At 35.5% G+C, this 144,179-nt stretch overlaps 9 protein-coding genes and 2 long non-coding RNA genes across 13 annotated transcripts in view; 4 read left to right on the forward strand and 7 right to left on the reverse strand.

The window, feature by feature from the left end:
* Positions 1-1,015: 1,015 nt before the first annotated feature.
* On the reverse strand, positions 1,016-9,031 carry LOC111510796 (Ribonucleoside diphosphate reductase large subunit). The gene is made up of 4 exons (XM_074176198.1): positions 8,857-9,031; positions 8,714-8,802; positions 7,785-7,962; positions 1,016-3,226 (listed from the first exon to the last, which is right to left on the reverse strand). Exons 1-4 carry the CDS (start codon positions 8,894-8,896, stop codon positions 1,137-1,139), a joined length of 2,397 nt encoding a protein of 798 aa, XP_074032299.1. The 5' UTR covers positions 8,897-9,031; the 3' UTR covers positions 1,016-1,136.
* A 207-nt stretch (positions 9,032-9,238) lies between these two features.
* Positions 9,239-12,405, reverse strand: LOC141482619 (uncharacterized). The gene is made up of 2 exons (XM_074176202.1): positions 11,573-12,405; positions 9,239-10,229 (listed from the first exon to the last, which is right to left on the reverse strand). The coding sequence occupies exons 1-2, from the start codon at positions 12,037-12,039 to the stop codon at positions 10,202-10,204; spliced, it is 495 nt and encodes a 164-aa protein (XP_074032303.1). The 5' UTR covers positions 12,040-12,405; the 3' UTR covers positions 9,239-10,201.
* A 299-nt stretch (positions 12,406-12,704) lies between these two features.
* Positions 12,705-33,918, forward strand: Reph (Regulator of eph expression). Of its 2 annotated transcripts, none has more exons than XM_023166751.2 (6): positions 12,705-12,979; positions 13,298-13,364; positions 19,325-19,538; positions 21,861-21,993; positions 23,176-23,397; positions 29,147-33,918. In XM_023166751.2, the coding sequence occupies exons 1-6, from the start codon at positions 12,914-12,916 to the stop codon at positions 29,219-29,221; spliced, it is 777 nt and encodes a 258-aa protein (XP_023022519.2). In that variant the 5' UTR covers positions 12,705-12,913; the 3' UTR covers positions 29,222-33,918. The 2 variants fall into 2 exon arrangements, with proteins under 2 accessions (XP_023022519.2, XP_023022518.2); XM_023166750.2 differs by having other exon boundaries at positions 12,706-12,979; positions 21,858-21,993.
* On the reverse strand, positions 26,781-28,607 carry LOC141482620 (uncharacterized). The gene is made up of 2 exons (XR_012465616.1): positions 27,116-28,607; positions 26,781-27,056 (listed from the first exon to the last, which is right to left on the reverse strand). It is a non-coding gene; the product is annotated as an uncharacterized lncRNA (long non-coding RNA).
* A 38-nt stretch (positions 33,919-33,956) lies between the features above and the next one.
* LOC141482618 (uncharacterized) lies at positions 33,957-36,446 on the forward strand. Its single transcript, XM_074176199.1, has 2 exons — positions 33,957-34,095; positions 35,244-36,446. Exons 1-2 carry the CDS (start codon positions 34,024-34,026, stop codon positions 36,405-36,407), a joined length of 1,236 nt encoding a protein of 411 aa, XP_074032300.1. The 5' UTR covers positions 33,957-34,023; the 3' UTR covers positions 36,408-36,446.
* LOC111510802 (malate dehydrogenase, mitochondrial) lies at positions 36,408-42,041 on the reverse strand. 2 transcript variants are annotated; one of them, XM_074176200.1, is made up of 5 exons: positions 41,659-42,034; positions 41,167-41,352; positions 40,055-40,252; positions 39,758-39,989; positions 36,408-36,658 (listed from the first exon to the last, which is right to left on the reverse strand). In XM_074176200.1, exons 1-5 carry the CDS (start codon positions 41,959-41,961, stop codon positions 36,444-36,446), a joined length of 1,134 nt encoding a protein of 377 aa, XP_074032301.1. In that variant the 5' UTR covers positions 41,962-42,034; the 3' UTR covers positions 36,408-36,443. The 2 variants fall into 2 exon arrangements, with proteins under 2 accessions (XP_074032301.1, XP_074032302.1); XM_074176201.1 differs by lacking the exon at positions 40,055-40,252 and having other exon boundaries at positions 41,659-42,041.
* A 691-nt stretch (positions 42,042-42,732) lies between these two features.
* Prx5 (Peroxiredoxin 5) lies at positions 42,733-44,169 on the reverse strand. Its single transcript, XM_023166749.2, has 3 exons — positions 43,995-44,169; positions 43,732-43,866; positions 42,733-43,107 (listed from the first exon to the last, which is right to left on the reverse strand). Exons 1-3 carry the CDS (start codon positions 44,094-44,096, stop codon positions 42,784-42,786), a joined length of 561 nt encoding a protein of 186 aa, XP_023022517.1. The 5' UTR covers positions 44,097-44,169; the 3' UTR covers positions 42,733-42,783.
* A 1,693-nt stretch (positions 44,170-45,862) lies between these two features.
* On the forward strand, positions 45,863-46,923 carry LOC141482621 (uncharacterized). Its single transcript, XR_012465617.1, has 2 exons — positions 45,863-46,059; positions 46,688-46,923. It is a non-coding gene; the product is annotated as an uncharacterized lncRNA (long non-coding RNA).
* A 1,261-nt stretch (positions 46,924-48,184) lies between these two features.
* On the reverse strand, positions 48,185-50,404 carry Rsf1 (Repressor splicing factor 1). Its single transcript, XM_023166752.2, has 2 exons — positions 50,250-50,404; positions 48,185-49,897 (listed from the first exon to the last, which is right to left on the reverse strand). The coding sequence occupies exon 2, from the start codon at positions 49,891-49,893 to the stop codon at positions 49,345-49,347; it is 549 nt and encodes a 182-aa protein (XP_023022520.1). The 5' UTR covers positions 49,894-49,897; positions 50,250-50,404; the 3' UTR covers positions 48,185-49,344.
* A 1,969-nt stretch (positions 50,405-52,373) lies between these two features.
* Positions 52,374-59,339, reverse strand: MED17 (Mediator complex subunit 17). The gene is made up of 6 exons (XM_074176203.1): positions 59,030-59,339; positions 58,653-58,975; positions 58,125-58,484; positions 56,056-56,478; positions 55,209-55,646; positions 52,374-52,698 (listed from the first exon to the last, which is right to left on the reverse strand). Exons 1-6 carry the CDS (start codon positions 59,116-59,118, stop codon positions 52,418-52,420), a joined length of 1,914 nt encoding a protein of 637 aa, XP_074032304.1. The 5' UTR covers positions 59,119-59,339; the 3' UTR covers positions 52,374-52,417.
* An 81,968-nt stretch (positions 59,340-141,307) lies between these two features.
* The window catches only part of LOC111511995 (transketolase), a 6,218-nt gene continuing 3,346 nt past the window's right edge, over positions 141,308-144,179 (forward strand). The window contains exons 1-3 of the mRNA XM_074176204.1: positions 141,308-141,471; positions 141,735-141,822; positions 142,278-142,613. Of these exons, the coding sequence (XP_074032305.1) occupies positions 141,351-141,471; positions 141,735-141,822; positions 142,278-142,613 (545 nt within the window). The 5' untranslated portion in view covers positions 141,308-141,350. The remainder of the gene's footprint in view (positions 141,472-141,734; positions 141,823-142,277; positions 142,614-144,179) is intronic.

Raw genomic sequence — 144,179 nt, forward strand, 5'->3', positions numbered from 1 at the left:
AGTGAGGAACAAGGAGAACGGTTCCATCAAGACATAAAAGAAATGGAACGCAGATACCAAGGTCGGTGGAATGTTAACATGATGGCAGACTACTGTTGGATATTAAAAAGGGAAAATTCATAAGAACACAGCCGAAAAAGTACCAAAAGAAGCTTTGACGGAAAAAGAAAACGTTTTTACAAAGACTTATAATCACTTTGCAAACACTTGTGTATCACTATAATGCTTAGTTCAGCTATGTGGCATTGTTTTTTTTGCTTTTACTTCATTTATTTTCTGTTTAAAATCTGTTGTTCCGTTAATCAGCTGTCGCCCCCATACGAACGACAACTCTCAGAAGTTGAGAAACTTGTGCGAGCTAAGGACTAACGAGGTCTTACCTTTTAACGTGTGATTCCTAACACGGTTGCAGAATCATCCCAGCTTCAACCAGATAAATTCTCTCGAGAAAAATATCTGGTCGAGGCAGGAATCGAAACCACGGTCTTCCGATCGTGAGTCGGGCGCACTACCACCGCGGCCAATTCCACAACTACAATTCCTCGTTTTTTTGTACTTTTTCAATTACTTCATCCTCATTTTGTAGGCAAACCTTACGTGATAGATAAAAACAAATGTAATTTTTGAAATCGGCGCAAAAAATTACATAAAGATCAGTTAACGAAATCATAAGCAATTTTCAAAAAGTGTTTTTTGCAGACCTGTGTAATTTATAAGTTATATTTCTGTATCTGTGCTGTATTGACTTGTGTAAAAGCTCAATGTTTATTTCAACACCAATAAAATATTATATTCTATTCATGTCCACCAGCTCTACTAGTTTACAAATAATATTTACTGATTCTTCTAGGTAGTGCCTAGATGATAAAATCCAATTTTACACTTAAACAACATACAGAACAATAAAAATTGCTATTATTGAATGCATGCCGTTTGATTTCATAATTGTAGGTGACCATTTGTTTACGATACGTGCAGCCACTGTAAAGTAGATAATAAATAAAGTAAAGCACTATAGTTTTGTACATTTTTATTCTTCAAATATAAATATTAATCTAAAGTATTCAATAAAAAATGATCATAATTTCCAAAATGAAACTATTATATCACAACATCGTTCGCACAAAAATCGAGATTCATTTACCGACTCCCGCAGGCTCTTCAGGTTTGCCTTTATCATTCTCACTTTTCTCAGCCACACCATTCTGAGCTCCGTTGACCTGCTGCTGGTTCTTCACGATAAGTTTACTCTTATCAACAGTAAACTGAATCGGCTTAGCAGCTGGCTTGGTTCTCAAGTAGTACATCCCAGTCTTTAGACCCCTTTTCCACCCATAGAAGTGCATCGAAGACAGCGCTCCATACGTAGCTTTCTCCATATGGATATTCAAGCTCTGACTCTGATCGATGAAGGCCCCTCTATCCGCCGCCATGTTGATAATAACCTTCTGCGAAATCTCCCACACGGTCTTGTAAATAGCTTTGAGGTTATCCGGAATGCCGGGGATGTTTTGGATAGACCCGAAGTTGGCGAGGACTTGGTTCTTCATGGTATCGTCCCACAAGGAGGCATCCGTTAGATCATTGATCAGGTGTTGGTTGACAACCTGGAACTCCCCAGAAAGGACCCTCCTGGTGTAGATATTCGAGGTGTAAGGCTCGATGGACTCGTTGTTGCCCAGGATTTGCGCAGTAGACGCAGTAGGCATGGGAGCGAGTAACAAGGAATTGCGTACCCCATGCTTGGCGATTTTCTCCTTCAAAGCAGACCAGTCCCAGAGATCTGTCGGAGTAACGCCCCACATGTCGTACTGCAAGATACCTTTGCTTACAGGACTGCCTTCGTAGGTCGAATAAGGGCCGTCTTTCTCGGCTAGTTCGCAACTCGCCTCCAGGGCCGCGTAGTAGAGGGTTTCGAATATTTGCTTATTCAAAAGTGCCGCCTGTTCGCTATCAAAGGGCATGCGCATGAGGATGAACGCGTCTGCTAACCCCTGGATCCCGATTCCGATGGGCCGGTGTCTCATATTCGACAGCCTCGCCTCGGGTATGGGGTAGTAGTTCACGTCGATTATTTTGTCCAAGTTCCTAGCGACCACCTTAGTTATTTCTCTCAACTTCTGGAAATCGTATGTCTCACGATCGGGCTTTACAAACATGTTGACAGCGATGGAGGCCAAGTTGCACACAGCGACCTCATCGGGGGAGGTATACTCGATTATCTCCGTGCACAAGTTGCTGCTCTTGATCGTGCCAAGATTCTGCTGGTTACTTTTCCTGTTGCAAGCATCCTTGTAGAGCATGTAAGGAGTACCAGTCTCCACCTGCGATACAGTGATGGCTTTCCACACGTCACGTGCCGGTAACTGCCTGACGAACTTGCCTTCAGCCTCGTAGCGTTCATAGAGCTTCTCAAACTCCTCGCCCCAGCAATCGGAAAGCCCCTTGGAGCGATGCGGGCACATCAGAGACCAAGTACCGTCTGCCTCGACCCTCTTCATGAACAAGTCAGGGATCCACATAGCGTAGAATAGTTCCCTGGCGCGATTGATATCTTTCCCGGTGTTCTTCTTCAGGTCGAGGAATTCCAAAATGTCCGCATGCCACGGCTCTAGGTAAATAGCAAACGCTCCAGGTCTCTTGTTGCCTCCCTGATCGACGTACCTCGCCGTATTGTTGAACACCCTCAGTAGAGGGACGAGCCCATTGGATTTTGCGATCCTGTCAATCTCGGTGCTCTTGGCTCGTATGTTGTGCACGTTCACGCCGATCCCTCCCGCGGACTTTGAAATAACGGCGCACCTGGACAGACACTTGCTCACCCCCTCCAAGCTGTCTTCCGGCATCATTAGCAAGAAGCAAGAAGACAGTTGAGGTCGTGGAGTGGCAGCCGAGAACAAAGTAGGGCTAGCATGCGTGAAATACTTCTCCGACATCAAGTTGTAAGTATTAATAGCTGCGTCAATGTCTTCGCCGTGGATCCCGACCGCGACTCTCATCAACATGTGCTGAGGACGTTCAGCTATTTTGCCATTTATTCTCAGAAGGTAGGAACGCTCCAAAGTTTTCAAGCCGAAGTACGTGTAGGAGAAGTCTCTGTCGTAGATGATGCACGAGTTGAGACGATCCGCGTTTTTCATGATGACGGAATGGTGGAAGTCGGATATCATCGGAGTTTTTCTCTTGGTACGTTCGTCAAACATGTTGTGCAAGTCGTCGATGACCTCTGCAAAAGAGATATTTGAGGATATAAAGTTAATGTCAGGACCTGGACCTTTCTTCATGTCAGGTTTAGATAATTTCTCGTGAATGGTTGGAATTGAAATGTGGTAAGAGGAGACGTTAAGTTTTTATTCAAATTTAATATCATTCAAATTAGGATTTAGATTCTGGGTTGTGTAAACTGATGAAGAGTGCTTGGCAAACAGATCGGACACAGAAGGCGATGATTCATATTGTTAGGTATGGTGTTACTGGATCTTCTAGTACTAACAAAATTCCAGAAGCTTTCAACATTACTTTCATCAGAAGTTTCAACCGAATGAATGTAATTTACCTTCCAAGGAAGCTGCTGAAATATTTTCATTGCTGATGAAATTTCTATCTCAGTATGGACAAGTAACCAGAATGAATGTAAATTTGTCACATCATCTCCCAATGATGATTATGGAGTGCCTCAGAGAAGTATTCTGGGGGCCTACTTTATGTCTAATATACTCAAATGGTGTTCCATCCAGGGTTGTGATTTCATGAACCTTTCAGTAGATGACATATTGTTTATAGAAAAATAAAAATACTAGTTGAACAAACGAATTATAGCCTAGAAAATGTTTGCCAGCATATTCATCGAAATAAGCTAAAACTTAAAATCTTAACTTTTGAACGGAGCATGATATCAAGGTCAGACAAAATTGGCCAAAGAAGGTATCATTTTCAGTACTCAATGATCACTCATCGTTGAGAGGTCACAAACAACATTTTTTCAAATAAAAAGGGAGATAAATTGATATATTTTTATACCACTTGTATTCGTAACAACGTTATTGCAGTTTCTTACTGCAAGGACATTCTCAAACTAATACGATAAACTGAAATAATAATAATTTTTTGTTAGCTTGGTTGTTACACAGAGTATTCGCTTTACCTTTGTGACCTATCCAAGGCCTTCGATTGTGTAGATCACATGCTACTTCTTCGCAAGCTAGAAGTTTACGGATTTAGAGGATCTACATTATTTAGATTTGAGACATACCTTTATTATCGGCGGCAGAATGTTCTGTTCGATGAAATTTCATCAGAGGAACGGTTAATTAGCTGTAGGGTCATACAAGGTTCCGTTTTGGGGCCGGTGTTGATTTTCATTTATGTCAATGACAGTCCATGTTGATATAAGTGGTAAATTCACACGTTTCGCTGACGACACCACTATCCTCTGGCATAGCAATACCGCCTCAAATTTTCTTGATCAAATCATTGTCCACATAAGAATGTCAGATGTAACATAGGGAAAGCACGCTTGGAAAATTTAAAAGTTGGAGAAAACCAAATTTTTAGGGCTCTACATTGATGAAAATCTAAAATTTGATTACCATATCGACTACTTATGTGAAAAACTAACAGCAGGATGCCATGTGGTGAGAGTTGTTGCAAGAGAGTTAGATACAGCTGTTACAAGATCAGTTTATTTTTAACAAATCGAGTCCTATTTACGTTATGGAATGTGTTTCTGTATGATATTCTCTCTACAAAAAAGATCCATCAGATATTTATGCAGGGATTCATTCTGCCCTTTATTTGTGAAGCAAAAAATTCTGATTTAGTAGATAGATAGATAGATAGTTTTATTAATCTCCATAAATCATTTACATGACATGAGATAAGTCCAATGGTAGTCACACAAATAAGATAAATATAATAGTATATCTATTTATAATTAATAGTCTATTTATATATAATAGTATGTCTATTGAACATATGAACTAATCCGCTTTGTTAAGAAGCTGCGTTTATTTGGTCGAGTGTTAATAGGTGTGAACCAAGACAAAATTCTATTATTTTCAATAGCAAGAAATTATTTAATTACCTTCCCAATAATTTAAGGCGAATACATAATGAAAAATTCAGAAATAAAGTAAAAGAATTCCTTATTGCGAGGCCCTATTATAGTGTGGACGAATTCTACGAAGGCTCTATCGAGTAATATCAGAATACCCAGATATAGACTTACCAAATCGGCAAATAATTCTTTAAATTTCAGCTTATATAATATCCTTCCAGATGATCTTAAAAAGGCCAACATGTTCTGTTTCAAAAAAATTATCAAACTTTTCTTAATTGAAAATTCCTTTTATACACTAGACGAATATGAAGAAAAAGTGAAACAAGGTGGAATAATTTGATTTATGCTCACCGAGACATTATCTTTAAATTATTTACTCTTATATGTATATTATGTCCAGTTTTATCCCTACTTAAAGTTTTTATCCAATGAACAAACTTTTGTGACTTGATACAAATATGTAACTGTATATAAAGTGGTTAAATAAAGTACTTACTTACTTAGTAATTGACATGTAACTTTGTATAAACAAGTTATTGAAATCAACATGAAATGGCTATCAATGTTCATTACATAGCATAATAATAATAATAATAATTGTAATTTATTGAACAAAATACAATTTTGCTCAACTGGCTATCGACCGAAGTCCTGCCGCCCGTGTAACAAAATTGCTTCGAAATAACATAGCTTATTTTACAATATAAAAAAAAAATTACCAAACAAAACAGTTTCATTGATGAAGTTGTGTTAAATTTTTTAACAGTGTTTCTGTTGGGTGTCAATGTCATACTCTTGCATGGGGGTTTCTTGTCACAGCATAATAATAATAATAATAATTTTTATTGGTCTCAAAAAACATAAAGTTTGTAGACAGGTCAGTAGAAAAATACATTTAAAAATTTATATAAGGTCATCCATTAAAATTGGTTAATGATAAAAAAATAGAAGCTATAATGCAATAGAAAAGCTAAATAATACATAAAAACAATGGCATTATACATTATAAATATATAAAGTATGTATATAGATAATGATGAATTGTGCTATCAGTATAAATAAAACTACAGGTTTCTGTGGGTCATGAAGATATTTCTGTTTTTCTTGATGAATGTTTCGAATTCAAGTATACTATAGCAACAGTTATTGGATAGTATCTGTTTTGATTGATTTTTGAATTGCGTCGAGGGTCTATTCCTAAACTGTGGGAAGAAGGTTGAAGAGCCGTATGTCGTCTCTTTGCGTTCGTTGCAGACGACATAATGGCACCAACAAATTGTGTTTGTGTCTGGTATCATGAGGGTGAATTGACGAGTGTGTTGCATGTTCATTTATCTTTGACTTAACTGTTATTATACTCTGATAAATGAGCAGTGAGTAGATAGTCATGATTTTTAATGAAGGAAATAGTTCTCTACAACTGGTATCCCATGGTACATTTAAAATAGATCTTATTGCCGCTTTCTGCAATGTGAAAATTCTCGTAATATGTGTAGATACTGCATTACCGTAACACTGTATTCCATACATCAAGTGACTATGAAACAATGCGTAATACGCAGATACTGTTGCTTCCATGTTTGTGACATGTTATATTTTTCTTAGTGCAAATATCACTTGCGACATCTTGTTACATAAACAGTTTATATGGGCTGTCCACCTCAGTTGTGGGTCTAAAACTATACCTGTACCATTTACACTAAAGATTTCACAACGGGTTTTGGTCTCATTCAAAAAAAGCTCATTGGCTGTGAACCAAATCTTAGCATGTGCCATAATATCTTGATGAATAGGTAAATGATCAGTCCCCTTTTCAAGTTGTATACAGAAAGTTGTGTCGTCGGCAAACATATTTGTTAGTAAATTATTGCAGGATATGGAATCTGGCATATCATTTATGTATATCAGAAATAAGAGTGGTCCCGGTACAGAACCCTGGGGCACCCCTCTCGTTACAGACATATACGAACCCATGACATTGTCAACAACTACTGCTTGGCTACGATGAGATAAGTATGACTTGAAGAAATTAAGACAGGTACCACGTATCCCATACTTTCTAATAATTTCTGCATTGTCGTCCCTTCTAGCAAACTTCTGAGTAAGTGACGGCAGTCTTTCCTCGATAGGGATAATAACAGCAAGTTGGTACGGCAGAGGGTTTGGAGGGTTGTGTTTGGGGTTATTGGGGTGCATTAATCTTGTTATTTTCCTTATAGCCGTTGTTTCAGATACTTTAATTGTTTTTAAGGCCCTTTGTTTGATATTGAGAAACTGTGGGTGCAAGTATTCAATAAGTGGACAACAGATTAGTTTATATATTCAGCTTGCCGTAGTAGCATTGTATTATTCAATATTCATATATTCATGTACTTATATTTGTATCTGTCCAGCTGGGCTTAATAATGTTCTGTCCATGTTCTTGTCTCTAAGCATAATTTTATAGCTCGTATTTGTTAATTTAATATCCCATATACACGGTTTACTTTACTAGACTTTGTCAATTAAATTATTTGATTCGACTAGTTTTTGGGATAGGAACCTTTAATCGGCAAGCCTGTCTAGTATTGTGGTGAGGCCGAGAAGTAAACGTACCTTTGTTCTTATATATATGGATTTTCATTAAATATAAACCGAATTCAATCAACAGAATTTTGATAAAATCATAAATGCCAAACCACGATGATTCTCATTCACACACATTATCTATTGAATAATTACGTACCGCTGAATTGTTTTTTGGTCTCCTTGTGAAGATTTGATACCGTTATTCGTGCTGCCAAGGTAGCATAATCAGGATGATCGATGGTTTTCATTGCAGCAGTTTCTGCCGCCAAAGTATCCAGTTCGACTGTAGTTACACCAGGATACAAGCCATTGATGACTTTTACCGTTATAGAAACCTAAATAAAGGCATGAAATATAAGTCATTCTCAAACTTAGGTAAACATTTTCAACATAATTGGCTAGGTAAAACTCAGGTACTTCAAACTTCATGTACTTCAAATTGTAAAATATATATGAAGCATCGATATTGATATACTGATAAAACGATGACAAAGTTTCAATCATGAAAGATTTGAGATATCGACACAAATATCATTGAAAATATTTTTATAAGAGTTATTTGAAATGAATATTGTGTATTGAATTTGGTATTGTTTTCCTAGTACAGAGGAAACATATCAATCAACTTTTAAGACTTTGGTACAATCTGCATTTTTTGCTCTTTCTATATTTTATATTCAATACGAAGTCAATCCAAATAGCTAAATAAAAGACTAATAAATTTACCAGTTGATACCATATAAAACCTCCCACATAAAAATAGTGATGAGACAAAAAATATACACCACGCCGCCCATGCCATACAAAAAACTATTTTCTATCAGAAAAGCAATACCCATTACCTACATTATTTACAGTGGTAGGAAAATGTTCAACCATCTACTGAAGCAAATTAAAAATATTCATAGCACTCCAAAATTCAGAAGGGCTGTAAAAACATTATCATGAACACCTGCTCATTTTAAGCAGTTACTTTTTATGTACTATTACATTTAGAAGCTTTGTCAATTAGGATTCTATTTTTTAGATAATAAAGCTTGCTTTGACTGACTTATTTTCACAGGGGTAATCATCCCAAAAACTCACCGGGTCGACAAAGTCCATGTTCAACTGGTAACATAATTTTTGAATTCGAGAAGTTATTTTATCGAGGTGAATCTCCTCTCTTCTCCCATCTGCAAAACAAAAAAAAATGTAGACAAGTTTTTATCAGTTTGTAAGAAACTTACCCCGCTTAATAACATATAACTTTTTTGGTTGGTTTGTCATTTTAACGTAATATTGAAAATTAAGATATATATTTTTATAAATTACTTTTTGTAGGTGATAACAAACATAAATCTATGGCTTGTAACGGCTTAATACTTATTAACCTTAAAAAACTGAACACTAATCTAGAATTCCCGCGTATTTATTTTATATAGTGTTGCCAGTGGGGAAAAAATGTAGTATATTCAATTCCAAAGCTGCCAACATCAGCATAATTAAAACGATATTTCTTATTTATCAATTATTTTTATAAAGTTGTTGAATTATTCTTCTTCAGAAGGAATCATTTATAATTGAAAGAGTATCTTCAACTTTCCTAAGATGTCTAGATGAAACGAAGGCTTTAAAGAACATCTTACCAAAAGCGATACAAAAACATCTTCTATGGGATACATTTAAACCATGAATATCAAAGAAAAACGAGTATACAAAGTTTTTAACAGCGCTAATTGGCTCTGGTACCTTTTATCTACTGGTTTTATTTAGTCGAGAATTTTATGACTCTAGGATCAAGCAACCCTTTTTGAATGGTGATTTCTAGTGGGGTATCAGTAGATTTTTTTTTCAAAAGTGACTCAGACGACCAACGATCCAGAGCTTGAGGAATGAAAAAGGTCCTAAATTAAAAGCTACTCTGTTGGTAAGCCATAAGCACGAAGTTTTTAGAGAAATACCTGATGTTACACGAGACCGAATGATGTTACATGAGACCGAATGTTTCACGTCCTAAATCACGATATCTGTGCCTGAAAGCAGGAAGTCAATTCAAAATTATTCAAAAGATAATCCATTAGTGTGTCCATGAAAGCATAAAAGAGGGAATCCATCTTGAATATTTTTATTTCACCCGAAATTAAGTTGGTAAACAAAAAACGTTGTCAAAAACAAACAAGAATCTAAAAATAAATATTGACGGATCATGGTGACGCCATCTTATGTGGCAGATCCCAAGTTAATTAGAGCTTCGAAATTAATCTGAACAGATGGCGCCACCTCATATTCAATCATTAAGATAATGATACAATCTTTGTATATAGACTATATATACAAAGATAGAATCATACTTCTTGTATTTAAAAGTATATAATTCAAATATATAGGGCGAAGAAAGGGTTAACTTTGTTTTTAGTGATTTTGAATGATGAAGTGAAGTAAATTATTCACTAAAACAGACTGGTAAAATGATATAGGTACGTTACAGAGTTCATAACGCAAAGCTGGTTCCGTAAACATCAGCATCGAGAGTATTCTCGAATCCACCTCCTTTACATCTTGAAGCAAGGGTGTCAATTCAGATTGAAAACTTCACTGGCCTATACAAGGGATCTGGAAACTAGAAATTGAAGAATATGTGAAGGGACGAACATGACAGAAGTATATAAACTTTCGACAGAGTTCATAGTAAAAGTTATACAGACCGTAAAGCGTGGACGATAAACAGTAATCCTGAAATTATGCGTAATAGAACCACCTGGTTTACCGACGGACCGATCATGGAAGATCTCAGCGAAATGAGCGAATAAGTATATTCTTTCGGTCAGCCAGGCTGTGCTTTGAACATTGATAGAGCTAAGAGTGATTATGATCTGAGAATGCCGAAACAGGCCGATAAATCAACCAGGCATTTGGCAATGATAGTGTTAATGAACGCACTCTTCGACGTTGGTTTGCGAAATTTTGTTCCGTTCAGCCTTGAAGATGACCTAAAAGTAACCGACCCACAGTAAACTATTACGAGGATTTGAATTGAGGACTCTGGTGGAGACTGACACATCACAAATGGTGCCTGGGATAACGAAAGAACTGGGCGTCAGCTTTCATGTGGTTTTTGATGGTTTGAAACGTATTGGAAAGGCCAAAAACTCGTACAGCAGGTGCCCCACGATTTGAACGAATCTATAAATTGTCACGTTTCGAGGTCTGTGCTTTTTTGCTTTTGCGCAACCAAAACGATCCTTTTTTGGATCGCATTGTCACGTATGATGAAAAGTGGATCCTCTACGATAACAGGAGACGTTTAGAACAGTGGCTGAACAGCGATGAGCCACCCAGGCACTTCCCAAGGACATATACCCACCAAAAGACGGCCATGGTCACTGTACGATGATCAGCGGTTGCTGTGCTTCACTTCACTTTTCTGGAACTGGGCCAAACCATCACAGCAGAGTCTTATTGCTATGAAATCAATGAAATGTACGAAAAATTGCGTCAGCAGCAGCCAACACTGGCACCAGAAGAGGTCCGATCCCGCTCCTCGACAACGCCCGACCACATTTTTCAATAATCACCGTCCGAAAATTAAACGAACTGAGCGTTGGACTTCTGCCTCACCCACCATACTAACTATACCTCTCGTCAATTGACGTCAGTGATTCTTCAGGGGCTGTGTTGATTGAAAATAAATATATTAATTGTTTTGGTGTGTAGCTTAACTCTAGTCCTTGCTGTTGGGTGTTAATGTATGGTTACAGTGCTTTTGTCCTGTGTTGGTCATGTTAGTAGGTTTCTCTCGTTTCTTGGGCATTGCTGTTTTTGTGTATGGTTCGGGTCATCCTTGGTGACGTTGTCCGGGTATCGTTGCAGGTGGTTTATTGGTTGGTTCGGGATCTGCTGAGTCTTGAGGGGTAGGTTAAACTACTTCCTGGTCTCCTCCTCTGACAATGAGCTGTCTTTTACCTGATCGCCAGCGGGAACTCTTCCTGGAACTGCTCCGGGATATCCTCCAGGGCTCCTAGGAGCCTGGCAGGGGAAAATGGGAGCTTTTTCTTGGGGATCCTCCTTGGGTCACCGCGGGGCGTCCAGGGGGTGGCTAGTGTCTCAATTGCGGTGGTGTTGCTGCTTCTGATTGTTCTGGTGATGTATTTGCCTCGGAGTTCCTGAAATCTCAAATTTATAGGGGTTAGTTTTACGGTGTTATGTATATCGTTGGTGGGGAATCGGTAAGGGAGGTTGTGTATGTTTCGTAGTGTACTCCTCTGTGTGGTTAGTGAGCGGTGTGTTAGTCTCGGGGGGATTGCGCAATAGATCATGACTTTATAGTCCATGATCGGTTTTATGTAGGTCTTGTAGGTGTGTGATAATGTTTTGCTGTCGTTGACTTTATCGAATTCGGAGCACTCGATGTGTATGCCACCAAAATGCATATTTAATTAATCTCACGAATTGCTCCGGTGTCCCTATTCGATGAATTATTATATTAATCAATAATATCAATACTTCTTGAACTGGGTTGTTAAATTATTTTCCCATAAATGCGAAATCATAAACTGCATATTCCCGTCCTTAGACCATAACCTGCGACATGTTCTTTCATGCCGGGAGGTACACATCCGTAATTAACCCAAAACGACCACCCCGTATAATACCTCAAAATACACTATTTTACTAACACGTAAGCGCTAAGCAGTACGGTCACCGAGCTGCGAGATATGTTACGTAATTGTTTGAAGCGAGACAGAAGATACTCGGGTGGGTGCGAATGAATGCAACACAGACCCACAGGGGCCAATCACAGACCGCTTGGGGCTTGCCTCTTTTGTCATCAATGGGATTCGAACGAGTCCATTTTCAGCTTCGGAGAGGGGGAGCTTGGACATTCTCGCATTTGCGGCGAAAGGGCTGAGGATTTTTACGCGGTTGTTTGTGTTTATATGCCAAATTATGAGTAGATTACTGGATTGTTCGATTGTAGATTAGTGGGCAGGCGATTTTTGTGTTTATATTGGTTAAGTGAGGGAACGTCACCTCGACAGAAAAGTGGACCCTCCCGGTAGCGTAGTTCAGCTGATTCGAAATAGTGAGTCCCGATTGAATAGTAGTACGGCGGTTGCTTTTGAGAAAGGTCGGTGGATTTCTTCTTTCCCGTGCCATGGTTATCTATTCCTGGATGGAATTCTGACTTTTCGGACTCGCCGATTATGAAACTGGCCATCGATTCGTGATAATTTTCAGTGTAACCGGCAATTGTAAAGCTTCAAAGTGGCAACCGACGCGGATTCCACAACTCGGAAACGAAATATGCTCAAATTCCTCACACACAAACTGAAAACCCATTCGATCAACGAGGAAAATCAAGCAGTCAAGGTTCGTATTGTGACAAATGTTTGTATTTTTTTTAACCTCGTCGAAGGTCATTGCGTTTGAGAAATGGCTGCTCTGCGAACAAAGGAATGCTAATTTCGAGTTTGAATTCGAACACCCCCGGACAGGGTTGTTACGATAATTTTGCGACATTCGATCGGGTCGTACTTGGATTACCGATATCACTACAATGTTTTGCTCTAGATGTGCTAATTACCGTAACATTGCCACTTGCCGGTCATTAATCTCCGAAGATAATTAATGGCTGCCTTTTTTTGTTCTGTGCGAAAAATCATTTTCTTTTTTTTTTTTCTGATGCAGGCGGATGAGAACCACGATTCCGGAACAGAGTCAGATGAGGAAATCGACGCTCCAGATTTGAGACCAGGTGGGTGCAAATAGTTATACTGATATTTTCCTTCCCTCTGTTAAGAATGAAAATCCAGTCTTCATGAAAAAAAGAATTTCTTTCGAGGAAACCCTTCAACACCTGAAAATTACCTGTATATCCAAATGTATGTGACCTTTACTAACTTAGTTTTATATATTATGAAAACAGCGCGCGGAATTTTGTTGTCTAGACTAGACTGTTATGGACCTTATCGGCAATTCTACGACACTTCCAATTTTTCTTCTAACTTTGGAGTAGGTTTTTGATTTTCCTCCCACTAATTCTCACCTATCTTGTAGAATCTTCTGTCCTTTGCAAGTGATCTGAGTTAACCCTTACTACCGAGGCTCGAACACTAATTTTTACCACAGTTCCAGTTTTTCTACTGACTTGGAAGTAGGTTTTTTTTTTCCCGATATATTCTCGGGTGACTTGTAGAATCTGTAATTTTTTTGCAAGTGATCTGAGTTTTCCCTTACTCCAAAAGCCCCAACACTAATTTTTACCACAGTTCCAGTTTTACTACTAACTTGGAACTTGAGAGTAGGTTTTTCTTTGTTCTCCCACATATTCTCACCGATCTTGTAGAATATATATTGTCCTCTGCAAGTGGCCTCATCATTAGTTCCTACCAGTTCAAGTTTTTCTACTGAGTTGAGAATAAGTTTTTCCACTGACTTGGGAATAAGTTTTTCTTGTTTTGCATTGCATCTTCCTGCATTTTTACTGGCTTTATAGAAATTTCTACTATTTGTAACTAACGTGGGCCGTCTCGTTTCAATAAACCAATTACTGACTATACCAGGTTTTCCATTTTTTCTCCTTCTCAGTCTCATCATGTTTGATTGAAAAATCTGGTGTGGAGACGGGTCAAAAACCGATTAAGAGACGGAAACCTGAATATACTGTACGGGTTGTAATTCACATTGTAGGTATCGCCTTCCAGATGAGAATATATATATACACCTGCAATACGCAAGGAATATTCATTTCATTCCTCAACGAAATGAGCCATTCAATATTCTAATATATCTAAAATATCAAGAATATCTATACTGCCCACGAAAAATATAATTATTGTATTAAACAAGGAGCATTAACTCCTTCATGCACCTTTAACCAGCCTTAGGGCTAACACAGTCTTTCTTTGATGAATGACTAACAAGATCAAGAAATGGGCCATTAAAAACATAAAGAGTACTGGAAAAGTATACAGGACACAGTGTGTTCAGACAAAACTTGACTTAAATAGACTATGTAATGGAGAGCTTGATGGTAGGCAATAAAGCAATGGGTCTCTGTTTTCAGGGAATATGCGGCATCAGTGAATTATAGGATACCAGCAATTTATGCTGGCAAACCAAATTATGTCTTGGAGAATATGATAAATCTATACACAAAGGACTTGTACAAACTAGTACAAGTATAGAAAATCCTAAAAAATCGAATCGTACTGCCGAACTAGCAGCAGAGTGTAAGGCATTTCGAATATCACTTCAAGAACCAGCCTTGGAAATAAGAACCTAACCTACGCTAGTTTAGGTACTGTCTGTTCAAAAAATAAGGTGAATTTTCATTTTTCTTCTTGCAAGCGGCATATAACTTTAAGATAATACTCCTGTTGCCGACTTCTTCAGCAACTTCTCTAATAGTGATTTGATAATTTACCGCACGCCACTGACAATATTTCAAGTGTTTTGATCACTCAATAACATAGCATATAAAAAATTTCATGCAAACTCTTTGATCCAATTTTTTCGAAAGCAGTTTGAAACTATTTAACCTCAAGATTGAAGGCATGTATTCTCATGACTCGTAGAAGCACCTATTTCAAAACTGTCAACCAAAGAAATATAACTTGAAGACACACTCTTAGATTAACTGATTGTAAACTTCAAAAAATGATCAGCAAAACTCCAAAATAATAATAAGTACATAATTAAAACGAAACTCCAAAAATGACAACACATTTAACTAACGTAAGTGAAGACAACACAACGAAAGGCGAACTCACTTCTTTATTTTGACAGCTTACCAAACTTTGTCAATCAAATTTAATGTACCTTTCAATGTATTATGAATTGAGGTTTTGAATAGAGTTTTTACCATAATCACGCACAAGCAATTCATGTTGCTTCTATGACTCACCTGTTTAGTAACGTGTTTGTGTATGTATACAACTCTGTTCTGTATTTTATGATGAATAAACATTATTAACATATCATACTTTGAAATGTCGATTAACCTAAATAGCATAATAAATATTTCAAGTACTGGACGATATTTGGTGCCTCGAAGTGGTAATTTGGGTCATGGAAAAAGAAAGAATCGGCCGAAACCATATCAGGTGAATAAGATGAGATTTGTTGAGTTTTTGGCCAGAAATTCGTTCATAATGAGACTTGTGAGATCTTGCGTTATCGTGGTACAAAATCCATGAGTTTTCTTTACATATCTCGTATTTTTCGACGAATTCCTTTAAATGTTGAATGCATTATTTCATTCCTCTTTTTTAAGTATTTAAATAATTTTTTAAAGAAAAAGGTTGAAATGAAAAGTTTAAAATGCGTTGTTTTAGAGCTCTTTTATGAAAACTACTTGATTTTCGTCAGAAGGAACATTCCCCATTGCGATTTCTATCATTTGACGTTATGATGGAGGAAATTTCTGTGTATTACGATTTCTATCTTATACATTATGATACATTATGTGTTCTTGCAATAACTGATTACACAACAAAAAATGATAACTACGAGGTGCACAAATTTGTGAAATTGAACGTTAGAAACGGCTAGAAGTTTATTTGACTTACGCCTCTGCATTGATATTGAAACAGATGTGTCCGCTTTTGATGGGAAGACTGTATGATTCGAGTACATTGTGCCTCAATATTTCGTGAAGTCTCTGCCACTTCTCTGTTGGAGCGGTGTATCAAAATGATTATCATTGAGATGTTGATCATGTCCCATTGCATACAGGTTTAGGAATATTTTAAATCTTGAATTGAAATTCAGACAATTATACTAATTCAAAAAGGTGTCTATGCATGTGCATGAGGAGCTCTTTGGGTGTGGCATTAGCCATGGAAGGAATAATGAATAAAAACAATGGTTTGCTCGTATATGGACTTCGAAAAACGTTCGAATAACAAACAGACTTACGATATTATGTTTCGTGACCTTTCGAGTATTTTTACAAGCAGAAGACAGCGTCAAATATCATTTTAAAGGATGTAGAGGAATAAAAAGCAGGCAAAGGGTCATTAATAGGCTAAGAATATAGGTGTGAAGCAGATATGATTATCATTAGGATTTTATTTTAACATATACATCTGCCAGGGAAAAGTGAACCTCAATAGGTCATTTTGTCTGAGATTACAGACAACTTAAACTCCACCTTATACAGAAATCTAAGTCAATATCGGACACCAGAAGGAAAATTTATTTGTTGAGTAATCAGACAGAAAAATTTGTTTTTCTGTCTGATTACTCAACAAATACGCGCCCCATTCAAACTAGAACCCAGCTGACTGTACTTGTAATTGATGATGCTCATCGCTATTTATCTCGTATGAAAAGGTACCAAATATTCAATGTCTAAAGTATCACTAGCTTCAAAACCAATCTACTTCCTAGTAATGACACTGAAGGAACTGACTGTTCAAAAAAGGATAATGAAGTATTAAAAAAGTTCTTCATGGAATGGAAATGCCATGAAGAACTGGAAAAACTGTCACTTTGGGTGTAAAAACACCCAGAAATTACAGGTGACGTTGAAACTGATCACTATGCTAGATACGGATCATGAACTTCATCAACACAAATCAGCTATGAGGATATCAATATATAATACACAGATGTTTTTATTAAGGTAACGTTTGAGAAAAGAACTGAAGAACTGTTCTTCGACGGAATTGAAGGTCCCACTCAATATCCTCTCTCACTACTTGTCTAGTACATTTACTACGTACAATGTCATGTCATTGCTTAAGGGTTTGTTGTTAAAAATGTATGTTTCTTGTGGAAATAAAACTTCGACGATGGCTTTACCATTAATAACTATATTAACAATACTGAATAATAAAACAGAGAAAACTTTTCTAAAGTCGACATCAACCTTCTTGTGTTACAATAACTACGTCTCTCATCTTTCTTTTTCCTTAGAAACAGAAATACAAGAATGACAGATTAGAGTTACCATGTCTGATATTACACTCCTAGTCAATAGATGGCACTATATAAATGTACTATTTCTCAACAATTGTATAAACAATAGACCCTATACGGTGTAGGATATACATATAGCTAAGGGTACCTACTTTTTTGGGGCCCCCAACTTTATCCTAGCAGGCCCGACCCCGCCTATATTCGGCTTGAGAATAGTGAAACCCAGACCATATAGGATAAGGATTTCATTTCGAGTACTTTTTTCTGACATGGCTCCTCTATTCACCTATCATTAGTGTCAGTTTTCATATTCATAGTACACAGCTTTACTTCAACTGAATATCACGAATACAATGGGAAATAATCGCAAGTACAGCAGAACTGAACAACAGAAACGTCAACTACACAAGACAATTGACACTGATGACAAATACACAGTGTAGCCAACTCATAAAAAATAATGTGCAGTAAACAAAATCTTTATGGGCGATAAAATGACTACAATAAAAACGACTTTCAGACAGAAAATAAAACTCAAGAATGGATAATTAAACCATCATCAGTAGCCGACAAAGGAAACTATTTGTGCTTTGAACGAAGTGCTTATCCGAGATGGTCTATTGCATACGTCAAAAAAGTTGCCTGCCTTTAGCGTTAATCATGTGTGACAACAAGATATTGATGCAGGAAGGCAGAAACCAGTGATTGTTGAGCAGAAGAGGATTCAAATTGGGCAAAAATTTGTCCAATCCGATAAATGGAAGTTAATATTATGGCATTTGGTGTTGATATTGAATCAAGACTCTTGTCAAGCACTCCAAGAAATTGATATTTAGTGGTATATCAACATTTTCTAAATGTCTGCATAATGCTCTTGTGGTGTAACATCAATTGAAACAGATATTTAAAGAAGGAAAACTGTATGCAATACATCACTCCGGAGACAAAAATGAAATGGATTATTATGGGTGATGATAAGTGTATTTATTGCGATAATCCCTAACGTAAAGCAGCTTGTGTAAAGCCGGCTGAATCAGGTCCATCGACATCGAAATGAAATATTAACTATGCGATGGTTATGTTGTGTATTTGGTGGGATGTGAAAGGTGTGGGGCATGGAGTATATAAAATCGAATGGAACTTGTCATGGGACCAATTATATAGAATAATTGACGCCAATGGTGCAATCTCTGAATGAAAAATCTCCATAGAGGACTTGGGAACTGTTACAATAATTGGGAAAAAATTACAAACAAAAAATAAGGTGTGAATAAATAATGAATAACAACACAAGTGTCGGGAGTTTCGTCCTCCAAAATACGGAAGCAAAGTTTCAACTGTCGTGAGATTTTCCATTCATAAGATACAAGATCGTAGTTTATAGTTCTGTGAGTCGAAAACATAAATTGACAAATGAAAAGACCTTTTGAGTTTTGAATATACGACCAGCTGAATATAGCATACAAATACCACTGATGTTGTTCATTATTTTGAGGAATAAACTGATATTGAGAGTCAGATGGAAAATACCCTAAAACTGAAAAAAAAAATTCACAAATGCACTATCAAGAAGATTTTGAAAACTATTCAGACTAATTTATATATTTTTTTTTGGACATTTTGCAGATATCCACTGAACATTTATCAAATCCATTTCATGTCCACTTGGGGATATCTCATAGAAGTCCATCTAACATCCAGGAATATTACCACCTTGGATGTGAACTGGATATCTATAGGATATTCGCTGCTTGGGTCATTAAATAGCTAATAACTTTCTCAAAAATCTAGTTCCAGACCGGGTGAGCGTTTCACCGGCAGATACAGGATGTTCGCTGGAAAGTCCCCGTCCCGACCAACAAGACGCCCATAGTTCCGAGGAAGAACTGGAGGTGATCAACAGCAACCGCAGGATCGAAAGTACACCCAGACCTTTGAGGACGGCATCAGTCTGCTTAGCGGAAAAACGAAAGTGGTCACAGGTGGGGGATGTACAAAGTCGAAGGTATGTACCACTGGACATTTTTATTAATATTGAATTTTGTGAATTCATTTTTTGAAAAGTGTAGTTTGAGGTGTGTTGAGTTGAACTGTGAAGCTATATTTTTCCATGTCTTTAAGTCTTTAATATATGAGTATATTAAGTAGAATCAAGCAGGCAAAAGGCTTGTTCATCCAAATATTTGCATTTTCATCTCAATTTTTATGCGAATAGTTCATCTGCTGTCATTTTTTTTCGGAAAGTTGTTTTGTTTTATTTACGATAAAGCATATTGAATGAAAACAGTTGGTACGCGGGTCTAAAAACGGGTCGTTACAGCTAGTCGTTTCACTGGAGGTGAAAGTTCTATGATAGTGAATGACAATCAATCTTGGTCTCACACTATCAACAACAATGCGTCAAATTCCAAGTTACACGAAAATTGTTGAACTCAAAACGGTGTTGCTCAGTCAACAGTAGTGGTCTAAACGTAAACTTTATATTCATTCCACTATTAGTCATGAGAATAAATGTGATGCCATTTTTTGGAATGTGGCTCATTGGAAGAACATCAATGTGCTACAATACGTCACGTTGAATATAAAGACCAGTCATCATTATGGCCCTATATATGATTCTAGTTCAATGATGGTTCCCCACTCCGTAAGGACAGTTGAGTCCAGATATGTATTCGTGTTTCAGGTTAGCAACACTGATGAGACCTGTGGCGGGACGAAACAGTACTGCTAGGTGTTGGATCACTTATTATTGTTTTTGGGCTTCAGTTTCAACTCCAGCGTCAACACAAATCTAAGGGAAAAGTAAAGAATTATGTTAGATATTTGCTAACGTATACATCAAAATACTTCATGTTTCTACGAGAGAAATCATCTGAAACACACATATTTTCTATTCGATTTACCGATTTTGACTTTAATTTTCTATTTCTTTACTATTCCTGAATCTTTTAGTCAGTTACGAATCTTCCGAAAAATAGTTATTATACTGGCTCCCTGAACAATGAATATCTTTTAAGTTGATTATTCGACTGCACAAAATAATTTCAACATAAACAACTGAAATTTGAATGTTTGTGACTACGAATTCTCATAGAAATAATCAATGGTTTCCTTGAGTTTAAAGTAACAATTATTAAATGTAGGTGGCGCTCACAGGTTCGTTCAGCTCATCCGAAAATTATATTTTTTGCAAATCACAGATCGCAAAATATCATCGCATTGAGCATTCACACTTATACCACATATTTCATTCGAATATTTCGAATGCTTTTAGCTGTGATTTTTTCTTCGGTAATAATAAATCACAACTGAAAAACTGTCCACTACGGAAAATTATTTTAAAATAAGCAACTGATATTTGAATGTTAGTGAATACGAATCCTCGTAGCAATATTCAATGGTTTCCTTGATTTTGACGTTACAATTATAAAATGTAGCTGACGCCTCATAGGTTTGTACAGTTTATCCAAATATTAGATATTTTTGCAAATTGCAGATCACAAAATGACCACTACAGTTACATCGCATATTTTCATCAGAATTATTTAATTGCTTTCAGCTGTCATTTTTTTCAGTAATAACAAATGATAACTTAACATTTGTTTCGTATTTGTATTTTGTAAAAAAATACGCATTAAATGAATTCCGTTTGTAGGCGAGTCTGAAAAAAATAACTTAAAAATGATTCAGTATGTCTAGCTCAAGTTACAGCCAGTCTTTTTGCAGAAGGTATGAGTTCTGTGATATTCAGTGACTGCCAGGCTCTCCACCGTATACTAACATAATGCGTGAAATTGGGAACAAGTTAACGAAAATCAGTCCTAAAAATAATTGAATGTAATGATATTTTTGCAATGTTTTTTAAACGTTGTTGAGTGATATCGTTTTGCTATGACACGGCACAATTATTACGGGCATATTTTATTAGGATCATACATCTTCATCTACCTGATTAGGTTATGATAGTCTTTCTTCATCTTACAATTTCTAAAAAATGTTACGAACACCAAACCTTCTTTTATTTTTTGTGAAAACTTTCGAAAGATTCTTGTTTGAAAACCCAGGTATCCAAATGTAAAGCTGATGTAAACAAATTGTGACATGTACTCGTCTGTGATTCCATGATTTATACGATTCTCAATATTCCAATCACAGAACTGTGACTTAGATTATAGTTTTGTGATTCCAACCTTTTTGTGTGGCAGCCATTTTATTCGCTATAATTCTGCGAAAATCCGAAAACCTCGTAGGACAGCCACCAAAAAAGTTCAAGTTGAATAAATCACGGATTTTTCAAATCATATTTTGTATATTTCTGTTTTAGCAGATACTCCCCCGAAAACGAAGAAAACATGTCACACTTCGGCAACCTGAGCCCGCAGTCGTCTTGTTCTCCAAACTTGAAATGTTGCGGCGAAGATGGAGTTCACATCGACCATTCCGGTTCATCCGATGATGAGGTAATAGAAGGTGTGGTGATAATATCTCCGGGGGTATTGTGTTTTCGCTTATAAGTGTATCGTCTGAATCACGCCTGAAATGCGAAACGTTTTACGATTCTTGGCGTACCCAGTAATGTCGTTAAAAAACGAAGAAAAGAGCTCATTTGGTATTCATAAGTGATGACGAAAATTTATGGATAAGAGTTTCACGTTGTCTCTACATTTTTCATGCGGAACACAAGGCTTCATAAACTACAAAATTAGCAAATCACATCTTCAATAAAAAGTAACGGGAACCTCTGGCGTAGAAAAAATACAAAGCGAACCAAGTTGGCGTCTTCAGAACTGTTTTGCATTTTTGGTGCATATGACAGTAGTAAAATAAACGATCTTCATTTGAAACTATGAAATTACTGTACATCTGGATCGGAACAGTATGCAAAATTCAACATATAGTTTTCAAAATTGACAGTAGGTATGTAAGGTCGACTAATCTATAAAAAAAGTTTTCAAAAATCGGTTTGCAAAACCACTCACTACCTCACCTAACACCACGAACACAGGCACTGATAAAGAAATATTGTGAAACGGACAAAAAATTAGTATTCAGTCAGTCCAGCTAGCCGAGCCTTTGTTCCTCAATTACATTTGATAGCACGTTTACTAACTATCTGGGCGACTAGGGGCCACAGGCAAGAAATGTTTATGACTGTACTCTCATTTTCATTGTCGTTCCAATTGGGAATGGATAGACTATACCCGATATCGTAAGTTAGGAAAGCTATGTATTATGCTGTAGATGACCCCTCCCGATATAGAAGGTCCGACACTCGATGGACTGAGACCCTAATGTCCTTCGTTAACGGGTGATGGGAGTGCAGAACCCCACCCGTTTCCTATAGTAAATTTTTTCATGAAAACGTAAAAATGTGTTTGATAACGATACATTTCGAATACGAAAATATACGATAAAGTCTTTAAAAAATGCCTGAGCAGTTGATCATTTCATTTCGAATGAATGGAATTTCGGGAACTCGTCAGAACATCCAAAATTGAAAAAATCCACTTCGGCTTTGTATTCCGGAAAATTTCAAACTAAAAACACTTTACAAAAAATAGTTAGTTGTCAAAAAGGCATTTTTTGCATTTTTAAAATTCTACCTTCTGCGATAAATTAACTTGTTTTCCTATTTGGTACAGGTTCATCATCTTCTGAACCCCCGAGCAACTCCCGTGCAATTCAGCACCTCTCCGCCCCTGGAAGCGGTCAAACCTGAGAGGAGATCAGTTGTAAACAAAGGACGTACGACGAGCCCGCCGACCAAAATCCTCCACTACGAGATGTCCCCCAGAAAACGAACTAGGCATATGAGGCATGCGCATATTCAGAGGCCATATCTAGATTTTGAAAAAATGCAACAGGTTAGCATCTTTTGTTGAATATTAAATCGACAAAAAACACTGCTCCCAAACACCAGAACTAGAACACTTTCCTCGACACACGTTTTCACCAACAAAGTCGGCGTCATCAGAAGATGAACAGTCTAATTCATCTCCTGATGAGGTCCCAGTTCTAGCTTTCGGTAGAACATTTATCAAAGACCGACTTATTTATGGAAATTTGAAAGTGAAATTAGTATTACTTCTGAATTCAGCCACACTCTTCTGTAAGTATTTGTATTGAATAACTGTTTTAAATTTTTCACTATAATTTCATCAGTAGTGCTTTTATAACCGAGTTTGTCGGGATTCAACTTGGCAACATTGTAAGGCTTCGCCAACGCAAAACTGAAATTGTTATAAAAACATTTGTGTATTTGTCATTTCTGTCAATGTCAGCTGTCAACTTACATGGCAATGTTTTCAGTTCAATTCTGTTTTTTTTTATTTTCAACGTTTGGTGATGTTATTTTTCAGTTGAAGCTAGCAATCCCATGCGTCATTCATGGTGTCTTAAACACCTGTGATAATCCAATCAAAATATATTTCTATTCGGTTAAAAATGAAGAAATATGTAGAATGTGCCTGAAATACTAGTAGAGTTACTTATTCACTTTAATGTTAGATATTACATTTTATTCACTTCAGCACAGCTATTTATTTGTGTTGTTGATAGAATACAACGGGGTAAATTTTGAAACATCGGTTTCATAAAAGTTTGTTGTGTATTAACTAATGATTAAAGAACAACAGTAGAAATACCCAACACAGCAACTCTCATATCTGAGCCTTACTTAATATGGAATAAAATGTTATATAAAATTATAATTCAGCTTAGAATTTGAAAGTTAACCTCAATATTGCAGTTTCATATACCTGACTACTGTAATGCTGCTAAAAGCATGAACCATACATAATATCCAGATGTTAACGACTTGCATTGGAAATAAAGACGTCATAGATTCGAAGGATTCGCTGAAATTGAAATTTTGAAAACAATGGAGTGTAACATAATGATGTTGAAAATGCAAAATGCGTCTAGAGAAAGCAGAAGATGACCACTGTACACTTCACATTCATTGATAGTTTTTATAATAGGCGAATTCTTAAATTCGTCGGAGAAATTCCGATGGATTCGCCTCATTTTGTGGTGGCGATTGCGAGTATTTTTGCCAAACCTAAATAACTATCGCCAGTCTCTCAGAATTTTTATTTCCTCTGTATTGGGAAAGGAACCATTTCTTTCATATAAAGGCGTGAAAACGGCATCTATGAAACTGTTTTAATTGTGATACTCTGGCAATATAGATATAGAGGTCTACTATCAACATATGGTATGAGCGATGAAGTGATTATTTCAAATAGTGTTTGTTTAATGGCGTCTAAGGATGTCATTCAAAACTTCATATTGTCCCACCTATCATACAGTATGTATTATTTGAATTGATATCGAGTTACTCATGCTATTATTTCAGAATTTCGAAACCAACTTATGTTTGTATTTTGGGTATGTGAGCTTTTGTGCTTTGGTTTCATTTCTTTTAAAGAAGAAATGGATTCATTCGGAGAAAAAGACTTTTGTGTAGCTCGCATGGTTGTTAACCTCCACGCTCGCTTCGCAAAACATCATTTTCTCACAACAAAACAATATACTTTTCGATCCAACTTATTTTCACTCCCACAAATTTCATTGTTTTTTTTTCTCACAAGGAAAGAAGGAAAACTCATTTTCAAATCCACTCGATAAATTTTATCAACATTTATCATTTGAACTAATTGTTTAAGCAGTAATGATACTGTTCATTGCAGTCGAAAGGATTGCATTTGTATCTGTCGATGTTTTGTTGTATTTATCAAATAATAAAACCCACAAGATTCGTAATGTCCGCAACCTTCACCTTCAAATCATCCGAGTTGACCATGACGAAACAGGCTGGGCACATAATGAATGCATAAATATTTACTTGGCATGGCTCTTGCTAATGGTAATCATCAACTGTTTACATAACGTAGGCGTTAGATTAGAATGGACCGCCAAGAGGAGAGAAAGTACATATGTTTTGACCAGTTACACTCTTTGGTTGAGTGTAATTTCGGAGGAGAACGTTGAAAATGTACGAGAAATCATCGAATCATATACATAAAATTTGAATTATATCAATAACAATAATAATATTGACGTAGGACTTGTTTCGAAATAAACATAACCTTTCTCTCTACCGCGAGGCATTCAAAACATGATTTTTGAAATGTCTTGCATGCGTTTCAAACATTCACTGAATTACCAAATAGAAATCTTATCGAATGAGCTTGTGAAACTTCTTTCTTGTGTTCAAAATCAGTTTATACTTGAACTCGGATAAAATTATTAGTCGTTAGGTAGGTAGAAAATGAAAATAATGATAATCGACTTTATTCATCACAAGAGATAAAAGGATATCTAATTTGTATTCACATTAATTGAAGATAACCTTATGACGAATGGGCGAAGTGTCAGCTAAAGCTATTTTTCAACTCGAAAGGTCATATAATTTAAATTATCAATCTATTTATAACATGGTCTAAAAAGTCCCGGGCCGTAGAAAGAAAACGCGTTAGTTAGTTCTACAAAACCACTTTTGTAGAACTATTTGTCTTTTGCCTCAAAATAAGCCTAAGTTTCAGATATAACCTTTTAATTCGAGCGAATTTTTTTACCGGTGAGCATTTCTCGAGGACAGCCAGCATTCGGTGGATGTGGTAGAAATTCGAAGTTCAATTCATGTAGTCTTGCCATTGATTGATTTGATTTGATTGACTTGTGACACGCTGTGTTGTCTATATGCGGTCGTTTCTTTGCAGTTTCGGCCTTAAAACGCTTCAATAACGCTATATAATATTCATGTTGATGGTATTTTCCTTCTCACGCACATCCAAAAATACCGAGGGCATAAACCTTTCCAGCCGATTGTTGTACTTTCTGCCCTTTGGACGAGGTTCTCCAGCTGCTCTCCACTCAGATGACGATCGTTTTGATGCCAGAGTGAAGTGATGGATCCATATTGCATTCATTGTCAAATATCAACGCAAAAATTCCAGTTTGTTTTGTTCAAATATGGTCAAACACTGCTCAGAATAATCAAGACGTTCTTGTTTTTGGTCAACAGTGAGTTCGCGCATCACTCACTTTGAGCAGAACTTTCTCATATAGTCAAATGCCCATGCAATATAAAACCAACACGTTCTTTTAATCTTTATTTCTGACCGGGATATTATAAGCTTATATCGTCATAGTTACGCTATCAATAAAGAGGGTCATAACTCCCTTGGGACATTATAGATTTTATAATTCCCCTCTACCTTTCACAAGTAAAAATGAATAGAAATGAAAACTGAACCATATTTTATTTATTCACGTCATTACAAATAATAAATGTACAATTTTGAAATAAATGAATATCATTAGGAGCGTCCTTTAGGAATCTGATAACATCTTTAGGAGATAAAACAGCAGACTTTTTCGGCTTATAACTCTTACTCTTCCGTTTCAAAAAAGCCTGTAGTTCATTGAACTTGGTGATATCTCGTTTCTCATGTATAGTCACCATCGATTTTAGCATTGACCATTTAGTCCATAAAGAATTCGGACTATACGTTTCTGACTGAAACGAATAAACACAATTACTACCAAATCTACCGAAAAACATAGAAAATTCCTTACCAGTTCTTGAAAATATGCCAGAAATACAGTTTCAGTGACATCTTTTGGCATAACATTTTTCCGTGTCAGCCAGTCCAGATATATCTTGTATTCTTTTTGGTATACGGCTTCACTTTTCGATGGAATTAATGATTCTCTTGCTTGTTCAGCTTTTTTCAAAATATCCTCCATTATATTTGGGGTAGAAAACACGTTTTCACCGCAAACACAGCTTGATAACAAAGTTCTGTTTATAAACAAGTAACATAGCAACAACCTAGCAACAAGAAAACTCTACTATAATCAACGGTACCTGATTCAAATATACCGGGAAGGTAATGAATTGGTACATTTTTCCGTTTCAAAAATGAACAAAATTTTATTGAAATCGGTCAGAAATAAAATTATCTATGTACCACGGGAATTAATGAGCCTTAATAACCTCAGGCAATTGCTGTCCCTCGGGCCAGAGGCCCTCGGGACGCAAACTTTGCCATCGGTTATTAAGGCCCTCCTAATTCCCTTGATACATAAATAACTATCACAGTATCAGCTAACTCACGCAATTTCACTTTTCGATCATTCAAAAAGATTTTGTGGTTTTTTTCGTGTTTTCTGGTGTTATTGCTTCATTTGGACGTCTACTGCTTTCTGCACCATCCGTGTCTCTACGATAAGTTGCCTTTTATGTTTCGGGATTTGACAACCCTAGTGTTGCAATCTGACAACTGACAGATCTATCGTAAAGTTGGACATTTTTGAGCTTATACGTACTCAGTACGTTTTGATATACACGCGCTATTTGTGTTGTTGACAGTAACTTAAAAGATCCATCTCGACTCAAAAATGGAATTAAATCGTGAACATTTTCGTGCGATTATTTTTAACAACTTTCGGCGTGGATTAACTCAGCAACAGTTTAAATTAAGTTCATCCATGAACTTCCAAAATCGTTCGCGTTGGATCCCACACAATTTGTCAATCGCTCAAAAAAAGGCTCGTGTCGATTGGTCGAAGTAAATGCTTCGCAGTGCTTCGAAACACGTCTATGACATATCGTGACAGGTGATGAATCGTGGATTTACGCGTGTGAGTCCGAAAGTAAACAGCAGTCGAATGTATGGGTGTTTCAAGAAGAGCCAAATCCAACAAAAATTGTTCGCGCACGTAGCACTCCCAAGCAAATGGTCGCCTGTTTTTTCGGAAAAACTGGACATGTCGCAACCGTACCGCTAGAACAACGCACAACAGTCAATTCTTAGTTGTACACAACCATTTGTTTGCCAGTTGTTTTCCAAGAAATCAGGAAAACTAACCGCCAAAGACGGATCACTCTTCACCACGACAATGCGAGCTCTCACACATCGGCTCAAACAACTGCATTTTTGAGCACCCAAAACATCGATTTGATGAGTCATCCGCCGTATAGTCCCGACTTGGCACCGAATGACTTCTTTTTATTCCCAAAGGTAGAAAACAAACTGAGAGGTCAACGTTTTTCGACACCTGAAGAACTGGCAAGAATGATTCGACAATTGGTTCAAACGCATGCAAAAGTGTATAGATAGATCTTCATGGGAAATATTTTGAAAAACAATAAAGTGATTTTTGATTATTAATATTTGTTTTTGTTCTCTAATCCCGAAATATAAAAGGCAATACTACTACGTTTGAAGTCAGCAAACCAACGTTTGACTGTTGTTTTTGATGGAGTGGAGTTCTTATTATACTTTTCAAGCTATTGCTTTGCTTGAACTGTATTTTTTCCCATCAAGAAGCAGTATAAAATTAAAACACGAAATTGTTTTTGATCCATTGTTTTGAAAATAACAAAAGTAGTATCACTCTTAGCACAATAACTCGAACTTATAAGTAGATTATCATGAAACAGCTTTCTTTTGACAGTTAGCACTAACTGTCAAAAAAAACTAGGGCCACCACCGAGATTTTTCAGCCCACGTGGTACATGGCGTTAAAACGGGAAAATCTTTCTTAAAATTAACCCCTTTTATGTTGAATGAGACGTTACACCCTTATTTATTTTTGTTTCAGTTGAAGACCAGATCGGTGACAGCTTGGAGACACTCCGGTGATCACGCGGGCGAGCTGTCGGTTTTCTGCTGGTGAGACGAGTTGAAGGGGCGTTCTCCGTCGCCCTGTACCCTGTCGAAAACCCCTCTGTCGGGCAGCCTGCCATCCCTGTGGCCCGACGACCAACCTTCGTCGTCGTCGGAGGATCCATTTTGAGCTAACCTAAAATTCACTAAAAAAAACTATCGGAAGTGGACGCAAACGGTGGTAGTTTTAAATGTAATCACCTCGAGTTCAACCATGAATGTTTGATGACGGACCATATAGTTTTTATATAGATGCTTTTACGACTTGGGAACCAATGCAATGGCATATTCTAAGATTTATCAACTGGTAATGACGGAACCAAAAATAATAGAAATTTATATTTCTCTATCTATTACCAAATAAATATACCAATTATCGAAACTGTTGATCTGAAGAACGACAAACCTCTTAGAGTCGATGATGTGGGGTTCTGGGGGCGTAAAAATACTTTGGTTTTGTTAAAGGAAGAATTGGCATTGCTATAGACGTGAAACTTGGCACCAATGAGGGCTCCCAGTATTTTACGACCAGGCAATATTTTTTCTAAGTGGCAATGACCTCAGTTGAATGCATCAGAATTTGTCAATGTCAAAAAACAACAGTTTATCAAATGTATCTTAAATGAAATAACAAAAAGTACGTCGGTTAACATTGAAATGTTAATTGTAGGTATGTAAAAATAGATGCACAGGAAAAATGTCAATTATTTTGAATGGTCTTGAGGTCATCGGCGTGGAATGTTTTATAAGAGAGTCATCTGTTGATAAAAAAGAGAATAAAGGGCCAAAGTTGACACCCTGTGGCATACCTGATGTGGTTAAATGGTTATTTGATAGATACTTTCGAATTTACACATACTTATTGTATGTATTGAAGAAGAGAAGCCACTTTGATCTTAATGTCACATTTTTCTATAAACATTTTGATGATATGACTGACACATGTAAGTAATAGTCAAGCCCGGAAAAATTGATACACTCTTTCTGCACGATGAAGTGTTTTGCCACTTCTCAGTATGTTGCCAACAATGAATTTTTATAGTCACTAGTTGGGAATTTGATCTTTGGAACAGCTCTTTTCCTTTATCCCAGGTATCTCTCTAAGAAGAGTTGAAGTTTAAATAATATAGTAACAAATCAGAAGTAATGTGATTTTCTATTTTCACGATTGGAAGAACTTTCGAATATATTTTCGAAAGTAGTACTTGAAATGATGTTGTTAACTTAGTGGCCGAAACATACGTCGCAAAAAGTTAAGAGTCCGAGTTTCTACAACCACTGCAAGTTACAGTTCTGTAAGTGGATATGAAAACAAATTATACTTATATATTTCAGGTCTGGACACAGTACAACGAAATTGCTGTTTTTTCTATTCATAAATGTCTACTTTTGCCATAAATAATATTAGATATGATAAACAATCCTCACATGGTGAAATAGAATAGTCTCACCAGCAAATGGTTTTCCTATACTGACTCCACGTCATCGGTATAATTACTGTCATAATTCACAGACACGTTTGAGTATGTGAATATATTACAAAATACAACATTGTTCAGTGAAGAAATAGAACTCAGTGTTTTTGTAGCTTTAGTTGACAATATACCCTTTAGAAATATTCAATATGCCCTTAACCTCATTTTCTGTGGTGTGTCTAAAAAATCCTCTTAAAATTTCGGCCACTAATCCATGGGCTGGAAAGTTCCGGGTCTAAGAAAGAAAACGCGTTTTTTTGTTCAAAATTGGCTGTATTCATCAACGAAATCTTCATCAAGACCCGCACAGTCTTTCCAAAGCCGCTCTAACATTTCAGTACCCCTTCTGTAGAACGATTTCCTCCGTTTCAGCAATACCCTCTTTATCCGAGCGAAATTTCTCACCGGTGAGCATTTTTTGAGGTCTGCGAACAGACACTAGTCGCCGGGAGTCAAATCTGGCGATTACGGTGGATGTGAAAGCAATTCGAAGTTCAATTCATGTAGTTTTGCATTTGTTTTGACTGACTTGTGACACGGTGCGAAATAAAATTTATTTCTTTTTCATTTGCGGTCGTTTCTTTGCATTTCAGTCCTTCAAACACTCCAATAATGCTATATATTACACATGTGACTATTGTTTTGATTCCAAAGTGAAGTGATGGATCTATGTTTCATTCATTGTCACATAGTGCAGAATTTTCTTATCGTTTAGATTCGGGAACTTGTGGTTGCATGTCAAGGAATGGTTTAGAAATGTCGAATCATTTTTTTCTAGTGTGAAGGACCTTTCATGTTCAGCATACCGTTTTTGGAAATTTCGGCCACATTGTCCCACATAAACACTGTTACATTCCGGACACTTGAGCTTATAAACTCCAGATTTCTCCAACTTATCCACCTTATCTTTGGCATTGAAAAGGAAATTAGATAACCTGGCATGTGGTCTAAATGCCACTTCCACATTGTTTTTTCTGAAGAAACCCGAAATTATCTCTGATCTTTTTCCAAAATATGTTAGAGTTACCCATTTTTTGATTTCTAGTTGTTTGACCTGAGGATATATTAATCTGCAAGTGAATTTCCGGCTTTGTTTCCTGACTAACTTCTGGATAGTATCTGCGTTGAAACCATTATTATGACCTATATGTGTAATTATATCAATTTCCCTAGCTAGATCGTTAGCAGGTGTTAGGCTCGAGATTTTCCAGCCCATCTAGTATACTTGACTAACTGCCTGAGAACTGCCCTTCATTATACTGTTCTTAAATTGATGAAAACTGCCCCCGATCTGCTTCAGTTTTTATTTGGGCTGATCAAAATGAAATGAAATCTGAATGTTTCGCCGTTTTTACGAAATAGAATAGAAACGAACTGATAGGTACGTAGGATTAAACATTTTTGAAAAATTTTGTGATAGGAAGGTTTTTTTTCTGGAAATCTTGGAACTCCACTATAGTTATACAGAGTTTTTTGTTATACGTGGAATCCGGAGTTGATCACTAGGGTTTTGTAATGAATACTGGATGAATTTAGTAGACTTCAGTGACCATGTTGGTTTCTCAGGACGAAGTACGGTCAAAAATTCCGAGAAACCGACTGAATCAATTTGTTAAAAATTGTTGTCTCCAACATATTGAAGATCAAATTACCCTTCAGATTTCAGGATATGTAAATAAAGGTAAAAGAAGCCTAACATAATTTTCATCGCCACATTTTAGTATTTACAAACCTATAATATTGTTACAACTTCGGTTTGCCACAATATGAATGAAATAAAGATAAACATGTCACATTTATGTTGTTATTATGTAAGGTACGTTAGTACGTCATGTAATAATCTCATTTTTTTGTAAAAGGATACCTTAATATTCGAGATGGGCTATGATTTTTGTTTTTGAAATGAAAATTCCAAACGTTATTTAATATTTTATTGTGATAAACTCACCTCCAAGCTTACAACAGTCTTTCAGAGATGGCGTACCCGTAGTGTACCTGAAGAGGTCGATGAACAAAACACTCTGTATAAAAAAGATGTATAGGTGAGGATTGTTGTTTAAAAGTTGTTTGCGCGAGTGATATCTACAAAGAGATCGTTTGAAAATTGTTTTTTTGGTCGATCGTATTCAAACTTGAATTAATCTCCGTAATTGAAGGTTGAATACCTACACACCCATTTATTAATATCTGGAAAGGTGATTGGACGGAGAAAGTGCGAATAAGTGATATATTTTATATATTTTGGCACAAGGTGTGTCCAAAGAAATATTATTTGAGATATTTGTGATATATAATATGTAGTCATAAAGAAATTACCGGTAAATATATGATAAAATATCGTTAGGAGTTGCTTAAAGATATTTGAATTCTATTGTTATCAAAGTTATGCACACTGGAAATTCAAACATTCATATTCTTATCAGTGAAAACAGGCTCATCCATATCTTCAATATAAATATATCTTTTGATCATGTCATACATACACGAATCTCTGAATAGCCACACAATTTACCTTATATCAAGAATTTTAAAATTTTCATACTTCACGAAGTTGCTTCGACTTCTGAGGGTTGTCTTTCGTAAAGATGAACGAAAAAAATATTTCAAGCATACAATATGAAATGGTCAAATGGCCAGCTAGCAGCCCTGATTTATATAGCATAGAGCATCTACGGAACACTCCTTGGAAATAGTTCGCAGTCGTACAGATAAATAAATGCTTTATTCATATTCAAATGTCTGTCACATAAAAACCATTGAATGAAATAGTGTGATAACAGTATTTCTTACCATTGTTGATTTCTGGACCAGATTGGAAAAGAGCTAGGTACCTGTTTGAAAAAATAATGCAGATCTGGTTCTTTTTGAAGGAAATGATGGGTAATATGTGTCGGACATTATTAGAATGCTTGTATTTTTTATTCAGATTCGGGGTCAGTGAATTCGAATATGTATGATAGGAAAAATATTAGAAAACTGAGCTATTTTTCACCTTTGAAGCCATGGAGGAAAAAAACTGACATGAACTTCTGAATATCTCTTCTTGATTGTATTAATCCGTCATTTACATATTTGGAAATGTGCATAACTTTGCTGGCAATGCCTTCAAAACAGCACCCAAAATGTTTCTATATGTCTATTACGGCACATTTAAGTTTAGTTGAACTCATCAGTGTTAAGTTTAGTGATTTTTATTATTGACTTTTGACCCAATAAATATTTTGTATCGTGATAGTTGTCTTTCATTACTTCACTTTGACAGTAGTTTGACAAGATCTTTTCGTGATTCCGTCCAAGTGGAGGTTCTGGATCTTCAAAGTGAAATTTAAGAGTTGACATGGCCTATGCTTTGTACGAAAAACCGCAACTGAAGTCTCCGAAAAATGTACAATATTACCCTGAGGAATATGTAAGTACTTTTTCAACTGATAGGTTCGCTTTGGTGCAACAATAGTTTAGTCAGTCTCTTATGAGAAAAAACAATGCTATTTTTTATATCAATAGTGGATAATAATCTCCCCAATTTCCCAGAATTATTCCTTTACAAGCCCCTATTCCCATTTTTGTAATATACCTATCTTTGGCTAAATTATACTTTATAGGATACTCACGGATTTTCGAGATTTTTTCATGGATGAACTACATGATGGTAGGAATTCAGAACACTTTTAATTTTTTGTCGGGCTCAAGTTTGTATGACGTCATATTTTACCTTCTTTTAAAAGCAATAAACGATTGCAATCCACATATTTTTTTATTTAACACAACTTTTTCCATATCGTCGCACCTTTTTTAATCCCTTTTCAATCACTCATTGCCGAGTTTCCTGAAATTAGAATGAAATTCCATAATTTGTCAGGTGCACACAAATCAATTCTTATAAACTGCATTAAGTTTCACTATTCGGAAAAACGTTCCTTTTAGAATTTAGAGGTCAGGTTAGATGTTGAAGATACATAGTTTTTGAAATTCTAAAGTATCTTAAGTAAGGTTAGACTGAGTTAGGTTAGGTCGAGTTAGGTTAGGTTGAGTTAGCATGTGAGGAATTACGGAATTTGAGTCTAATTTCAAGAAACTTGGCAATAAGTGAAATAAGTGGATGAAAAGGGATAGAAAAAAGTGCGATGATATGGAAAAACATGTGTTGGATAAAAAATATGTGAATTGCAATAGTTTATTGTTTGAAAAAAAAGGGAAAATATGACACCATACAAACTTTGACAGGCTATATCTCGAAAACTAATTGAGTCCGACAAAAAATAAAAAGTGTTCTGAATTCCTACCGTCACGTAGTATCATCACAGAAAAAATTGCGAAAATCCATGAGTATCCCATAAAGTAGAATTTTCCCCTATCTTTTCCAATAATTCGGTTTATTTTTGTGGACCACAGAGCAAGTTAACCTTTTGAAACCGACATAATATTTTTTCCTAAATACACTTTATTGTACCAATTTATTTGTTGTTCTCGGTATGAAAAACATACAATTTTCTGGGTGCAAAATTAATTTTGGTTTGGCAGTTTCGTTTCCATTCTAATATTTGGATCGATTTTCAGGATTATTCCAATTATTACAACGTTGGAGGATTGAAACACATCGATACAACAGCGTCAAAGAAAAACAAGAAAATCTTACCCTCCATAGAATATGAAAATGAAAGAAAATGCCCGATATACATCCACCAATTCAACAAATTCTCCAATCTTAGCATAACCAACAACTACTCTCCGAAAACTTATAATAATTCAACTGTTGTAAAACAGCCGAATTCGAAAATAGGCAAACCGAAACACCCCAAGCTGACTCTGGATAAGTTGGAAGAAACGTATTGGGCAACTTGGAAACCCAACAAGGAAACTAGAACACCAAAAAGCCCAAAGATGAGGAGTGAGAAACAAGCGAAACTAGAAAATAAACGCAGGAAAAACGAAACGGAACACGTTATGAAATATTTTGAATCCCTCGATTTTCCGAATTCTAGTGGATCATGTTTGCATGGCCCGGAAAATTCTAGTGAACCGGTGGACTCGTTAACGAACACTCAGGAAATACAGACCGACTATTTGCCTCCGTTGATGACACCGGATTATGTTAAACATTTGGACAGTGTGATTTCCATTTCGGAGAAAAAGAAAAAAGCTACAAAATCGGAGATCAGTTACAAATCACAGATCAGTAACAAGACACAGGTCAGTAACAAATCGCAGATCAGTAACAAGTCGAAGATCAGTAACAAGTCACAGATCACTAACAAATCGCAAGAAACAATGGTTGAGAGATTCAGGGAATCCCAGGTAACTGTAATATCTGCTGAAGATAATGTATCCTGTGAGACTATTTTCAAAGATGATTTAAATTCGAACGAAACCCTACTAAGTGAGGACTTGAGAAGCTCAGGCACGTTAGTGAAAGAAGATGACTCGAAGGAGCTGAATACTTCAGCAAAATCTTCTGAAAAGTCCATGAAAAAGCTGCTGAATCATACGGATTCTTTCATAATCCACAGAAAGAAGCAAGACGAAATCAGAGATGTCGTTCAACAACCCAGGTGCATAAAACTGTATAAAAAGACGCCGACAACTTTTCTGAAGGGGGGGTCCTATCCGCTGAAATCCTGCATAAAGAAAGCATCTACGGAGAAGGGAAATTTCAGGTTGGGAGCACCTGGAAGCCCGTTGTTTGTTACGTCTAGTTCTTTCAATAAAAAATACTGCAGATGATTAACAGTGCGTACAATAAAAATTTATTCGTGGAATTCATACATGTTTTTGTACTGTTCTTAGACTCTTCTCGGCGGTGGTCTCACTGACTGCCGGGGCTGGAGTGTCTTCTGTTGGGGGTACGACTTCCCCAGTAACGAAGGATTCGCCCATTCGGATATGCTCTCTTATTATTATAGCGGCTTTCTTTAAAAGCGCAGCTTCGTCTCCGCTTATTTTGGGCATGTGACTTGACATTATGCCATGGCGACCTGCAATTTAAAATCGGTCAAAAAGAACCAGGTAAATTGCATTCATTTATAAGCAATAGCCAGTTCGACCTTCAGTCAAAACAACACCCACGATGCTATCTATTCTTTGTTATACAATGTTTATGGAAATACTAATAAAAAAGATCCATCATCAGCAGTGTTCTGTGACTTTGCTGATGCCTTTGACTGTGTAGATCATGGAATACTGCTGAAAAACCTCCATCACTATGACATCCGTGGAATTACTCATAGATAGTTCGAGAAATATCTCACAGGAAGAAGTCATATTGTGAAAACTTCATCATCCTCATCAGGAGGCGAAATAGAAAATGGAGTATCACAAGTTTCAATACTGGGACCGATACTTTTGTTGTTATACATAAACGATTTAACAGCTAATGATATTGAAGGATATTCTAAACAAACATCTGAAGCTTCACCTTGTTGTTTATGTAACCATTACATTACTCTTTTGATTTGTTTCTATTTCACAATTTCGTGTTCATATTTCAAACATATAATGATAAAAAAATATCTCTGAGATTGATCAGTAGTTTCCCCCCAGAAACGTGTGGTTTTCAATCTCTGTATTTTCTTCTGAAACGATGATTATTATCTGTAATCGATATTTGAATTTCAAATGAAATTATTTATTTGTTTGATGTAAATATCATATCTATCTCGAAAGTTTATTTGAATATATGAAATTTCACGTATTTTTCTTTTCAGAATTACCCAATTAATCGAGTTATGTGCGCCACTGTCGGTGGAGTGGCAGTCACAGTCTATCGCAGGTCTCCTCTTTCCCCGTAACCCGCGCCATCGTATCTAGCAACTTCTACAATCTGTGTCGTAGATACCGATTTGCTGAGTCCTTTTATTTTTTTACGTCCATGACCAAAGTTACTCTCATGAACCAAGATTGCGATATTTCAATGATGCTACATTTGAATGAAGTAAAGCAAATTCAAATCCAAGATAGAGTGGATGTAAACATTGACATGCCCTACGCACGTGATACTGAAAATCCCAAGAATTGGCCAGGGTCGTATTCAGAACCAACATCTTGTTGATCGCAAATGCTATATCATACTTAGGAAAACTTTTTTATAATAACGAGTGAAATGCACCAGTTTTGCTGTTTAACGGGAAAAATGCAGATAATATGTGTAATATGAAAAGATTTTCATTGGATTTTTCACAGCGCACTCAAGCATTATATGAAAAGAGACGTAATTATTTCTGTAGTGATAATTTTTATTTTATATAAAATCAAAAGGAATATTAATCAAAATTATTCAAATGGATGAGTTTGTCTCTTCATCAGTAGTGTCATCCTCACCAATCTGAATTATCAGTGGCTCAATTTGTGCCTCTATTATGTTATCAAGCTTCCACATCTTTGTCTCGACTTCCGATATCACATGCCGAACACACTTCTCCCATGTCTCAGCTGTTACTCTTTTCAAAGCCTCATCAAAAAGTACTTTGAGATCTGCAAATTTGAACGTGGTGTTATGCTGAGCTACAAAATTCTTCACATCCGCCCATATTAACTCGATGGGATTGAGCTCGCAGTGGTATGGAGGCAGGCGAAGGACAATTTTGTTTTGGCCTGCTGCCATCTCATCGACTATATGTTTTTGGTATTCAAGCTTGCACTCCTTGACAATTTTTAGTAGCTGGTACTCTTAGCATTGAGTCTTCAAAGCTAATATTTTTTAATCGCAGCCAATTTTGGATTTCAACCTTCTTTGAAGACGTTATCGGAATCTTCTCTAACCGTCGCGAATGATAAGGTGCATTGTCCATTACAATCACAGCATTATCCTCCAGATGGGGTAGAACTTTTGAAAACCACTGTTCGAAAGATTCACCGTTCACCGTATCACCGATTCGTGATAATCTCCAGTTTTCTTCGACTTGAAACATCACAGCCCTTCAGCAACAAACCCATTCTCATTGCCGATGTGACAAATAATAAGCCGTTTTCCTTTGCCTGAAATTATGAAGAGGTATGTAAGTGAATAAAACAAATACGAGGTTTACTTTTTATATATTGAGATTGAGGCAGTTCTTAATATAAATATAAGTTTACCTGATGGATTTGTTAATCCGGTGGATAGTCCATCTAGAAAGGCCCTCCTAGATGAGGTCACAGTTTCATCGACCCATACTTTAGGGATAGTATGACCAGCATTAACTCAGGTTTCATCCATATAATAAATTGTTCTCTGTTGTTCCCTATAATATTTAATTTTGGTCAAATACTCTCTCCTCCATAACACAATTTCCTCTCTATCCAATAATAAACTATTGCACCCTCGTTTTTTCCATACAAAATTCAAATGTTTCAATACTTTATGGAATGTTGACCGCTTAAAACTTGGCAATAAAACATCTTCATTTATTTCTGTGAGTACTTTGTCTATCGTGGGTATTTCATTTCCGAAAAAGTACTTATGCACTTTCCTCCTGATTGCATGTTTATCAGCATCATCTATTAATTTTATAATGGTTTGACGATTCTGATTTGTATTCGGTTTGGAAAATGTATGATTTTGTTTATATTCTCGTAAAACATTGTAAATCGAAGCGCAACACACTCCAATTTTATCTGAAACTTTCGATACGACTTCGTCGACAGTCGATGTCTCAATTTCTTCCATCTCTTTCTTGAACACATTTAAAATCACTTCTTTCATCTCAACACTCAAATGTCTTTTTTTTTATCGTTTCCTGGCTGGACTCAGAGGATAGCTCACAGTGTCATCAGCAGTGTCTGGACATCTTGGAAAACAATTTTAAACAATATACAATAACGCACGCCACACAAACACGAAAAAGACTGATTACAACCCTGTACTGGTACCGAACTCATACCAAGAAGGCGAATTCGCCAATGAACGCTGCCCTTTCCATCTGACACTGGGCGATCATGTGAACATCACGCTTCGGTTTTGTTTTGTTTGACTCTATCTTGGATTTGGATAGACTTTAGTCGGAGATGAAACCCATTTCAGAAAACAATGGTTTCACCATTAAAAATACCGGGGCATTGAAAAATAGACAACACACTCTATTTTTAGATTGTCGCACCTAATCTTACGATGGACGTCATATACGGCAAAAACTGTCCAATATGGCCAGTTTGTCGGACAAAAGCACACTCGACACAGTTCGTTTCTCCTTTGAAAGCTTTCAACAGGGTGTTTATGAAACGAGAAACAGCCAGCGCTGGTGATAAACACACAGTCCCACAGTCTGCGTATAACTTCAGTACATCATCTTCGCTGTTGCCAATCAATTGTTGCACAGACCCAGGACATTTCTGAAATGAAACAAATGAAATATTTTGATAGAACTTCACGCTTGGGACTTCAATATAAACCCTACCAAATCCAATTCTTTTGGCCTGACTTGCGACAAAACTGCCACCACGCAATTTGTACTGGAGCCTCCAACAACTGGGCAGACTATTTCGGAGGCACCGCGTCCAGTTGCTGCAGCAACTTGGCTATTCGCTCTCATCGAAGTCACGTTTGTTATTCCGATTATTTTCCTGCTGTCGTACAGTCCCGCTTTCTTGTATTCCTATACAAAAAGATGGGAAAGTTTTTGAAAAATCACATTACCAAAACTTTTCAGATTCTTTTGAATATTTTCACTTGCAACATAGACAGTAATATATAGTGTATTTTTCATAAAGCATTAGATGTTAATGTAATAAACATAGTCCTGGAATAATCCGACATAACAAAAAATAATCATTTTGGGAATGGTATATTCATTTCTCTATATACACTCCTCAAAACCATTAAAGGATCACTTCTTTTTGATGATCGTGTACGAGAATAAGTTTAATGATAAATATAATAACATGTCTTTGCTGTTTACCTTCAAAACAGTCCCATTTGGAGGTGGATCAACAATGGTGTGGGGTGGAATAACATTCAATGATCGTACATACCTTGTAGTCATCCGCAAGGGATCCCTGATCGCCTGCAGAAGCAGAGAAGGTCACTCTTTCATTTTTATGCACGATAACGCCGTCTCTACGCTACAGGGATCGTGGGTCAGTCCCTATAAGCCCACAATATCGCCACTTTGGGGTGGCCCGCTTGCAGCCCGGACCTGAATCCCATCAAACACGACTAGGATAAACTGAGAAGAAGCATCTGAAGCCGTCAAAACCAACCCACCATTTTGGATGAGCTGGAAATCGCTCTTCGAGAACGCAAAAACAATTTTTGTTTACTTTTGATTTCAATAATAATTGAAGGGTTTTGATTTTGGTACTTCTTTAATTTTCCCACGTATACCCAATACACAATAAAAAATTATTCAACAATTTAGCATAGATTTGGTAGACATTTGCATTGCTTTTCAAAATAATATAAATAATAATAAGTCTTTTGCTGGTACAAGCTCATAAAGAAGTGATCCTTTAATTGTTTTGAGGAGTTTACTTTCCTCTTAGTAAGGAATTTGTAAAATACCTACATTACCTCAGTTATCACCGGAACCAAACCCTCGATAGGAGGTTTGGAGACGCAGAAAACTCCTTTGGGGTTAAATTCGATCATGTTTAGGGCTGCCATCCTTACATCATCAACGTTTTTCTCAAACAGTTGTTTGGCGGTTTCTTTGTGAGATTCCTTGCAACCACCAACAGCAACAACGATATCTGCATCCTAATAAAAATAAAAACTATGTGAATATTCAGCTCCGAAGGAAGTTTCGAAGGAGAGGCCTGCTCAAAAAGTGGTTAGACCATCACTGAAGATGTGCAGTTAGACCTTTGAACTTTCCAGATCTTGGTAAGTACATCAGAACTGCTCCTGTTTACATCTAATGTGTTAAACCCTTGTGGGCATTACCTATTTAATGTTCTAGAATTGTTTTATACAGTTCAAAAAAGGAAGCGGAAGTAGTATCTAACAGTAACAGTAGGTAATGTTTAGTGTTTGCCTATCTACTGATAAAAACATTGTACTTACTGTGATGGCATGTTTTAGTACAGCCTTCCCTCCGAAAGATTTAATCTTTGTTCTGGTATCGATGTGACTCAAGTCCTCAGCTACTGCACATATGTTGTTGTTCTTATCGTAGAGGCGCAGCTCCCCAATGAAAGGATTTTGCTTCAACAGGAGAGCTATATAACGTCCGATTTTGCAATAGGCATCTAGAACTGTCACGACGTAACCTTTTTGGCGAAAAGAGTTAGAACAGTGTCTTATGTCGACATAAAAAAGTGATTTTGCGGTTTTCTTAAAAATATCTGATACTGTAGGGGCAATCATGCTACTGGAATTTTATATGTGAGGAGTTGTCAAAACTGACAGATTCAAATGCAATCGAGCTACAGGTCCCCACATTTTCGGTGAATGTCAAACGCATGATAAAGTCCGACACAAAACGATAAGTTTTATAGAAAAAGAAGAGTTCAATTCTTTAGTGAGTTGTGATATTAATAAACAATATTTCCATAATGTATTTGTATAATTGAGTTCTCTCATTTGCCCATTTGAAAGAAAGAATATAGGGTATTTAATTAAACTCTTCCTATCTTTAATTTTGAATTAAACAAAGTGTGTGAAATATTTTTTAACATAAGCCGTTTCTGCATATGTCGATGCAAATATTGCGAATTTTTAAATCTATTGATTTATAAACATTCCAAAAAGATGGTTTTGAACCTAGCTCTTCAAAATGTGAAATGTAAGACATAGTTTGTAAACATTGAATACATTTTCTCATTGAAAAAAAACATGTCTATTCTGTTTTATATATTTTTAAAGCTCTTCCCATTTGTCCCATATAAAGCTTCGGAGAACCACATATATATATATATATATATATATATATATATATATATATATATATATATATATATATATATATATATATATATATATATATATATATATATATCTTTTTCTGTTGAATACTGTATTTTTTGTGTCATGTTGAATTGTTTTCTAGTTGTCATATATTTAAATCGGCGAATATTTTTCCATGAGCTTTGGAGAAGGGTGATAGACGGGTCATTATCACAAAATCAAACTGCAATATATTATGGAAGAACAATCATTTATTCATTTCGAGATTAACTTATAACCTAATTACAACTTGACTTTATCTGCGAGAGAACAAGACAAACCCGTACCGTCGGGTTCCACTTGCAGAGATGTAATTTTTCCGTCTTCGATGACCATCGAATACCTCTTACTCCTAATTCCGCCCAGCGGAGGAATGTCGACAGACAAATCTAAAGCCTTGGCCAATGCGGCCGTTGGGTCGGCCAGAAGTCGCACTTTTCCTGCGGTGTTTTGGTCCTTTGCCCAGGCCGCCATAACGAAGGGGTCATTGACTGATACACAGACAATTTCTGCGACTCCCTGGCTCTTTAGTTCGTCTGCTTTCTTTACATACCCAGGAAGATGAGTCTGGAAAATGAAATTGTTGATAGATTGAAGTTTTAACTGAACATTCAATAATCCTCACATGTGCAAGTATTTATTTCTTTGGGATACTTTTTTTAATTAAAAGAACTTATCGACAGGCCTCTTAGTAAAAACCCTGAGGAATGCACAATTATTTTTATTTATACTAATAAATTTAATTTGCCGAATGCATGATTATTCTTATTGAAACACCTTAGAAATTTTAATACAAATCCATTTTATATTAAAAAAACCGTTCTCTTTTCATTTACATCCCATCTCATGTATCATAATCAAAATGAAACAGTCATGAAAATTTCAGCTTTACTCAAAATAGCTATTTTTCAAATTATTTCTTGAAAACTACACAACATAAAAAATAAACAGTCCAACTCTGGCTAGTCTTTTTCTGACCTATCAAGAAAACAACAAACATCTCGGAACTTAGCGACTTTGCCCATGTACTATAACCAATTGAAAATGACTGATGACTTTTCAATTACAAATTACACAGTATCTGTGGCATTCCATGAAACTGGTAATTGTTTGCTTGTAATTACCCAAGTCGTAACATTGAATGACTTTCATGACTCGCTAATTTATTCCAAGGATGGTTTTTCCACTTACCTTGGAGCAGCCAGGCGTAAAAGCTCCGGGAACCGCAAAAAGGATGACTTTTTTTCCGGCAGATAACTGGGCCAAGTTCACCTTGTTCGTTGGAAGATCTTCATACAGGTCAACATTTGGAACTGAGTCTCCCTCCTAACAAAAAAAGAAATACATCAAAATATGAATACAAACAAAATATTCATGTTTGTAAAGTACAGTCTTGGCCTGCTATTTACAGTTATGTAATTAATGCCTAATATCGTAAATTTGTATGCACTTACTTTAACCATTTTGATGACTGTGGTCTGCAAGTATCTCTGGAAATATGCACTAACCGGTTTTTTCAGCTCAGTGGACAGAATCTTTCCAATACTAGTAAACATTTTCCGTAGCAAACGCTTTTATATATAACTCTTACCTCTTTGTTCAACCAACAGTCTAAGCAGGTTATTTAAACAAAGAACGAAAATATGACATTGATCGTGGAAACTTCCACTGTCAGATGATATTATCGAAGATCGAAGTTATTACATTGGGTACTTCAATCTTATACACGTCTAAAGGTTAGTCATATTCAAAAATTTTCACGCAACGATGCTGAGCTAGTGACGTTAGCAATGGTATGTATGTTCGTTCACTGAAAATATTTAAATATGTGAATTCAAGTCTTATGGGGATTTGAAGTACCCGCAAAATGTCAATATATTATAATCATGTAGTTATGTACAGTTCTGTCAATTCGTGCTATCGTCATTGAAGTTTCCTATCCAAAATTCTGATCAGTATATAATTTATACTCTGTTTAAATCCTCCATATATACTTTCAATATCAGCAAACTTTGGAATGTTGTTTTATTATTCATATAAACACAGCTAAGCAATTCTTTTTATATTTATATCACAACATGATTGTCTTTCATTTGTTTTCTACAGTGACTCTTTAAAATGATTTTTTATAAAATTTGTTACGATTTAGTCAAGTAATATATTCACAAAGCTGGGCAAAGTTTTTCCAGTCGATATTTTAATTTACTCTCTCGCTCTTTACATATTATTCAATGGCTCTTCTAGTCAATAATTGACTCCGCCATCTTGCTCGAAGCATTGCTGCCAACATGAGTTTTTTTAATATTTTTTTAATAGTGGTAATCCGAACCATCTGGTCTGGATACTGGCGTGAATGAATGGGGCCCTCACTTCAAATTTTTGATAAAATTTTCACAAATTGATTGACTTTACACAATGGAAAATCACAACACAAAAAGAAGCGATAGCACATGGCATCCGCGTACCTTCTTTGTATATGGAGGTTATCGGCACGTTCGACCACTTGCGGTATTTTTTTTTTATTTATCCGTATCATAATTTGGTAAATGCCATTTATATGTATGGGAATACAAATTGAGTAGTCCTTTCGATGTGTAAAATACACTTAGGACGCGAGCGTTCATAGAAACAGAAAATTCTATGGGAATACAAATTGAGTAATCCTTTCGATGTGTATAATACACTTAGGACGCGAGCGTTCATAGAAACAGAAAATTCTATGGAAATACAAATTGAGTAATCCTTTCGATGTGTATAATACACTTAGGACGCGAGCGTTCATAGAAACAGAAAATTCTATGGGAATACAAATTGAGTAATCCTTTCGATGTGTATAATACACTTAGGACGCGAGCGTTCATAGAAACAGAAAATTTAATGGGAATACAAATTGAGTAATCCTTTCGATGTGTATAATACACTTAGGACGCGAGCGTTCATAGAAACGAAAATTTACTGGTGAGGGCGTTATATTATTCGAAAATTGCGATGATAAAGTAAATCGACAGAAACGTGAAATAAGATTTTCGTATAATTTCACTAGAATAATGAAGTAAATTTCGAAAATGCAATGAATATATAAAAAATGGGTATTTATTTAGCAAAATTCCAAAATACTAGGTACTAACTTAGAAATGAGTGTGACAGTTTTGCCTTAAACTGTCTCTTGCAGTGGTCTACGGAAATTATACTAAACAGATGAGAAAAAATGATGATAAAATATATTGAATCACAACCTGACAGAAAAACAAGAAAAACTAACTATGGAATAACTTCAGCTCATTAAAAAATAACAAATTCTAGTTTACAGCAAAATCCCAGTTTTTATTTCGTTTTTTTCTCCAGCAACAGTTCTCTTTCGTAAAGTAAGGGAATTCGAAGATAATAAAATTCAATCAGTCAAACGGTTCTGGTCGAATACAAAAATTATAAAATAATAATAAACCTACTCCTTACTGTTTTTTGGGTATATAAACTTTCACAATCTGAAAATTGAACGAAGCTAAATAAAAATGAACGGTAAGAAGTATTGAGTTCTCCACAAAAAACTGTCTTTCAAATAATATTCAATAAACCTAGTTCTATGTTTTGTACTGGGACATATACCTATAATTTCAACTACCATCATCAAAACCGTCTCAATTCACTAGAAATTAATAGTTTCATGTCCTGAAGACCTTTACTATTAGTTTTTCTTCGATATACTCACTTGTTCTTGGATTTACTTTTATTATTCTTCCAGTGATCTAACATCCAATTATAAAAATCAACTGTGGAGAAACCGGGTTTGTCTGGTATCACCTTATAAACTTATTACTAGAATAAAAAATACTAGAAAATCAGCTTCAGGTAGACACTATATAAACATACTTCTCAAAGGCCTTCGACAAGTTGGACCCCACCATACTCATTTCCAAACTCAAATAGACTGGTTTCAATTCAAATCTGCTGAAATTCTTTTATTCCTATCTCATGAATCGGCCCCAGTTTGTTGAAAACAGGGGACACAAATCTGATGAATAAACCAGTGGCCCTTGCGATGAAGGGTCGAATAGACCCTTCATGAATGTATTGCTATTATATGTATATATTTCCTATTCAACACTTTCATCCTGTTTGTACAATACAAGTTTTTTTTACAACACAGGATTTGTTAAGTCATTGAGACGCCTGAAGATGCCATAAACACCCGAAACAGCAGACACTCTGAAATTCACTGTGCCAACTAAAAACATTACCAGAGACTCCATATTTTACAAAGGTGGAAAAATGTACAATCATTTGCCTATGGAAATGACCTCCAATTCAGGAAGTTAGTCAAACAATTTCTATCTGATAGACTCTATTATACTTTGGATGAATATTACTGACTTATTACGCATATTTTTATAAAGCATATTATTATTATTGTGTAGCGAAACACGTGTCACGGTTTTGTAAACTTTTAAGTGGCAAACTCACAATGAAGTGTTTTTTTTTAATATGTTACAATGGATTCGTTTTCACACATTATAGTTATGTACCAGTCCTGTGTATATTTTTCAATTTCACAATATAATATAGACCATTTTGAAAGATAGTCTGTATTAGAGAGAAACTTCTATACTTCACATACACACCTTTGTGAAATCTTTATTGGAGAAGTTGAGCTCAAAAATGTCTTTCCCAACTAGATGCCACGAGAAAACAGATTTCATGAAATTGTAGGCATTAGCAAAAATATCAAATATGCAAATTGACAAAATTTCAAAACGCCAACGTTAGAACATATTAAAAAAAACACTTTAATGTGAATATTCCACTTGAAAGTTTACAAAACCGCAACACGTGTTTAGCTATACAATATCATGATACACTTGATATTTTGACAGTGCCCTCGTTGTACTTCTTGGGCTGTTTCGTAAAAAAATATCCATACCTGTTTCCCAGAAATAGTTGTCAATATTCGAATAATATGCATATTAACACCAGACAATGTAACGAACTAGCTATTCCCAGCCATAACTAAACATATTATGAGAAAGGAGCTTACTATCAGGCAATAAAAGCATATGGTTCTCTACCGAAGGTATTTAAAAATATCAGTCTTCAAGAAGTTAAGTGATTTCTTACTTGAGACATAAATGCTACTATTCGTTCAACTGCTGGCTAATTTGAAATTTGTTACAAAAATCATTGATAAAAATAGCTATGTAAATATTGTTTATCATGAATATTTTTGAAAAACTCTTCAATTTATATAATTTTCAACTGTAATTTGTCGATGATGATACATTAAAATCTGCCAATTTTAAAATTGGTAATTCCAGGGTAAATGAGAATTAACTTCTCGAAAGTTTGACTTTTGCTGTGTCCACTTGTAGATCGTATCGCAATAAAATTATTATTATTATAATTATTATGTTTGATGGTGGTTGACAATGTATCGTGGTGTATTTCATCAGTTCGGACTTCATTGTCTAATATATTAATTGATTTGAAAACCCTGAAATGTTCTCATCATATTTTTGCCAACGTTAGTGAAAACCTCAGTGTTGACCATCAACCTATTCTTTTGAGAGATCCTCAAATTTGTTATGAATTACATGAATTTTCGGCTGCGAAAATTTCAAATAAAGAAAGTGAATAATAAATAACACTAAAATACATGGGTATATCATTTCTGAATTTTATTTCATGTTTAAATACAAGTTACAGTTGAAAATCTGCAAATCAAACATACATTCCACAAGAAACAAATTTCTCAAGTTTTCACTCGACTGTTCCAAGAAAATAAAAATGTATTACAAAAATCAGTGGTTCCGTTACAAAAATATGTACAGAATGCAAAATCAAGTATTTTATTCGAACAATAAAAAACCGAACAGACCTCAAAATAACATATTTCAATATATCTGTAAGACGTTCCCTACCAACCTCCTTGGTACAACAACTTTACAAGTACATTAGATTGTGTTATTCCCAGATCCAAACTTAAAATTAAAAATAAAGGCAAATCATTCGTTTCAACAGCACTCGCTAGTCAGTTTTGAAAAACTTTCATTCAGACCAAAGTACTTTTAATATAATAATTACAAATTTTCATTTTGCTGATCGTGAAACTAAAGTAAAAATTTGGCGTGTCCACTTATTTTCAGGGACAAGTCATATCGAGTCAAAACTGTTGAAAAACGGACCATTTCAGGAACACTTTTAGTGACTAACTCGTGATTCGACACCTACTTTAACGATCGCTTGCTACGGACTTTTCCATTTAAAATATTTTTGAAAGTAAGTTCCAAATGTTACCATCACTTCAGTTGAGTAGTCTCTATATGTCTTGAGGTGAATTTATTTACATTTGATCAGCAAGTAGCACGTAACAGTTACGAGTTGAACTCGTCACTTTCCAATTAACACGTTTACGCAGAAAAATCTACAATTATCAAGTTACGAGAAGAAGTTGACCACCTTTTCAACTTTCTCACTTTAATTGTAACAGATTATTCAGTTCTAGTTACATAAAAAAATCTAGTTGATTCCAGCATTGGTTAAGTTAGATTTTTTTATAATATCCACCAACAGAATTAATAAAAAATCCCCTGTAAAAGTGGCATTGGGTTTCACAAACTGTGTAGTATAACAGTACAGTTTGTTGACTTATTAGTTCCTGAAATATAACGTATCGCCAAGTTTTAATTTCAGAGTCGTGCTCACTGGATAACAATACACAGGTCCAATTAAAAACTAATGCGAGCCATTGAAACAAACATCTACCAAATTAAACACAGTTCATTAACTTACAGTCTACTTCTACGCTAGTACTTAGTCTCTACGCCTTGGCGGTCCGGAATTAGGTGATCTTGAGCGGTACCTATCATCGAATCTTCCTCCGCCGCCTCCTCTGCGACCTCCAAAACTATCTCTGTTGAAGGAATCGCTTCTTCTGTCGAAGTCTCGCCCTCCGAATCTGCCACCTCCGTCACGTCTGTCGTAGCTCGACCTGCCGCCACGGCCACCTCCATAACCGCCGCCGCCGCCTCCATAGCCACGGCTGCTGCCTCCTCTGTATCCTCCACCGCCTCCTCTGCCGCCGCCGCCACGAGGTCCGCCCCTACGGGACCTGCCCCTGGCGATCTCTACTCTCAGTTTTGAGCCCAGGAAATCGGTGCCGTTCATGTTATCGCAAGCAGTTTCTGCGTCCGTTAAGCTGTTGAATTCGATGAAAGCAAAGCCTGGGGGGTTGAAAGCCACCCACACGGAGTTCAGTTTTCCGTACTTCTCGAATTCTCCTTCGAGGTCTTCCTTCTTGACGGAGTCGCTCAGGCCCCCGACGTACACGCGTGCCCCTCTGTCTCTGGAGCGGTCACCCATGGTTCTGTGGAACGTAGAATTTCGTAGAAAATTGAAAAATACACATCAGTCGTTTGGGCGAATACGTACAAGTTGTTTTGGATAAAGGGTAAAGGTAAATGTGTGATAATGTTTCAATTTCTTAAGCATGGCAATAGTATTCAACGAAAATGCGGAGAAACAACTTCCCATATTGCCACGCAACATTTATTATTTGAAGCAATTCGAAAATTCAAAATGTCGGTGCACAGCAGAGCGTCGATTTTTATGGAAATGTAAGGTTGATAGAATATATTCGCAGCCAAAACGGTGATTGGAATAATAAATACTAATTACGAAGGATTCGTAGATCGAAGAGCAAGTTTACATGTAGTTACCCAAGTTCGATGCGTAGATTCGTCGAAACGTAGATGTTTAATTGGTCACACTAATTCAAGGTTGTTTGCACTAGTCGATGAACACGGAACCAAGAGAATGAAAATGAGGCAACTGAAGAGGATATAAGAATAAGTGGGGGGGGGCATCAGTGTTGCCACCCACTTAAAATATATTTTCATTATTCTTTCATTTCCGCAATCGAATACGTAATCCATATTAGGAAGTATACTGCTATTTACATACCAAAAAAATCTATTCATTGTGAAAATATCATTCAAAACGCTATCGTTTCTGAACCATACAATAATATTCTACATAATTCACTATGCAACTGTCACTCTGATATTCACCACAATCTGACAACATCCATGTCGTGAGTCTCACAAAATACGTCACAACCGGTCAAATCATGATTGAAATAGTTTACAAATCCAATTTTATTGTTGTCCACTTGAAGATTGAAGTTATCTTAACGCGAGAAAAATATGACTTTAATATAAATTACAATTCAGGCATGAATAGCATTGAAAATGATTATTGATCTGTTGATTTTATTTTGACTAGGCTTGGCTTGTGGTAGACTTTAAAACGAGGGAATTATGCAGATTGGTCATTCGTTGTTGCCAAATTGCAAACACTTTAGCAATGTTTTTGTGAAAAAAAATTTCAATCAATAATTTGGATTACTCATTTCGTGTAAATATCTCAAGGTCTATTTCGAAATTGTTTCAGAACATACATGAGCCGAACAAAACAGCACACATATAATTGTATTTTTCCAAATTTTAGAGTTTCACTAGTATAGGTTCCACAATGGACAACTTTTTCTAATTCAAGTCACTGTATTTTTAATGTCGTTCTGTGGTAAAGAACAGTAAATTTTGTTTGTGACTTTTTGTAGATGCTTTTCAATTTGTTGATTCGTTATCTGATAAACATATTTACTGTTTGATCATTTGCAGAATGAGAAAATCAATGTCATAAATTACGTAAATTGAGTTATGTTCGAGTGATCAGTCTCCAAGAGAAAGCGGCTCATATATCAAATGTCACTTTTTCTGTGTTACCAACCAAATATTTTGTAGTAAAAACAACACTAATTAGTACCAGTTGTTAAAATATATTTGTACATTATTGAAAATAAACGTTTTCGAATTTGAATTTTAGTTACCGTTTACATCCAACACAACAGAAAAAACCTGAATTAGTTTTCAGATTCATGGGAAAATTTATGTAATCTTAGAGATAGCAAGACCGATTGAAATAAAGACATTTAAAATTGGTAAAATTGTGATTTTATGCATACTCGATTAGCAAGATTCTTCTTCTTCTATGTTTGATTGATGACTTGTTTATTTTGTGGTAATTTATGATCACTTTAATGAAATGAATGAAAACACTTTTGTCTAATTAGCAACTACCGGTAATTAGACAAAAGTGTTTTCATTCTTTCATTAAAGTCTTCTTCTTCTTTTTATTCATGGTCTTTGCAAGCGATTGCATTTATGAATTCCCTATATGAAAGTTACAGTGAAATAGTATGCAAGCGCTCCACTATCAAAGAAAAAAGTAAGAGTTTAAGTCAGTATAAGAAAATAAATATATCCAAATAAAATCTCGAATTATTCAACTATCTATACAGTAGATTCCGGTAAATGTCTGTCGGAAAACAACTACTTCTCCGGTTAATACCACGGTGGATATTGATTCGCGAGACTAACCTTTGTGAGGTAACTTGCATTAATGTTTGTCAATATCAAACATGGTATTAGCCGGGTGAGTAATTGTGTTTCGGCAGACATGTACCAGAGCCTATGGTGTAGGTAGTTTGGGACAGATGATTATTTCAAGATTTCATTTTGAAATCTTCTTCAGACGTGGTTTGAACATTTAGAAATCATATAAAAGGGTTACCGGTTTATCTGTATTCTTGGAACATTGATGAGTTTCTCAATCTCAAATTTCAGTATTAAATCATATAGTATATTGCATTTTTAAATGTACTTTGTCTGTGTATGTATTGTTATATTGTTGAGTCTCTCCTGAGGATGCAAAATTCATTATAATGAGATATTATGTAGATAAATTGATTAATTACTCTGTACTGTAATAAAGCACAAACATTTCAAACAACATTTATTCCTTAAATTATAAAAGTCTATTCCATTCAAGAATTGCTCGTCAGGCTAGCCATGAGCAGCTCCATTTTATGTAAGAAATTCCTTCCTTCCATCTTATCTAGCCTCACGTCTCGGAACTGCCCCCCCAGATGCTCCCACTTCCTCTCCGTCACCAAACGACTAGGGAAAAAGTCTGTTCGAGGAGAGTGGGCTACGGATACTTGTATGCCCGCTTGAGGTTCGCACCTCACAGCTATGATTCTGTCTCCTGTCGGGGAGGACAACAGACACGAGCTGGCGTTACCGAGAGGCTCCACTGCGCCGGTACCTAAGGAAAAAGATACAATTTTTATTAGAAAAAACGATAATTTTTCATCAAAAAATCACTAAGACCTAGTAAGGTGTGTGAATGAATATTCTAACAAAAAAGAACATTAACATAGCATAAAAGAATGACAACTCATTTAATCTGAGCATGATCTGATAAAAAGACTACTTACAAAAGAGAACATCAACATTTCATCTGATAAAAAGACTACCAACAAAAAAGAACATTAACTTAGTATATAAGACTGGTGATTTCTTATTTTATCTAACGATGATCCGATAAAAAGAGGACATTAACATAGCATAAAAGAATGACAACTCATTTAATCCAAGTATGATCTGATAAAAAGACTACTTACAAAAGAGAACATTAACATAGCATATAAGACTGGTAACTCTTTATTTTATTTGACGAGCTGAAGACTACCAACAGAAGAGAACGTTAACATTTCACCTGATAAAAAGACTACCAACAAAAAAGAACATTAACTTAGTATATAGGACTGGTAATGTCTTATTTTATCTGATGATGATCTGATAAAAAGAGAACAATAACATAACATGAAAGAATGACAACCCCTCATTTAAACTGAGTATGATCTGATAAAAAGACTACTTACAAAAGAGAACATTAACATAGCATTTAATTCCTTAATTTATCTGACAAGATCTGATCAAAAATACTACCAAAAATAGAGAATATTAACATAGCATATAAGACTGGTAACTCTTTATTTTATTTGACGAGCTGAAGACTACCAACAGAAGAGAACATCAACTTTTTACCTGATAAAAAGACTAACAACAAAAAGAACATTAACTTAGTATATAAGATTGGTAATTTCTTATTTTATCCGACGATCTGATGAAAAGAGAACATCAACATAGCATAAAAGAATGACAACTTATTTAATCTGAGCATGATTTGATAAAAAGGCTACCAACACAGAAGAGCATTAACTTAGTATATATATTTTATCTGATGATGATCTGATAAAAAGAGAACATTAACATAGCATAAAAGAATGACAACTCATTTAATCCGAGTATGATCTGATAAAAAGACTATTTACAAAAGAGAACATTAACATAGCATATAATTCCTTATTTTACCTGACGAAATCTGATCAAAAAGACTACCAACAATAGAGAATATTAACATAGCATATAAGACTGGTAACTCTTTATTTTATTTGACGAGCTGAAGACTACCAACAGAAGAGAACATCAACTTTTCACCTGATAAAAAGACTAACAACAAAAAGAACATTAACTTAGTATATAAGATTGGTAATTTCTTATTTTAACGACGATCTGATGAAAAGAGAACATTAACATAGCATAAAAGAATGACAACTTATTTAATCTGAGCATGATCTGATAAAAAGACTACTTACAAAAGAGAACATTAACATTTCATCTGATAAAAAGACTACCAGTAAAAAAGAATATTAACTTAGTATATAAGACTGGTAATTTCTTATTTTATTTGATGATTATCTGATAAAAAGAGAACATTAACATAGCATAAAAGAATGACAACTCATTTAATCCGAGTATGACCTGATAAAAAGACTACTTACAAAAGATAACATTAACATAGCATATAATTCCTTAATTTACCTGACAAGATCTGATCAAAAAGACTACCAACAAGGGAGAATATTAACATAGCATATAAGACTGGTAACTCTTTATTTTATTTGACGAGCTGAAGACTACCAACAGAAGAGAACAGTAACATTTCACCTGATAAAAAGACTACCAACAAAAAAGAACATTAACTTAGTATATAAGATTGGTAATTTCTTATTTTATCCGACGATCTGATGAAAAGAGAACATCAACATAGCATAAAAGAATGACAACTTATTTAATCTGAGCATGATTTGATAAAAAGGCTACCAACACAGAAGAGCATTAACTTAGTATATATATTTTATCTGATGATGATCTGATAAAAAGAGAACATTAACATAGCATAGAAGAATGACAACTCATTTAATCCGAGTATGATCTGATAAAAAGACTACTTACAAAAGAGAACATTAACATAGCATATAATTCCTTAATTTATCTGACAAGATCTGATCAAAAAGACTACCAACAATAGAGAATATTAACATAGCATATATGACTGGTAACTCTTCATTTTATTTGACGAGCTGAAGAATACTAACAGAAGAGAACATTAACATTTTATCTGATAAAAAGACTACTAACAAAAAAAGATTATTAATATAGCATATAAAAGACTGGAAATTCCTTATTTTACCTGTCGATGATATGATAAAAAGACTACTAACAAAAGAGAACATCAACATAGTATATAAGGCTGGCAACTCCTTATTTTATTTGATGATGATCTAATGAAGATACTAGTAACTAAAAGGTTTCACATGCTTTTGCTTTTTTTTTAATGTATAAGGAGTAACCATGAGTTAGTTAACAAACCACAGTGGCCTAATAACTTATAATTATTATTATTATTATTGAACAAATGAATCTCACCTAAATGCCCCGAATTTCCCAATGCCTGCCAACCCATCGTCTTGGCCAGAGCCTGCACCGCGACGATCTGATGCTGGTTGATGTGACAAAAAATCAAATCCCTCAACTCCTGCGGCTCGTAGCTCAAGTTCATAACTTTGCCGTCTTTGCAAATGCACTTCAGACTCTTCTCTCCAACGTGGATGATGAGAGGCGTCCGACAGACGGCGTCATATCCGTGAGTCAAGATGTGTAATTTTACACAGGACTGCGTAGGGCTGTTCAGGGTGTTCCAGTGGGAAGTTATCAAGGGGTCTTTCACTTCCTTGGCTATGGTGTCTAGGACGTACTCCGTGCGCATGCGCATTATGAAATGCTGGGCTTGCTGCACGATTTGGTCGAGAAGGGTTTGAGACTTCGTCATTTCTAGGAGCTCGTATCTGTCTGCTGCCATGGGACCTGTCGAGAAAATTGAGGTTACCTTCTCTTCAACTGACGGCATATGTTATTGTCTGATGGAATTTACGAAACAACTATCCTGCACAACAGAGCTGTAAAACACTATTATAGACAAACATTTACACAAACTACAAAATGAATCAACGTGGATCAATAGGAAACTGTTCTACTGGATAGACTCAAAAGTTCGCAGGCTAACACAGAGATGGCGCTGCTAGTATTGAATCCATAAGATTATTAGTTAACCCTAAATTTCAAAAGAAAAGTGCACAGATTTCACAGCTGTTGGACTATTGATTTGTGGGATTGACCTCCAGCAACTTTTTTGATTTGCTAGCATTGTTTTTTTGTACTCATTTAAAAAAAAAATATTCATTTAACGAAACTTCAAACTCTCTCACACACATACCTGCAATCATCCTTTTCTTGGAAGGACCCAAAGGCCCTGTAGCGGGATGAGGAAACGGATGATGAGTATTTTTATGATGAACCTCTCTCAACAACTGATGCAGAGAATGCTCCAGAACATGATCGTGATCGCTCTTGGACAGGGCGGGGTTCTGCTGCTTCTTGTCGCCTGTCGTGGAATGCCTCAACGCGATTATCAACTGGATCCCAGGCAGGACAGTCGCCATTATCTGGTTACCGACTACCATGTGCGGGATGGGGGCCTGTAGTTGGACCGCCTCTTTGGCCAGCTGGTTGAACAGCTCCTTGCAGAAGAGAACGTTTTGGGCGGCTTCTAGTTTCTGTTGCCAGTGCATGTCTGGGTTAGAGGGAGGCGGGCCGGTGCCGAGGAGGTTCAGGTTGACGCTGCAGAGGTCTTCTTGGTCTAGAATATAAGGAGAATCAAACTTCACTCTCGTATCTTGTACATTGATCATTTCAGTAAAATAGTTTTTGCACACCTTCAAACAAATCTACTACTTTATTATTGTTGTAGTTCTGCTTCCCAGGAAAAATACTTCTATACCACCACAAGGCTCAATTCTCGGGCCATCCTTATTGTTGAATGAATAATAATTTTTTTATTTGATTCATTTGAAACGGACAACTCCGCTGAACATTCTGTGCTCGAAGAACTTAAAACTTGAAATTGATTTTATTTAAAGTGCTCCGTAGATTTAAAATTTACTTTGTATATAGCGTTTTGTAAGTTTGAAATTTATTCCATTTGAAGTGCTCTGTAGATTTACAATTGATTTTATGTAGATTTACAAATTGATTTTTTTTATAGTGACTTGTACATTTACAACTGATTTTGTTTATAGTGAGTGCTTTGTAAGTTGTTTGTTTATAGTTCATCATAAGTTTACAATTGAATATATTAATAGTGACTTGTACATTAACAACTAATTTTGTTTATGGTATATTGTAAGTTGTTTCTTTATAGTTCATAGAGAGTTTACAGTTAACGATTTATATATTCATAGTGACTTGTACATTAACAACTAATTTTGTTTATGGTATATTGTAAGTTGTTTCTTTATAGTTCATAGAGAGTTTACAGTTAATGATTTATATATTTATAGTGACTTGTACATTTACAACTAATTTTGTTAATACTGTTTTGTAAGTATTTCGTTTTGTTTACAACTGATTTTGTTTATAGTGCTTTGTAAGTTGTTTGTTTATAGTTCATCATAAGTTTACAATTAAATATATTAATAGTGACTTGTACATTAACAACTAATTTTGTTTATGGTATATTGTAAGTTGTTTCCTTATAGTTCATAGAGAGTTTACAGTTAATGATTTATATATTCATAGTGACTTGTACATTTACAACTAATTTTGTTAATACTGTTTTGTAAGTATTTCGTTTCGTTTACAACTGATTTTGTTTATAGTGCTCTGTAAGTTGTTTGTTTATAGTTCATCATAAGTTTACAATTGAATATATTAATAGTGACTTGTACATTAACAACTAATTTTGTTTATGATATATTGTAAGTTGTTTCTTTATAGTTCATAGAGAGTTTACAGTTAATGATTTATATATTTATAGTGACTTGTACATTTACAACTAATTTTGTTAATACTGTTTTGTAAGTATTTCGTTTACAACTGATTTTGTTTATAGTGCTCTGTAAGTTGTTTGTTTATAGTTCATCATAAGTTTACAATTAAATATATTAATAGTGACTTGTACATTAACAACTAATTTTGTTTATGGTATATTGTAAGTTGTTTCTTTATAGTTCATAGAGAGTTTACAGTTAATGATTTATATATTTATAGTGACTTGTACATTTACAACTAATTTTGTTGATACTGTTTTGTAAGTATTTCGTTTTGTTTACAATTGATTTCGTTTGCAGTTCAATCAAGTTTACAATCATTTTGTCTTTATACTGACTAGTAGGTTTTGTTCATTGCGAATGGAAAGTTTACAATTCTTTATAGTGATATGTTTGTTTGAAACAGAGTATCAAGTCTATATTGTATTGAGTCTATAATTATATATGATCTACTCACCTTTTTGGCAAAGCACCTCAATGTATGCAACACCTTGCAATTCGGTCGGTATTGAAACTCTAAGAGCGCTGTTAGCCTTAGGTGGGGCAGGTCCACCTGGTAAAGGACTACTTGGTGGACTATTGACCTTTTCTTCGTCTTCAGCTTTTGTTACTTCAAACGTACCAGTTTGCAGATACTTGGAACCCGTCGTTCTATAGCTGAGATCTCCAATGATCGTGTTGGATACCTTCTTCAATCGCCAATTCTGCCTCAGCCTCAAGAGTTCTATGTGGAAGTCTAGAGTTGTTCGATTTCTGGCAGCTTCTGTTTGGGAAGTCTTCATTTTTTCTGCCCCGGCAAGAAGTACGCTAGCCGCTCCTATTACAATATGATCAAACAATTTAAAATTGATTACATACTGACGTAGCGTGTCTGGAGACTGTATCACAATAACGTGATTTGCTTTTTGTCAAATATGTAATGATTCAGGACGTAGATATTTTTCATATCATCCTATACTGTAGAGTTCTGTATAGTTAGTCTTACCTGCAAGTGCCTTCTTTCTGGCATAAATCTGAACCATAGGCTTTGTCTCCAGAGGCTCCTGCTGCACAGGATCCAGAACAAGATAACGTTTCTCTTTAGCAATAGCTAAAACGTCAGCCAACACACATATTTCCTGTAGTGCACTCCTCATCTTGGTTCGTACTGAGTCCCACGGCCACAGTGAAGACTGAAAAGCATCTTTACTGTCTGTGTCAGATTTAGAATCTTCATTGGATTCTTCTTTTCTTATTTCTAGATCAGATAGCTTACTGAAGTCTATTTTTTGGGCGTATTTTGCGAGGCTCTCGGAGAGTGTCAAAGGACTAAAAGCAAAAACATTAATAAAGAGGAATAGTATTAGTCACACATTTACTTACGGTTGATAAACCTCAGTTCCGTCAAAAGTGATTTCTTGAATTTGATTTTCAATAGGCGCTTCTACCGATATATTCACACTGTAAGACATTTTGACTGAGATTGAACAGTGTACTAGATTAATAAATGAATTATATCATTAAACAAGTTCTTATATATGATATTCAGGTAAAAATGAATGATAGGATACACCTAACATGTCAATATCTTCTCAGCTAGTTTTAGATAAAATACAACATAATATTTATTGTTTACTATTATTGTGAGCTGACAACTATATAACCTAAAAGAGCTGAGTAAAAGAGTGTCAAGGGATAAATGACATAACTGACAAATAACATTAATGACTTGTGACAGGCAGTGTTGTTATTTAGGAATTTTCAATTGTGCACAAACTATATACTGTGCGTTCCACTAAGCGCTCACAACGATTATGCTCATGACCGCAGTTTTTCCCGTTCCCCTTGCTTACGAGCGTTACTGTTGTAAACATCAAGTGAATGGATTATGGAACGTTTTGGGCGTTGATGTAAACATTCCAAATGGCAAGGTTGAAAAAATGAAGTAGGTAGAAGTTTTAATGAGGTTACGTAAACCTTAACAATAAGTTTCAATGATCGCAAGCTGACTTTATTTATATTAAAAAAGAAGTATATATTATTGAACAAATTGAATTTGAATGTAATCAAAATGTCTTTTATTGCAATCGGAGATTTGTAGATGCTTCGCAATAGTGCTCCGGAAACTGGTACAGATGGAGAGTGGAAGGCAACTTTACAAAATTATAATCATGAAAACAAAAAACTCAGGCCATGTATTATTGATTATGAGAATATATTTCATCGTTATTCAGATGAAGAATTCAAAAGTCATTTCAGGTACATGATTTTCTATCACATATTATAAAGTGCATTTTAAAAATGTTATATCTAATTTCACACTCAGATTATACTCTAAATTATTGGATATTTTCATTACATTGTGTGCAGACAATCAAGGAGTTGTTTCAAAATCCTTCAAGTATACCTTTCATATAATTTCAGTTTTGATTTCATTAATAATAATTGAAAAAATTGTGAGTTATTTTAATTTCTAAAATAAAAATCATCGCTGCGGGGCGACTTCATTGATTCCAGTGGTGCTTTGCTTTTTCAGCTGCAAGAAAACCCGGAAAAATTATGAAAAATGAAGATTAAATCTTCTTATGTTTTTATACCACTTACATTTGTAACTGACATTACTACAATTTCGTCCTAACAGGACAAACTGACAACATACGTTCCGACTACTTCTCATTTCCTCTCATACAACTAAAGAGTGAAGTATTAGTACAGAATACCTTACATAAGAGACACTCATGTGGCGAAAATTTGATGTTTAGAGGTCAAGTTTTTGTGAACTATATTCTGTTTCCGAGGTGTTAAATGTAATTTATAGCGGTAAATTTAAGTTATTTGATGCTTATCAAACTTCAATCAAACTAGTTTATTCACCATATTCGAAGTCACTAACCCTCGACGAAATTTTTAGGTTGACAGTTGACGATCATGGTTTCTGTTCCGTGCTGAGCATAAGCGCGTTCCTCTCCTAAGATATAATTATGAGTTCTGTGTTATGTCGGTGGTTCTGTGATAAAGTGGCATCAACCAATCGGACAACTAGACTTGAAGCGAATTTTTAAAATAAACAGGAAAATTCTGATGGACTGCTCCAACCAATGGAAACGCGCGAATATTTCGAATGGACGAATAGATAAATCTACCGTATCAATCGGTGGACTTACCGATGAATTTGAGAACTCATCTTTACCTATAAACGTCTTGGTAAAAAAAAATAATTTTTTTTGATGAAAACAGTTGTAGTAGGGATAAAATAAGAATAATCCGTGGATAGACGAGATATGGGAATAAACAACTAATACAGTTTTTTTGAATACATTAAAAGATGTTGGTTGTTCACGAAGCAGTTAGGAGAAGAAAATGCGTGTTTTTGATAATCATTATTTGGTTGTTTTGAGTTTTAATATAAATTTTTATTCTTCTGTGTCGTGGTAACTATATACTGATCGATAGAGAATTTTGAACTCTATGGCAAAAGGGTAGTGATTCAAATGACGCTTGTTTCGATTGAATTGAATATCTATTCACTGAGATATTATAGTTTGAAGTACTCATAAAAACGGACAAAACTTTTGAAAAAGCTGATACTTGTTCTTCAATAGATTTTAAATTTGATAATAACTATTTTAAACAATGGAAGTTCGAACTTTGCTCAACAAAATTATTGCCAAATCATTCTTTCACAGAGGACTTATATTCTAACTGTTAAATATTCATTGACAGATAGATATATGTTTATAAATACAAAAAATGTTAAAAATATATAAAATGTTTAAAGACTATATAGTATTCACAAAAATACAGTGGAGATTAAAAATAACAGACAAAAAAAAACAATCAAAGAATATCAAAGATAAGAAAAAATATACATATCGTAATACATCGTAGTATACCTATAAAGACTAGAATTTGTATACAAAATACTCTTCCAAACTGTTGTTTGGAAGTTGAAGTGGGCAGTGGAAAAGCAAGTATTTTATCGCTACGCGTAGACCTTTCTGTATGATTTTCAAACTTTTCTTTAAGTTTGCGACGTAATCAGACAGTCTCTAGGATGAATATTTCAAAGATTGCTAATATTTTATTTCTGAAGCAAAGTGGCCAACATGAGTCACGCATCTTCAATTTGAATATTATTCTCAAAGCTCTTTTCTGGATAACGAATATACTCTGCAATAAAATCTGGCTACTTGAGCCCCAGAAAAGAATTTCGTACAGGAGATGACTCTCCATAAATGAATAGTAGATATGCATTTATTGCTGCTGATATGACATTTATGGCAAAGCAACCGGAAGATAATTTTTTTAAAGCAGTTATTTGCGTATCGAATTTTAAATTACTGTCAATGAATGTAACAAGAAATTTAGTTACAGGCTTACTTTGAATCATGTGTTCACCTCGTATTACTTGTTCTAATTCCCACTTGAATGTCATCAGATTTGTTTTAGAAACATTTAGCGATAGTATATTCGATTCTCACTATTTTTTATAGTTTCTGAATCAGTGGACAGACCGAGTCAAAGTATCAGGATCTTTATTATGCCAAAATACCGTAGTGTCATCCGCCAACAAGGTAAATGCTCCAGATATATCAAGTTTTGCCAAATCGTTAATATATAGTAAGAATAAAATTGGGCCCAGGACTGACCGCTGAGGAACTCCGCCTACAATTTTTCCCGTATTAGAAGTGTTGTTGCTCAATGTTATTTTTAGACTTCTTTCAGTAATACGAACCATTCTAAGGCTGTTCCCCGGATTCCATATTGGAAGAGTTTTTGCAGCAGAATTTCATGTTCCACGCAATCAAATGCCTTAGAAAGGTCCAGAAATATTGCCGCCGCCACTTCTTTATCATTTAGGGTCGTGTAGACGTTTTCGAGTTAATGAAAGATGGCTTTGTTCGTGTTTTTTTTTGTGTCGGAAGCCAAATTGTACGGGAGCTATAATTTTATGTTTTTCCAAGAAACACACTATCCTAGTTTTGACTAGTTTTTCAATGATTTTTGATAACGTTGATAAAATTGAGATGTATCAAATCTCCTATTCCTAGTTTATTTTCGTTATAGATTTGCTTTTGAACTTCATCGCCTAGTACAACTTGGTTACCAACAATTACCTTTCTCATGTTTTTTTTAATAGTAGAAAAACTCTAGATATTTTCTGGATCTTCAAAAACTATCTGAAAAATTTCTGGTTGACACCTAGAATATCTCTCCGCCCGCATCAAAAGAACAATGAATAAAGGAGCAATTTCTCCACCAGTGAATAAAACTTTACAACGTAAAAGGTTGGTGAGATTGCAAATGGAGAGCATCAATCTTATTCCTCAGCCTCGAGCTTTTTTCTGTTGAAGTACACAAATACGAACGATAAATCAATGTGGAAGACCTGTCACTGGTTAGGAAGCCACACAGTGGTGCTCTAGAGTTTCACTTGTTCCCGATACATTTTCCATTTTCCATTCGCCGACGAAACAGAGGGAATTTTTCACGATATCCATGGACGTGCACAACTTTTTTATACCCCTTTGGTTAGTTGAATTTTTCAGATTAGTTGGTGAATAACAATGATCTCTTTTTTTCTTGAAACAATTTATGATTGTATAGAAATTCTAATTTTCACTTCAATTCTTAGTTCTAAAAAGTAAATAATTAGGCCAAAAACATTTAACGTCTGTTAAAAAATAAGATGAGGTTTTTTTGTTTCTTTAAAATATTTATTCATTCAACAACTTCGATTTTGTCCCCTTCAAAGTAGTCCCCTTCAGATATAATTTTTTCAAGTACAATACACAAGCACTACACGAAAATTCTTAAGGCGCTCTCAGAGCGGTGCCTACGCCTGTGTGAAAGTAGCGATTCATATTGGATTTGAATCGCTGGAGATTAAATCCATTTGGAAAAACTTTCTCCACATAAACACAGTTCTCCAGATGAAGAGTTCTTCAACCGTGAAGTTCGAGGTGTACTGAGTTGAACCTCAAAACGATGAGCAGCCACAGTCCGTCGCGTATATCGGGTATGTACCGCCCTTGGTGGAATCAAATGTGCCAAGTCACTTCAATACCTTGAACATTTACACTTTTTTTTGAAAAGTCCAAATAAGTTGGTGACCCATTTAGGTAGGCTTACCATAAATTAGGACCACCAATCCAAGACTTCTTTTTTAATTGCTGGAAGCCAATCCCGAACAATCCCGGTCATTTGCAAGTCCGCAAAGGGGAAAAATCATAGTTGTATAATAATTGAAAAACAACATCTCAGTTACAAATTCAACCTTCAAATATTCATTAACTGTCTATTCTGAGTATTTGTATTAGTTATATGATATAATCTAATCTACTGTATCCTGCTGATCTTCCGATTGTTGGCCTTCGGCTTCAGTTTGACAAGGTTGACATTTTTCTGATGACAGAACCTTATATAGAAACATTCTATATATCATTCTTGATGTTTTTATAAAAGTCAACTCAAGACAACTTTGGATTTATTTTCATATTAAGAAGTTCCCTTACCACTGAAATTGACATGCGTCCTCTTTATGCACTTAAAACGTTGCCCATTATTGAAAATACCCTCTCTACAGGTGCTGATGTGCCTGTCAAGTACATCCCAAATTCCATCAATTTGAAAATATTCGTTGATGTTGCATATTGACATAGACTCAAATGCTTCTTTCCATTTCTCTTGTGTCGTGGGTACCAGTTGTTACGATATTTTCTATTTAATTAATTCCTTGCATCGATTCAACTTCAATTGAATATATTTTCTGTATCACGAACACCCTATAAAAGTAGTCACTTCTTCATAAATTTTTTTTCTATGCGACAAAAACTCTTGGGCTCGGTACTGATTGGAAACGACGTAAATGAGATAGCGATTTCTGGAGAAAATCATGAAGATATCTGCCTAGTAAATGTGTTTTTAACTATCATTGATTGATTTTCGCAAAAGTGCGGATATACATTTCAAAGGCTGTTAAGGGTTGAATGTTTGGTTCATTTTTGGGTTATTTGAAAGTGAATTCAACCTTTGTTTCAAACGAGTTTGGATTAAGATAATACATTGATTTCGAAACGTCTCCTGTTGTGCTAGGGATCTCGACACAAGGAGGTAAGCGTTCGACATTTTTTTAGAAACATAAACTTTGAAAATACCTTGAACTGTTCATAATTTCAGACGTTTCATTTCTCACGGACCACGTTCCATATTTATAAGTTTCCTACACTCGTTGTGTATCCAGAAGGAAGTTTTAGCCTGTTTTACTTCCCGAAGTATTGCGACTACTTAAAGTTTGGTATTGCTACACCTCTTTTACCTGGTGATTATATGCAACGGACTTGGATAATAGAATCGACGAGGATAAGTACCTCGTAGAGGATTTTCTTTTTCTTTAAAAAAAATCGTTACGGAAGCAATAAACATTAGAATTGAAAAATCATATTTTTGTGAAGTGAATCAATTAAGGACAAACCGATGCCTATATTTTATGTTATACTAGGAACCGTATTCATAGTTAAGAAGAATTGAATGATTGATGTGTTGCCTGTTCACATTCAATTCTTCCCACCGAAGTTCTTGCAAGAATCGGCTCATTATATCGTTGAGTAGAACATTAAGACTCAGTGACCTTGAAGTTTTTTTTCATCGTGATTTATCATATCCATATATATATATTAGGTCACACCCTGGGTATTAGTTTAGGATTGAATATTGTAGTTATCTCTTGTATAGTTTAGTGATTTTTGTAATAAAAGCCGGCCAAATCACTTGGCGCCCATTTTGATTAGAAATCTTTTATTTTATTGGTAATAACATCTTTGATCCACGGCCCTGTTGAATGTTTCGAGTTGGTAACTAAACCGACCGTACTTAAACCAAAACAAAAAGTAACTACGTTATATCTGGAAATTAATAAACCTACGGGTAAACGTAATAAAGTGGCGCCTCGAACGTGGGACCCTGTTCCAATTTTAATCCTTTTTTTGTGTGAAGGTTAGGATTTTTGTTTTTGCTTTTATTTTTATGGTATATCTTTGCAGATGTACGAACAGAATATTGTATGATTGTTTATTGCTTTTGTAACACGATATTCATATACCATTATTATATTTGATATCTATTATTCACGATTGAATTTTTCATTGATTAACTAATTTTGATATTTGTAATCAAAGTTTATGAATATGGATGTGTCAAAGTTAATTAGAGACGAACTAGAGTACGAATTGCATATTAGAGGTTTTTCCAATACTCAAGCCGAAACGGTGTTATCAATGCGTCGTCAGTTGAGAGAACTTATACAGGGGGAGATGTTTGGAAGTCCAGTGAAGAAAGTTGATTCTTGCAATTTAGATATAACTCAGGAGATAGATGTTTGTAACAAAAAAATTGTTGATCTTGAAAATTATATTTCCAGTCATGTTTTTCGCTCAGCTTCTAGTAGTGAAACAAAATTTGTTGAAGCAAAGTTACAACATTTACTGAGTAGATTGAATAGATTGGAAACTGATGATGATATTTTAAAAAATAGTTTAAAAAATTTGATTGATCAATTGAGTATAGTTGAAACTAGTTTTGATCAAAAACTAAGTGAGGGGGATGTATCATCTGCTCCACTTGCTACTCAAACTCAATCATCCACTATAACAACTCCAACCACTTCTTTTTCATCCGGCGGTAATATTCATAAATGGAATTTTCGGTTCACGGGAATAAAGGGTTCATTGAGTGTAAGCGCATTTTTGGAATTAGTTGAAGAATTTCGGATCGCGCGAGGGGTTTCCAATACTGAAATGTTTCTTGGGATTATTGATCTTTTAGACGGTAGAGCTAAAAGTTGGTATCGTTCGGTTCGGCATACTATCAATTCGTGGTCTGATTTCGTGAGGGAATTGAAAAATGAATTTTTACCGACAGGTTTTCAAACAGATTTCCTTGAAGAGATTCGTAGAAGCCATCAAGGACATCACGAACCGGTAGGAGAATTTTTTGCAAGAATTTCGAATATGTTCAATAGATTACCATCACCGTTAGTAGAAGGAGATAAATTAGAAATCATTCGTAGAATTCTCGAACCGTATTATATAGAAAAATTGGGTTTAGCTAGTTATGGGACGGTAAATGAGCTCAAGTTGTTATGTAAAAAATTAGAGTCCTCTCGTATTATGTCCGATCGAATTAATCATCGTGGTAGATATGCAAATTCCGTTAATCTGTTGGAACCCGATTTAGCTTATCATACAGGGGTTTCGAGAACTATAACACATAATCGTTCGGTGCGCGTTAGTTCGATGAACTGTTGGAATTGTGGTGATGAGGGTCACACATTTCGGACATGTAGTAAACCTAAGGAAAAATTATTTTGCTTTCGTTGTGGTAATTCAGGCGTAACCAAATATAAATGCGATTGCCGAGCAAAAAACGAAGATCGAAGTCGTCGTTGACCCGGACGTCGGCTGTTAGCAAAATAAAATCGGGACCTACTGATGATTCTTGGGCATCTTGGTTGGAATTTGTTAAGGTTGAATTCAAAAAAGTTCGTATTGATAGTATTTTCAAAACAGTTAGAAACGATCCCAGGCCATATCTAGAAGTAACGGTTTTTGGTATAAAATTTCATGGCTTGTTAGATTCGGGGGCGACTCAGAGTATTATAGGCAGGTCAGGTTGGGCTAAATTGGAGAAATTTGGTTTATCCTTAGAAAAATATTCACATTCGGTAAAAGTGGCCAATGGAGCATCTTGTTCTGTTTTAGGGCAAATCAATATCCCTATAGTTCTAGAAAATAGATGTAAGGTTATTAAATGTCTTGTAGTTATAGATATTGAAGGTGATTTTATTTTTGGCATTGATTTTTGGCGCGATATGGAGTTGATTACTGATTTTTCGAAAGATATTTGGTATTTTAGTAGGACTGGTGATATGCAACCGGCTTTGCATTCAGTGTTGGGGGCAACTGAGGAACAGAAAGAACGGTTAGACAAATTAATTTCAGATTTTTTTTTGGACAGGAATCCAAGTTTGGGTTGTGCCAAAGGGGTAAAACATAGGATCGATACAGGCTCAAGTGAACCGATCAAACAGAGATACTACAACGTCTCGCCATATATTCAAAAGGTTATCAATGAAGAGATTGATAAGATGCTAGCTCTTGGAGTTATTGAACCATGCTGCTCGCCTTGGTCATCTCCGGTTGTTATGGTTAAAAAGTCATCGGGGGAGTATCGTTTCTGTGTTGACTTTAGAAAAGTGAATTCAGTTACTCGTAGGGATGCGTATCCACTACCTTATGTAAGTGCAATCCTGGATCGCTTACGAGGTGCCAAATTTCTGTCAGCTATTGACATTAAATCTGCTTATTGGCAGATTGAGTTAGATGAGGACAGCAAGGACAAAACCGCGTTTACAGTTCCAGGTAAAGGGTTATATCGTTTCAGGAGAATGCCATTTGGGCTTCATAATGCAGCCGCTACTTGGCAGAGATTTTTAGAAGGAGTTCTAGGAGCCGAGTTGGAGACTTCAGTCTTCGTATATCTTGACGATATAATAGTTGTATCTGCGGATTTTGAATCACATTTTTCTGTTTTGAAAAATGTCTTACAAAAACTCAGTGAAGCGGGTTTAAGTTTGAATAAAGATAAATGTCGGTTTATGTTGAAGGAGTTACGTTATTTAGGATATCTCGTGAACGAACATGGTTTGGGTACTGATCCGGCCAAAGTGGAGTGTATGTTGAACTATCCCACTCCAAAGAACGTTAAAGAGGTACGTAGGTTCGTCGGTATGGTTTCTTGGTATAGGAGATTCATTCGTGACTTTGCTATACGTATGGCACCACTAACGCATTTGACCAAGAAGAATGTTCATTTCAATTGGGACGCCAAATGCGAAAATGCTTTTCAAGATGTCAAACAGTGTTTGGTTTTGGCACCAATATTGACATGCCCTGATTATGGTAGGGAGTTTGTACTTCAGTGTGACGCGTCTCAAATAGGGCTTGGTTGTGTCTTGAGTCAAATGTTTGAAGACGGGGAAAAAGTTATCTCTTACGCTAGCCGTACTTTAACTCCTCAGGAGCTTAAGTATTCAACAACTGAGTTGGAGTGTTTGGCTGTACTATTCGGGGTAGAAAAGTACCGACCATATATAGAAGGAACGCGATTTACAGTCATCAGCGATCATTATTCATTAATATGGTTGAATAAGCTTCAGAATCCTTCGGGTAGACTCGCTCGTTGGAGTTTACGTCTCCAAGGCTACGACTTCAATATAGTTCATAGAAAGGGGAAGTCACATGTGGTACCGGATGCGTTATCTAGGGCAGTTATGAGCATCAATCTTGACACTGCGGAGAACGACAAATGGTACAAACGTTTACTCGATAATGTCAAGTCCGATCCCTTCAAATATCCGAAATTTAAAGTTCAAGGAGACACACTGTATCGGAATGTCAGTTCGGGTCATCCTAGGTTTGATGAAGAGTTGGATTGGAAAATAGTAGTTCCAAAATCATCCCGTCGACAAATTATTTCCAAAAATCACGATGAACCGCATGCTGCCCATTTGGGAGTTTTAAAAACATATAAAAGAGTTGCAGAGGCGTACTATTGGCCAGGGATGTATTCAGATATTGGTAAATATGTCAGGTCATGCGAAGTTTGCAAGGAGCAGAAACCCGAGCAACGACCGCCACATGGAGAGATGTCCAGAAGGATAGTTTCTCGTCCCTGGGAAATAATATGTACAGACATCGTCGGCCCGCTGCCAATGACTCGAAACAAAAATAGGTTTATTCTGGTGGTTGCAGATCTTTTTACCAAATATGCGTTGTTGTTTCCTTTGAAAACGGCTACTAGTGCTTCTGTCACTAAATATATTGAACAGGATGTTTTTCATATTTATGGGGTTCCGGAACGTCTCATCTGCGATAACGGAAAACAGTATGTTTCTAAAGTATTTTCAGATATGGTGAAATCGTATGGTTGTAAAATCGTTTTCAATGCAAGCTACAGTCCTCACGTTAATCCTACGGAAAGGGTTAATCGTGTATTGGGAACAGCTTTGAGATCTTTCATTCATTCAGATCAGAGACGTTGGGATGATAATTTATCAAAAATAGGGTTTGCAATGAGGACGGCTGTGCATGAAGTAACAGGGTTCAGTCCTGCCTATCTCAACTTTGGTAGACATCCATTCATTTCTGGAGATCGAAATCGAGTAGAAAATGCAGATGGGGTACTAGAATTTGCGGATAGAAGGCTTCTTTCGGAATATCTGGAGGAATTTTATAAAATATTCGTAAGTGTTAGAAAGAAGCTATCTCGGTCGTATGAGAATAGTGCCCAAAGGTATAATATGAGGCATAGACCTTTAACATTGGAAGTAGGTCAAATTGTATGGAAGAGAAATTATACTCTATCCAATAAATCCGAATTTTATGCATCCAAATTAGCTCCTAAGTTTATTAAATGTATAGTTTTGAAAAAGTTGTCAACTAATGTTTATGAGTTATCAAGTTTTGAAACAGGTAGATCTTTAGGATCAGTACACATAAAAGATATCAAGATGGATTGAAATAGATCACTGAAACTTCTTTTTTTTTTTTGTTTGTTTTTTTTGTAAGCGAAGGTGGTGTTACGATATTTTCTATTTAATTAATTCCTTGCATCGATTCAACTTCAATTGAATATATTTTCTGTATCACGAACACCCTATAAAAGTAGTCACTTCTTCATAAATTTTTTTTCTATGCGACAAAAACTCTTGGGCTCGGTACTGATTGGAAACGACGTAAATGAGATAGCGATTTCTGGAGAAAATCATGAAGATATCTGCCTAGTAAATGTGTTTTTAACTATCATTGATTGATTTTCGCAAAAGTGCGGATATACATTTCAAAGGCTGTTAAGGGTTGAATGTTTGGTTCATTTTTGGGTTATTTGAAAGTGAATTCAACCTTTGTTTCAAACGAGTTTGGATTAAGATAATACATTGATTTCGAAACGTCTCCTGTTGTGCTAGGGATCTCGACACAAGGAGGTAAGCGTTCGACATTTTTTTAGAAACATAAACTTTGAAAATACCTTGAACTGTTCATAATTTCAGACGTTTCATTTCTCACGGACCACGTTCCATATTTATAAGTTTCCTACACTCGTTGTGTATCCAGAAGGAAGTTTTAGCCTGTTTTACTTCCCGAAGTATTGCGACTACTTAAAGTTTGGTATTGCTACACCTCTTTTACCTGGTGATTATATGCAACGGACTTGGATAATAGAATCGACGAGGATAAGTACCTCGTAGAGGATTTTCTTTTTCTTTAAAAAAAATCGTTACGGAAGCAATAAACATTAGAATTGAAAAATCATATTTTTGTGAAGTGAATCAATTAAGGACAAACCGATGCCTATATTTTATGTTATACTAGGAACCGTATTCATAGTTAAGAAGAATTGAATGATTGATGTGTTGCCTGTTCACATTCAATTCTTCCCACCGAAGTTCTTGCAAGAATCGGCTCATTATATCGTTGAGTAGAACATTAAGACTCAGTGACCTTGAAGTTTTTTTTCATCGTGATTTATCATATCCATATATATATATTAGGTCACACCCTGGGTATTAGTTTAGGATTGAATATTGTAGTTATCTCTTGTATAGTTTAGTGATTTTTGTAATAAAAGCCGGCCAAATCACTTGGCGCCCATTTTGATTAGAAATCTTTTATTTTATTGGTAATAACATCTTTGATCCACGGCCCTGTTGAATGTTTCGAGTTGGTAACTAAACCGACCGTACTTAAACCAAAACAAAAAGTAACTACGTTATATCTGGAAATTAATAAACCTACGGGTAAACGTAATATTTAATTAATTCCTTGCATCGATTCAACTTCAATTGAATATATTTTCTGTATCACGAACACCCTATAAAAGTAGTCACTTCTTCATAAATTTTTTTTCTATGCGACAAAAACTCTTGGGCTCGGTACTGATTGGAAACGACGTAAATGAGATAGCGATTTCTGGAGAAAATCATGAAGATATCTGCCTAGTAAATGTGTTTTTAACTATCATTGATTGATTTTCGCAAAAGTGCGGATATACATTTCAAAGGCTGTTAAGGGTTGAATGTTTGGTTCATTTTTGGGTTATTTGAAAGTGAATTCAACCTTTGTTTCAAACGAGTTTGGATTAAGATAATACATTGATTTCGAAACGTCTCCTGTTGTGCTAGGGATCTCGACACAAGGAGGTAAGCGTTCGACATTTTTTTAGAAACATAAACTTTGAAAATACCTTGAACTGTTCATAATTTCAGACGTTTCATTTCTCACGGACCACGTTCCATATTTATAAGTTTCCTACACTCGTTGTGTATCCAGAAGGAAGTTTTAGCCTGTTTTACTTCCCGAAGTATTGCGACTACTTAAAGTTTGGTATTGCTACACCTCTTTTACCTGGTGATTATATGCAACGGACTTGGATAATAGAATCGACGAGGATAAGTACCTCGTAGAGGATTTTCTTTTTCTTTAAAAAAAATCGTTACGGAAGCAATAAACATTAGAATTGAAAAATCATATTTTTGTGAAGTGAATCAATTAAGGACAAACCGATGCCTATATTTTATGTTATACTAGGAACCGTATTCATAGTTAAGAAGAATTGAATGATTGATGTGTTGCCTGTTCACATTCAATTCTTCCCACCGAAGTTCTTGCAAGAATCGGCTCATTATATCGTTGAGTAGAACATTAAGACTCAGTGACCTTGAAGTTTTTTTTCATCGTGATTTATCATATCCATATATATATATTAGGTCACACCCTGGGTATTAGTTTAGGATTGAATATTGTAGTTATCTCTTGTATAGTTTAGTGATTTTTGTAATAAAAGCCGGCCAAATCACTTGGCGCCCATTTTGATTAGAAATCTTTTATTTTATTGGTAATAACATCTTTGATCCACGGCCCTGTTGAATGTTTCGAGTTGGTAACTAAACCGACCGTACTTAAACCAAAACAAAAAGTAACTACGTTATATCTGGAAATTAATAAACCTACGGGTAAACGTAATAAAGTGCCAGTTTACCAATTAAGTCACAGCAACATTTTTTCTCATTAAACAACTGATCCATGTCAACTGAATTGGGTACTATTTTGTTGACAGTCAGTCCACTCTCTTCTAGCTCTGCCCAGGTAACGTCTACTGTTTCCAAGGACAACCATGAAAATTTGTCCGCTCCATCAAAACTCTATCCCCACAGATTCAAGTAGTTTATACCAGCGTTATGAAACCCTGTTATACTCCCATAAAACATTTCTTCTTCGACTTCACCCTCTGTCTTAAGTTGGTTCAAAAATTGTTTAGCAGCAAAAGGAACAAATTTGTGTGACTTTCTCTCTTCCAGCTGCTTTACCAATGGGGAATGTTCCTCCTGACGAAAATCAAGTAGTTTTCATAAAAAAACTCTAAAACAACGCATTTTAAACTAATCATTACAACCTTTTTCTTTAAAAAATATTTAAATACTTAAAAAAGAGGAATGAAATAATGCATTCAACATTTAAAGGGGCTCGTTTCTATTTCACCATTTGGCAACATCGCTTATAGCTAATAAAGGACAATGAATTTGTTACCTGTATGAGACAAACAAAGACGACATATTTCAGAGGCGTGCTGTTCTGTTCACTTATGTTCCGAGTTCCGAGACATTCTGTGACATATGACATTTTGTGCACCCCTGTCTTCCTCTATATAAATAAATAACAAAACAACTGTTGTTTATGTGGCTTGTGTAGATGGTATTGAACTATAATTTATATTTTGCCTTGATTGTTGATTTATAAAGGTGATTTTCCTTTTTTAAAGTAGAATATCTATGAACGTATTAATTATTTCAACTTGATATAGGCGCTGTTGCCAATATGTGAATTAGAAACAAATCCTTTTGAAAATTGAAACCCAACATTTGAAACATCAATTTGAATACTTTTCGAAATGAATTTGAAAAACTCTTTAATTAAACTCAACTTTATTTTGTTCAAACTTGCATTTGCTGTAATTACCCAAATTGAGGAACATCCCCCACTATAAAACAGTGTAAAAATAACAGCGTCACTATTGCCAACGGCTAGACAACGCAAAGTCAAATTTCCCCATTTTCTCAACTCCTCATAAAAATCCCTTACTGTTGTCCATCCCGGAATTTTTCCCAGACAAATGGTTAAATCCCGGACTGTCCGGGCTAATTCCGGACGTAAAGTAGGCCTACATTCAGGGAATGTTTCGAGTTAGGTGCACCAAAGAAAAAACTAATGAAAAGCGTGTTTTAATCATTGTAGATGAAAACGGTCCGATCCTCCTGCTGGCTACGATATGTTGGTGATACCTTCATAGTTTGAAGTCACGGGGAAGAGTATTCAACAAGATTTCTGGGATATTTGAATTCTTGGAGCCTGAAAATCCGGAAGAGGAAGGGACAGTCTCGTTTCTCGATGTATTCGTGAGAAGACGGGACAATGGCGGGATATTTGAATTCTTGGAGCCTGAAAATCCGGAAGAGGAAGGGACAGTCGCGTTTCTCGATGTATTCGTGAGAAGACGGGACAGTGGCGGGTTATTTGAATTCTTGGAGCCTGAAAATCCGGAAGAGGAAGGGACAGTCGCGTTTCTCGATGTATTCGTGAGAAGACGGGACAGTGGCGGGTTATTTGAATTCTTGGAGCCTGAAAATCCGGAAGAGGAAGGGACAGTCGCGTTTCCCGATGTATTCGTGAGAAGACGGGACAGTGGCGGGATATTTGAATTCTTGGAGCCTGAAAATCCGGAAGAGGAAGGGACAGTCGCGTTTCTCGATGTATTCGTGAGAAGACGGGACAGTGGCGGGTTATTTGAATTCTTGGAGCCTGAAAATCCGGAAGAGGAAGGGACAGTCGCGTTTCTCGATGTATTCGTGAGAAGACGGGACAGTGGCGGGATATTTGAATTCTTGGAGCCTGAAAATCCGGAAGAGGAAGGGACAGTCGCGTTTCTCGATGTATTCGTGAGAAGACGGGACAGTGGCGGGTTATTTGAATTCTTGGAGCCTGAAAATCCGGAAGAGGAAGGGACAGTCGCGTTTCTCGATGTATTCGTGAGAAGACGGGACAGTGGCGGGATATTTGAATTCTTGGAGCCTGATAATCCGGAAGAGGAAGGGACAGTCGCGTTTCTCGATGTATTCGTGAGAAGACGGGACAGTGGCGGGATATTTGAATTCTTGGAGCCTGATAATCCGGAAGAGGAAGGGACAGTCGCGTTTCTCGATGTATTCGTGAGAAGACGGGACAGTGGCGGGATATTTGAATTCTTGGAGTCTGAAAATCCGGAAGAGGAAGGGACAGTCGCGTTTCTCGATGTATTCGTGAGAAGACGGGACAGTGGCGGGTTATTTGAATTCTTGGAGCCTGAAAATCCGGAAGAGGAAGGGACAGTCGCGTTTCTCGATGTATTCGTGAGAAGACGGGACAGTGGCGGGATATTTGAATTCTTGGAGCCTGAAAATCCGGAAGAGGAAGGGACAGTCGCGTTTCTCGATGTATTCGTGAGACGTCGGGACAGTGGCAGACTGGCAAATGAAGTACACGGGAGACCAACCCATACGTATTCAAATGGGCACTTCAATCATCATCCACGATAGAAAAGAGGGGTTGATAAGACTCTAGTAGAGAGGAATACGGAAGGGCTACAAGAGGGGAAGTGTCATCTGAATAATGCGTTTCTGGGTAACGTAAAACATGGAGTTAGATTCATTTTAAAGCCCACAAGAACGATAGAGAAGAGTCTTAGGTCAGCAAATAACATCAGGGGTCCATTAAGTACCCCAAGAGTACACCGGATACCGTGTAGTTGTGGTTCGTTCTATATGGGAACCACGAAAAGAGGCAATAAAACGCGCTTGACTGAGCATTAAAGAAGATGCCGCTATAGACAAATGATTTGGAGACAGACAAAGTGGCAGTTGCAGAACATGCTCTTTCATAGGGCAACCATGCCCTATTCAGAGAGGCCATAGAAATATATAATCCTGGAAACTTTGAATGATATGTTATAAATCAACCGTGATAGCCTACACACCATGTTGAATGCAAGATATAGATTCATCCAAGAATAGAATACGATACGGTTCTCCTTCAAATCTCAAGACTTCGAGATCGTACCCCGTAGACGAATCGAATCGATCAGCCACCAACAAATTCAACAAAAAGCAGAGACTACGAAGAGAAGCATAAAAACGCGGGAACTCTCAGCGAAAGTGTAGACAGTAAAGACGAACTCGCAAGATAAGGTAATCTTAGCCGAAAATTATATATGAGATTCAAATCCTAGACTAAAATAAGTCGAGTGGTGGGCGGGGCCGGAGAAGGGGGGGCGGGGGGCCGCTGCAGCAGTCGGATGGAGCCTGGGGGGCAGCCGGAGGGAGTCGAGTAGCATTGCGCTGAGTATTGAGAGCTCCGGGTAATGTCCTCATCCGGGCGCGGCGGTGGCGGGTCGATACCGGAGCAGCGCCCAACCGCCCTTCTCATGTGCTACTATTCTCGCCCGAGAACAACTTTTATTTGTCTCCCGATAGCAGGGCCGTATCGCGCACACAAAAACTGTTTATTTGACGTTTGTTTGAAAATGGTTGACAATGTTTCAGGATGAATTTCATTAGTTCGGACTTCCATTGTCTGATATTATATAAAATGATTTGAAATCCCTGAAAGAACTAATGAAGAAGGAAGATTTGAAAATGAATAGCTGAAAATAATTATATTGAGCAAAAAAAAACGGAAATGAAATAATAGTGGGTAAATTTTGTTTTGTGGACACCCGGCGATTTTGAAGAAATTTTTGACTGTACTTACGTATTTTGATGCGTAGATTACGAATCCGAAAAAAAAAAGCGGCGCTCTCCCTTATTTGAAAAGTTACGGCCCTTCAAAGTTCAGAAAAGGGCAACTTTTCAGCCTTCTTTTTCACCAAATAAACTATTTAAAAACACGAGCATTTATTCACTAGGTCACCTTTACACCTTATTCCTCCTTCTTCAACACTTTTCACTTCAATAATCAACATTTTTCTTATAAAAATGTTAAAAAATGTACGGAGCTGCTTTTTGGTTACATATAACTGTATTTTGAGTTTTTAAGGTTAATGATATGGTTGGTACGACTGATGCAGTCAATATTCCTAAAGTAATTCAAATGTTTTTTGCCTTCATTCTTTAGCTCGTAAATTGGTTTTTGACAGTTTTCTTAAAATTACAACAAATGTACTGAGCTTTCTTCTTCGGTATTTTCATAATCCGCTTTCCATTGCATCTATACCATAAAGTGTCATAATTTAATTTGCACTCATCATTGCAATTAGTACAACGTATTGTTGCTGCAAACACTCCTACTTGAACCAAATATAGAATTAAATTATTTCTTACTTTCCCTAAATTATGAATTTCGTTCGAATTCATTTTTTATTTTTCTCTCACGTCAAACTAAAAATTCAAATCTACGAATTTGAAATAGTAGGTGACGACAAATACCAACCGCTTTTTCTGAAATGTCACTAGTATCTAACCTACAAATATAAGAGTGTCACCAGGAGAAGCATTCGTTTTTAAATTAAATTTTTTATAAGAAAAATGATGATTATTGAAGTGAAAAGTGTCAAAGAAGGAGGAATAAGGTGTAATGGTGACCTAGTGAATAAATGCTTGTGTTTTTAAATAGTTTATTTGGTGAAAAAGAAGGCTGCAAAGTTGCCCTTTTCTGAAATTTGAAGGGCCGTAACTTTTTAAATAAGGGAGAGCGCCGCCTTTTTCTTTCGGATTCGTAATCTACACATCAAAATACTTAAGTACAGTCAAAAATTTTCTCAAAATCGCCGGGTGTCCACAAAACGAAAATTTACCTTCTATATGTTGCGTATCTGCTTGGCTGAATATATCGTTGGACAACATGTATGCGGCTTCTTTGAATTTCCTCCTAAACCAATGCTCCTCCCTGTATATGATCTCAGCTTGGGACCACTCGATATTATGTTGATGGGTCCAAACATGGTCTGCTATTCCTGAATTGCTGGTTTCCCCTCGCTGTGTGTGTTTCTTGTGCTCGGCAATACGAACATTCAATGGCCTCTTAGTTTCACCGATATAGAATTTTCCGCACTCACAGGGTATCCGGTAAATACAATTCTTGGAATCGCAGTCCGCGTTTGTTGGCCTGATTTTCGTGAGGCTGCTACGGATAGTGTTACCGGATATGAAGCAGGTTCTGATGTTGTACTTGGATCCAATTCTTCCGATAATCCTCTGATGTAGGAAAGTGCAAGCACTGGTTGTGACGGCTTCTCTTCCTCGCTCTCTACTGTCTTTTATAGCCAAAGTTTATTCCACCCTCGCTTTGGAGTAGTCATTCCGTTGAAGATCATTTTTGATGATTTCTAGTTCCTTCTCGAGACCTTCCTTCGTATTACAGAGCCCAAAAGCACGGTCTAATAGAGTCTTGATGATTCCTCTTTCAGTCGATTGATGGTGGTTGGATTTGTAGTTCAGATACTGTCCCTTGTGAGGAGGATTTCGGTATACAAATGTTTCTCACTTAGTGTAGGTTCTCTACACAAATACGTCTGAGAATGGAAATTCGTTGTGGATTTCCTGCTCCATTGTGAAGGTGATGAAGGTTTCACGCTGTTGATTTGCTTCAGAAAGGTGTCTAGTTCTGTATTCCCATTGTTCCATACCGATGAAGCTATGGTGTTAGTAAAATGCGTCTAGAATTGAGAAACTTTTTCGGTAAAATGGAAATCTCATATTGAAGTGTTTTTGTGGGAATTGTTTGATTATTATCATGGAAATTTCCATCCAGTAACATATCAGTCTATTCAAAACATTCAATTCATCCACTGGACATAACAATATACTCAAATATATTGCTTCACTTCCATTTCTTATCTTAATGCTACAGAAAATAAAAATTTGAATAATTGGACGCTTTATATCACCAAATATTCCATAAATATGAATCTTAGTTTTTTTATCGACCTTTTTTGGGTATTTGTTTCCTTCCACAATCTGAAAAATATAAAAATTATAATGGAGAACTTTATACAAGTGTAGAAGGGCAAACTTTTTAGTTTACCCCGATATCGGAGAGTACCTTGTATTACATCGAATGTTTCAGTTGTCAATCAACAACATTAACACACTGTTATATTTCATATAACAGTGACATCTGTCTAAGAAGTAAAGAAATAAACTATCAAAAAAGGAATAACTGCGAATATATTCGAATTTTTATCCATTTCTGAAGACGGAGGCAGATTTTGGCCTTCGAAACGTAAAAGATAAGTATTATTTCGTAACAATTTTTTTTTGATAGGCAAAATTTTTGAATACAACAAGTTACTGATGAATAGAAGATTTTTCTTTGTGTAAAATACTTTGATTTTTACGCAGTAACTTATCGGGGTAAATTTAAAAGTTTGCCCTTCTACACTTGTATAAAGTTCTCCATTATAATTTTTATATTTTTCAGATTGTGGAAGGTAACAAATACCCAAAAAAGGTCGATAAAAAACTGATTTTTCCTCCACAAAAAATGACTTTCGTTGAATATGAATCTTAGCCTGGACTTTCTTCTTCTACTCAAAATTATGCTTTACTCAAATTTTACGTGACAGTTTTCATTGATACATTGGCAGAAAAAGCCATTTTCATTTCAATGGAAAGAAAAAATGTTGTTTGTATCTGTTGAAACTCTCTCTTTTATAATTTTACTATAGAAATCGGCAAATGCACTGCCGCCGCATTCACCAAATATTTAAATACAACCGCCCAATATAAAAATAAAATGGATCATCTGATACATTCAGAAATTTTTTATGATCTCTGATTTGGTACTTCTGTAATAAATTTATTTTTATATCATATTGTATCGAATAGAATACTATTCCATTTCAAACAATTCATCAAGTGATACACTTGTACCGTTTAAGAAAAAACTCTCAAAATATCTGTGATTGTTATGAATGTAGTTATATTGTATTATAGATTTTCAGTTATTGTATAGTTATCAGTTATTGTATAGTTTTGATATTTGTATTATCTCAATCTCACTTTGTTTATTGTTAATAATGTATTTTGTTATAAAGTTATACATGGATTCATTTATTGTATTATGTTTTGATATATTATTTACTTGATAATCATCTATTGTAGAATTATAACTTTGTATTGTGAATATTAGGATTATTCCTATTATATAAAGGCTACTTACTTACTTACTTACTATCTATCAACATCTATTTGGAGATTCGGATTGACGTGTCCATCGACTATAATAACGAGATACTTGATACTACCCGCTTCTGAAATCTCTCTCAATGACTTTTAATTATTTTCAGAGAATCAAAGTTGGATAAGTTGTATTGGTATGATGTGGGAATATAAAAAGAATTTTACATTTACATTATGGGACCTGATTTGTTTCTTGTTTTGAAGAATCTACTCGACTATACTGAATCTGTTTTCACGGATGTATGTGAAGAGAGAAAAGAAAATTTGATTATTTGAGACCAATTTTGGTAAATTTTCTTAATGAAACGAATTTTGCGATCCAATTTCTGAAGACCTGGCACCTTCGCCAAAAAACACAGTCGTCCGATGTACAAAAACGACTACAGAACTTGAAAAAGGGAGTCTGACAAGCGATTGCCGAAAAACCTATTATGAAAAAGTCTCAGAAAGGATGATAGATATCGATATGTTGTTTTCACCATCAAGTTTGTCATAAAATTTGAACCTCAGGCACAGCCATCAGTTTTATCTATCTAGTTTGAGAACAGGAGTTTTCCGTTGAAAGTGTGGAATTTGGCCCATTCTGTATAATCAGAATTGAATGGTAACTTTCATAATGTAATTGTAGTAGTGAAGGAATTTGATATGTTAGTGGTAGCGTCGTATTATCGTATGATTGAAAAAGACGGCTTTTCAACTAGTTAAAAAATAATGCTTCACGAGGTTAATCGACAAAAACTATTATACAAATATGAAATCATCCGCTTACCCAATTTTCATTCTCGGTTTGGAGTTGATCACTTCAAGATCAATTTTGATCAATCAACAAATTTTATTGAAACCGGCGCCTTCGCCAGAAATATAACACAACAGCCTGATATTTTTCCTCGCCTCCAGGATGCGAAATACAGATTTTCCAAAAAGAGCATCAGAGCTGGGAGTTCTAATCAATAGAAACCCAGACAAACCCAAAAGAGGAAGTCCAATAAACGATTGTCATTCCAAAACTACCGAAAAAACTTCCGGTCTGCGCAAGGATTCCAATCGTACAATCGTACAATTGTACAAAAAAGAGAGAGCCCTCCAATAGAACTCCGGTGGCGGCGAAAATCCCACCTCCCGACGGCAATAAGATCCACATTCCGAGAAACTCGAGCCGTGCCGACTGTTTCCATTGGTGGCTCGATTCCGCGAATCCCACCAATTTCTCGTATTGTCATTGCTCGGGTTGGGCTGAGTTTCGTGGGCCAGGAATTCACACACTCCAATCCTAGAATTGATTAATCGGTGAACGTGCATAGTATCAAAGTCTCCGGATGGAGTTTGGAAGTTTACTCGAATCGATGGCATCGTTACCGGAGTCGGATTTATGAGGAAGTTCTGGCGAAACTTCGGCGGGACAGGTCCGGATTTCTTTTCCGGGGGAGAGTTTGTGTTTCTTTCAAAAATAGCCAGGAAAGATACGAAAGTTGGCGATAGCCAGACTGGATTTAGAAATGTAAATTTGGGTTAACTTACACAAGCTAGGAAAATAATTGAGCGATTATCAATATGGTTTCCAAAAAAATCGAGAAATATGGAGAGTTTTGGATTATTGTCGCAAAATGTTTCCAAATATTTGTAACGTGTTTGGTATAGGAGTTCACTGATCAAACTCAGTTATTATGGCTTGTTTCATTGTCTTTGCTTTCCAGTTTTTTGGATGATGCAGAAAAAAAATAACATGAAGAATGACTGAAGTAGTATCTGAAAATGAAATTTGTTTTCCAAGTTATCAAAATTTTTGCAAACTTTACAATTCGAAGCGCAGAAGAAAACCGGTCAAATCTTATTATTACTGTAGTAAACTCGTGCCAAAAATCTCAAAAGGAACATATCTACAAACATCAGCTAGGAAATAACAATTAACATTGAACTTAACAAAGATCACTTGATATTTTAAATAGTTTTTCACCTCTCCTAATAACTTGTACATTTTGGAGCTACGCATTTTTTTTACATCTGACTAAGAGGTTTTTTACCGAGTTTGGTTTTTGTAATGATGGAAACGGCAGAAGTAGGCTACCATGAGAATGTCTCACTTGAGATAGGAAGATAGGAATTCGAAAACTTCCAATGAAACTGACGTTTTATGTCTAGCAAAGATGCTCAGTACCGGAGATTATTGTTATTTTCGGTAAAAATGATGACGATGCCTCAAAAAGGTCCAGACCTTTGAGTGTAGAATTTGAAAAACCCAGATGCAAGGCTCCCTTTATATATAACCAATATGCAAAATACTAAGTTTCATATTCATGATGTTAGAAATGAAAAAAAAAAATCGTGAAAGGGTTCTGCTTTCTTTCAACCCCCTTAGAGGTTTGATTAAAAAAATCTTCATATTCCTTGTGTTGCTGTTGTGAGGTGCATATGTGTCAAATTTGAGCTTTCTAGGGCTGAACGTTGATAAATTAATATTTTGAGAATACAACAAACATATGATTTTCAGCACTTTCTGCCTCAACTGATTTTTGGGAATTTTCGAAATTATTTTGTAGAGGGGTTTTTTGCCCACTACTCCTCAGTTCGATACAATTCGTACTTTTATCAACCCTGCATATGCAATTGGCAATACAACTGAAAGAGTCGACCCTCAATTTTGGAACGGGCACACTTGCAGACCGGTTTCGGGCTTATTAGCCACTCGTCAGTGCAAGATAGTGACCATCATCGACCTAAAGTCAATGATATTCCATAATTGAAAATCGGAATTCTTTCAGAGTATTTCATTCCTCTTCCGAAGTTGGAGCGAACATCATAAAATGTCACTCCATCTAGTGGACGATGTACTAAGCAACTGCATATCCGTAATTTGCCGATTTCTCTGAATAAGGAAGAAAACCTTTCTTATTAGTCAGTGGGCTATGCTTGAATACTGGCACTAAAGAAATCTAAAGAAATGAACTTTAAACGTTCAAGCCAGTTTCGATATACCTACACAGAAGGTTGAATGGACTGACGCCTATCAGAAAACAACTACTCCCCTGGGTAATACCACGAAGGGCGTCGGATTATATTCGACAGGCGTCAGTGCAGGAATCTTTACAGAAAATTTCCTGCATATACAATTGGCAATACAACGGAAAGGACACACTTGCAGACCGGTTTCGGGCTTATTCCAAAATTGAGGATCGACTCTTTCAGTTGTATTGCCAATTGCCTATGCAGGAAATTTTCTGTGAAGATTCCTGCACTGACGCCTGTCGGATATAATCCAACGCCCTTCCTGGTATTAGCCAGGGGAGTAGTTGTTTTCTGATAGGCGTCAGTCCATTCAATCTACTGTGTAGGTATATTGAGACTGGCTTGAACGTTTAAAGTTCATTTCTTTAGAAATATAACCTTTATAATCTATCACCTCGTATCACTTATAATAATTCCCAGCCATTTATTCCATTTCACAATATTTCTTACGCGAAAAAAGTGTTTGCACAGAACACACTTTTATTTTTATATTTCAGAGAAGAGCGCCGTATAATAACGTTATGCAAGAATCAAATATTCTCCCTCAAACCACAAATTCACACCTCCTACATAAACCTGTCACCCGCTTCTTTTCCTGAAAGCTTTTCCGAGTAAATAATAAAAGCAGCACACATATCGCTTTCTTGATGCTTCAAAAAATCAATGGCAATGAATCGAAAACTTTATTATGATTTTCTTGGAAATACTCAGTTTGTTGTCGATTAGATTCAATTGAGGTATTCATATGTACTTACTGGTGTATTATATACAAAATAGAATGCGTGACATTTCGTTGGGAGTTACTATTAATATTGAGAAAACGATATTCAATTCGATATCTTATCCAAAAGAGAACTGCTCTTGAACACAGAAACTGCAGCACTTTTTACGGCGCTTGTTTACCAATCGAATTGGCTGGCTCATCAGGAGATGAACTAGATCAATTGCAAACCCTATCTGTGCTTATTTCTGCCAGACTGATAAATTTCAGTTTCAGACATGGGTACATCAAAGATTTCTTGGGTATCAATTAGCGGAAATTTACCAACAAATTTGAAAACAGTGTTAAGTCAACTTATATACTCCTGATTTATTCGAATGTTCATTTGCATAATAATATAAAATCTCACAAAACAATGTAACACATGTAAAAAACAAATAAACAGAAAAATTACAGAAGCAGTTCAAATTGTATTTCATCAGTTCGGACTTCTATTGTCTAATATAATATAAATTGATTTGAAAACCCTGAAAAAAACAATTAGAAAATTAATAAGATCAATCGAAAATAACAGTTTTATTAAACAAAAAACTGAAATTACAAAGAATTAACATTCGGTTATCATCCGAAGACGATTGTGAATACTAACAATCGAAACGTCGTGACATAACTTGGTTTGAAATCTTTTCAATTTTATTTTTCAATTTTTGTTAATAATAATTTTGAATTTTTATTCTTTTCAGCTTTTATTGATATTTCAATTTTTATTTGTTGTGTTCTTGCTTGTATGTTGATTCTCTGTAATTTCAGTTCTTTGTTTAATAAAATTGTTATTTTCGGTTAATGTTATTAATTTTTTAATTGTTTTTTTCAGGGATTTCAAATCAATTTATATTCTATTAGACAATGAAAGTCCGAACTGATGAAATACACCACGAAACATTGTCAACCACCTTCAAACAAACAGTTCGTGATTGTACGTGATATAATGACACATCTAGTTAAAATCATATTTGGATTTTTTGATAAGTTACATGTAGAGTAAATTTGACACTTCGGTAAGCGACATAATCAGGAAGTAGGTACCCTTTTTTTTCTTCCAAATACTCACTTAGAATTTTTCATATTATGTCCCGTCTTGAGAATACACTCAGTGGAAGAATTTTTGAATTTCCAAAATTTTTCAATATTCTGAATCTCATGAGGTATTTGCTTATATATTCTTGGTGCCAGTTAATTGACACTTCGTTGTCCAATCGTTTTGTCACACCGGCGTGAAAATATAGAATCATTCTTTCATGTATTATGAGCAAGTTCATAAACTTGTAATATATATTTTTTATTTTCAATGAGTAATAATATTCTCATGTAGAAAAGTTGCCTGATGTCCATGATTTGAGCTTCTTTATATAACAAATCACTGCTATAGTCATGTGGCTTAGCAAATATTAGTTTTAGAATCCATTTTTGAACCACATTTACGTTTTCTGTAAAACAATCACTAACACCCCCCCATCCTAAAATTCCGCATGTAGATGTGATTGTACTAGCGAGAAATAAATCAATTTTAATTGTTTAATGTCCATAAATTCTTTGAGATACCTAAATTTCGAAAGAAACCCTGTTAATTTTTTGAAAAGTTATTGCATAAGTAAATCTCACTTCATGGGAATTTGTTTGTTCAACCCTACTTTAAAGAGACCTAAGTTTGGTAATCTGCTAAAATAAGATGTAAATGGTAAGTATCAAGTTTTTTGGTAATTGATAGTTAATTTATAGAATTGGATCCATTCCGAAATTTTAGGAAAATCATTTTCAACGTTTTGTTTCATATTTTGCTTAGTTGACAAAGTGTACAAAATGGCAGTATCATCGGCGAAATTGATAGTTTGACCAGTGCTATTAAAAAAAACAGACTATTCATATAGATAGTGAAAAAAAGTGTTCCCAGCACAGTGCCTTGAGGAACACCATAGCTAGTTCTGGGAACACTTAGGAAACCATCAATTTCAACACTCTGTTCTTGATCTGACAAATAACTGGACGAAAGGTTGCCATAATCATTCAGTTTTCGTAAAAGGGTTTTGTGACATACAGTGTTCTTATAAATTTGCTTGAATTATTATTTGTTCTATTGTCTGGAAAATAAGCCATTCAAATATAAGTAGTTTTAATGTGCTCTTTAAATATATCAAAACTTTGTTTTCTAGAGACTGGAGCTTCCTTTCAATTTTTTTTCGTGAACATAAATAGAATAATAGATGTTATTAAATATCAACAAAAAAGGTCATGAAGTTTATAACAGTTAACAACAATTTCTATCACAAATTTAAACACACAAAATTTCATACAAATATAAGTTCAACTACAAATGCGGATATATCTATCTTGGTAACAATGATTAACAATTTGAAAATATGCTGCATGATTTTTTAGAAAAGAAAGTTCTGGCTTACCACTTTTCCATCTTCATACTTTCAAAAACCAACAACTCCTGAAAAACGTAGTCGAAAAACACTTTATTGTGTGATTTTCGCTAGACAGTTTTACAAAAACGCAACACGTGTTTCGCCATACAATGGCGTGTCTTAATATTAAGACAAGCCCGAGGAAGCCATTGTATGGCGAAACACGTGTTGCGTTTTTGTAAAACTGTCTAGTAAAAATCATACAATAAAATGTTTTTAGAATATGTTAGTTATGGATTTTGATCAAGTAACAGCCGATTCCATCATATAACTACTGAAAATATACATTAATATACATCATTGTTTCATTGTAACATTCCTGAAGTATAGAGTAAAAATGTATGTGTAGATTTTCTGTTTTCAATAATTTTCTGAATCCCATATAGGAGGATATATTTCAACTCGAGGACTTCAACAAGTACTTTATCGCTTTTGATAGTATCTACCGCAGTAGTAGAAGAATCGTCAGACATAAAAACCAGCAGACCGCGGTCAAAAAACCTAGAAAATAGCTTTGACACATTGTTTTTCCCCTGATTGTGAATTCATGTCCTACTTCATGGACACCCTGTATTCTAATTGTGATGATTTTGCGTTGAAAGTAAGGAAAATGGCGTGTTTCATCGACGAATGAACCGCGCGAATGGCAAATAGAGGGAATTATCAACATGGAATAGAAAATATAATTTTCCGCAAATTTCTCGCAACTGCAATTTTACACAATTAAATTTTGCATTCGGAAATCAGTTTCGATGTTGTGTCGACATTTCGTAGGGAAATATTCCGTACTCCGAACCTACATGTTATTTCTGCATATATTTCGAGCTGGATAAAAATAATCTTTGATGTAATAGGCGGGAAACATGCTATTCTACAAGTACTATAAATGTCCTTTCTGGTCTAGTGATTTTTTTGCAGTCTCGTGTTGAAAATCACAGGTTTTCTGTTTGCGGGTGAAAATGGGCATTATGGAAAGTATTCTCCTAGCTACAGGGACTTCAGAACTTTCTCAACAGCGTATTGTTAGCGAGGTAATTGCGGAACTATGCCCCAATTTAACAATCTTCATATCTCTCATAGTTTCCGAGATCCCAATGGTGGGGATCGAATTTGAAACACCCTGTATATTTTATCATACTTGTATCCTATGTTCTCAGTATTACTTCCGTACGCCACTGCAAGAGACAGATTAAGACAAAAACGGCAGTCATTTCTGATAATTTAGTGTCTACTATTTTGGAATTACAGTATAGAGTTATCATCTCGTTCTTTAGATATGCGTTTATAAATATAAATGTATCCTCCACTTTTGGGATGCTCAGTATGAATTATCATTCATCCCGGTCAGTTCATTTTAGTGCTTGAATCACCCTCCACCCAGACCAATCCCTCCCGCTTCAACTTTCCCTCACATCCCAATCGATTTTGATGAAAACTCCATTTTACACCAAAATAAGATGGGTACTCAACATCCCAACACATTCACAAGGAAAATGAGGCACTAATTGCATCTTTTAGATTAAAATCTCCAGTGTTTTTGAGTAAAACTTATTATCGATGTAATAATGGCTGTCTGCATGGATTCAACCCTTGATAATAGCATCAACTCTCGCTGAAACAAAAAAAACTCATAATGCTTTCTGTAAGAAATCGTTTCCTAATCTATTTTAAATTGAGTTCAGAACAAATATAATATCTCATAATCGGAGCTTCGAATGAATACATTTAATTGGATTTCAGGAACGATCAAAATTATTTGAACATCACTTATTTTTTCTGGTACGATATAACACGATCTGTAAGAAGATCTAAGCATGACTATAAATGTGTATTATTACTGATAATTTGCCCAGGATAATACAAGGTAAATTCTCCAAATGCATCGCATAGGTTTCTTGTGAGAGGGACAAGTTTTTGAGCTGAAAACCATAATGATAATAATATTAATGATATCGATAATAATACTGTTTATTTACCATAAAATAACAGTATAATACAATATCAGAATATGCTTTCTTTAATATAGGACATTGACTATAAGGACTAAACTGACTATAAGGAATAAACGCGGAACCCAATGCGGTTCCTGATTCTGGTTTTTGACTATTTTCCATGTTGTGCAAACATAAAACTCACATTGATTTGTTACTATTCGAAATTATGTCCCTTCATCGTGTTCATATTCGCTTCATGACAAGGTCATTGTCGCTAGCTTCTGAACAACTTATAAATTCCTCCGTTTTTTCGAGATTTTTTCCAAACTCAATCAATGCAACTCCATGCGAGCATCTGAAGCATTCACAGTGCATTCCTCGATAAATATTTCATAATAAACGAATAAATCTGGCGCCAGAGGTAGCACCGTGACCAATTCACAATTATATTGATGAATGAAATCAACAAAAAGAAATCGATCTCTTTGTGAGTACCGTTCCAGTGCTGCATGACACTCGAAACCGCATTTGAGTGTGGTTTATAATGAGCCGAATGAGAAATGTAAATACTATGATGAAGCAAAACTCGACTTGATTGCTTTTTGTGGAGGTTTGGGATAAGGGTGAGAGGTACACATGTCTGGAGTAACTGTTACGGAAACAGAAATTTCGATATCATTGTTTGAATAATTGTTTTCTATAAGTCTTTTGATATTTGAGACTGTGAAATTTTAGAAACAAGAAATTGAAGAAAAAGGTGAGTAACCCCAAAGAAAAGGAAGAGATGCAAGAGAAATATTAGACATGAAAACAGCAAAAAATATTACAGAAAATATATAAAATCACCCAAGGTCAAAAAGAGATCCAATCGTAAGTCAAAATAAAATGGGATATTTATTCACCTTCAAAAACATTTTAAAGGAAACAGTATGTTGCAATAGTCACACAACTGTTTTTTGTGTGGGTACGTCACAATATTGTGAAGTATTCTCAAACTAAAAAAATATTTAAGAATAAAAAATATGTTAGTGTATTAAAAATTAGATATTTACATATATAAAACAGTGTTAGCTTTAGAGGCTCACAGATGGAAAACACAAAAACATTAATAACAAAATCTGTACTCCACATTCTTGACAATCAAAAATATAAGTATTTAGGTTTGAATTTGAAAATATTCCCATTTCCAATAATGTTTCCTCTGACTGTAACAAAAGGGTGGAGTCATCTGCATACATAAAAACATCAGCAGTATCAATAAATGTTGGTGGGCCGTTTATGTAAATGATGAACAATAGGGGACCTAACACTGAGCCCTGAGGCACCCCATGTTTGACTTCTATAGTTTTTTATGTCTTGTTATTTAGTGATATATACTGCTGTCTGTCTTTTAGGTACGACTCGATGAGATCTGATGCTGTTCCACGTAGTCCATATTCGTATAGTTTTTCCAACAAATTGTCATGAGAAACACTATCAAATGCCTTCGATAGGTCATATAAGATTGCACGTGTATGTATGCCTACACTTTGATTTTTGACTATCGTGTACTGATAATCATCCTGGAGTATTTCATTTTCTAAAAAGTGAGTTAATCTGTCCTTGATGATAGTTTGTATTATTTTTGAGATTATAGGAGTAATTGTTATAAATCTGTAGTTGTCACAATTATTAGCATCACCTTTATACAATTTGAAGCTTCATAACTTTTGAAGTAGGAATTTGACTGCTTCGTTTTTTTCATTTTATAGAATAATTATCAGACATTGATACACGTATGCCAATAAAGATTCCAATTTTCCTCAAATGACACGTAGGTACGTTTTTTTTAAATATCCTGTGTATTGCTCCAGTACTTGAGTGAAATTGATTTTTCATTCGGCCAGTTGTGTAAAATCCCTTTTACGGTTGCTGTATCATGTCTCAATTTCATATGATACAGAAGATACTTTGCTGGGTAAAGCTGTAGCTTGAACTACCAACCTGAAATTATTAATAATAAGTAAGAGGTATGTAAACATGGTAAATTCATTCGTATATAAATAATTCTAAGTCAGCATTTGAGAAGTTATAGATTCAATAAACAAGATTGCAACTATGCCGATCATCTATAGAAAACACTAACAATTTCAAAGAAAATTCGGAAATTCTACACATTCAACCAAAAAGTCCGAAATTGAATATATCGGAATATATAGAAATAAAAAAATATCTTGCTGATAAAAACAACATCCTTCTGAATGATCAGATAGATATTTACCTAGGTTAGTTTATAACTCACTCAGAAGATGACGAAACGTTGTGTAGAAATCTCTATTAGTATTGAATGTTAGTGAATTTTTATTTTCACCTTATATCCATTCAATTACACGTTTTGTTAATAAAAGGAATAACTCTACCAGAATATTTTGGTTGTTTTTGATTAGTTTCTAGCCCATCTGTTTTCCATATTATAGGCATGATTTTCTTATTTTTATTCAATAACTTCAAAATCAAAATTTCACTTTTTATGCTGCACTGAGCACGTTGCTTGTCAACTTCCAATGCCAAAAAATCGAAAACCAAACCAAATATGCAGTTATTTACTTTGAAATATACTTAATCGAAAAAAAACATCACACAAGCCTGCAAAAAAGCTGTCTAGATGTTTTCAACTGATTTTTATGTATTCAGGTGTTCTAAAAACTAACAAAATAACCAAAAAATTCCGGAATGATAGGTTATTTTCCAAAACTCAGAATTGTTTTATGAAAAAAAGGTATTTTGGGCTTATTGAAGTCATAAATAAATAGGTACAATTTTATTTCTATTTTAAATGAAGCTCTTGGCTTCCAAGGGAGCTTAACACAAAAAAACATACGAATTACTCAAAAAAATTAAATTCCTCCCAATATTTTTTTGCAGACTTATGATTATTGTTAGAGCAAAAAGTTATTTTGGGATTTCGAGTCAAATTATCTACTGTGGGATGGTGGAACACCACATCACAATGGTTGGAAGATGATATCACATTTTCCATTTGTGTGTTCGAGAAAACTGCTGGCAGGGTATTGACGATTACCTCTCTGAAGAGGTCATCGACAATAATCAAGACGTATTACGAATTCAACATGATTCCTTACAAGTTGGGGACACGCCGATAGTCCCGCCGAAACGGGTTCTCCGGTTTTGAATATTTCGAGCCTAACGGCATTGCTTTGTACCGAAAATTAATTCGGTACCCTCGGACAGGGCAGGTAGATCCGAAATCGATTATTAAAAATATTAATTTCATAGCCGTCAATAGCCGTCTGTCATGATCATCATTTCTGTTTCAGGATTTAATATATTCTTTTAGGGGCCGACACAAATTTTCGATTTCATCTTCGATGGATAATAACGAAATATAATCGAGGCACTGATTTGGATTTATTTTCGAAAATTGAAGCGACGCGGGGCAGTTATGTACTGGCTGAAATGATTCAAAGAACGTAGCTTTCGATTCTACTCTGTCTGTTTAGAAAATAAGGTAAATTTTAACGTTTCTCAAAAAATATTCATGTATTCATCAATTTCTATTTTGTCCTCTTCAAATAAGTATACCCTTTTTTCCTCTAAGTACTTTTTGGTATGACCTTCAGCTCTCTCAGCGGTTTTTATCTCCTCCATAATAAATTTCAATTCAATTTTCAACTGAATTTTCAGTATTACTGGAAGATAAAACCAATTTTATCTTCCTCTTGAAGATGATCACTTGGTGATCGAAACACGTGTCGAGGTGTAAAAATAACGATTTGGTGTTGGGAAAAAACTCCAGTAATATTCATTACTACACCAAAGGTTCCAAACAGTACATCATAAGTGAATTTTCAGTGTCACTATTTGTTTTGACCCACGATTGTTTTATCATGAGTATGAATGCTCAATGCACACAAGAATTACAATAACTCTTGTGAAACGATAGGATGAGAAAAATAACTAGCTAGATGTACTGTAGACAAGACAAGATTTAATTTTAACTGTACTGTTACAAGGTTTGGAACGTAATGGAATGAATTTTACACAAAATGCAATGTTTCACATCGGTAGGCTCATCAACATAATATCAATTGGGCTCCAGCTGAAATCATCCACAAAGAGGAACACTGGTTTAGGAGAAAATTCAAAGAAGTCGCGTATATTTTGTCCAACAACACATTTAGTCAAGCTAGTGTAGAGATACGTAACATATGGAAACCTCTAATCAAGCTAAAAAAGACCAATTCCCGCCAAACGGTCAATCTCCCGCTAAAAACCAATGAAGCGGAAAAAGTGAAGAGGGGATAGGTGAAACCCGAAGACGATTGTGGATACTAACAATCGAAACGTCGTGACATAAGTTGGTTTGAAATCTTTTAATTTTCCTTCTTCATTTTTTTTTAATAATAATTTTTAATTTCCATTATTTTCTTTCAGCTTTAATTAATATTTTAATTTTTATTTGTTTGGTTGTTGTTTGTATGTTATTTATTTGTTATTTCAGTTTTTCGTTTGATAAAATTGTTATTTTCGGTTGATCTTATTAATTTTTTAATTGTTTTTTCAGGGTTTTCAAATCAATTTATAGTATATTAGACAATGGAAGTCCGAACTGATGAAATGTTTTATCGTTCAGATCTTAAAACAGTACCCCAAAAATCTATGTATGTCCTGGAATCCATAAATAGATAGATAGATAGATATATTTATTCGACAACTTTACACTTGAATTCTTGTTGCAGGTCAGTTAAAAATATACATAGAAAACATAAAATAGTCACAAGTTGAAAATATTGAATCATAAATTGTGAATAAAATGAAAGATAATTTTGAACATTACAATAATCAGTCTAAAATTTTTGAAAGTTTCAAAAAACAAATATTATGTATAAACATGAGCTTCACATATCAGATGAGATAAAATCAAAACTAAATCGGCATAATTGAAGTACTTGAATAATCCTGAGTACTATAAAAACAGTTTTCCAGGAGAATAGTTCCGACTTTGAAGGAGCTTTGTTTGAGCACTTTGAACGAATTAGAAAGATTATTGTAGAAATTGATATTCAATGAATTTTTAATAGACCTTGTGAGTTTGTATCGAGGCTGTATAAACAGATCTGCATTTCTTGTAGCATGATGATGAATATCCTGATGCTGGGAATAGATTGATTAATTTTTATGGATTTCAAGTAATTGACTATATATGAATACCAATAGTGGTGGTAGTATACCAATTTTTTTGGAAAGCTACCTTACAGTGATCTCTATAATTGGCATTCATCAATATTCTGACTGAAGATTCGAAGATTTTAATGGAGTGAGAGGAATTACCTCACAAAACTATGCCATAATTCATATGTGAGTAGAACAAAGCAAAATATGAACTTCTCAGGGCGTCAAGAGACACTATATTTAGCTGTTGAAAAGCAAATATACTCTTACACAGCTTCTTACTCAGTTCATCAATATGTGCATACCATGATAATTTCCGGTCAAGAGTGAGTCCTAGTAGTTTGGCAGTATCATCCCCATTTTCAGTGGTTTCAGTATTTGAGGTGGTAAACAAGACCTTCTGGGTCTTGCTTTCGTTTAATTTCAACTGATTTGTTGTGAACCACAGAGACGCCTGTCTCAGAGTATCATCAGTAATCGATGGTAATTCGATTATGTTTTTCTGAGACGTTATTAGAGTTGTGTCATCTGCGAAAAGAACACATTCACCTGGTGACATTGAAAGTCATTGAAATATATCAAGAATAGCAATGGTCCCAGAACGGATCTCTGCGGTACACCATTCTTGATAGTTTTAATGTCGATTCACACACACAGGTTGGGTTGTGTTACAGAAGTACGACTGAAATAAACTGAGTGGTAGCCCCGTCACTTCATAAAACTCCAACTTTTTGAACAGAACATCGTGCGAAACGCAGTCGAATGCTTTAGAGAGATCACACATGGTTGATATCACATGTTCACCCCTCTCAAGACCCTCGATAACCAGACTCACAGTTTTTTGAATTGCATCTGTTGTTGATCTACCCGCTCTGAATCCGTATTGATCTCCACTAAATAATTTGTTTTTGCTAAAAAAGTTCATGGGCCTGTTCTTCAAATTGATTTCAAAGAGTTTTCCCAAAACAGGAATGATTGATATTGGTCTATAGTTACCAACCAGAGGCCTGTCTCCTTTTTTAACAAGAAGCAATACCTTTGTACATTAAAACATGTCTGGAAAACACCCTTTTTGTATACACGAGTTGAATTAAAATGTCAGAGGATCTATAATTGCTTCAATTATACCCTTGATCATTGGCACTGTTCATACCGTAGATATCTAAGCAAGAAGAATTTTTCAAGGATATCACTGCATCAATTATTTCTGATGGCGTTACAGGTTCAAGAAAGAATGAAGAACATGATGATTTAGCACCATTAAGTAAATCATTCGAAGTGAATTGAACTTTGGGTAGTTCTGAAATAACATCTTCTGCTATATCAATGAAGAATTCATTAAAAATATCCCCGTTTATATCACAAGTTTGGTTTTGTCTAGGGTTTCTATTCAACTCATGATTTATAATTTGCCAAGTACTTTTTTGTTTATTATCAGAGTTTCTAACAAAATCACTATATGCCTCTCTTTTTACATTTTCAAGTTTTTTTCTATATTGCTCACGATATAGTTTGAATGCAAGAAGATGTTCCGCGCTTTTGGTGGTATCACAGATAGTTATAATGCAACTGGGATTGTCTCTCATTTGCCGCAACTCATCATTAAACCATTTAATTCTTGTTTTCCCTTGTCCAAAAACGTGTTTCATTGGAAAACACTGGCCGGTATAATGTGAGAGAGTTTCTAAAAAATTGTTTACAAACTCATTTAATTTTTGTATACTAGTGTTCCCATTCATATTCATTAATTTAGATTTAAATTTGGTAATATTTTTATCACTAATTTGCTTTCTCCATATTTTTTCAGGTGAATCACTATCGGCTACTACACTTATATATTGATCAAAGTGATCTGACAGGCATGATTCAGTTATACCTGTTTTGAAGGAATCATTTTCAAGATTTGTCAAAATATTATCTATACAAGTTGAAGAATGTGTGAAAACTCTGTTATCTGATATCAAAGAGTTGGAGTAGTCATACTTCCTTTCTCTGTCATCTCAATAACTGTCCCAGCAGGTAGATTGTCGTGCCATTCATTCTTCTTTCTTTTTCCTTTGAACAATATCTTAGCTGGGATCATTTCTCCTATAGCATTTCCACAACTGACAATTGACACATTCTCAGCATGTTCTTGAGAAATTAAATGAACTCGTTTGATACCTTTACGAGCATATACCTGTCGTGATTTATGGAGATTTAGGTGGCAAACCTTCCTCATCAATATTAAAAATGCGTTGAGGGCTTTGCAGGATATCAAGCTTCAACACAACTTCTCGTAGTCATTGACTATGAACTTGTTCAATTTGGCGGCTCTAGCTGGATTCATGAATTGCGATTTTCTTTTAACAACTTTGGGATGCCGACCTAGAAAAAGTTTGACCCATTTTTGACCAGCTATGTTATCGGTAAAAGCTGCAGGTATTCCGTTTCCTTGGCAATATTCATGGACAGAACGCCTTATCACTGTAGATTTTAAGGGCATTCCAACATCAGCTAGCCTAAAATTCTTTCACACAACTCAGGTTCTTGTTCAAGTGTTAAACATGAAGGACGGCCAAGTTTCTTTTCCGTTCTTCCACTAAGCAAATGATTTCTTAGTGTTCGCCGGGCAATATTGAATTCTTTGGCGGCTGTTCTTAGTGACATCCCACTTTTGACTGCTTGCAAGGCCAAAGCCATTTGTTCTTCAGTCCATAAACCTCTGGGCATCTTAAACCTTTCAATAATTTCTCTGAAACAAAGTTTACCAACTTACAAAACGAATTAATGTAGTGGTCCCCAAAATTGTATTAAATAGGTCATAATATTTCATGCAACAAAAACTCTGTTCCCTTGTGCTATTATTTGTTCCATAACTGTTTTCTCCTACCTCACTCGAAAATCACTCAGCTGATAACCGAGATAGATTTATTCATCTACAGTTCAACTACGTAAATTCCTCCGATTCATCGAAATTGTTAAACAAGACGCAGGCAAATGATTTAATGGGGTATTAGAAACGGACGAAAGCATCCCTAAGTTGAAGTGGCCGATGTGTATTCAGAAAGCAATGAATCGAGTACTAAGTATTCAATCCGGAAACCGCCAGAAGTGTTAAGCTTCCATTTAGACTAAGTCTGATTCCATTATCTGCCCCTCGAAGATTTCACCCTTTGGTTCTTAGCTCCTTAGCGCAGGGTTGTATCGAGGTGGTTTATCTTGTGACATTGATCTAGAAATTCATCAGTATTTTTGGAACTCGATGAGAGGTTTGGGAATTTGTGATGGAATTTGGCTGATACAAAATATTATATATATGAGTGATACTCCATTGTGGGATTTTCAGTAAACGTTTTTGAATTTATCATTAATGAAGATATATTTTTATTTTCAGAGTTGTATTTCAGTTCACCAGTATGATTTCACAAAAATTAAATCAGTGGAAACTAATTTGTTGACTTTTATGATGGGATTTTTTGAAAATATGGAAAAACCTCAGGTTTACTGTGTCTTCACTGATTTTGCAAAAGCATTCGATAAATTACGAGTCAGTCACTCATAATTATGCAACACAAACTAAGCACTTGACTATCTCAAAACACAAAACTTCAACATTCAAGGAATCTCTTAGGTATAACGGCATAATACTTTATAATTCATTACCACAGGATGTCAAGTACTTACACTTAGTAAGTTTCAAGAACCATATCAAAGAATTATTGACGAACTTAGCTTAGATGAGTTCCTGCAAAGGAATGTCTTGATATAACTTGTTCTCACTGCTTTTCCTTTCTATTTTTATGTTAAACCTTTCAATTGTATATAATTATATTATGTTGTTTTATAATATTTTGTCTATGATTTTAAAATTTTCATCAGTATGTCGTTTGTAGTGTTTTGTATTCTGCCTGTTTTATTTGATAGGTATATGTTTATTCATTCATATTTATATAGTTATTTATTGTTATTTTTATTATTGACATGTCTGATATCATAATGATCTGGAAGATGAATAAATATAACAACAACAAGGTTGACCATAATTCATTAATTGCAAAGTTGAAACATTACGGACTCAGTAACCATCTAATAACTTTTTTGAATCTCTCATATTAAAGAAATACAACATGTCACTTATAGAGGAGAAAAATATGAAATGTTTTTGGCAAGGCCGGGAGTACCCCAAGGGTCTAACCTAGGCCCATTGCTCTTTTTAACCTTCATCAATGACCTCTCGAAATCTCATCGGACTGCTTGCTATATGCCGATAATTTCAAAATTTTTAGAAACATCACACACTCAAATGACTATTTTGAACTCCAAAATGATATAGATGAAACAACTAATTGGTCCAGGGATAATAAATTACCTTTGAACATTTCTAAATGCAAAGTTATGACGTTCGGCAGGAGTAAGAGTCCACATTACTTTGTATATATAATGCAGAATACAGTTTTAGAAAAGGTTCAAGAGATACATGACCTCGAAGTTCTCTTCCAAAGTGACCTGAAATTCAACACATCCAAAATATCACTAATGAAGCTAATAAATGACTAGGTTTAGTAAAACATTACACTTATGAATTCACAGACATAAACAGTATAATATATTTGTTTGATATAATTATTCGAAGTAAATTAGAATATAGGAATCAAATCATAAAAAAATCGAAGCAGATTTTAGAAACGATACAAAAAAAATTTCTGAAATATCCGTATTTTGAAAAATATGGCAGTTCGCCAGGTTGTATGTCGTTTGGCCAATCAGAGAAGAATTTCGCATAGAATTACTAGAAAACAGAAGCATCATGAAGAGTATACTTATCTTAGGATAAATTTTGAATGGTCATATAGATAGCATTTTCCCCACCAGTCAAATATGCAGGTATTCGTCCGTGACGAAGTACTTTCCATGTCAATCAACATAAATTTACTATTAACAGAATGTGTTCAGTAAATAATGAATACACAAAGATCCTTAGGTTCACTAAGTTCACTTGGTTTTTTGTATTGACATTATTTTCAATAATTTTTGTAATCTAATATCCCAATTTTTCCTTTTTTTACCTGGAATATATTTTTTTATTTTCAATAAACAATTACACTTCTTTGTAGCTACTAAGAAACATATTACTAGGCTCTGCCTGTTTGTTTCGGAATAAATAAATAAATAATCGTTGTATTAGCAATTATATTGAATAATAAAATCAGATTTCATCAAAAACATTTTCATTTCTGTTGGATTACAAAGTTTTCAGCCCATTTGTTATAATCAACCCCTGCCATTATTCTGAAAACTTTTTTCTGAATGACGAACCTTTGGTCTATATGACTTGATATACCCCAAAACAATCAGAGCATACGTGTTTTTGCGTGAAATATCAAAAAATAAGATACCCTGATTAATTCTTCAGTTAATTTTCCCTTCAACTGTCTGACTATAAAAGTTGCAGTTTGGATGAATGGTGAATTGTGAGTCAAAAAACGAACTAACGTCTAGATAGACGCCTTATAATTCAATATCGTTAGCAACGGTATGAATATGATGCTTTTTGTTCTTCATTCAAAGCTCACATGATAATATTGTATTCAATTTTAAAGTCGTTAATGAAAGATGATGTTATTAGTTGAATGTGGGAAAATAAAATGATCCAAACTATGAATGATCTGGTGAGTATGAAGTTTGCAACACTTCTAATAGCGTATGCAAAAAGGACCAGTACATCCCTGCAAACCAAGAACAACCCTACTCCCATCAAATCTGTTCTGCCTTCGATTCCGTCAGTTCAAACAAGCAATCACAGGCTACGAAAAATTAATTAATAATTATATCGACCCTCTGAACAATACCAAATGAGATTCCAAATTCAAACACAATAACGAAATATTAAAACCGAATTTCGGAATATTAGGTCATTCTTTGCGGCAAAGGAACATTCCGGATTCCGTCCCTCGTTAATCTGGTGTTATCAAAACTCGTTCTGAATCTTACTTATTCATTGTCAGCTTACTTCAAAGAGAATTAGAATAAGTTCGAGTTCGAGACTTCGTACCCCTTTCGAGCGGGAGAATTTAATGTGTTTGGATTACAATTAAAATTCGAGGCAAATCCATAAGTTCCTGGATTAGGTTTATTTAAGAATAACAAAACATAAATTGGAATGGAAATTAGTTGTGGAAATATGAAAATAGGTTCTCGCAGTTTCTGTGTCGCACAATTTCCGGTATCCTCAGGTGGCGTAATGTGTTTCTAGAGATTCAGTTGGTGCTGGAACTGTTTATATGTAGAATTTCCTTTCCTTGATTCTCCCCAGAGAAAATAATCCACGGAGCGTCCCTGGAGTTTGAGTATTTAAAGTTGTTCATATGCATTTCTTTTGAACTGTTAGCGGGATCATGCAAATTGTTTTCTAATGAACAAAATTGCTGTTACTAATATGCTGGTCGCTATGATCTTATTCGTATGCTACTTTTTTGAAAAACTACATCAAATTGATAATGTACTTTATTGTCAAAGATAAAATCTCATTGACAAAGTATTACTTTACACAGGAAGATCAACTAATTAGTTTCGACGTGGAAAGCCTTTACACCAACGTTCCGGTCGAAGAAGTACTCCAAATCATACAGAGAAAGCTATCCGAAGACGGGAACCTGAAAGAGAGAACGAATCTACCTATAGAAGTAATTATGGAATTACTAGGATGCTGTGTACGAAACTGTTATTTCCAACTGAAGGACGAATTCTTTACACAAGATGAGGGACTGCCAATGGGATCGCCACTTTCACCAGTCATAGCCAACATATATATGGAGTGGTTTGAAACTCTGGCCATTGAAGAAGCCCACAAGAAACCTCGAGTCTGGTTGAGATATGTTGACGACACCTTCATAATATGGAACCATGGGAATACTGAACTAGAGGCCTTCCTGAAACACATCAACAGCGTGAGACCTTCCATCACTTTCACAATGGAGAAGGAAATCCACAACGAATTGCCATTCTTAGACGTTTTGGTGAAGAGGACCGACACTAAGTGGGAAACATCTGTATACCGAAAACCCACTCATACGGGACAGTATCTGAACCACGAATCCAACCACCATCAATCGACAAAAAGAGGAATCATCAGGACTCTATTAGACCGTGCTTTTGGGCTCTGTAATACAAAGGAAGGTCTCGAGAAGGAACTAGACATCATCAAAAATGATCTTCAGCGGAATGGATACTCCAAAGCGATGGTAGAGAAGACTTTGGCTAAAAGACAGCAGGAGCCTCGCAAGGAAGAGAAGCCGTCACAACCAGTGCTTGCACTTCCCTACGTCAGAGGATTATCGGAGAGGATAAGAAGAATTGGTTCCAAGTACAACATCAGAACCTGTTTCAGATCCAGTAACACTATCCGTAGCAGCCTCACGAAAACCAGGCCCCCAAACGCGGACTGCGATTCCAAGAATTGCATTTACCGGATACCCTGTGAGTGCGGAAAATCCTATATTGGTGAAACTAAGAGACCATTGAATGTTCGCATTGCCGAGCACAAGAAGCACACACAGCGAGGAGAAACCAGCAAATCAGGAATAGCAGACCATGTTTGGACCCATCAACACAACATCGAGTGGTCCCAAGCTGAGATCTTGCACAGAGAGGAACATTGGTTTAGGAGAAAATTTAAGGAAGCCGCATACATGTTGTCCAACAACGTATTCAGCCAGGCCAGCGTAGAAATACGAAACATATGGAAACCCATCATCAAACGAAAAATGGCCAACTCCCGCCAAAACGGTCACCTCTCACGGAATCAGTGAAGCGGAAAATGGAAAGCAGAGAAAGTGAAAGTATTTCAACGACCTATAAATAGTCATCTCTCGGAGGAATCAGTCCAGTCATCACCCGAAGACGATTGTAGATACCAACAATCGAAACGTCGTGAACTAACGTGACTTGGAATCTCTACACTTTTTATTATTTTCTTTTTTCATTCCTTTAATTTTTATTTATTCAATTATTATATTTTTACTTGTAGGTTATTTCACTATCATTTCATTTCAGGTTTATTGTTTGCTTAATATAATTGTTATCTTCAGCTATTCTTTTTTTTTTAATTATTCCTTTTTACTTGTTTCAGGGATTTCAAATCATTTTATATAGTAGACAATGGAAGTCCGAACTAGTGAAATTCATCACGAAACATTGTCAATCACCTTCAAACAAAGTATTACTATTCTAAGAAATATAAGATATACAAAATAAAATGATATATGTTATGTTATTGTAGTTCTTGACCATTTGGTAATTTCAGAATTTTGAAGTGAAAAAGCAGTCAGAAAGTAAGCATATATACGCCACATTTTAAAATAAATAATAATTAATATTACCATGAAATACAAATGTACATATAAGAATATAAAAACTATAAAGCATAAGAATATAAAAAGTGAATGCATAGAAAGTGTCTAGATATTTCGTGAACATTTTTAAACTATACAGTTCAGAGTCAAATGTGTAAACCAAAAACAGAAAGTTATAATAGTCACACAGTTTAAATAATTGTAGGTACTAAAACACAAAAAAAAATAAAAATATAACCCTTCCAAATTAAAAAATTACCTAGTTGTTTATAGAACTGAGATTTATTTTTTTTAAGGACTTTCTAAATTTAGATGCCTTTGATATCAATTGACAAATGGTTAAACATTTTTTTTCATTATAAATGAATGACTTCTCAATTTCTTATGACACTGGAATCCGTGAACTGAAAATTTCCCTCCTATATTTTTTTACATCATACATACCGTTTCCAAAATAAGTATGGAAGGCAAGGTTAAGATTTTATGTTTTGTGAATAAAGGTCGACAGAAATCCCTGAATCAAACTCTAGACATAATTCTGACTCCCCTTTTTCTAGTACAAAGATCCTATGATACATGTATTGGCAACACGTTTCCCAAAAACAAATACCGTATCGCAGATGGGAATCAATGAGAGCAAAGTACATATTTTTTGCCACAATAGTGCCCAGTTCATTTGCTGATTCTCTGACTGTAATCCCAAAAATGTTGCTGACATTTTCTTTACCATCAATTAAGTACCCAGATAAATATCCAGTGTGGAGCACTTGACGGTGATGATGCTAGTTTTTGGGGTATTGAGTGATAAGGGCTTAGCATCACACCAGTGTTTTATTTTTATAATATCTTTGCTAATCATATCAAGTAGTTTCCTTTTCTTCTTGCAATGCCAAAATAATGTAGTGTCGTCTACGAATTGTGTCATTTTTGCAGCTATATTAATGCAGACTATGTCGTTAATATATAACAAGCAGAGAATTGGGCCCAAAACAGATCCTTGTGGAACACCACAAGTAACTCTCTGGAGATTGGATATGTTGTCCGAGAGTGTAACTTTTTGAGTACGTTGTGACAGGTATGATCTGAACCATTTGCAAAATATATCTCTAAAGCCATATACTTCTAGATTTTGCAGCAAAAATTCATGATCCACGCAATCGAAAGCTTATGGAAGATCGCAAAAAACTGCTGCTGCCATTTCACGATTATTCAAATGAAGATATACGTTTTCCAGTAGATGAAATATATCATCTTCCATATTTTTTAAACACTGAAACCCAAACTGACTGCTACTAATAATATTATACATACTGAAAACGTCATAATTTTTTACTTCCCAAGTTTTTTATGATTTTAGCAAGGGTAAGTAGCATAGAAATAAAGGGTCTAAAGTTAGCAGAGTTTTTGGTATCGCCCCCTTTTGTGCAAGGAAATAACAATGACTGTTTTGAAACATGCCGGTAATACTCCCGTTATAAAGCTTGTGTTTATAGCTTCCACCAGAGTGATGGAAGAGTGGGGCAAGTTGGTAAATACTCAACTCACCCCGACTTGAAAACCCAAAAATTGTTACATCAGTATTTTTTATCGGATTGTGGGCCGTCGTTCTATGAAATTTCTTCCTGAAGTTTCCTTGGCACGCATGATGATGATGGTGCGTGATAATGGGGGTTCAGGAAAAGAGTCAAACCGCGCAAACTTCTCGGTAAAAAAATTATTGTCTAATGAGCTGAGCTTCTTCAGCAAATTGGTTTTTATCTCCTCAGTCGTCGCAAACGGCGTCCTTACATGGGTCTTTCCGAACTTGAGAACAGGAGACAGTAGCTGGAGGACAAATCTGGTGAATATGGTGGCTAAGGTATAATTACGGTGTTGTTTTTTAGCTGAAAAATTACGAGCAAGTAATGACGACTGAGCATGTGCATTATCGTTATGGAAAAGTCATAAATTGTTTTCCCACAATACCAGAAATTTTCTTCGTATTGCCTCTTACAAGCGGCGCCTACCTTCAAGATAATACTCCTTATTGACTGTACGACAATATGGCAAGAGCTCCTGATGTACTATGCCACGGTTATCGAAGAAAACAGTGAGCAAACCGTTGACATTTGATGGAATTATGCATGCTGTTTTTGGTCTGGCTCATCTGGTAACCGACCTAATCGCAAGCGTTATTCGTTCAAATCTGAAGCTTCAGTTTTGTACACATTGTTCTTTACATATCCTCATAAAGAGGAATCTAATGATGAAAGATCAGGTGATCGCGCTGGCCATTCAATCGATCCTCGCCTCCCTATCCACCAGTAGGAGCAATTTTGCCGAGTAGCATGACCGTTAAGAGACAAAGTATACCTACTCATCAGAAAGTATAACGTCTTCTAACTGGATGATATTGTTATCCAACATGTACATCATTTGCTCACAAAAATAAGTTCTTCTATCAAAATCGTTTTCCATGAGCTTCTGGATGGATGTCTACTCGATGTATGTGGATTTTCCTCAAACTCAAGCACCACATCTAATATAAGTTCATCACTCATTACTTTGGCAGCTGCTTTTTTTACCTGCCTCACATGACCAAGCTCGCGAAACTGCTTCTCTATTTTGCTTTTGTTCCTTGAGATATGAGCGGTAAACTGGGAAATTTCTCATGAAATAGGCGAGCTACTTCCTGTTGTGTTCGTGTTTCAACTCCGTATCCAATCATTTGTGAAACTGTTATTTTATGCATTTCCCTTAATCTAACCATTTGGCAGACTTGAAGTTAACGAACTTCAAACTTAAATTGAAATACTGACAACTAATGTTGTAACATACAAAACAAGTTGACAAGGCGTTTCAAACTAACGTTGTCACGGAAATTATTTACAGTTTTTTAAAGGATACCATCTGAAAAGAACATTGCTATGGTTTTAGCTTACTTTCTTATTATCAATACCTCAACCTCTAACGTACTTGATCAATCTGTCATTTGTAACAGGGTCATTTCCGAAAGAATTAAAAATTGGGAAGGTAGTTCCAATACATAAAAAGCAGGACCGAGAAAAACTGTAAAATTATAGACCAGTAAAAATAACTTGTAGTTTTTCAGAAATATTCGAATATTTTTACCTGGATGGGCTCATTAACTTTTTGAGTAAGAATAAAATTATTACTGACCAGCAACATGGTTTTCGATTAGATAAATCTACGAATACAGCAGTAATTTTGTCGACCGTTTGATATATTATATAGAAGCAGGAGAATGTCCTGAAGGCATTTTTTGCGACCTCAGCAGATCCTTCGATTGTGTTGACCAAATAAATCTCTTATCGAAAGTGTATTCTTATGGTATAAGAGGGGTAGCATATGATTGGATTCAATCGTTTTTAAAAAGCAGAAAACAATATGTTAGTATAACACATAACAATGAAAATACAACTCTTATACATCGTTCCGATTATGCGGAGATTTTCATGAGTGTGCCACAAGGATCGGTATTAGGTCCGGTACTGTTTTTGCTGTACATAAATGAAATGGACATAGTCATGAGAGATACTTTCGTGACGATGTATGCGGACGATACTTCACTGGTCGTGTGCGACGAGTCAGAGGAAGTTTTAGCTGACAAATGTAAAAATGAGGTACAGAAAATGACCAATTGGTGTGGAATGAATTCTTCATTTCTCAACTCCGATAAAACGCAATTGATAAGATTCTACAATCGCCAAAAACAATGCCCTGATATGCGAATCAGAACAGGCAACCTAATACTCGAAAATTCAGAAGAAACAAAATTTTCAGGTGTCACTATCGATTCGATTGCAATAATTTTTTACTTTATTTCATCGAATTTCGGTAGCCATATGATTTTAATTTATTTTATCTTGATTGTTGCAATAAACTTGAAAGCAATAACATTTTCGAATAGAGAATGAAGAGACATTTCAAACATTATATCCCAAACCTATTTGAAAAATTGGGGGTTATACCTATCACTCGACAGAAGTTGGAGATAGGAGCAGCATTTTTCCGTTGAAGTATGTCAAATTACAATTTAAATTTGACGTGTTTCGGAATTTCGTTGAAATATGTACCGTAACCGAAATAATGAACTTATTCCATTTGGCTTTCACACACTCTGTGTTCGAGACGAACATGAAAAAATCACTAATCGAATAACCGAAAATAAGGTGAACTGAAAATTCACCTTATTTTTTTAAGATACCTCGTATCTATCTGATATTGTATATTAAGTTGATTGATAAGTATACTGAAATGAATAACGGCTCCAGCCATTTATGATATTCAGATATCATCGAAAGTTATTCCATTTGATGGAAAACCCCATTCAGCGTTTAGAGTCAAGTCCCGCAGCAACGAACATACGGGGTGAGAATTACATTTTCATTACGCTGGAGGGATTTATGCTCAATTCAAGTCAAAGTAAATACACAATATAATTCACGTCTAACAAAGCCCCTAGCCAATAAAAGCAAGCACAGAGACATTGTTAAAACCCAATTCTGGTGCGTAATATAGTTATTTAATAAGTTTTCACCTACAGTGTCTTATAATTCAAGGAGCATGAAAGGAAATTAAAGTCGTTGATAGAGAATTCTAAATCATTCCTCCGTGAGAGCAGAAAAGGCGAGTTCTATGCCAAGAATAACGTCTCATTCATAACGCATAATTAATTAAATGCTAATTGCACTTTCAGGCTGTTTTAAACTTTGCTGTTTTGTGCTGAACGTTGCTATCGGGGCATTCATCATTACTCTGACAAAGAGAGACTGTAATCATTTCCACCCTTGGAATGGATATACCTTACAACTTGAACGCTATTGTGATACGTAAAACACCGAAGGTGATTAGGATATTTTGACTAATTGATTACTGATTAGGGCGATCGTTCATCGTGGACGTGTCGCTGATGTCTCATGATGTTGGAGGTTTTATCTTTATCTTCGATAATTGTTTTCTGTTGTTGTCGTCGACTCGATAATAATAAATTGGATGAGTCTAGTATTGGGCAATGTTAAAGTTAAGCACCTATGAGGACGACCTACAGTCATCCAGGACCCTGATGGAGAGTGACCCATCACAAACGGTGCGTCGGATGGTGGAAGAACTTGGCATCATCTCCCATGTAGCTTTTGATGGTTTGAAACGTATTGGAGATGTTAAAAACTCGAAAAATGGGTACCCCACGAATTGAAAGATGGACAGAAATTGTCACGTTTTGAAGTCTGTTCTTCTTTGCTTTTGCGCAACCAAAACGATCCTTTTTTGGATCGGATCGCCACGTGTGAAAGATAGTTGATCCTCTACGACAACAGGGCAGTGATTGGATACCGATAATCCATCCAGGCAGTTCTCTGAAGGCGAAAACAACCTAATATTATTTTCCGCCTTTCTTTATTTCTTCCCAAGTCCCATAAACTCCAAATTCTAATGTTCAAAATCCTGATGAGTATCTTGATTGAGTGATAACTTTCCGAACGAAGTCATTGAATTCTTTGGCTACTAATGGATGATTTTTTGCTGGTATTTTTTTGTTTTTGACAGATCACGTGTGGATCGTGTCTTGTATCATTGTTGAACTTGTTCAGTTTGGTCTATAATTCAACAACGCTTGCAAATTATTAAATTTTACTATCAAAATTCATGTTCGGTGAAGAAAATGCATCGTGCACTTCTTCCAGTTTCGTCGGCCAACTGAGGGAGCTATTCAGAAATTTGTGGCTAAATTTCGAACCCAGTTTACATTATTGGGCATTAAAACCACTAACACGCATACGTAGAGTGAGGACCGAAGAAAATATTGCGGCTACATCCGCCAGTGTTCGTTATGACCGTGAAATGTCGATTCGCCGCCGTTCGCAGCAATTGGGCCTCTTTTACTCCACTACGTGGAAAATTTTGCGAAAGGATTTGGGTGTAAAACCTTACAAGATACAGCTGGTGCAAGAATTGAAGCCACACGACCTCCCACAACGTCTAATATTTGGTGAATGGGCGCTGGCAAAGTTGGAGGAAGATCCACTTTTTTATCGAAAAATTGTTTTCAGCGACGGTTGTACGGATACGTTAACGAGCAAAATTGCCGCATCAAAAATATTAATAAATTGATGGATGAAGCCGTTACTAGGTGGTAGGAAATCATAATAAAGAAAAGATAAATGAAACTTTCTATGTTTTTACCATTTTTATTTGTTTATAAGTTTGAAAATGTCCATATGGGACGAAACTGCAGTAACATTAGTTACAAATAAAAGTGGTGAAAACATAGAAAAAAATTATTGTATCTGTAGCGGGAAACATGAAGATCTCTGCAGTTTTTCATAAATGTGGGAATCTTCCAAAGAAAGGAAAGAAGCAATCAATTCCAAGAAAATAACTCAATACAAAGATGTGTAAAAGTGACATCTAGACTCAAACTGGAAGGAAGAGCCCTCTATAAACAACTACTTTCATACAAACATTGAATTATACGAAAGAAAATTACTATTGAAACAACTACTTCTATCCCACCCATCGAACACAAATTCGGAGCGATCAATAATTTTCTCCTCATCAATTTACACCGACGATGTGGTTCTCACTAAATCCTTGTATCAATATTTGTTTCCTAGTAATCAGATCTGATCAATATTAATTATCGGCTATTTTGATGGACACAACATGGCGATTGGGTGGAGAGATAGGAGTTTACAAAATCCGAACGCTTCATATACGTCAAGAGTGTATTGTTTGGCATTGGCGTGCAACGAAAAAGAAAAGAAATCGCGGATTAATCCGGTTGATTTGTTTTAGTTTATTCCCAGGTATCTTGAAAAGATTCTACATAAGTATTTCGTCGAAAATAGTCATTAACATTTTATATTGAAGTTTATTTCATTTGCTTAAATTCCGGAAGGGTTAAAACTGAATGGATTCGCAATCAGCGTATTATCTGAAGTGTTTATTACAATATAAATGATTTCTTAAGTCACTTTTAGTGAATTTAGACATAAGATTGAACATAGACGTGTATATGTACAGGCATATGCACTCATTTCCCACATAATAAGTTTGGACTTGAAGCTCTGTGTACGAGATAGAACTGTATTAGAAAGTACGTAATCTATAAAGCAAATGTTTCAAATTTGAAGACGCTGCGTTGTTAAGTATTTGTTTTGCAGCCATCAATAGCGAACGATTTCGTTGAATTTGTGAAAATGGAGAGAATTAGTCACTGTTATGTGGTACAATACTTTTATTTGAAAGGCCTCAGCTCAACCAATAAAAAAGCTGAACTGGATTCTACTCTGATTCTACTCTCGTTTACAACAGTGAAATATTGAGTAGCAGAGTTCAAACGAGGCCGTACGAGTGGCCAAGACGAACATGGCAGTGTTTTTTTTGTTGGGCCGGGTATTTCTAGGACCATTCTTTAAGTTTCAGAGATGTTCAAAAACAACCTAAATTCAGCATTTCTATTTTATACGCTTAGCTTTACCTGTTTGTATGTTTGTTTGAATGTATGTTTGTTTGTAACTCTCAAGCTCGGGATCTTTATTGACAGAATTATCAACATTATTGCTTGATCTATTCGCGGGCCGATGCCGCTATATGTAATCTCCTTGATAGGTTGTTCAAAAGAAAATCAAAATAAAAAACATATTTTAAGAATTTTAAGTGTTAGCGAAATTTTGTACTACAGATGAAATATTAAAATATTTACAATTACCCGTGATTCAGTACAGAAAAAAGTTTTGAATGAAACGGAAGATACAAAATAAAATCTGATTCGATTATTTGAAAGCAAAACAGAATGTGGATTTCAACAATGAAAACTGTATCGTAAATCAGTTACTCAAATATTTCAAAAAATCGAAAAATTAGAACCAAGGTGCTTGACGTACATATCAAATCAAAAGATTGATTTGAAAAATAAAATTATTCACTGAAAAAATATTTTTAGTCCATCAATATTTTGAATGAAACTTCAAATCAAAACATCAAGACTGAATTGCTTTTTGAAATTATTACTGCAAATTTTCTCTTCACTTCGACACAAATTTTACAACTGTCCGCCCTCTATTGGAGACTTACTGTAACTCAGTATTACTATAGAATTTGAGACCTCAAACTTTATTATGTTGTTTGAGAGGAATTTTACACTCGTGCGCCGTCTGTTAAAGATTTATTATACTAATGACTAGAACTTAAAAAAAAATTTTTGGCAATAAATCGAACTAAAAAGTGAAAAATAAATATAGTTCAAAAAACTAAAAAACACGCTTTCAAAGAACATCGAACTAAAAAGTTAAAAATATTTTTTTTAAATAATCTTAAAACAATAACGAACGAAAAATACTAGTATTTTTGTGGCGCTTTGTGTCATATTTTTGTATATCAGGCGCCCGTTGCTTTTTTCACAATAATACTAATATTTCTCGTTCGTTATTGTTTCAAGCTTATTTAAAAAAATTATTGGACTTCGATGTTCTTTAAAAGCGTGTTTTTTAGTTTTTTAAACTATATTTATCAATTTCTTTCACGTTTACAGATTTTCAATCCGACTTTTCATATCCGTGAAATCATCACTATCACTGATTTTTTATATTGGCCGAAAAAAATAATCAGTCGGTATAAGATGTATTTTTTGCATTCCTAATTCAACCGACCCTTAAGCGTTTCTATATTCCACATATACACTTCTATTTTTTTATATAAAAGCGCTTTTTGTTTCTGCTCTTATCATTTTGAAAATCAAAATCTTGATATTATGTGAAATACGTTTGTCTCATGGCGTTAGCATTACCATTTGTGTATCAATTTTCAAATTTTTCATATAGTAAAAAAGTTCGACCCTTGACCATCGAAGAAAACCATCAATTATTTTACAGTTTCTTCTTGAGTAAGTGGTATATTTTCTTAAAGTTTGTCACTGAATAACATCTCGTGACATCTCCACTCATTTTTTGAACTATTTGAAATTTAATAAAATATTCAATGATATCCATCCAACCTCTGCAAAAAATGTGAATTGCGGGGATGATTGGGGAATGAACTGCTTACTAGGATTCACAACCGAAGAGTTTTTGTGGCACCAATCTGTAAACTGAGTTTAACTTGGAGCTCCTCTGGGATATCGGCAACCACAGCAAGTGTTGTATCGTATGCATATAGAATTATTGGATTTGTATTCACATGTTCTGGCATATCATTAATAAAAAGCAGGAACGTCAGAGGTCCCCAGATGGATCCCTGAGGGACTCCATAGTGGTTGCCAAATGGTTGTGATTGGCAGTTACCTTGTTTCGTGCACATCTTTCTGAGAGTCAAGTTTGGCTTCAGCCATGAAAGTACATTTCCTGTGACAGGCTGAAAAAATAGCACCTAAGTACTTTTTCTTATAATCTGATAACTAAATACAACAATTATCATCAATGATATTTCCAAGGCAGTACGAAAAGTTCCGTCTCAGTTAATTTCTTTATTATACAGGACAAATGAGAAATGAATGAAAAAATAGATCAGAAGGTGTATTATTGCAAAGTCCAATATCGAATGCAAACACTCGACAACCGGATACTTGGTTGCGAGTAATTTCAGAAGCAATGAAGGTCTGATACGGTTCGAAGGAAGGCTCTGACGTCCCGGTCGGTAATTATATCCCAAGTAATATCTGAAGTTGGTAACTTTATTAGATCATGCTGACTTGGATTTAGTTTTGGAAGGAATTATTCTATATCGATGCTTCTGAGTTGCAGCGTTCCCAATTTCGTCCTGGAGTTATTGGATTCAATCCTGGAGAGAAGTTTCACTCACAGATTCAGCACATATAATAATAATAATAATAATAACGTTCATTGTGCAAAAACAAGTTTTATACACAAAGGGAAAAGGGTTAGCCAGAGGCTATCTTCCACCCGTCCCATAATTAAGAGAAAAAAAAAGCATACAGTAAGACTATAAGTAACAGTTACAATAGACACAAAAATAATATAAAAAAAACTATAATGGAGATGATATAAAAGATTACAATCATTCTTGAACATCTAAGAAATGAATTGATATATAGACAAATGAATATACGGTAATAAATCATTTAGATACTTCGGTCCAAAGTAAGAAAAACATCCCTCAAATTTGGTGGTATCTTTTCTTAAATTGATAGAATGATTATCAGATCGCTTACTAATTAATCTGGACAAGTAATTAGGAGTTTTGCTTTCCAATAGTTTATATAAGAATACAGATATGAAATAAAGAATTCTAAACTCAATATTCAGCTGATCTAATTTCAATAAATATTGGAGGTACATGATCACGGTAGTTTATGCAGCACACAAATCTCATACAAGAATTTTGTATGCGTTGAAGTTTGTATTTATTACAGTCTGGCAAGAAGTTGTAATACACTGAGCAGCAATACTCAATATGGGGATAAATCAATGATTGAACTAATTTCAGTTTTGTTTCTTGAGAAAGCTGGAACTTGGACTTGTATAAGGATTTCAGTTTGAAAGAGCAAGTTTTGTAAATGTGTTTAACGTGCTCGTCGAACGAGAGAGTGTTATCGATATATACACCTACATTTTTTGCTGAATTCACCCAGTCAATCGGTTCATTGTCAAGAAAAAGATTGAAATTTGTTTCAACTTCATTTCTTTGTAGGTCAGATCCCAAACATAGGGCTACTGCTTCATTTGGATTTATTCGAAGGCCATGATTTTTGGAAAATAGAAGTGTATTTTCTAAATCTAAGTTCATCCTGGTGATAGCATGGTAAATATTATTAGATTGACTTGACAGATATAATTGAAAATCATAAGCATATAAATGTACGTCGCACTGGGATAACGTGGCAGGAAAGTCAAAAATGAAAAGAGAGAACATTAATGGACCTAGAATGCTACCTTGTGGTACATCAGAAGAAGTTTCCTGAAGAGATAAGCATAATTGATCATTGAGTCCTTCCTGTGAGATAGCTTCTCACCCAATCTAAAGAACTGCATTCAAACCCAATGTATTTTAGTTTACTCAGCAATAGTTTGAAGTTTACCAGATCGAATGCTTTGCTTTCAAAGAAATATAATTTTATACATTTTTTATAAAAATTGAGGACAGAATTGAAAAAAGTACTAACTGAAACCCATTTGATCAATTTACAGCGTGATTTTTGAACTCCAGTTATAGGGTTTTAGAAAAATAATATATCATAATTGTTGAAAGGGTGAAAATTGACACATTCAGCGTCTTAAAATCACTGCTATTTCCTAAATTACTTCATAGTAATATAGCTGCAAGAGTTCTAGCCATTCCTTATGGAAAAACACGTGCAAATTTGAGCAGGTTCATTCTGGCGTTTTTTTGGACCTCAGGTCAACTTCACACAAAAGGACAAAGGTCAGCGCCTTGTCTCTGCCAGACGTCCATTATGTGTAAGCTGAGCTTCAGCCTTCAAAGCCCACTTCAGACCACCTCCACTTCTCCACTTTCACCGTTATACAGTCGACCAATCAGAAACTACCGCGCCTTTGTTTCGTCGTTTTGAGAACTGCGTATCTTTGGATGCTGATTCAGCATTGACAGTGATCAATGTCACCTTGGGTAAGAATACGAAAATAGGTGATAACATATTATGAAATCGAACGAAGAGCCTTCGTTTCGTCGTTTTCAGAACTACGTATCTCCGGATGATGATTCAGCATGGTTTGAATTTCCCGCTGTATGTGCGGTAGCTCCTGATTGGTTGACTGTATGACGGTAAAAGTGGAGAAGTGGAGGTGGTCTGAAGTGGGCTTTGAAGGCTAAGGCTCAGTTTACACAAAATGGACGTCTGGCAGAGACGAGGCGCTGACGTTTGCCCCTTCCTTGTGGAGTGGGCTTGAGGTCCAAAACACGCCAGAATGAACCTGCTCAAATTTGCACGTGTTTTTCCATAAGGAATGGCTTAGAACTCTTACAGCTATATTACTCTTCACTAAGGATGAATTACTGATATGTATTTTTGGTAGGTCCTTGAGCTTCCTCAGCGATTCGTTTCTCAAGCCATCAATCGTCGCAAAACCCTGTCCTTTCATGGGTCTCTTCAGTCTTGAGAACAGAAAAAACTCGCAGGGGTCCAGATCTGGTAAATACGGTGGCTGAGGCATGATTACGGTGTTGTTTTTGGTAAAAAAATCACGAACAAGCAACGACAAGTGATGCAGAAGCCATGAGTTGTTTTTCCACAATACCGGAAGTTTTCTTCGTATTGCTTCTCGCTAGCGGCGCATGACTTCAAGCTGGAAAGATATGCCAAAAAACATGTTGTTGGAATTTGCGATAACACTAACACAAAGTTATGCTGACTTCAACGCAGAACTCGGAAAACAACAAAAAAATAGATTAGATATTTCCTTATATACATATAATGTACTTATCGTGAAATCATCTCAGATTGGGTGATAACTCACCTGAAGACGATTGTGGATACTAACAATCGAAACGTCGTGACGTAACTTGGTTGAATATTTCAATATTTTTATTTTTTGGTTGTTGCTTGTATGTTCTTTCTTTGTAATTTTACTTTTTTTGTTTTAATAAAATTGTTATTTTTCTGTTAATCTTTTTAATTTTTTACAGATTTTTTCAGGGATTTCAAATCAATTTATATTATATTAGACAATGGATATTCTAGGAAGATGTGAAATTTCAACTCTGGCCGTGACTACGATTTCTTAAGGTGAAAGTAAATGGTTTTCTTTTAAGTTTGACGTTCAATTATAAAATCAAATATCTCTCCTCCGCCCTGACGATCTAATGATTCGTAGATTCCAATTTGTTGACAAGTTGTGGTTATTTTTACGTTGAAAAAGGTATCCCAGTTAATTTTCAGATCATAGAAAAAACTATAATTGAGTAATGAATCAATCAGATTATTGATGATCTGCTTACACATATTAATCCTAGAGTTTTTCAGGATATTCGCCACATTTTCCGGGTTTTCACAAAAAACTTAGATATCGTAAAGGAAATACATTTTTTACAAGTATGATTCTCATTCAATGATACTTTTGCAAAAAAATTCCCACCCTGTTTGTATAATTTGCACTTTTTCAGTTTCACAAAACCTCTGGAACATTCCTTCAGAGATATAAAATCGGGTAAATTGGGAATCGGCAAGCACAAGAAAAATATCCAATATCAAGTTCTGAAGCTGAGAATAAAAATAGAGAGAAACACTTGTAATCGTACTTTATTTGAAATAAAAGTGATAAAAAATATAGAAAGTTTCAATTATGATTTCCTACCACGTAGTAACGGCTCATCAATTTATTGAAAACTGGATTACCAATATGAATTTCGAAACAGATTCAAAGACTGTTTTACGAATAGGTTCAAATATTTGACCGTTTCTCCCCACCCACAATCACTTTATCAGTTAGTTCATCATATGAAGTCGTTTTCTTTGTGTTTCCAAACCAAAGTAAAACAAATCGCTTGTCAAAGTGCGCTTTCAATAATAAGTTCGTGTTGAGTCCACATAATTCATCCTTCGATACGAATAAGGAAATTACAACATAATTTGTGAAAAATCGATGGAATGTATATTCGTTTTTCGGAGAAATTATAGGTATACCTCACATCTGATACCGAATCCTTGGAAATTATGTTATCGACTGACTGGATTTGGAGGTTATGAAAACGGGTGCCTCAGATATTGAAAATTTTTTTAAATTATTTAGTTTATTTATTTAGTTTATTCCACATAAACGCAGTTCTCCAGATGAAAGAATTCTTGAACAGTTAAGTTTAAGGTGTATTGGGTTGAACCTCAAAACAGTGAGCAGCATGTATGGAAAAAATAGATTTGCGCATATTGATTTTATAGACTTTCATAAGGCTGAGGTCAAAATTTTCGGGTTTAATAAAGTTAGAGAACGAAATATCCAAGTAATTAGCCATGTCTAAATTCGATGCTTCAATAATATCTTTCTGAAGGAAATGATCATTTCATTTGATATTTATTCTGTTTTGAATACTATGCACTATATGCCAATTATCATCAAAGCAACAGGAACAATTAAACCTTCAATTACATCATTTAATTTATGTTTCATTTGGAGTAAATTCCCGGATTGTCGAAAGATTTCAAAAATGAATCTAAGATTTTAGAAAAATGTCTCAAAAATACTATTTTGCAATAATAACAATATTTTTTCTGAATCACAATATGGTGTTCTGGACAACAGATCAACCGAAAACGCAGTTTTTGAGATTGTGACTGTGACTGTGATTGTGACTGTGTTTTTGGATTTGGCGAAGGTATTTGATACTGTGGATCATTATATACTCCTTCAACGTCAAGTTGACATAGGTTGGAGGGTTGTTGCTTTTGAACATTTGAGGACCATTTACCTTTCATATTAGAGAACAAAAACAAATACTCCATCTGATACAAAAAAAAATGGATGAGAGAATCTTCCAAAGAAAGGAAGAAAAGTAATCAATTTGAAAATAAGTAACTCTATACGTGGATGTGTAGATCATGCAAAGAAGTAACTTTCAGACACAAACTGAAAGAAAGTCCTCCTGAAACAGCTACTTTCATATACACATTGAATTACACGAAAGAAAAAAATTCTTTCGAAACAAATACTTCTATATGAACACTGAATTATACAGAAGATACTTTTCTCTATCCAGTTTGTATATCGAACATTTCTTGAGGAATAAGAATCAGATATCATTCACATGAGTTCTACTTTGAATGAATGGTAATAAATTGTACTCACATGGAACACTGTCACCCTAACTGGTATACACCGTGTTTCGCCTTAAGACACTTGCCCTAAGGCTCTTCAGCAGGCTCTACATTGAAAGTTGTAAAAGATAATCGCACAAAAATGTTATCGGTTCAATTCCATTTTTGGGTCGAGATGATTCTTTTAGGTTACTGTAAACAACACAAATAGCGCGCGTATGGGATGTACCTGGGATGGGATGTACCTCAATGAACTGTTTTGGGGCCCATCTTCTCTCTCTTAAATAAGAACAGAAAAATCAATCGCTGAGAGGTGGTTTTCTGAGTTTTAACGAAGAGAAATGAGCACCGAGGAGGAAAAAGTCCACGAATTGGTTTTGGATAACCGCAAAAGGAAGTTGATCGAGATAGCTGAGGCAAGATAGCAACACAAATAGCGCGCGTATGGGATGTACCTAGAATGGGATGTACCTCAATGAACTGTTTTGGGGCCCATCTTCTCTCTCTTAAACATGAACAGAAAAATAAATCGCTGAGAGGTGATTTTCTGAGTTTTAACGAAGAGAAATGAGCACCGAGGAGGAAAAAGTCCACGAATTGGTTTTGGATAACCGCAAAAGGAAGTTGATCGAGATAGCTGAGGTTTTAAAGTTATCAAAGGAACGTGTTCAACGAACTGATGATTCTCAGCAGTGTTGGAGCTGTTCCATTACGAAAAACACGGAATTTATGCTTCGATACGTGACAATGGATGAAACGTGGCTCCATCATTCCACATCAGAATCAGAATGACCGAAGCCAAAGTATGCAAAGACGCCAAAGTCGGCTGTCTAGTTTATGATATCAGTATTTTGAGAGGCGCATGGAATAATATTCATCGACTACTGTGAAAAGGACAAAACCATCAACAGCGACTATTACATAGTGTTCTTAGAATATTTGAAGGACTTAATAGCGGAAAATGATTCTATTTTGAGAGAAAGAAAGTGCTGTTTCATCATTACAATACACTGTGAAACAAATCAATATAATGATGGCAAAAGTGCATGCATTGGGCTTTCATTTGCTTCCACATCTTTCGTATCCTCCTGATCTTACCTCCAGCAACTTTTTTCTGTTCTCAGACCTACAAATAATGTTTTCTGAGAAAAAATTAGGGGGCTGATGAGAAAATAATCGTTGAAACTGAGGCCTATTTTGAAGCTAAATACAAAAAAATATTTTTCTGTGTTAGCGTACAAACATTTCAACCGAACAGTTATGAGCACATCGTTATCAATTAGAAACAAAGTGACACCTTCGCCTTGCGAATACATGAAACCAATCATGAAAATCTCATACAATTCGGACTGCAATTGCTTTAGGAAATTCTGGTTAGGATTCAGGCAGATGTCAGAACAATTATCTTGATCTAGAAACTGTAAAAATGGCAAATGATCAGTCGCATTTCACAGATGCTCCACTCTGTTTCGATAAAAAAGCGAACAGACCGGCAACCATGTGCGAAAGTAAATGTGCAAACACCAAAATAGGAATAATCAGCGTTTGTATGTGTAAATTGCAGAAGTTTCAGAGGTATATAATTTGGTGGAAGATTTTCCGAGATATGAAGGCAATAAAAATATTTTAAAATGCATCGAAATAAGACCGTTTCATATTCAAGACGAGAGGGTCCGAGAGATGCCATCAAAGAAGAGCGTAATGATAGGTTAGGAGTACTCATAATGGGTTACCTTAAATGACTGGGCCCATTTTACGGAATTTAATTTGTTTTTATAGCTTTGATTACTGCTCGCTATAATTTGAAAACGTTTTAATAAAATAAGTCTTGTTTCATTGTATTTTTTTGCCATCTTGTGTTTGTATGCTTGAAATGAATTAAGGAAAAATGATTGATGTTTCCTCTAACAACTGCCTTTATTCGGTTTCATTATATTCTTCTTTTGCGAGCACATCACGTGCAGGTTCACACTATAATGCTTTTTCGCCTACAAGAATATTTCATTCAATGTCATTTACTTCAATTATTATTCTTGAATATAAAAGAAGTACACTTCCATAATAGTAGGCATTAAATTCTCAGAAATAATTGCATTGAAACCAAAACATTGTTACCAAAATTGTAATTCTATATGTTTTATCATCATCTTTCCTCATATTTTTAGTATAATGTTCTTACGCCAATGCAAGAGACATATCAAAGACAAAAACGTCAGTCATTTCTGAGAATAGTGCCTACTATTTTTAAATTACAGTATAGTTCATTACGATTCCTTTGGATCCATTCATATCAGTTCATAACACATAGACTTATTTTCCAGTTTCCAGTTCTACCTTTTTTGCTGATGTGGAAGACCGAAAGGTCCTGGTGATTTGGTTGGATCAGAAATTGTTTTTGGTATCGATTCCGGATTGTTAACAAACTATTGAGTTCCATTCGATTCTCTAGTCGACTTTGGCTGTGAAAGTCTATATTTCAATACCTACCCCTTTTTGGATATTCATAACGGAACCTTTGGAATATCTGGCAACCTCTCAGAGTGTCAAGTCTTACATATATGTGGAGGCTTTATGGATGTAAGCAACATCTGTCACCACTCTCTTGGTAACAGAGTGGATGAAGAAGGAGAATTTCACGAGTACGAGCAGTAGGGGCTTTGATAGCACTCAAACTCTGGCAGAAGTTGATTTTGCGAAGATACTTGGGTATATAGTGGAAATATCATGGATCTGGGACAAATCCTAAGGATTTTATAGCTCAATGTCTGTAAAGTTTTTCGAGAAGGATTAAGTATGCTGTCGTTGACCAACTTCTGCACCACAGGCTTGTTGGAAGTCAAATTGAAGCCCAGCAGCAAAGAGGGACCTGAGCAAAATAATATCGGATCAAAATACTCCCTTCATGATAGTTCAGCACCGCCGTCAATGGATGTGGAAGAGTATGTGGATTGAGTATGCTGCCGTTGACCAACTTCTGCACCACAGGCTTGTTGGAAGTCAAATTGAAGCCCAGCAGCAAAGAGGGACCTGAGCAAAATAATATCGGATCAAAAAACTCCCTTCATGATAGTTCAGCACCGCCGTCAATGGATGTGGAAGAGTATGTGGATTGAGTATGCTGTCGTTGACCAACTTCTGCACCACAGGCTTGTTGGAAGTCAAATTGAAGCCCAGCAGCAAAGAGGGACCTGAGCAAAATAATATCGGATCAAAATACTCCCTTCATGATAGTTCAGCACCGCCGTCAATGGATGTGGAAGAGTATGTGGATTGAGTATGCTGTCGTTGACCAACTTCTGCACCACAGGCTTCTTGGAAGTCAAATTGAAGCCCAGCAGCAAAGAGGGACCTGAGCAAAATAATATCGGATCAAAATACTCCCTTTATGATAGTTCAGCACCGCCGTCAATGGATGTGGAAGAGTATGTGGATTGAGTATGCTGTCGTTGACCAACTTCTGCACCACAGGCTTGTTGGGAGTCAAATTGAAGCCCAGCAGCAAAGAGGGACCTGAGCAAAATAATATCAGATCAAAATACTCCCTTTATGATAGTTCAGCACCGCCGTCAATGGATGTGGAAGAGTTTTGAACCACCTCATTGGTGGACCGTTGACACCAATGGAAGACGTGTGGATTCAGTGAAACGTAGTCAGGGAATCCAGCTTAATTGATATAAATGTAGGATAGAGTTTGAAAGATGAAAGCAGATTTTGAAGAAGGAATGCAGAATATTGGTAACAGCCTGTAGAATCGAAGATCACAACGTATGCCATTGTAAACCAGCTGATTTGGTGGAGGATTGACACCAATGGAAGAGGTGAGGATTCCGTATAGTGCAAGGTAACCAATGAATCCCCGTTCGTAAATGAAAATGTAGGAAACAGTTATGCTTTTTTTTCAAGTACAAAATTCAAGCACTACAGGAAAATCCTTCAGTCGCTCTAGAAGCAGTGCTTGTGAGAAAGTAGCTATTCACATTGGATTTGGATCGTTGGAGATTAAATACATTTGATGAAGTTCGAGTCCCAGTCCACTGAGTATTTCTGATATGTTCCGCTCTTGGTAGAATCAAATGTGTCGAGTTATTTGAACACTTTCCATGGAAGTATCTATAGAAGAGAGACAAATCTCCAACCTTTCTTCGATATTCCAGCCTATGAAGTGATAATCGCATGTCCAATTAGACGGATGGCTCTTTTCTGGATGAAGATCTGCATCTGCAGCCGATGTTCTGGAATACAAATTTAATGACGAGACAAGTGTGCTGTCGTCAGCAAAGCAATATATTGGATTCTTGTTTTTTTCTAATAAGTTGTTGATAAAAATAAAAAGAAGGTTGGAGAAAATATGAGTGCCTGGGGAACACCAGCGTTGATGGTGAAAGAATTCGAGATGAAACGGTTTAAAGAAAGAAAACAGAACGGAATATTTGATGTCTCAATTCTGAAGAAGAATGAAGATTTTTTTCGCAGTATTCAGAAGAGTATTTATGAAATTTGTTGCTTCTTTTCTTTTGACAGGAGTTGAGGCAGTACATTTCTGTTTGTGAGGAATATATAGATTTCACACAGTGAAACTTATGGGGTTGAACTTGACGATTGGCTTTTAAACGTATCAATAAAGTTCTCTACTGCCTGTTTTATTTTTTTACATTGTGAAAGGTGAAAATCTCCAAAGAGGACGAAGATGAACTATAAGAATCCTGTAATTTCCAGACTCCTCTCCCGTTATTGATCACGAACCGCTGTGCCTAGTTAAGAAACGTTCAAAGTGGCAATATATTTCCTAGCATTATAAAGTAATTTGGTGATTGAACACAGACACGAGAACAAAATGGGCGTAATAACAAAGCGCGGCTATGAATGGTTGCTTTCTGAATACATTATTATTCAGACGATCAGAGATAGAAGTTTTCCATACCGATTTCGGCTTAGCGTGTGACAGATTTGCATGCAAATTTCTTTTCAAGTATATATTGGAGATTTAGCATACGCGGCTGCTTGAACTGTTTTATTCATTCGTAGCACTGACTCTACGCGACGTATTTTCGGATATCTCAGAGTACATAGTTCAGAGGAACGTTTACAGGGCGTCTGCACAGGTCCAGAATATTATTTAGAAAAAATATTAAAATCCAGTAATTTTTTATACATACTGAAAGTATGTATAAACTGTTCACCTCTATTTTTCCGTTGACCAGCTGCCAACTCTCAGAAGTTAAACTAGTGCGAGCTGAGAATTGACAGGGTCTTCACTTTTAACGTGCGATTCCTAGTTTACCTAATGAATACATTGTTTGAAGAAAGAGTTTTCCCAGACCATAACTGGCTGGATCTACGCTGGTAAACAGAACTGCAACTAAGACTCTCCAAGATGAAGCCATTAGGTTCAGGGTCACCAGGACAGAGATAACAACCTGCCAAGGGACCTATACGACTGTACTTCAAGCGGAAATATATGCTACTGAATTGTGTGCAGAGATATTGGTAGAACTCAACCTGTCATTGGCATTGCTTTGGACTTTGCCAAACAAAAATTCAACATCTGGATGGCAAGAAGAGTTACAGACTCTTGGCAGAATCTTCCAGGATTGGCCCACTCCAAGGCGTTTATTCATCCTTCGAAGCTTGATACCAAACAGTTTTCGGACTACAACAGGGATGGACTACGATCTCTAACAGGCCTTCTTACTAGTCACTGTCATTTGAATCGTCATATGCAGAGACTCGGACTGTTGGAAGACAGTGTGTGTCGCCTCTGTTTGGAAAATGATGAAACAGCAGAGCACAAACTTTGTGCCTGCCCCGCTGGGGACCGAATCAGGTTTTCAGAGTTTTGCAGAGCCCTACTCTTACCATATGACCTGAAAGACGACTCACCATACAAACTGATCGACTTCATCAAGAAGCTGGGTTTATTTGGGCGAGTGTTAATAGGTGTGAGCCACAATGAACCCTTGCGGGTTGCTGTGGAGGGTCGAATAGAGCCCCTCACTTTGGACCTAACCTAACCTAGCAGAAATCTGTGATGTAATAGTAATCTATATCGTGATAGTTGTGGAATTTTATTGAATCAACTATGTTTTTACATTTTTGAACTTTTTTATGGTAATATTGTCATACTGTTATTTTCATGTATTCATTTCGTCCATGTCATATCCTATTTTATAATAATAATAACAATAATATTTATTTATTTACCAAGATTTCAAATCAAGTTTACAATATATACATATATAAATATAACAATGGTGAATAAATAAAAGAAAAGAAGACCGACAAAAGTAAAACTTGTGCGTGGGCAGAATATTAAAATGTATAAAGTAAAACAATAATAATGATGATGCATATAGAGAACACTCCTAAGTTGGACAACATTATATTAACAATGAATTAGTACTAATACTCATTGTTGTGAATATACGTTTTTGTATCATTCTGAGTTCAATAATGAATATCAGTTTCTTCGATGATTTCCACGAATAAACAGGGAGACCCACAGAAACCTAGGTTGTGCGTGGGGTTGTTTCCTGTTTATTCATAAATTTTGTTGTTTGATGTAGAGGTATTTTATAATTTTTTCAATATTGTAGTCAACATAGAGGAAATAACCCTTTAATTTTCAACTAATTGTTCTGTACTCTTAATATATCGTGAATTACTTTTCTGTCTAGATTAAATGTGTACGATTTTAGTTTTTTTCTGATCAAAGTGATAGAGTTGATGTGAGTGATGAGATCCTTTAAACTTTTATGTAAGAATTTGAAAAGCCGAGGTGCGAGGTAAGTATAACATCGTTGTCCTACCGCTTTTTTTTGAGGATTTCGTACGAATATCAGAATTGCTTTTTTGTCTTGTTGTGTATTTATGTTCTATTGTTTTCAGTTCGTGGTTGTTTCTGTATAGGTTAACTAAAATGCTATAAAAAATGATTGTTCCAAATCGAAGCATTTCGATTCTTTATATAATTCGTCTGTAGGATACCTATACGGTCTCTTGAATATTATTTTTAGGAATCTCTTTTGCAAAATTTCAATTTTTTTTAGGTGGATATCTGCTATGCCTCCCCACCCTAATATCCCATATTGTAATCTTGATTCTATTAATGCGTGGTACAGAACCTTCATATGGTGAGTATTCAAAATTTTCACCAAACATTTGAATTTCGGGAGCATGTACCTTGGATTATTATCGATATTCTGAGCGTGTATATCCCATCTCAAGTGTCGATCTAATGTTATTCCCAAATATTTAAAACTAATTGTGGAATGGATAAGTTCGACTGTATCATTTTTTTTTAATTAAAATCGTTTCATACTGAGGTAAATTGTTTTTGTAGATGGCAAATAAACTTGTCATAGTTTACTGTGAGGTAATTCTGGTCAAACCATTTCAACACAATTTCAAAATCTAACTCGATTTTGATTTTTAAGTTGCCCCATGAATCATCTTTGTATAACACAACTGTATCGTCAGCAAAGCTGTAAATTTTCTCCTCTACACTCCAGGGTAAATAGTTTATTCATATAAATAGTAAAGAGAATGGGTCCTAAGACGGTACCCTGTGGTACTCCACATGTGATTGTCTGTTGAGTGCAGAAAGAACGAATTTGAGATTGGTTCTCTTTCAGGTGTGGGTTCCAGTGAGGGTGTTATATTTTCTGCTAGAGTTTTCCCTACATTTATGAAATAGTTGTTTAAGATTTCAGTCATCTCCTGTTCATCTTCGACTTTATTTTTTGATTCAATTTTTGATATCTCTTGTTTTGGATGGGAGTTGTGTAGAGTTTTCACAGTGTTCCATAATGTTTTCGTGTTATTTTAATTTGTTTCTATATTTTTGACATAGTAGTTTTTTTTGTAGTTTCTATCAGCCTGTTCAGTTGATTTTTGTATGTTACATATTCTTTTTTGTACTGTTCGGGATTTTTAATATATTTTTTATATAATTTTTCTTTAGTATTCATAGATTTTACTATTCACTTATATATTTTACAATGCTTTGTCGATAAAAATTATTTCTTCAGACAAAAAAGTGAAAAGGCATTCCAATCGTGAATTGAATTTTTGAGTTTCAGGAATTCCAGACATAACGCATCTTCGCCCGCTCACCCTGTACATTGTGTGAATGAGGCATGCAGCCACAAAGCAATCATTACAATTTGTGATAGCGAGGCAATAAAGATTCTATCTACCAATATTTCCATCACAATAAAATCAGGAGAAATAAAAAATTAAAATGTTTTTTCTGTATTATAAAATTAATTCGACTAATATGACGATTTGTAGATGGGTTATCTGTTCCAGCCCAGATGTGAGACCCTATTTTATTTTCATAATAAAATGGTTTGAATAGAGTTAAATGCGTAATTATATATAATTTTCGTGATAGGGTATTATCTATCGACTGAATCGATTTGGTTTCGGGCTTTGGTATTTTCTATTTATGGAGTAGTGTGGATGTTGATATTCAATAGAAAATTCAAAATTGAGCGGATTTGACGAATGTTTCACTAGAAGGGTGACTATTTTTTGTTAAATAAAAGTCTGGAAAGTGTCAAACGGTTTATTATTACCATGAAATATAAAACATTTTCTCGTGAGTTCCGACAATTTTTGATGAATCCCTCATATTTTTAGTTTCTTAACCCTCTTAAATTAAAAAGTATTTTTGTTGTTGATAAAGTTGTTCAGGAATGTTACTGCGATTGAATCAAAATTGTATGTGTATATTTTCAAATTAGCAAATGACTCGGTAGAAAACCACTTACTCGGGCAATTTTCTGTAATAAAAAATGGATTGGTGTTTGTGAGAAAAAACTTTCTATAAACTTTCAGGCAATGTTGTTGATTAAAATAATGAATGTCTTTTGGGGAAGAACAATATGAAACATGAGAAAAATATGAAATATGAAACTCTGGTGATGAAATAAAATCCACAGAATGTTGATGCTACATTACGTTATCAGTTTTACACATAAATCAATAAAATTTGTTGTGGTGCCTGGCCGGGTTGGTCTGTTCTTAAAATTTGCAAACTTTTAGAAAGTAGGTACTGGTGATCCTTAGCAATTGTTGAGCAATGTACATCATCACCACTTATTTGTTTTTTGTAACGTTAATTCACCCGTAGATAGCACTAAGTAGGTATTTCTAACTTTTTTGGTTTCAAAAGAGTTTTTTCTCATTTCGTGGTAACCGCATGAGTAAAAAAAAATAAAGGGTATAATCAGATTCCATTTTTTACGAGCTCTTCAATGAGCCCATACACGACATAGATTTGCATTTGAAAAAAAAAAGTTGGGGAGGGTTGCAGCTAAGGGGTTGAAAAAAAATATTTCATTTCATTGCCAAAAAATGCGTACAACGGGAAATCAACTGACGTGTTTCAGCGTTTTTTCCTGAAATACTGGTTAAAAAGATATTAATTTTATTCCGGACTTTTGCGCACCCCTGTATACAGGGAACGCTCAAGAGTTTGGTTGGATGTTGGATGGAAACAGAGATGTCACATTAACGGCATCTCTGCCAGAAATCTTCCTCTGGTAACAACGTAAGCATAAAATTCTCCATAATATTGTACATTTTCTAAAAAATCAGCTCAACAGCCAAAGTTAATTGCTACCCATCAAAATAGAATTCAATGATGTCACGAAGAAAATAATTTATATCCGTTTGCACACAGCACACTGACTTTCCCAGGATAAATTCTGAACTCATTTTTTAAACATTAGACAGATTCAAATCTGGTTCCATTAGTTGAGAGAGAATAGATTCGGCAGAGGGTAGCGAGAGCTGTCAACGGTACACGCTTATTGCGAAAGCGTGACTTGCGGAATCCACACATTTTAACGACTCAAAACATTGTAATTCAATGATATTATTGTCCTTTTCGATGAATAAAAAACTTATCGCACTCACAATAGAAACGAATAGTCATCTACGCTACCGTTTTTCATACTATTGTTTTCATGGGCGTAGCGAAAGGAAATGTACGATTCGGAGATTGGAAAAAACAGGATGAAAGTTTTGAATGTTTTTTTTATTAGCGTTCAAAAGCTATTCATCCGACAATCATGATGAGATACGATTTCAATTCTGAGAAATGGAAACCAAATTTGACCTCACAGAAATGCTTCAAATAAGCGAGATAAATCACTCAAGTAGTTTTGAACAATGATGGTGAGTTTTTGTTGTCAAAAGTGGAATGTGTTCAGTTAGGCTACACTTTGATAATTACTGTAGAGAAAAACTTACTCATTATATCTTCTTTCGTATGATACTCTCTAATGAGTAATTCTCATGTCATTCTTGACCAAGGAACTCCGCAAACTTTTCGATGCTGTCAGTGTCCAAATCACAGATTACATCTACATTTACATTTGTAGTAACAGGTAGTAACTCGTATTTGATAATGGGGAATGTTCCTCCTGACGAAAATCAAGTAGTTTTCATAAAATAGCTCTTAAACAACGTATTTTAAACTTATAATTTCAACCTTTTTCTTTAAAAAGTTATTTAAATACTTAAAAAAGAGGAATGAAATAATGCATTCAACATTTAAAGGGATTCGTTTCTATTTCACCATTTGGCAACATCGGTTACAGCTAATAAAGGACAATGAATCTGTTACCTGAGTGAGACAAACAAAGATGGCATATTTCAGAGGCGTGCTGTTCTGTTTACTTATGTTCCGAGTTCCGAGACATTCTGTGACATATGACATTTTGTGCACCTAACCTATCTTCCTCTATATAGATAAATAACAAAACAACTGTTGTTTATGTGACTTGTGGGAATGGTATTGAACTATAATTTATATTTTGCCTCAGTTGTTGATTTATAAAGATAATTTTCCTTTTTTGAAGTAGAATATCTAGGTACGCATAAATTATTTAAAGTTGATATAGGCGCTGTTGCCAATATGTGAATTAGAAACAAATCCCTTCAAAAATTAAAACCCAACATTTGGAACACCAATTCGAATAGTTCTTGAAGTGAATTTGAAACACTCATGAATTGAACTCAACTTTATTTTGTTCAAACTTGCATTTGCTGTAATAACTCAAATTGCGGAACATTCCCATTCGAAACCACTACATCAGCTTATCAGTTGTATCAAAGGCCTTCGATAAAATTCACTCAAATGAAAAGTTGTTCACAACAATCGATTTTAATTTGGAAATGAGTAGTTTTATCTACTCAAAGACAATACAAAACATTCAATATGTAGAACAAAACCAACGCATATAGAACTTTTCTTCATTATGCGTGACGCTTTGATACGTGAGACCGTTTGAATTCTTTTTCTCGTGCGATCGTTTTGGTTTTGAGGTAACATTTATTCTGAACGGCCTGGGCTTCAAATGCTCGTTGAAATAGAAATGCTTGTTACATTTATTAAGGAGCGTTTGGAAATTTTGAAGAAATTTTAGTCAGAAATGTAAATATATTATTACAATAGTATTATTACACTTGTTATTAATATTATACTCCTTCGTTTCCAGCCATTGAACAAGGAAGACATAACTTTGGTATATCTGAACCTACATCATATGCAGAAAAGTGATAAAAATCGAAAGCTTGTTGCTGAAATACTAATTCATCAACTTTTCTGCTCACTTGTATTGATTATCTAGATTTGATATGTGGAATAATTGAATATTGTGATGTTTAACATAACCAGGATACAAAAAGAGTTGAAAAAAACTCACCTGGAATGAATTTATTATGGAAACATTGCATATTTGTATTAGAAATATTCAAATGCTGTGATAAACTATCATAAACAAGATGATAAACATCATTTACGCAACAGTCGGTCTATGTTTTCACTTGATCTCTACTAATTTCATGGCGTTTATTACCTTTATTTATTAAAAGTAGTTCATCCGTTCTATAAACTTCAGCTGTTTCAGAAAAAAATACATGGAAGTGAATCTTGATTCTCATAATTTCCTCTGATTACTTTTGTTGTAAATAACTGTCAAACTGAAAATTAGTTTTCTTGTTGCACAAGGGTGCATGTAGATGTGGTGGAAGGTTTCTGTATCTGTATCTGTAGGGTAGGGAGGGTGAGTGTAAGCTCACAGCATTTAGGCCTCATGTGACCCATTGTACATCCTCCCGAGGAGTTGTCCTCCTGGCTCATCGTTCATCCTGTCCTTTCCACGAAGGTGGACAGGTAACTAGGAGACATATTTTTTATATCGGCAGGTGGCTGACAGTTTCATCTTCATTAAGCGTAGATTTTTCCTGATCATCGCCAGATATTTCTTCGACGCCAGCTTCCCAGGGTCACCCAGGGTGATCCTTTCAAGTTTGCATCCTTTGATTTCATTCTGTCTCTTTAGGGATTGAGCATTGGTGTAATATTTGGCTAGTTCCGTAATTGTTGAAGTCATCAGGCCGTAGGTGCTACTGGGTCCTAAAATTCTCAGTCCAGCCGCTTCCTTGGCTAAAAAGTCGGCAATGCGATTACCTTTACTTCTGTCGTGTTTTTAACCCACCTCAGGATGGTTTTAGTTTTGCCAAAATCACTTTGGGAAATGGGTCAATCAGAAACATTCAGAGTGTAAGAAGAATATATATTGCACCATGTATATTAACATCAGAATCAGGACAAAAACACCAGCAGCAGAATACATTGGCACATATTGGAATGTGTGTGATGAAAGATGGGGGTTGCATCAGAGGGTAATGAAAACGCCTTACTTGATGATATTACCACCATAGACTGGTACTCGTATGATAGTTTGGAAGAGCTAAAAACAGTTGACCAATTTGCCAATCCACTGCCCTACAAAATGTTATTCCAAAAAGTATTATACGAAATATATGATTTGTATCATCCACAGGAGAAGACTGGGGTTTCTGAATGATGTAAGTACCCAGTTCAACGAACTGTACTACAAACTAGAAGGAGAACTTTATCTTTATCTTCTGAAGACGCCATTTTGATTGGTGAGACGTGCGCCGAGAAGAGTATAACATTCCTGGTGAATGGGGAAAAATGCTTATTTTGTGGGTTATATTTCGCATCCACTGACTCCTCTCTTCGACCCTCTCTGCCCATATACGCGTTCGAATATCTTGGTCAACTGCGATAAAGATACTCTTAAATAACTAATAACCGAATTTCAGCATGTTTCGGTCTGTACCATCATTAGGATGTTTCATGCGTCTTTGTAGCTTCATATCTCAATGAATTTTTGGTAAATTATCATTCCTGAATTCATATTGAACCAGAATGCTGTATTTTCGCCAGGGAAAGCGATGGCGACTGTTTTTTGGGATAGAAATGGCAGTTTCGTAGGATGCTGTGTACAAAACTGCTACTTTCAAGGACGAATTCTTTACGTAAGATGAGGGACTGCCAATGGGATCGCCACTTTCACCTGTTATAGCCAATATATATATATGGAGTGGTTTGAAACTCTGGCCATTGAAGAAGCCCACAAGAAGAGTCTGGTCGAGATACGTAGAGGACACCTTCTTAATATGGAACCATGGGAATGTAGAACTGGACACTTTCCTGAAGCACATCAACAACGTAAGCCCTTCCATCACTTCCACAATGGAGAAGGAAGTCCACAACGAATTGCCTTTCTCAGACGTATTGGTGAAGAGGACCGACACTAAATGGGAAACATCTATATATCGAAAACCCACCCACTCAGGATAGTATCTTTACCAGAAATCCAACCACCATCAATCGACTAGGAGAGGAATCATCAAGACTCTACTAGACCGTGCTTTATAGCTTTGTAATACAAAGGAAGGTCTCGAAAAAGAAATGGGCATCATCAAAAATGATCTTCAAAGGAATGGTTACTCCAGAGAGATGGCAGAACAGGCTTTAGCTAGAAGACAGCAAGAACTCCACAAGAAAGATAAGCCGCCATAACCTGTACTTGTGCTTCCCTACTTCAGAGGATTATCGGAGAGGATAAGAAGAATTGGGTCCAAGTATAACATCAGAACCTGCTTCAGATCCGGTAACACTATCCATAGCTGCCTCACGAAAACCAGGCCAACAAACGCGGACTGCGATTCCAAGAATTGCATTAACCGGGTACCCTGCGAGTGCGGAGAATCATTCATTGGTGGAACTGAGAGGCCATTGAAAGTTTGCAGTGTAAGCACAAGAAACACACACAGTGAGAAGACACCACCAAATCCAGAATAGCAGAGCATTTTTGGACTCATCAACATGGTATCAAGTGGACTCAAGCTGAAATCATCCACAACGAGGAACACTGGTTTAGGAGAAAATTCAAAGAAGCCGCGTATATTTTGTAGAACAATGCTTTTAGTCAAGCTAGCGTAGAGATACGTAACATATGGAAACCTCTAATCAAGGGAAAAACGACCAATTCCCGCCAAATGGTCATCTCCCGCTAAAAACCAATGAAGCGGAAAAAGTGAAGAGGGGATAGGTGAAAGCACTCCAGCGACCTATAAATAGTCAGATCTCGGTTATTTATTTGTTATTTCAGTTTTTCGTTTGATAAAATTGTTATTTTCGGTTAATCTTATTAATTTTTAATTGTTTTTTCAGGGTTCTCAAATCAATTTATATTAGAAAATGGAAGTCCGAACTGCTGAAATATTGAATTAGAATCTATATTTTCTCCTTTTATTCAACTTTCAAATGAAAATGTGAAAAAACAGTGGAATATTGAATTTGAATCTATATTTTTTCCTTTCATTCAACTTTCAAATGACAATGTGCATGAGCGATTCCTCCTTTTTCTATTCCTATATCAACAACATACCTAACGGGCCAACCGCTCCCGATGTGACAATTTTCGTTATACTACATTCCTGAAGGACATATGGTTTGTCAGGAATGTTAATGGGCCAGTGAATCCTCAAATGGTACCCCGTTTTCGTGGATGTAGGGATAAAGATCAGAGAAAGTTTGTGGTAGATATTTTCCCTAGTATTCGGACAGCATTCCAAAATTTATGCAACGTTTTTATCTTCGAGATAGACATCTGTTGAGGCATTGCCTTTTAAAGACAGCTTCATCATAAACGGAGTTATTTCCCGTTTGAGGTCCAAGTAATTGATTTTTCAGTTCCTTATATTGACCAGTACCGTTGTAGAATGTTATAATGTCTTCTTCAGATTTCTTCATTTGACCATCCGCCCTACTCACTAGATCTAGCCCCTAGCGACTTCTTACTGTTCTTTCATCTAAAAATTGTGCTTGAAGGACACATATTTCCGTCAAATGAAGAGGCAATCACCTTCATAAACAATTATTTTGTGGAGAAACACACCGAGTACTATTTGGACGCGATACAGAGATGACAGTATCACTGGGAGAAGTATCTAGAGTTGAAAGGAAACTATATTGAAAAATAAAAAAAGGTTTTAAAAAATTGTCTCGTATCTTCGTTAGGATGAAAACTTTCAAGATCACCCCCGTACACCAGAAACGAAACTACCTCACCTTGTGAATATATTCGTTTCTTCAGCGGACATGGACCCACCGAAGCATATTGCCACTTTCTTTTGATCAAGGCGTGGATTTATAAGTTAGAGGGAGGCTCAAGTTTTGTTCGTGACGCCCTGTATAGAAATCACGACCGTCTCCTCTCGAAGTACCCATTGCGAGCAATTTCCGCACGAGGGCTCCGCCACACAAAACAATCTGAGTGACAGCGTGTCACTGGATGACTTGCACCTCGTGGACACGCCAATTCCGAAGCCGACACTCGTGATAGATGGAGTCACTGTTTCGCAGCGGCATCAAATCCCAGTCAGGAATGCCAATACAACCATGACGCGCATTTCAATTGTTATTCATTCAATTATTATTATCACTTAACACGTTTTGAAGCCGGAGCGCTCTGCGGTGGTTGCTACAAGTTTGGCTTCCATGGAATGACCCTGATTTATTAATCGTTCGGGGGGTTCACAGAGTTTCGACGAACTGCAGGTAATCATCTTGAGAAATGAATTATCCTTGACATCCTTGAAAAATGTTGTCATTCATGTAGTTGTACAGTGTTTGAAAGCTCCAGTCTCTTCAATTTTGATATTGGTTCGGCGCTTGAAACTGAATTCAGGACTTGACCAAGGCAAGATTCGATTGAAAATATGATGGCCGGCCCAAATCCTTTTTTCAAACTGAAGAAAATGAGTAGGAAATTATCCTTGACATTTTTGGAAATGATTGTCATTCATCTAGTTGTCTAGTATTTGAGAGCTTCAGTCTCTCCACTTTTGATATTAGTTCAACGCTTGAAAATGGATTCAAGACTTGACCAAGGCAAAATTCGAATGAAAATATTGTGGCTGGCTTAAATATCCTTTTCAAAGTGAAAAAAATCATTGGAAAATCATCCTTGACATTTTTGAAAGTCAGTATGTCGCTGTCCAATTTTTGAAAGCCTCAGAGTCCCTTTTTATATTGGTTCGGCACTTGAAAATGGATTCAGGACATGACCAAGGCAGGATTTTATTAAAAATATTATAGCTGGCCTACATCTCCTTTTTCAACAGAAGAAAATTTCTTTGACATTTTCGGAAAATAGTATGTCGTTGTCCAATTTTTGAAATTCTCAATTCTTATTTATATTGATTCGGCGGTTAAAAATGGATTCAGGACTTGACCAAGGCAGGATTCGATCGAGAATATTGTGGCTGGCCTAAATCTCCTTTTCATAGTGAAGAAAATGATTGGAAAATCATCCTTGATATTTTTGGAAGTCAGTATGTCGCTGTCTAATTTTTGGAAGCCTCAGTCCCTTTTTATATTGTTTCGGCACTTGACAATAGATTCAGGACTTGACCAAGGCGAGATTCGATTGAGAATAGCATGACTGGCCTAAATCTCCTTTCCAAACTGAATAAAATGAGGAGAAAGTAATCCTTGACATTTTTGCAAATTTATATGTAGTTGTCCAATTTTTGAAAGTCTCAATTCCTATTTATATTGGTTCGGCAGTTAAAAATGGATTCAGAACTTGACCAAAGCAGGATTCGATTGAGAATATCATGACTGGCCTAAATCTCCTTTTCAAACTGAAGAAAATAAGGAGAAAGTTATCCTTGACATTTTTGGAAATTTATATGTCGTCCAATTTTTGAAAGTGTCAATTCCTATTTATATTGGTTCGGCGGTTGAAAATGGATTCAGAACTTGACCAAGACAGGATTCGATTGAGAATATCATGACTAACCTAAATCTCCGTTTCAAACTGAAGAAAATAAGGAGAAAGCTATATTTGACATTTTTGGAAATTTATATGTCGTCCAATTTTTGGAATTCTCAATCCCTATTTATATTGGTTCGGCGGTTAAAAATGGATTCAGGACTTGACCAAGGCAGGATTTGACCAAGGCATTGTTTGTTCATAATTTTCTGACCAAAAACAACACCGTATTCACCAGATTTGCTTCCCTGCGACTTTTACCTGTTCCCAAGATGGGTACCCATGAAAGGACGGCGTTTTGCGGCTATTGAGGAGATAAAAACCGGTACCGCTCAATGACATACCAAAAAGTGCATATATGTATATGGAAATTGTTCGATTAGTGAACTTACCTTTCCTATTACCCCTTTCCAATATCAATAACCCCATCGCCGCCAGTGGAATTCTATCTGAATCCAATCGCAGTCGAGATAAAACACATTAACAAATTGTGTTCTAATTAGATTGGGCAGCAATCTGACGTGTTCTAGTATAACTAACAGGAACGGGGATCCAATTACTTCATATCCTCGTTAGGGCATTATCTCTCACATCTCTCACCCGAACTCTCAGATATGACAACGAATTTTCTGATCTTGATACCGAATTTACTAGAACAGGATTTCGTCTTCGTCAATATCGCATTAATTGGAAATTATGTTTACTCGGAGGTGTATCTGCACTCTAATTTCTAAACAGGTGTGATTGAGTTTGAATCGGAATACTGGAAGTTCATTTACGACAGAGTTGGACACCTTTTCGATTCTGAATTGATGTATTTCTGATAGTTTCAGGGCAAAACACAAGCACTACAAGAAAATCTTTAAGGCACTTTAAGAGCGGTGACTGTGCGAATGTAGCGATTCGCGTTGGATTTGAATCGCTGGAGATTGAATTCATTTGGGAAAACCTTCTCAGGAAGTTTATTCTACTCAAGCCCAGTTCTTCAAATGAAGAGAGAGTTCTTGAACAGTGAAGTTTGAGGTGTACTGAGTTGAACCCCAAAACGATGAGCAGTCCAGTTCGTCGCGTATTTCTGATTTGTACCGCTTTTGGTGGAATCAAATGTGCCAAGTCACTTGGCACTGAAACGTAAAGATCTCCATATGTATAATTTTTTTTGATAGGTGAAATTAGTATGATAATTATTTAGTATGAATAGAATTTTTTTTTGTGAAAAATGCTACGACTTTTCGCAGTAATTTATAGGAGTTTTCCATTAGAATTTTCGTATTTTTTCAGAATGTGGAAGATAAAAATACCTGAAGAAGGTAGATACAGACTAACAATGATATATTAGGTTGTTTCAAAAGTTTCGTCTATTTTTATGAGTCTACTTAAAACTGTCATATCTCAGTGACTGTTTATTTATTTCATGGATTTCAGTGATGGATAGAGAAAAATGTGTCTTCTAAGTGTAGTTTTTCGACGCGGATTCGAATTGAAAAATTAACCATTTCTTTTTTCCTTCACCTTTGTATTTCAGAAGTTTTTCCACCCTGTTCACAGTCACGTACTGAGAACGGAAAATAACAGTTCGGAATGATTACAGGGGGGTGATGGATTAGGGAATCATATCATATCGAATGCGATGATCTAAACTTTACGTCTGAAGCGGCTCGTATCTCTCAATAATGATGATGACTGTTCCAGAAATTGTAGTTACTGAACTTTTACAGAGATTTTCATTCTCATAAATGCCTCTGATGCACCTCGAGTTTTATGGACGGATTGCTCTGTCAATTAAGAAAGACATTTGGTAGACACACTGGAACTACTGAATACTTTGGTTGGCACTTTTGGGCAATCTAGATGATTATGTAAGTGAGTAATTGCTATGATATTTTGTTGTAAATTTTCCATATCTGTGTATTGAGTAGGTATTTGTCGATTACATCAATAATGAATCCTGCAAATGTGCCAAAAAAGCACCAGGAATTAGACAATTGAATAAAAAATATGCATTATTTTTCCTAATTCATTGAATCTTCTTCAAAGTAGCCCCCTGTCGAAATAATACTTATACTTACGCCAATGAACAAACCAATCATCAGAACATATTTCAAACGCATAAACGGTGCCTCGAAATGGCAATTTGAGTTTCGGAAAAAAAGACATCGGCCGGAACCGAATCAGGTGATTACGGTGGCTGTTTGTGGTAGAAAATCCATGAGTTTTCTGGGCATATATCTGGTCTTTTTCGGCGAATCTCTCAAACGCCATGTAACCATCAGATAATATTCTTTATTTATGGTCTCAATTTCTGCCAAGAATTTCGAGTGCACAAACTGTTAGCATCCCCGTCGCACGTGAACAAAATTCAGGTTATAGAGTCATTAAGGACCATCTGATATTACTGATAGTGGTCATATTTGGGATAAAAAATTTTTGGCTTTCTACTACTCCATCTCGATACAAAAATTGTGGAAATCTTCCAAAGAAAGGAAGAAAGCAATCAATTTCAATTCTTCAGCTAAATTATTCAGTTTTTTTGTAAGTCTTCAGGATCATCAATGGCCAATTAGGTATCATCTGCAAAGAGAACTACTGAATTTGAACTGATATAGTCAGGTAGATCGTTTATGAATAACAAGAAAATAAGTGGCCCCAAGATCGATCCCTGAGGAACTCCCCGGTCCATCTCATAATATTCAGATGTATGCACTCCGATTTTAACTGATATTTTCCCGAAGCATATGTATGACATCAGCCATGACAAAAAATTTCCACAAAAACCAAAGGAATATAATTTACTTTCGAAATGCAGTGGCAGGTTGATATCTCTGTCCTGGGTCTGCAACTGAAAACACCTGCACCAGAGCCTGAAGTTGTTTTTGGTCCATCTCTGAACCAATAACTATCTGCTCTGAATATTTTTTTCTCCCGGTGTGAAACAGATGGCACCACAGATAGCTAGATAAGCCTGTCTCTGTAAGAAGTAACTCTATACTTAGATGTGTATCATGCAAAGATTTAACTTTCAGATCCAATCTGGAACAAAAATCCCCCCTGACACAGCTACTTTCATATAAACATTGAAATACAGCTCATTGTATCAGTTTTCAAATGCCCTTGTATGACGAAACTGCAGTGACGATAGTTACAAATACAAATTGTATGAAAACCTATGAAGTTTCAATTCTCATTTATCGAGACTAATTTCGGGTTTTTTATCAAAACTTTCACCTAGCGTTGTGCTACATATGTTAGGAAATTCTTGTTGTTTTTCTTGTACTAGTATCAATAATGGTCCTTGTTTATGAGATATATAAGCGTAAAGAAATGAATCAATGTATCATGGCCAGCTTTCCGTAACACGGAGGGTTTGACCAATAGCAGTAGTGTTATCTCCCGAAGATGAATCGGTCCCGTGAGAGCATCATTTTTCAGCATCCCAACACGTTTCAAAAATAAAATTGACCGAAAGAGAAATTGAAGTGAACCAAACATTATAACAGATCAATAAGTTAGAGACATAGAAGGTTCAATCATTTACAGACAAAAAACGCAGAGAATATTACGCAAATTACTACAAACCAGATGCTGCACTATCAATGATATAGAAATTCATGGAGGAAGTTGAGAAAGGACGAATTATTGAATATTTGGATTACTATCTATTCAAAAAATGAGGTGAATTTTCATTTTTCTCAAGAAATAAGAAATTTATGTGTTAGCCCTTCGAAGTAGCCTCAGATACAATATACTCGTGCCAGCGTTTTTTCCAATCATCAAAGCAGTTCTGATATGTCCTTAAACTCTCCCAGAGATTCGGTTTTAGTCTCCCCAGTCGTCACAGAACGCCGTTCTTTCATGGGCCTCTTCAATCTTGAAAAGTCGCAGGGTACCAAATCTGGTGAATACGGTGGCTTAAGCATGATTACGGTGTTGTTTTCAGCAAAAAATTACGAACAAACAATGAGGAATGAGCAGGTGCATTATCGTTATGGAAAAGCCATAAATTGTTTTTTCACAATACCGGACGTCTTCTTTGTATTGCTCGTAAGCAGCGCTGAAATTCAAGATAATACTCCTTATTTACCGTACGATCATGTGGCAAGAATTCTTGATGCATTACGCCACAGTAATCGAAGAAAACATTGAGCGAAACTTACACTGTTAATCTCTTCTTGTACTTCTTTAACATACTGTATAAGAATATCGGATACTTGAATACTATCCTATTCAAATTAGATTAATATCTAATACGAAAATTTGTGCCATTAGATAATTAACCTATTTGACTTTGAATCACAGAAAGAGGGACATTCACTTTTAGTTTTACATTTCAGTTTCCTACAGTAATATATTGTATTTTTACACAATCATTAATCATTTCTCAATGGGAATAACAGTGTTAGCTGCAGAATAGTATCCATTATCAGCAACTGTCGGACAGTAGGAATACATGATCATTTGTCATATAAAACGACATCATTTATTGACAGCTCTCCTGGAGCCGAAATTTTTATTAACAACTAGCTCTTCACTTATCATTTGACACGGGCTACATTGAATGATACAAACAAAATGTGCTCCTGACGATTCTAAATGTAAATTGACTGTAAAATAACGGGAATTTCTCTGTGTAACTTATTTCAATATTGTTTCCCTAACAATTATCATTCAATTTCCATCAATATACCCCTGTCACTATCTCTGCAGTCTCTCATTCGAATTGTTCACTATTCAAGACTTCCTTCACTTCAGGGAACACAAAAAGTCACACGGAACTAGATCAGGAGAGTGGGGTGGATGTTTCAAAACAAGTATCCTATGCTTGGTCAAAAAATAGTTGACATTCAATGCAGTGGAACTTGCTCGTTCACAAATTTGGTTGCTTTTCTCTCACATTTACCTTAAGCTAATATAATTTCCTTACTCTTTTTTTCGCAGGGGCCCAATTTGCATATAAACTTTGAAAACAAATATTCATTTGGTGAATCCCTTTTTTTTCAGGTGTGAGGATTTTTAGCTACCATTATAAATCACACTTTCCTCATTTCGGAATGTTCATGTATAATATTCATCTAGCTGATTCTTCGTCGAATCTTAGTCTTGACGGTTGCACAGACACCCCAAAGGCTATTTTGATGAATGATATTGCCTATTTTTTTTATGTTTACATTCGTTTTCGAAATCCTGCGCATGGATGACCTTTAATGTATTTTCCTCCTTCTTTGAAACGTTTATACCACTCAAAAATACGTGTAAGTAACATTTATTCACCTCCATGTACTCGTCGTGAGACAAAATAGGTTTCTGTTAAGAATTTATCGAGTTTTATTGAAAATTTCACACTGACACGTTGCTCACCTAAGATTTTTTCAGACAAGCTGCAAATACACGATCTGACATTCACAGATGACATTCACTCTCACGAGTGTTCTCTATTTGTCTCTCATCAGCATGATTGGCTTTTTTCTATGCACAATGTTCAATAAAATTTCCGTTTGAATTAATGAGGATACTTGATAATCTCCTCGATAAGTTCAAAACCAGGAATCAGCGGTTTCTGTTGATATCTCCATACAACTCATGATGGGCAGCTGGCTCGAAATTTCTATTCATAGTTTGCTTTCTCCTCGATTCTCCGCAAAGACGAAGACTCAAAATTCAAGGTTTTTTCATACACCAACGTATTGGTGGTATGAATTTTCGGAAATTTGAACATGAAAGTGGCTTTTCAAACTGCTCATAGTTTTCAGCATGTGTTGAGGAACCAAAATGATAATATGATGTGACAGAGAAAGTCTGGGATTTACAAAATGTGCTGCGGGGATTGCGATAAAAAGTATGTTGGTCAAACTATGCGGACTATGGTAGTTCGCTATAAGGAACATATTCCACATTCGGTTTCATAGACTATATGCCTTAGAGAATGAGTAAATGAGTAAAAATTGTTTGGAATCTTTGGGACTGTTGCTAATAATAGGTTTTTAGATGCTTTCGCAAGTTTATAAATAAAAAAAAATGCGTAATGAGATCTATAACCAACTACAAAGGTCTCCTATCGAAAAGTTCATTTTTGTAGTCGTGATGCACTGTTTAGAACCTTTGGTGTGGTAGTGAACATTACTGGACTTCAATTCCAACACCAAATCATTATATTTAACGCCGCGACACGTGTTTCGACAACCAAGTGATCACTTTCTATATGATATTGAACAGTAGCTACAGATGGAAAGTAGGTAAATATCCAGTTATCACAACCAGGTAGTCATTAATATATAAACAGATGAAAAAGTACAATACCAAAAATAGCTAATACTGGGAATTAATCAGATTAGCTCCATTTTATTAGCCTTATTATCGAGAAGGATTGTTCGGCCAGTTTTATATGATAGCCCTAACTTAGTCGTAGGAACTGATGATGTTAACAGGGTCACTGAAATTCGCGCTGAGAGGCAGTATGTGGGAAGAAAGTCTACCTATTGTGTAGGCCAAACCTATGAATTTCACAATTTTCATCGAACTATCAAAATCATTTAGCAAAATCGTTGAAACATTTTGGAACTATTCCTCTAGCACCAAGAAATATTTCGGAAATTTAAATATGGTTAGTGATCCTGAACATTTTCCATCCCATTCCCACTTTAAAAGTGGGATTGTTTAATATCGTTTATATTATATTCTATAGGGTTTTTTGGGTGGTTATTTTCATCCTCCGTTTCCGTGCGATCAATCCAGTCTTTTTCATATTGAAATCCAGTCCTTATCAAATCCGCATGGCCGTCGATTCATCATAGAAAAATAAAATTTGGTCAGTTCCAGCGAGATACATCAGCATCCAATCTTTCACCGGCCGTCAGCTGTCTTCAGTGCTTATCTCGACTGTTTCTTTATTGTTCGCAATCCAGTTATCGATATAGTCTACCCACTGCTCGTAGATCCACAGGGAGTTCCTGAGATGGATGGATTTTTTATAGGCTACATCTATATTCCAATTTCGGTTCGGTGTTCTGTCGAATAAAATAATCAGTTACTCACGACGGCGTGGTGATTCTGATGCGGTCGGAAGGGGCTGGGAACAATGCTGTAGGTGAAGAGAATTGTAGGTATACAAGTATATTATATTGTTTCATCTTACGGTAATTTTTGGAAAGATAGAGACTAAGGGTCACTTTATAATAAATTAAAAAGTTATCAGAAAAAAATGTGTGTGGAAATGGATTGCTATACAAGAAAGTAAATGTGTAGCAATCCTATAAATGATATCTGATTCAATTCCGTAACGAATTTTTGGAATATAAACTGAGTATAGAATAGTGATTTTTGTATAATTCAGTGTTTTGTGCTAAAATATTCATTTTCTTAAAGAAAAGAATAACTATTTTTCAAAACTGGTAAAGAAAACATAATCCTTCCGAAAGATTAACGAAAATTATGGCCAATTTTCTATAATAGTAGAATATATTTTGACAGCGATGAAAAAATTGTACTAGAGAAATCAGATACGCTGCTTCTGAGTACTATTCACTGGTTAACTACTTAGAAGAAACCTTGTCGCCGGCATATATCGTGAAGTTTTTGAAAATTATGGAGCTGGAAACACGAAGAAGAACAACAAACACGAACAAGAACAACAAACAGGAACAAAGAAGAGCTAATTTTCTCAACTCCAAATCGCAGAAAACGAGGCCAACTCAGCTTCTAGAAGGAAATAGAAGCCTCAAGTGGATTTTTAGAATATTTAATTCGAAAGGTAATTTGAAACATGGATGAAATTCAGGAAAAACTCCGTTCCAAAGATTGCTGTCAAGTAACTTGACAAACTGTCAAATTATCTTGTCATTCAGAAGTAATTTCAAAAATGTCTCATGTTATATTCATTTCAAGAATATCGGAAATATGATCAGTATCTACAGAAATCCAGAATAAAATATAGTCATTTGATGGATGCCCAAAGAAAACGTTGTGCTGCTGGAGAATTAGAAACAGGTTTATTGATTTGGTCAATTTCAAGTGCGATTTCAATTCAATTTCAAACCTGAACTGATTCAGGACGTTTAAACTTGAAGTCTCAAGCATATTAATTCGCCTAATTTTTGTGACATGATCTAGAAATGTGTTAGAATGTATCTATTTAAGAAAAACTGACCATATTTTATGGTTAGAAAGGTTGAATTCAATTTACTGTTGAGATAAGTTTGTTTTGTTATCGGAAGAAGGCATTAATAAAGCACTTTCGAATGATATTTCAGTATATGCAACTGATTCGCAAACATTGAAGGATCTAGCAACTCGTCTGAGGATACATAGCGTTGAATCTACGTCTGCCGCTAATTCAGGGTAAGAAATCCAAGTAATTACCTCCCAATTTGATATTTTGCATATGATTGAAGCAACAAATACATTTGATAATCAAGACACCATGACGAGAAAACTATTAAGATAGATTTATTGGAGAAATTATCGAAAATATAAACAGAAAATCAGAACTCATGGAAGTTTCTACGTAAATTATTCAAACTAGGTTGATTTTATCCTTGCTGGGAAATGTGAAGAAGAAATAAAAAAAAATCAATTTCTACCTCCAAGATTTCTACAGTTCATGAAATTATTTCTTATTTTACATTCATTGAAACAAAAATAGCAAGATATTATCAGTGAGTTAGCAAAATTTGTATGTTTTAATCACTACCCACCATTCGTATTTGAAAGACAACTGGCAAAAAAAATACAACACCTAAATCCCATTGATAAAATCCTCATAATGTTTTTGAATGCTTCCATTTTTTCATCAGGCATCCCACAACTTGTTCCTCCGTTTGCGAAATCCTTGCTGTACTTTTCTTCAGAACGATGCGTTACAAAGTTTCCGCACCTAAAGATCCTTCCAGCGACCGCTTCATCCTTTCGAAAGGACACGCTGCTCCTGCTCTTTACGGAACTTGGGTGGAAAACGGATTCATGCCTGCTGAAGATTTGCTCAATCTTAGACAATTGAACAGCGATCTGGAAGGACATCCTACCCCTCTTCTTAGTTTTATCGATGTTGCGACAGGATCGCTTGGACAAGGACTTGCCATTGCTAACGGAATGGCTTTTGTGGGGAAGTATATCGATAAAGCCGATTACAGGTGAGTTCTTCATCGTCATCGTCAGCATCATCATCGTCATTGTCACCGTCATCGTCCCCGTCGCCGCCCTCGTCACCGCCACCGCCATCGTCACAGTGTCAGCATGTTCATTGGTATTGTCATCATTATGGTCAACATTTTCGTCGTCTTCATCATCGTCGTGATCGAAATGACCATCATTATGGTAAATGTGGACATTGACAGACATCGTCGTCATCATCATTGACGTCTGATGAAGTAAAATGTTCAATGTATTATTGTAAATGTAAATAATTCTTATCAATTAGTGGATGATATTAAAAACGTAATTCTTCCGGATAACGCAAAATTAATATCGTTTGATGTCCAAAATGTATTTCCCAGTTCCGCCATTTGAAACAATTGGACTAGTTGAGTGTCTCTTGGACAAAAACCACGTGAATCCACCGATAAAAAAGGAAATTGTAGATTTACTTACCATTTGTCTATCTCAAAATTATTTCCAGTTTGATGAAAAATTCTATTCATGCAATGAAGGACTAATAATGGGGAACCCTTTGAGTCCCTTGCTGGCGGAAATTTTCATGGATAACATAGAGTATGAAATCCATAATAATCAGTTAGCTAACAGTTTTTTGTACTGGTACAGATACGTAGATGATAACTTAATATGTTTTACTGGTACCGATATGCAATTAGGCAAGTTCATTGAATATGCCAATTCCATCCACCGTCAATAAAATTCACAATTGAGAGGGAGGTGAATAATTCAATAAATTACCTTAACTTAACCATTACGATAACCGTTACAATAAACATGAATTTGCAATTTTCCACAAACCATCGTACACAAAAATTATGATACATAATTCCTCCACACATCCATACCAGCATAAAGTTGCTGCATTCAATAGTATGCTTCACTGATTATTGAATATTCCACTGTCTGATAGGGAGTTCCAGAAAGAGCCGAATTTGATCAAACAAATCGCGGTTAATAACAGTTATAAAGTAGATATTATAAACGCCACTCTTACCAAAAAAATTCAAAAGCAAGCCATGGACTTGGTTTACCCATATTCAAGTTGCGATAACGTCAGTATAAGACATTGGCATATTTGGGTGAACCAACCAGGAATATTGACCGTTTTTTGAAGAAAGAAGACGTAAACGTAGCTTACAGAACGAATAATAATCTGAGTAAATTTATTAAAAACAATAAAGACAAAACTTCGTTGTTGGATAGATCAGGAATATATAAGCTGACTGTGGCTCTTGTCCAAAACTGTTTATTGGCCAAACTGGAAGAACATTTTCCCAAAGAATCAAAGAGCATAGAAGTAGTTTTGTAAATAGAAAGACCAATTCCACAGTTGCAAACCACCTTTTAGCAGAAGGACATGAGTTCAATCATGAATACGATGTGTTACATTTAGAAGAGAAGAGTTTGAAACTCAATCTTCTAGAATGTTTAGAAATCGATAGAGTTAGGAATTCGGGTAATTTACTGAATGATCAAGTAGAATTAAATAACTCTCTGTTACTGAATATTTTTTCAAATGTGGAAAGTGGAACATAAGCTCAGGT

Source organism: Leptinotarsa decemlineata, unplaced genomic scaffold (genome assembly GCF_025532065.1).
Source record: "Leptinotarsa decemlineata unplaced genomic scaffold, Ldec_3_MD MMD2_tig00001621_RagTag_RagTag, whole genome shotgun sequence".
Taxonomy (NCBI): domain Eukaryota; kingdom Metazoa; phylum Arthropoda; class Insecta; order Coleoptera; family Chrysomelidae; genus Leptinotarsa; species Leptinotarsa decemlineata.

What these genes read in the sequence shown, in the direction of transcription:
- LOC141482618 (XM_074176199.1), top strand. Translation starts at nt 34,024, where the DNA reads ATGGCCTATGCTTTGTACGAAAAACCGCAACTGAAGTCTCCGAAAAAT. An exon ending in AATATTACCCTGAGGAATAT is followed by an intron (nt 34,096 to 35,243) that starts GTAAGTACTTTT and finishes ATCGATTTTCAG; the next exon opens with GATTATTCCAATTATTACAA.
- MED17 (XM_074176203.1), bottom strand. Translation starts at nt 59,118, where the DNA reads ATGTCTTACAGTGTGAATATATCGGTAGAAGCGCCTATTGAAAATCAA. An exon ending in CAAGAAAAGGATGATTGCAG is followed by an intron (nt 55,647 to 56,055) that starts GTATGTGTGTGA and finishes TTTTCTCGACAG; the next exon opens with GTCCCATGGCAGCAGACAGA. An exon ending in GGGAAATTCGGGGCATTTAG is followed by an intron (nt 52,699 to 55,208) that starts GTGAGATTCATT and finishes CTTTTTCCTTAG; the next exon opens with GTACCGGCGCAGTGGAGCCT.
- LOC111510796 (XM_074176198.1), bottom strand. Translation starts at nt 8,896, where the DNA reads ATGACAAACCAACCAAAAAAGTTATATGTTATTAAGCGGG. An exon ending in GTTATATGTTATTAAGCGGG is followed by an intron (nt 8,803 to 8,856) that starts GTAAGTTTCTTA and finishes TTTGTTTTGCAG; the next exon opens with ATGGGAGAAGAGAGGAGATT. An exon ending in ACATGGACTTTGTCGACCCG is followed by an intron (nt 7,963 to 8,713) that starts GTGAGTTTTTGG and finishes GCCTTTATTTAG; the next exon opens with GTTTCTATAACGGTAAAAGT.
- Rsf1 (XM_023166752.2), bottom strand. Translation starts at nt 49,893, where the DNA reads ATGGGTGACCGCTCCAGAGACAGAGGGGCACGCGTGTACGTCGGGGGC.
- Prx5 (XM_023166749.2), bottom strand. Translation starts at nt 44,096, where the DNA reads ATGTTTACTAGTATTGGAAAGATTCTGTCCACTGAGCTGAAAAAACCG. An exon ending in CAGTCATCAAAATGGTTAAA is followed by an intron (nt 43,867 to 43,994) that starts GTAAGTGCATAC and finishes TTTTTTTGTTAG; the next exon opens with GAGGGAGACTCAGTTCCAAA. An exon ending in TTACGCCTGGCTGCTCCAAG is followed by an intron (nt 43,108 to 43,731) that starts GTAAGTGGAAAA and finishes TTCATTTTCCAG; the next exon opens with ACTCATCTTCCTGGGTATGT.
- LOC141482619 (XM_074176202.1), bottom strand. Translation starts at nt 12,039, where the DNA reads ATGCATTTTGGTGGCATACACATCGAGTGCTCCGAATTCGATAAAGTC. An exon ending in GAGTTCCCGCTGGCGATCAG is followed by an intron (nt 10,230 to 11,572) that starts GTAAAAGACAGC and finishes TTCAATTTCTAG; the next exon opens with TTTCCAGATCCCTTGTATAG.
- LOC111510802 (XM_074176200.1), bottom strand. Translation starts at nt 41,961, where the DNA reads ATGATTGCCCCTACAGTATCAGATATTTTTAAGAAAACCGCAAAATCA. An exon ending in TGGTTCCGGTGATAACTGAG is followed by an intron (nt 40,253 to 41,166) that starts GTAATGTAGGTA and finishes CTTTTTGTATAG; the next exon opens with GAATACAAGAAAGCGGGACT. An exon ending in GGCCAAAAGAATTGGATTTG is followed by an intron (nt 39,990 to 40,054) that starts GTAGGGTTTATA and finishes GTTTCATTTCAG; the next exon opens with AAATGTCCTGGGTCTGTGCA.
- Reph (XM_023166750.2), top strand. Translation starts at nt 12,914, where the DNA reads ATGCTCAAATTCCTCACACACAAACTGAAAACCCATTCGATCAACGAG. An exon ending in AGGAAAATCAAGCAGTCAAG is followed by an intron (nt 12,980 to 13,297) that starts GTTCGTATTGTG and finishes TTTCTGATGCAG; the next exon opens with GCGGATGAGAACCACGATTC. An exon ending in GGGGATGTACAAAGTCGAAG is followed by an intron (nt 19,539 to 21,857) that starts GTATGTACCACT and finishes TTTCTGTTTTAG; the next exon opens with CAGATACTCCCCCGAAAACG.